Raw genomic sequence first — 103,734 nt, 5'->3', positions numbered from 1 at the left:
AGTGGGAGTTCCATCTGGCAGCCTTTGAGGTCCACCTGGGTTGCTCCCTCTTCCATACAAACCTGAGGACTCAGACTGGGTTATTAGTTTGAGGCTGAGACCTTGGAAGCTCATCTGGGAGCATGCTGGCTTCTGATCTCAATCTGTAGACTTATTCTGAAAATGGGAGTTGTGGGTCTCAGACACTGGCAGCTCAGTCTGGAGCAATTAACCTCACAGTCTCATGCCTGGGAGCTTGTGTTAGATCTGAGAAGCAGACATTAAGATTGGATTAGTGTCACAAAAGTGAGCAACAATTTTATCAGGGGAAATGCCAATGAGAGAAAATGGGGTGGGTGCCATGGAAGGCTGGGAGAGCCATTGGAACATAACGCAGTCTGACCCAGACTAAGGTGAGAAAGAGGGAAGGTTGAGTGAAAGTGTCCTAGACTGCTGTGCAGTGCAAGGGAGTTTTGGCAAGGCTGTGTGGGATTCCTTGAACCAAAGTCACCCAAGTATCCCTGCCACACTCAGTCATTGGCTGGGAGTAGCTCGTGGGAAGTATGGTCTCTGCACAAATGAGGGGAATTCAGAACACAGCAGCTGGGGCTCTTGATCAATTATGCATCAATTATGCATCCTGAAGTTTAAAGTCTATGAGATGCATTCTCATGACTACCATGGTTGTTCTCTCTGGGGATTCTCTCTAGGGCTCATTCTGGGTGTGTTATTTGGGACCTCAGACATTAGGTTTTCAGTCTGAGGGAATCTGTTTCAGAAAGTGGGCTCAGTCTGTATTTTCAGTGGGGGCATATCTGTGGCCTCAGTGTGTGAGGGGTCCTTCTGGGAACTCAGTTTGGGCTCACTTCCAAGATACCAGCCCCGTTCTCCTTCAAGGAGTTAAGCTTGAGGTCTTAGTCCTATGGCTCTGCCTAGAGGTTCATTATGGGGAACCTGACTTTGAGGGTTTAAATGTTGACAGTTCACTCTTGAGACACCTGAGGATTCAATATGGGAGCCTGATTTTTGGTCTAAGATATGACTGAGTCTCTCACCAAGTGAGTGCTAGGCTCAAGGCTCTGTCTGGGTGGCGGGTCTGGCCAAGTTCGGGAGGCTCAGATACTGGGGGCTCAGTCTGGGGTATTTTAGCCTGAGGAGTCATGTGTAGGGTATCTCAATGTGATGACCTTACCTGGGGATTTCTGTCTGATGGGCTCTGTCTTGGAATCCTAAGAGGGGTCCTAGTCTGAAAAGTTTCATCTGGAAGCACCCTCTGCATTTACACCCTAGCAGTTCAGTTTGGCAGTTCAACCTTCATTTCAATCTTGGAGCTGTGCCTGAGGTCTCATGCTGGGGATTGAATTTTGGTTTAGGTTTTGGGAGTTCAGTCTTTGACACATCAATCTGATCATCTTCATCTGAAGGTCTAAGCTAGCCTGAAATGTCCCCTCTAGAGTAGGGTCTAGGAGTATTTAACCTGGGATTCATGGATTTATAAAGTGTCATGCATAGAATTTGGAGTGTCTGTGTATTTGGATGCTAGAAAAATACATCTTATTTTCACCAACCTCCGCTGAAACTTGACATTTCTTTCAATAATGAAAGTAGGCAACCAACCACAGTAGTATTAGCAGTACATATGACTTTGTCACCAATACACAGATATTTCTCATAGAAGATCTCTTAAAGTATTGTTTACATTCATCCTTAATTTGAAATCACAGTAGTCACTTAACCTGTTAGTGAAACTGTGCAACTCAGGTTGGGACTTGAACCCTCGTGCCAGGACTTGAACTCAGACAAAACCTACAGTCTTTTAATTGAGATCACACACCTGGTCTCAGGACTTATTGAAGCTCAGGTTCTTTATGTCTTATCGCAGAAAGAATTCAGTGAGAGACAAAGTGATAGGTAAGAAGTAGATTTATTTAGAGAGGTACACATTCCATAGACAGAATGCAGTCTGTCTCAAAAGGGGGAATGGCCTTGGGAGAAACACACGCCACAGACAGAGTGTAGGCCATCTCAGAAGGCAAGAGGCCCTGAAATATGGGGTGGTTAGTTTTTAAAAAAAATTTATCTATTTATTTATTTTATTTTGGCTGCCCCGGGTCTTAGTTGCGGCACGTGGGATCTTCGCTGTGGCATGCGGGCTCTTAGTTGCAGCATGCATGCGGGATCTAGTTCCCTGACCAGGCCCCCTGCACTGGGAGCATGGAATCTTACCCACTGGACCACCAGGGAAGTCCCCCACGTGGTTAGTTCTTATGGGCTGGGTAATTTCATAGGCTAATGAGCAGGCGGATTAGTCTAACTATTTTTGGGGGAAGGGGGCGGAGATTTCCAGGAATTGGGCCACCGCCCACTTTTTGGCCTTTTAGGGTTGGCCTCAGAACTATCATGGCACTGTATTACAATGAGTGTATAATGAGGCTCAAGGTCTACTGGAAGTCGAATATTCTGCCATCTTGGACCTAATTGGTTCTAACCGGTTTATGTTATGTCCTCAACTGCTGTCATTCTTTTAAAGGTTGTGCCCTTCCCTCTTCCCTCCTGTTTCATTAGTAGGTCATGGTATTTAATGCATTAATAAAGAAATATGTATACTGGGAATTCCCTGGCAGTCCAGTGGTTAGGACTCAGTGCTTTCAATGCCAGGTCCTGGGTTCGATCCCTGGTTGGGGAACTAGGATCCCACAAGATGCATGGCATGGCCAAAAAAAAATGTATATTACAATTAATTTTTATATTATTTTGCTATTTTAATATAATTGGTTTCCTTTGTAATTCTATATTTTAGTTTATGTACTTAAAAACATTATTCTGGCAAGAGGTATATTGGCTTCACCAGATTGCTAGATGGGTTCAAGTCACAGAAAAGGTGAAATCTTAGTACACTCAGCTTTGCACTTCAGTCTCAAGACGAAATCTCAGGGTTCATTCAGCGGCCTTGATTTGTTGGAGCCCAGAATTGGGCTCCCTGTGTGGGAATTTCCAGCAGGCCCATCGTGATATTGTGATTTATAATAAGACATACAAATTGGGTCTTCAACCCATTCCTGACACAGAGCTCCTACAACCTTTGGAATTTCCTCTGAGATGAGGGTGATAAAAAGTGTCTTTTGTTACATTAATGAAGAGACGTTTGGAAAGCCCCTAGGTAACCAAGTATGGGGGCTGGTTGTCTGTGGCGCCAACCACGGGGATTAGAGGTTTGGCACTTTCAGTCCCTCCCCTCCACCTCTAGGAGGGGAGAGGTGCTGGAGTTTGAGTTCAATCACTAATGACCAATAATCTAATCAATCGTGCCTCTGTACCGAAGCCTCCATAAAACCCCAAAAGAACAGATTCTGAGAGTTTCAGAGTTGATGAACACGCAGAGATGCCAGGAGAGTGGCATTCTCAGAGAGCTTGGAAGCCCCTTGACCCTTCCCACATAGCTTGTCCTATGAATCTCTTCCATCTGGCTGTTCCTGAGTTATATCCTTTTTATAATAAACTGATAATCTAGTAAGTAAAATGTTTCTTTGAGCTCTGTGAGCCGCTCTAGTGAGAGGGGGGGCATTGGAACTCTGACCTGTGGGCCTGTGGGTCAGAAGCACAGGTGACAACCTGGACTTGGTGATTGGCGTCTGTGGTGGGGGCAGTCTTGTGTGACTGAGCCCTTAACCTGTGGAATCTGACACTATCTCCAGGTAGATAGTATCAGAACTGAGTTGAACTGTAGGACACCCAGCTGATATTGAAGAATTGCTTGGTGGTGTGGGAAAACTCAAGACACACACACTGCAACTGGTAACCGGAATCTTACCTACTCTCTCCCCTTACGTAACTCTGAGGTCCTGGGAACTCACGCGCAAGTGCTTAATCTCAGTTTCTTCGTCTGGGCTTCTTTGAACTCAATTTAAATTGCTGAGTCTGCAGGAATGAGTCTCTAGAGCCCCGTAGGAGTTTATGCCTCCTGAGATTATCAGTCTGGGAATGCTCATGATTATCATCACACACCACTGTTGTTCCCTGCTTCTGTTTCTTTGTATAGATTGTTTCCTCAGCATGAAAGGCTCTTTCTCTCTTTAGAAACACACCCTCACCCTCATCTACACAAACTCCCCATCACCCAGCAAAATTCCTCTCAAACTTTAAGTCTGAGGCATTATCTCTCAGAGGCTTGCCATAATCCCCAAGGCTGTATCAGGAAAACCCTCTGCTGGACTCCCATGGGCTCCTGTGGTCCTTTCTCCTCTAGCATTGCACAGAGATGGATTTATCATAGAACTAATAATGTTTAAGCCTCCGCACCTCACACTTACACAGACCACTTCCAAGTCCCTGGGTGTTGAGCATTGTCAATTTGAGAAGTACTTAAGATTTGTCACTGCACAAGAACAGTCAAAATACCATGAAATTTTACAGCTCACATGTAAAAGAAACTAAATAGAAGTTTTCCCAAATTTAACAACAATCTTAAATTTTGTGTTACTAATAACAAGCTGTGAAGTTGAAATTTTTCTAAACAACCAATAACAAAATATTTTGATCAACCGAATGGAATTGAATTCAATTGAATTCTTTTTATTCTCTCTTGAAAATGTTATTATAAAATAATTGCCATTTACTTACAGGAGGATATCAAAGTGTTTGCAGCCAAAAAAAAAGGAAAACTTAGTAGAGAGATTAGTCAGTCAATTAATAAATATATTTTATTTCTCTAGTTTTGAGGATGTTTGTGGCATTTGTCAGTTTACTTTATTTTATTTATTTATTTATTTATTTTGCCGTACGCGGGCCTCTCACTGTTGCGGCCTCTCCCGTTGCGGAGCACAGGCTCCGGACGCGCAGGCTCAGCAGCCATGGCTCACAGGCCCAGCCGCTCCGCGGCGTGTGGGATCTTCCCGGACCGGGGCACGAACCCGCGTCTCCTGCATCGGCAGGTGGACTCTCAACCACTGCGCCACCAGGGAAGCCCTGTCAGTTTTTTTTTTTAAATTGGAATTTGTAAATTTAAAAATTTCTTTTATAAATCTAAAGCAATACTCACTTTCATTCCTAAATTTGTACTGTTTTTCTTAAAGACTGCTTGCAAAATTCTGTCTGCCTCAGGCCTTTCAAAAGTCTGCATTCACCCTGAGCACTGATCATACTCTATGGTCCTTGGAAAATCTTGCATGCCAGACTGTAAGCTCCTTGAGCATCTGACCAAACCCCATGACCCAGCAGCACTAAGCACAGGGCCAGACACAGAAGTATCATGGACTTGTCCAAAGTTTGCAACCTTTGCTGTGAGAGGGAATCACCTATAATACTTTTCTAAAAACAGCTTTATTGAGATATTATTTATATACCATAAGCTTCACCCATTTTAAATGTACAATTAAATGGTTTTTAGTATATTTTCAGAGTTGTGAAACTATATTAGTTTGCTAGGGCTGCCATAACAAAATACTACAGACTGGTGGCTTTAATAACAAAACTTTATTTTCTCGAAGCTCTAGAAGCTAGAAGTTTGAGATCAAGGTGTTGGCAGGTTTGGTTTCTTCTGAGGCCTTTTTCCTCGTCTTGCAGATGTGTGTTCATATGGTCATCTCTCTGTGCATGCGTCTGGTTTCTCTGGCTTAATCTCCTCTTTTTTTTGGCCACGCTATGCGTCTTGTGGGATCTTAGTTCCCTGACCAGGGATTGAACCCCCTGTGTCCCCTGCAGTGGAAGCACGGAGTCCTAACCACTGGGCCGTAATCTCCTCTTCTTATAAGGACACCAATCATATTGGACTAGGGTGCACCCACATGGCCTCATTTTACCTTAATTACCTCTTTAAAGGCTTTGCCTCCAAACACAACCACATTCTGGGGGTTAGGGCTTCAAGTATGAATGGGGGTTGGGGGTGGGACACAACTCAGGCCCTAACAGCCAATGTCACCACATCTAATTTTAGAACATTTTCATTGCCCGTAAAAGAAACCCTATACTCATTAGGAGTCAGGCCACATTTTCCCCCTTCCTCTATCCTTAGGCAACCATTAATCTATTTTCTGTCTCCATAGATTTGCTTGTTCTGTACATTTAATATAAACGATACCATGCAATATATGGGCTTTTTTGACTAGTTGATAGTGATGTCACCTCTTTCATTCCTGATTTCAGTAATTTGAATCTTCTCTATTTTTTACTTAGTTAATGTAGCAAAAAGTTTGTCAATTTTGTTGATCTTTCTTAAAAAGACTGAGTTTTGGTTTTACTGATTTTCTCTGTTGTTTTTCTATTTTCTGTTACATTTATTTCCTCTCCAATTTTTATTATTTCCTTCCTTCTGCTTGCTTTGGGATTACTGTGTTCTTTTTTTTCTAGTTTCCTAAGGGGGAAGGTCAGGTTATTCATTTGAGATCTTCTTTTTTTAATAGGGACGTTTACAGCTATAAAATTCCATTTAAGCATTGCTTTGGCTGCACTGCATAAATTTTGGTGTGCTGTGCTTTAGCTTTCAAGTCATTTCAAGATGTCCTCTTATTTCTCTTGTGATTTTTTTTCTTTGACCCATTTGTTATTTAGAAGTGTTTTAATATCCACATATTTGTGAATTTCACAAATGTCTTTCCGTTATTGACTTCTAATTTCACTCCACTGTGGTCAGAGAACGTACTTTGTATGATTTCAATCCTTTTAAATCTATCGAGGCCTGCTTTAGACTTAACATACGGTCTGTCCTGGAAAATGCTCCACGTGCACTTCAGAAAAATGTGTATTCTGCTGTTATTGGGTGGAGTGTTCTATAGATGTTAGGATGCATTATTAAATGCAGATTTTTAGGCAGTGCTACATGAGGTTGCTTCTTCTGTCCTAGGGCCTGAAGTGTGCCTCTTTAATAAGTTCCCCACATCTTTTCTGCGCAGTACCCATGGGTCCGGAACTCATGGCCTCAGCCGCCCTCCCCTTCTGGCTTCCTTAGATTTAATTATTACATGTGAGTGACTGCGGTGGTGTCATCGATTGCTCGACAGACTTTTCTATTGCTCTAGTCTTGCTGCCAGGTCTGCGGAAAGGCGAATCTGCGTTCTCAGGCTGGGCTTCCGACTCCTTCTGCCTGGGCGGTGCTACGCAGGTATTGGCCCGCCTGGAAGTCACATGCTCCGCGGCCGGATGATGGCGGGCGCTGCTGAAGATTCGCGGGCGCTCTTCGGGGTTGCTGTCCGCGCGGCGCTGGAGGCCTGGCCCGCCTTGCAGGTGAGCGGGGCCGCGGCTGGGACAAAGGTTAAAGACCGGGGCAGAACATGAGTTGGCCCGGCGAGCCGCCCGAGGCTTGATTGGGCGGTGTAAGCAGCGGCCTCCTGCGCCCCCGTAGTCCGGCTCCCAGGCTGACGTGGTGGGCTTGGGCCTGTGTTCGCAGATCGCTGTGGAGAACGGCTTCGGGGGTGTGCACAGCCAGGAGAAGGCTGAGTGGCTGGGGGGTGCAGTGGAGGAGTACTTCTTCCGCAATGGTGAGTGAATGTGAGGCGCTAGGACGTGTCTCTGTGGGGGCGTGGGAAGGAGGAGGCCGATCCTAGTGAGTCGGTACTTCCTCTTGAGCAATTGACGGTTAGTACCTGAGGGCGAGGTGGAATGAATGCAGGTTTTGGAGTCAGAATCCTGAGTTCGAATGCCTTACGGGCCGTGCCATTGACTCAGGGTATCAGGCTGGACAAGTCGGTTTACTCCCCTGAGACTCAGTTTCATAATTTGTAAAATGGATATAAAAGTATCCACCAGCGCAGTCCAATAGAAATACAATGCTAGTCGCATCACGTAATTTAAAATTTTGCAGCAGCCACTTTAATAAAGTAAAAAGAAGCGGATGAAATTCATATTATGCAACTCAACATATCCAAAATACTTCAACATGTAGTCAGTATAAAACATTATTAATGAGATGTTTTACATTTTTTTTAGCATTACGTTTTCAAAACCTGGTGGGTATTTTTCAGTTTTAGCACATCTCATGTTTTTGGCCTAGCCACACTTTAAGTGCTCAATAACCACATTTGACTATTTGGACAGCAGAGATCTACATCTTTGGTGTGTCTTGAGGGTCGTTAAGAATAAGGGGCCCTGCAGGGAGTCTTTTGCGAAGTATGATTTTTACAGAATTTTTCATATAGTTTTTTAGTCTTGGAGATGACATTAGGCAGTGTCCTTTCTCTCAAGGAAGTTTACCATCTAGTGAGGGATCCAGATAAGTAAATAGGCGTTTACACATAGGGTGATAGGTGTTCTAGTAAAGAGGAGCTCGGTGCTTGGGAAGGAGGCGTCTTTTGGAGATCGTTAGGGGGTGGTGGTGATTGGGCTGAATCTTAAGGGATGAGAAGGAGTTAACTAGGTGGGGGAGGCAGAGGGAGCAGCACTCAAAAATAAGTCCTGTGGTATGAGGAGATGATGTGTTATATTTGGAAAGTGGTGGGGAGCTCAGTGTTAGAGTAACGGTGTGTGTGTGCTTGTGGGTGTGTGGAAGGGAGGAGTGGTGGAGAATGGGGGTTGGAGAGGACCCTGGAAAGGGGTGAGACATGGAAGGTCTTATGGGCCTTTGATTTTTGTCCTTTAAGCTAGTGTTTGCCAAAATGCATGCTTTGGAAGACTAGTTCTGTTAGATGTTCAGCGAAGAAAAACCTTCTCCAGTCAAATTATATAAGAAAAGCTCTTTTCTTCAGTTCTTACTTAAGAGTCACAGTAATCATTAACATATTAAAGGCTTGGATAAGGTTAAGAATCACCAAAAAGAAACCTGTTTACCTTTGGTTCCCATTAGTTTTCTGTGAGTAGCTTCCCTTAAAACCCAGCAGGACAGTTATTTCTCAGAAGCAGAACATGGAACACTGCAGTAGGTGATTAAAAATTCATGAGCAGGATCTAAAACGATGGGGTTTTCTGGCTAGAAAGTAGTCAGTGTGGAGCATGGACTGGAGAGGGAAAGACTGATGAGAAAGCTGTTTCTGTCTAGAAAATGATGAGGCCTGAACTAGCGCAGTGGCAATAGTCATGGAAGAGAAGGGGTGGCCCTAAGGAAATTGTTTGGCTGTAGAGGGCGAGGGGAAGGGAGGCAGGTTTCAGGTTTGAGTCGCTGGGTGGCTTAGGTGCCTTTCATGGAATAGAAGAACGCTGGGGAATGAGAAGTAGGTTTGCAGGGTAAGGTGATGAACCTGGCTTTGGATATGGAGGGTCTGAGGCACCTGTGAAACAGGTGGAGAGTAGTCTGGGTTGGAGACAGATTTGGGGGATATTAGAGTGTTAGGGAAAGCCAAGGGGGTGAATGAGCTCTCCCAGAGGGAAGAGAGAGCAAGGAGCTTCGTGGAAGACTTTCTTGAGTTATTCTCTAATTCAGAAAAAGTAGAGCATGGGCCTATAAGGTAACGGAAGCCAACAGTCTTAGCCAAAGTAACACAATAGGATGTCAGGTCAAGGCTGTGATTTCATCGTGGCAAGTACTTACATCCATTTCTTCTTACCTATGCCATTGGTCTGTGGCCTCCTGTGTCGGTGGAACCACAGCTGGGAAGTCTCTACATTTCAGAAACTTCAGCCCTTGAGTGATGGAGGTGAACATGGATTATGGGTCTCCCCTGTGCTAGGCATTGTTTGGGTGACTTCTCCTAACAGACCTTCAAGGAGGTTACTATTAACATCACTTTGCAGATGAGAAAACTGAGGCTTGGAGATGAGTACGTCACATGCTCAAGGTCACACAGAGAGGAGGCTGGTTAAAATAGGCCAGATGAAAGAGGGCGAGTGTGGATGGAATGCTGCAGGAAGAGAGGGCTTAGTAGAACGCAGGAGATTGGAAATTAGGTATTTTATTTAGTGTTTGGTTTTTTTCTTTTTAAAAATCATGTTAAAACCTAGAAAGTAGAGCACGTTAGCAAATAAAAGCCTCACTGAACCTTCACCCATCAACCAGGTGTGGATCCACTAAGCAGGTATTGAAGGGTAGTGGGCAGGGGTGATGAAGTTGGCTGGTCTTTGATCAGAGGACCCTATCCTTTCCTACTCAGCTGACTTGGAGCTAGATGAGGTGGAGGACTTCCTCGGGGAGCTAATGACAAACGAGTTTGATACGGTTGTGGAGGATGGGAGTCTGCCCCAGGTGAGCATATCGTGGATACAACTGCCGTCTCCCTGCCTGCAGCCTTTCTTCTCCCTAGCTGTCTGTTTTAGATCAATACTCTTGGCTGTAACCATTCTTTTCTTGAGTCCTGTGCAAGAATGTTCTATGACTCCCTATTGCCTGAGTCTAGTCTTCCCAGGCTTTGCAAATCTTGCCTCTTTTATTTCTCTCTATACATCATTCTCAACTAGGTCTGTTCGTCACCCCCATCTCAAGGGCACATCAGGCCAGGTACATTTCCACCCCTGCTCTGGTTAACATTACTGCCCCTGCTGGGATTGCCTTCCCTTTTTACATCTTCCATCTTTCAAACCCAGTTCTAGTGCCTTCCCTGCTAGGAGGCCCTCCTTCAATGCTTCAGACCCTTACTGAGCCCTTCATATGTGGTTGCTTCATTAGTGAACTCCTTGGGGAGGAAAGAGCCCCATTCTCTTCTGGAAAATTCCAGACCCCTCCCCACTCTTGCTGCAAACACGTGCTGGTTGTATTGTAGGCTCTCTAGAAAATCCAAGCTGGTTGAATGTTTTCTTGGTAGGTGAGCCAGCAGCTACAGACCATGTTCCACCACTTCCAGAGGGGTGATAGGGCTGCTCTGAAGGAGATGGCCTCTCTCATCACCCAAAGAAAGTGCAAGGTCACAGCCACCGCACTGACGACAGCCAGAGAGACTGATGAGGATGATGATGCAAACAGCGTGGAGGAGATGGAGGTGAAGGGGGTGCCTCTTGGGTGTGGAGATGCAGATATTTTCAGTCTTTTGGAAGATCAGCTAGTTTCACAGGGAAGTGATGGGGGTGGTGGTGATGGTGATGGTGGTGGTGGTTGTATTATCCAGAGAGGGCAGGAAACTTTCCTAAGGTCTCACAGCCAGTCCTGGCAAAGCTGGGAGAGCCTGGGTCTCCACTGGCCACAGTTGGGAGGTGTTGTATTTAGCTCTCTCTTGTATTTCTCCTCCAGGTCGCAGCTACGAATGATGGGGCAGCTACAGATGGGGTCTGCCCCCAGCCTGGTCCAGACTCCCAGACTATTAAGGAAGAGGAGATAGTGGAGGATGGCTGGACCATTGTCCGGAGAAGGAAATGAGTGGGGCTGGAAATAGTCTGGGTCCTTGTTTGCTAGTTGTTTGGGGCTTGTCTGTAGGGGTTTTTTGGAGGGTCATGGACCTCTGGACTGGCTACCCCATCTCCACCCTCTCCCATTCCCCTGTCCAGCTCCTTCCAGGGGAAGAAGAGCCCAAGGGTCTTTGGTCTTGGGGTGGTCTGAGTGATGAGGCCTGGTTTCCCAGCAAAGTGCCACTTGGGTGCAGTCAGTGTGAAGAGGGAGGGATGAGTGGGTATGGGAGTGACTAGAGGAAAAACTAAACGCTGGCTGGTAGTAGGCAGGTGGATGTGTGAAGGGAGAGGACCAACAGGAGAACCATCATTCCCGCTGGGTAAGGAATGTTGAGATGAGCTTGCTCATGGAAGAGAGGCTAGTTGATGATGTGAACGGAAGTAGCTGTGGTACCTCTCACTCGCTTCCCCCTGCCCCCACACAGAGCAGCTCTGTGCCCCTGCCCAGAAATTGGAACCTCCCAGGAACATTTCCTTCCTGCAGCCCAGTGTCCAGCCCTGGGCTCCTTCAGGATGTCTTAAGACCTTGTCTAGGCAGTGAGCTCGGGGGACCTGGGCTTTGTTTTCTGTCTCCTTCAACCTCTTTTCAAACTCCTCATCCCATTGAAGTCCAGGGATGAGGCTTAAGACCTCAATAAATAATACCTTATTGTTTAATTTGTGGCTTGACCTGTGAGTAGTCTTGGAATCAGCCTCCTGGGAGCTGAGCTTCAGAGCTCAGCAAGGGAACAGTTTCTGGGCCCACCCCAGCAGCCTGGTACTTTGGACAAACAAACAGATGGACGAATGGAGCACAGCAGCGCTCTGAACGTTTCCGTAAGCCTGAAATAAACTGTATTTTTCTTTAAAAAACAAAACAGAGTATTCATTGTCCTCCCCCCCTGTTCCCCTGTCCTGCCCGGTGGCCCTGCCATGGGTCTGGACGATAAAATACTGGGTAGCCTGGGGCCAGGTAGAAGCTGTAAGCTGTGGGAGAGGCAGGAGGTCACCACCCCATGTAGCATCATACGTGTGAAGACACTGGTTGAGGGGGCAGGGGTGGGCCAGGACCATGGGGTCAGTGGCAGAGCTGGCACTTGAATCCAGATCTCCTGCCTCTGGTGCTCTGGGGGGAATCGGGTGGAGGCAGGATCTGTAGGGTATTGAGGGGTTGGGGGGAAATGGCCTAATTCAGGCAGGTCTAGCAACAGCTCCCACCCTCCCTGGAGGACAGGGTTTAAAAAAAATTAACATCACTGTAGGAATATTTGTTTTAAAAGCCCAGGTTTTGTGAAAAGATGAATTAAAAAACCCAAGACCCAGCATTCAGGATTGAAAGTGCCCATGATGGGAGTTCAAGTATTGACTGAGCTGGGAGAGAGTGGGCTGGGGCCCTCAATTGGACATGGGCAGCTAGAGTGTGGGGCAGGGGGCCCCAGTTACCCACAAACCCTCTAGGTCTTGTCTCGGGTCTGGGGGGCTTCGGAGGGTTCCGCCGTGGCTCCTGAAGCTGCCACTGGTGCCTCCTCCATCTCTCTGTCCTCAGACAGTGTGGGCCCTGGGCAGAACGTGTCCCCACGGCCTGCCCGGCCGAGCACAGCCATCCAGCGCCGCTGCAGCTCCTCTGTCTCAGGACTGAAGTACCAGCTCAGGTGGCTCTGGGTGATCTTGAAGACATGCCGTCTGTCAGGCCGTTCCCCAGCCTCTGGAGGCCCCACCTCAAAGCCAATGAGGGGCAGGCTGCGCTGGGCTTTCACATCCTGGGGAACAGGGACAAAGCCAGGGATCACCTAGGGGTCGGGCCTCTCACTGGTTTTTGTATCTGCTAAATCCCTCTTTTTCTTCCCCTGCTCAAGAACCTTAACGTGGCTTCACTGAGCAACAGGAAAATGTCTGAATTGGGGCTAGAACGCAGGCTGGTTCAAACACCTCTTTCCTTCCACACCCCAAACCAGGTGGGCTAGTCTCTTTAGCATATAATGTTTTCCGGCCTTTGGGCTGTTGCCCCCCATCTACATCTTCCCCACTCCAAATTGGATTAAGCAGTGCCTTGTCTCCACTACAGCTTCCTCCAGGAAGCTAGCTCCCCCCACAAGTCACCGACTTTTCTCTACATAAGCTGACCTACAGTCACTCCTTGCCTCTAGCCAGTCTTTGTCTCACAAGGATGGGGGCTTCTGATTTCTCCTTAGGTTCACCCTATCCTCCACGGTCAAGGAGAGGTGAAGGACTGGGGTGAAAGGAGGGCAGCCTGGTTTTGCCAGGTGGCTGAAAGGACCCAAAGGAGTAGTATACACACCTGAGGGGCTCCGTAGATGTACAGCACCAAGGGTTCGTTCTCAGGGACCACAAACCATGCCTTGTGCCAGCCTTTCCCGCCCTTCTCCATGTAGTGCAGGAAGCTGCAGATGACGCTGTTCTCCGCAGCCACTGAGGCCTGTTTCTGTGGCCAGAGACATGGGGGGCATCAATGTTGATAGGAGGCCTAGGCTGGCTCCTCTTGGCTTCAACACCCCCTCAGCATAGGGATTGCTATATTTTCCATGTCTCCGAGGAGGACGCTGAAGCTCAGGTGGCGGGAGTGATTTGCCCGTTGTCACTCAGTGAGTCAGAGTCGAGATTCAAAGCCAGGCTTGTCTGCCAGATTTGGGCCATGGCTGCTGCCTCTAAGGGTTGGTGGGAGGGGTGTGTAGCTCTCAGTGGGGGCACCTAAATGCCAGTCAGGCATTCTTCCATCAGTCCATTTATTCCTCAAGTCATTTATGCAGTTACACTTCATCTTTTTTTTCACCTTTCATCACATGCATTCCCTACCCTCAGCGAGAAGCAACCTAGCGTTGTGGTTAAGGGGTTGGGTGGGTGGGTAAGGCAGTCAGTCCCAGAATCCCAGCCCTAGATGGAAATATATTGAGTTGGAAGCAGAGCATATAGGGCTGTTGTAAGGATTAAATGAATTAATACATGCAAAGCGCTCAGAAGAGTGCCTGGCACAGAGTTAGCTTTCTTTAAGCATTAAATAAACACCTCAATTTGAAAAACAAAAGCAAAAGCGTGTGTATGTGCACGCATCTAGAAAGATAGGAAGCATAAGTGTTAATGGTGGTAATCTCTGGGTCAAAGGAATACGGTGTTTTTGTTATTTTTGTTTATATTGTCTAACTTTCTTCAGTGCATATATCCTACTCTGTAATAAGAAAGCAGTCACTCACTGTGTCACATGGGCAAATAACCTCCCAGGGCCTCAGTTTCCTCATTTGTAAAACAGGAATAGGAATAGCATTGATAGGTAAGTTACTGTGAAGAATAAAGCACTTAAATAAAAATTACTCTCTCATTCACTCATACTCACTTTACTCACTCCAAGCCTGGGTCACTTGTTCAGTAGATACACACGGTACTACGATTTCAGAGGTGCCCAGGCCTCAGCCACCACTGCATGGGTGGCTGGGGCCCATGTGGTCAGTGTGGGTGGCTTAGTTGGGGGGTTGGCTCTTACCTCCAGGATGGACCTCCGGCGCTGGGGTGTATGCTGGCTGCAGGCGGGGCTGCTCCCGGGCACACCATGCAAGGCCACGTAGCAGTCAGTGCACACACGGTTGGAGCGGTTGTTGTCATAGACAAGGCGGGCCCGGAACTCGGAGCACTTCCCACAAACCACCTGGGGTGGCAAGTGGGTAAGAACAGCCTGATTCCAGCGGGCCTTCCCCTTCAGTGTACCAACTCCCACAGCAGACTCACAGCCTCCCCCCACTTAGTGCCCATTTAGAAGTGGGCCTTTGGGCTGCCAGCCTGTCCCCTCCCTAGCTCTGCCCCTGCCTCCCAACACTCACATGCCCGCAGGCCTTGCAGTGGTGCCTGCGTTTGGTGATGGAATTGAAGGGCTCCTGGCAGCGCATGCACATGGTGACTTCCTTTTCCCGGATGGGCGTAGGTGCCCGCTTCCCGAGATCCACATTCTGGAGAGAGGGCCAGGTCTCAGGTCAGAGACAGCTACTCCCCAGTCCAGTCCACCCAGCCCTTGCCCCTGCCCCTGCCCCTGCCCCTGCTCCAAGGCTTGGATCATCACTGGGAGGCAGCAGATACATTCAGAAGACCTGCCTTTGAGTCCTGGCTCTGCTCTACCTCACTGTGCGACTGACGACCCGTCACGTCTACTTTCTGAGCATTGTTTGCCCAGTGAGTTCTCTGTGGCCCTACCAAAAGAAGACTGTGCTTCTGAGGTCATGCACTGCCTCTCTGGTCTTTACCCTCTGGGAAGGGGAGAGGAGCATCACAAGGTAAGGTGGGCACCTGGAGGCCCGGAGGGGGTCCCGGTGCAGGAGGAGGGGGTGGGGACTCTTACCGGAGAGTTGGGGGGTGTGTCTTCATCTTCCCTGTTTGTGGAGTTCAACAGTTTGAAGGTCTCCAGCGCCTGTTCATGCTTCAGGAGGGTAGAGTTGATGGCCTGGGAGGAGGTGAAAGAAATAAGAGGTCAGAACACCTCAAAACCCACCCATTTCCACCCTTACCTCACCTTCCTATAACCTAGCTTGGAGTCAGAAAAGTTGGGTTCTAGTCCCAGCTCTACCCCTTGCTAGGTGTATGACCTTGGGCAAGTCCCTTCCCAAAATCCAGGTCTCAGTTCTTATATTTGTGAAGTGGGGGAGGGGGATCAGCGGCTGAAAAACCACAGAAGGCCTTCCTGGCTATTACTATCTGGGATTAAGGTTTTACAGGGCTTAACTCACTGGGGTTACACCCTCAGAGGAGCCAGCTTTCTAAAGGAAGAATTGGTTAGTTTCTGCTTAACCTCTGGACCTCAGTTTGCTTATCTGTAAAATGGGGATGGTAAAGTTTATTGGAAGGCAGGTGTCCAGGCCCATTCTGGTGAGATGTGAATTTTAGGGGAGAGCCCACCACCCCCTTGAAGACCTGTTAATACTCTTCCAGCCCCCTACCACAAAGCCTTCTTGGATGTTACCTGGACCCAGTCTTTCTTCTCCTCCTCAGTCCTTGGGTAGGGAAGGTGGTGGGGGCAGGGGGAAAGAAAGATGTTGGGTTAGGCAGGCCAACCAAAAGCAATTGTAGTGGTAAAGAGCAGGTGTTTTGGAGTTGGAAAGACCTGAGTGTGACCCTCCGTTCCTTCACTTATCACTTGTGACCTTAGGCAAGTCATATAACCTATCTGAGCTTATTCAACAGTTATTAATACTCTCCAGAGCCTGTGCTAGGAACTTGGGCCTCAGAGAGGACCCTACCATCAAGGAAGGAGCTCACGGTCTAGAGGGGGAGACAGGGACAATACAGGGGGATCAGTGCTGTGACAGAAGGAAAATGGGGCTGAGGTGATCTGTAAAGCGCCCAGCACAATCCTTGATACACTAGGTGCTCAATCAGTGTGAGTTGCTTTTTGTTTAAGCTTTAAACAGTATGTTATTATCCATCAAAGTTTATATGGCTGCTTCATATTGTTCCATAGAGATATCTAATTTCTCTACATAATTTCCCTCATGAACTGTATTTACTGCTTTTGTCTTAAAGTGTCCATATATGTATGCATCTATTTTTGGACTCTGTTCAGTCTGTCTAATTTATATCCTTCTGCCATAAAACACTTTTTAGTAGTTTTTTGCTAAGTCTTGAAATCTGGTAATGTAAATCTTCAAACTTTGTCATCAAGATTGGTCCGGCTGTGCTAGGTTCGTTGCATTTCCATATATATTTAGAATCAATATGTCAACTTTTACACACAAAAAAATCTGAGATTTTGATTGGAACTGAAGCTGTAGATCAATTTGAGATCATCATAGTCCTAGCAATACTGAATACTTCAGTACATGAAATGATAAATCTCTCATTTATTTAGTTCCTTTTAAATGTCTCTCAGCAAAATTTTATGGCTTTCAGGGTAGAGGTCTTGAAACTATTTCATTGAATTTGTTTCTAGGTATTTGATACTTTTGATATGACTGTAAAGAACATTATTTTTCTAATTTTATTTTCTAATTGTTGCTAGTATGTAGAAATACAATTAAGTTTTATATCAACCATATATCTGGTGATCTTGATAAAGTCATTAGATACGGTACTTATTAAATTTGTTTGGATTAAAAAAAAAAAAAAAGAAGGCAGGCTCCCACATGCCACGGAGCAACTAAAAGTTAGACGAGGCCAGGCAGGGGTCAGCCAAGAAGCTGGTCCTACTCCTAGTGAGCAGTTGATGGGCCTGCACCAGGGTGGAGGCCTTGGAGACTGCAGGGCAGACCAGAGAGTTGGGGAAGGAAGGCAAAAATATATACTGATTCCTAAGTCAGTGGTTCTAAACCCTGGTGCACACATTAAAATCATCTGGGGAGCTTTTAAAACTCCCCATGTTCAGGCTATACCCCAGACATATTAAACCAAAGTCTCCAGGGGTGGGTCCCAGACATCAGTATTTTTTAAAAGCTCCTCAGCTGATTCCTACGTCACCAAAGTTGCGAATCAGTTGTCTAAATGGTGGGCATATGGGTATTTGTTGTATTTCTACTTTTCTGGATATTTGAAATTTTTCATTAAAAACAACTTTTTAAAGGGCAGTAAAAGCAACTGCAAAGCAAATGCTCCATGCCTTCCCTCTGCCACGAGGAGGAAACCCTACACTGCTCGGGGCACCCTTTTGGGCCCAGCATCCCTCTGCAGCCCCCTCCTTCCCAGCCTCCCGGCAGACGTGGCTTATCACTTAGGCTCTGCTGAGGCCTGACTGGGCCCCACACCTGCCCTCCCCTGGAAGTGCCTGTTGTCGCCTTTGTTCTCACTTTCCTGGCCACAGGCCTCTGAGATGCTCTCTCAGTCTCTCAGAGCATCAAACCTAACTCCCTTCTCTCATCTTCCAGGAGGACACCCTCTAGCGCGCATTCATCTCTCTCTCCTGTCTCCACACAGTTCCAGCAATGAGGCTTCTGACTCTCATTTCTTAATTCCTTGCAGCCTGTCAGAAGCAGATCATCTACCCATGTGCATCCACTCGCTGGCCCTGACCATGGCCTCGATACCCTATCACCTGGGCCCTCAGAAGGCAATTCCCGCTCTGCTGCTTTTTAGCTGTGGGATCTTGGGCAAGGTGCATAACTCTTCTGTGCCTCAGTTTCCTCATCTGTAAAGTGAGGTTGATGGTAACAGTGGCTACTTCAAGGATTGTTTTAAGAATTTGACTAGTCAATTTAAACTTAAATTGTTTAAGTTAAAGTTAACTTAAAACTGCCTGGCAGGGACTTCCCCGGTGGCACAGTGGTTAAGAATCCGCCTGCCAATGCAGAGGACACAGGTTCGAGCCCTGGTCCGGGAAGGTCCCACATGCCGCGGAGCAACTAAGCCCGTGCGCCACAACTACTGAGCCTGCTCTCTAGAGCCTGTGAGCCACAACTACTGAGCCCGTGTGCCACAACTACTGGAGCCCGTGCACCTAGAGCCTGTGCTCTGCAACAAGAGAAGCCACAGCAATGAGAAGCCCGTGCACTGCAACGAAGACCCAACACAGACATCAATAAATAAATAAATAAATAAAAATTAAAACAAAACAAAACAAAAACTGTGCCTGGCATAACAGCAAGTCTTCATTAAATGTGAACTATTATTATAATCATTCAAGTAGAGAATGCATATGAAGGCCCCTTTGTTAAATAGCTAGGCATTATTTTAAAATTTGTTATTATTTTTTTATCATGAAAAGCTTCAAGCATACAGGAAAGTAGATAGGATAACACAAGTACATTAAATATATACCCACTATATAGATGCAAATTTTAAAAATATTTTGCTATATTTATCTTATATGTATATATTAATATATATTTATATATGTAGATATGTGTGTATATGTATATATTTTTTGGTTGATAAATCATTTAAAAATAAGTTACAGATATCATGATACTAAATCATCAGCATGCATCACCAAAAAACGAGGCCATTCTCCTATATCCTCCTATACCATTATCACACCTGAGAAAGTTAGCAATAATTCCCTGATAGCTGATGCCCAGTTCACAGTTAGGGTTTTCCCTATTGTCTTGCAAATGTCTTTTAGGGCTATTTTTCTCAAACCAGACTCCTATCATGGACCAAGCATTGCATTTGGTTGTTATTTCTCTTAAATCTCTGAACCTACAATAAACTGTTTGTGCTGCTGTTATTTATGTTTGGTTTACTATCTCATTCTTCCTTCTCCTCTAACAAAGCCCATCAGAAGAGCAAGCATCTTTGGGGAAAGGTACCCACCCTTTCTCTGGAACAATCTCTCCTCTAGGGTGGTAGCCTCTGCCCTGGCACTAGGCCTAGAATGCCTCAGGATATCTGAAGGGAAGAGGGGGCTGGAGGGAAGATACAGGCAAGGGCAAGTACCTGGCCTGGAGCTCCAGGGAGCGCTGCTTTCCTGACACCAGGAAGGTCCGAGGCAGATTGAGGTTGGAGCTTTCCTTTAGCTGAATGGAGAGAGAAAGGGGCTTGGTGAGGCCTACTGAGCTCTACAGGGCCCTCGCCCTCTGCACATATGCACACACTTGGGGTCAAAGTCAGAACGTCGTTGTTCCTCCCAGCACCAGGGCCCCACTCCGGGTCCCCATTTCCCACCTCCTGGTGCTCACCTCCATGCCATCTACATCGATGCGTGCCCGCACGCTAAACTTCTGGCCAAGGAGCCGCAGCCTGGGCACACAGTAAAGGAGGCGGTCGTTGAACTAGGAAGCAAGAGGTTGCAGATGTATGTGTGGAGGACCCACAAGGGGTGTGGCCCAGCTCCCTTCCGTTATTACTCCCAAAGCTTTACTGCTAGGGACTCAAGGCAACAGGTGGAGAAAACACAGTCCAGACTGGGCACAAAGGTTGCAAGGAAAGAGCCTCGGCGTGGGAGTCCCTTCCTAGTTGGGTGGCCTTGGGCAAGTCACTTCTCTCTAAGTCTTAGTTACGTTATCCGTAAAGTAGAGAGAAAAAAATTCCCAGTAAACGTAGTGAAACTACAATGAGTTAGTAGAGGAAAGAATGGAGAGCAGGAAGTATAGCCTTGAGTGAGTACCAGGTCAGTGTGGCGGGCGGGGGTGGGGGGCATGCACCCCTACCCGTGGCACTTACTAGGATGAGGTATCGGTCTTGAGTGGTCCCGTTCTTTGCTGACAGCTTAAGGATGTGGCCTTCTTTTATGAGCTCTTTAGTGGGGCTGACAATGTCTTCCTCACCCCCTAGCAGCTCATATACCTTCAGCAGCTTGTGCATTCGCTCCTGGCAGGAGACAGTGAATAAAAGGCAGGGTTTGGGGTGCTGGCCTCCCCTCAGATGTCCACAAGTCGCAAGCCCCCCACCCCGGAATGGAGATCGAGATAGGTGGCTTGACCAAGGAAGGGCGGGGGTTAGAAGGACCACTCACCATTTTGCGGATGGCAGCATTAGAGTGCTCTGCTGCTGTGGCTATCAGCTCCAGAGACTCTGCGGGCGGAGTGGGAGGTCAGATGGGGGGTGGCTAGCAGAGAAAAGCCTCTTGGGAGCTTCTCTGCTCCCTGAATACCTCCTCCTGGCCTGACCACACCCTCCCCATTCCAGAAAGTGCCAGCCTCAAAGATGTCCATAGCAACAGCACTTAAAATCAGAAACTGACTCAATGAATGCCACAATAGCAGAATCACAGGACATGAAATAGCTGGCAGCCAATAAAACGCAAGCTTAAGATTATTATTACCATTAAGAAAACAACAATAAGAGTTACACATGTAACTGGAAGGAAATATACCCATGTTTAACAAGTTGTCTCTGGATGATGGGACTATGGGTGATTTTTATTGTCTTCTTTTTTCATATTTTTGACAGAGAACACGTATTACTTTTATAATTAGAAAAAAGTCAGATAAAGAAGCAAAGAGATGATCCTGTTCTTTGTCTCAATAATTCTGATTATAGGAATCTATACTAAGAAAATACAGGTTTTATGTACAAATACACTTTCATTGCAGTGGTGTTTACAACAGTGTCAAACCAGAAACAACCCAGTTAAATAAATGTGCATTCATATAATGCAATACTAAACAACCTTTGCAAATGATGCTTTGGTAGGGTTTTTCATAATCTGTGAAATGCTCAGGGTATTTTAAGAAAAGGAAAGGATACAAACTTGTATATACCGAATGCTCTCAATTTCACAAATATACGTGTATAAAAAACACCAGGAAGAAAATATGTCAAAATGTTCCTCACACTTATTCTCTGGAGTCTCGTATCATAGGTGATTTTCTTCCCTGCCTCTTTCAGCTTTCCTGTATTTCCATATTTCCTATTGTGACCAGGTATCAGAAAAAAAACGAAATAAGTCCCTATGCATCTCCACACACTAACAAATCTTGCCCATGCTTGAGGCCCAGCTGCACTGCACCCCTCTCTTGTCTGCACGGTGCTGTATTTTCCCACTCAGAAAATATGCCTGTACTGGAGGAGCACAGGTGCTTCTGAAGAGGATCCACATGGTTGGCAAACCAAGTGTTATTTTCCTAGGGGAAGATGACCAAGGAAAATGACCATGGAAAATGACCTCCATGACCAAGTCTTAGTGCTCAAGATCTGTGGCCCCTAACCCAGTTCAGGCCTTTCAGGTGCCAGTCTCCAAGCTCCCAGCCCTTTTCCATCCTAGCTACCAGAGGGAGCGTTCTCACATACAGCTTGCTGTCACTCCTCTGTTCAAATCTGTCAGTGGTTTCCCTTTGCCTGCAGGGTAAAGACTCAGTCCTTTAGCCTGGCATTCAAGGCCCTTGGTGATCTGGCTTCTGCTGACCTCTCCAGCTTTCTCCACTTGCACCTCTCTAAACATGTCCTGTCTTGCTTCACCTGGCCAACTCAGTCTTCTGAATTCAGCTCACCTCCTCCAATAAGCCTGCCCTGAGCTCCCAGGCTGGATTAGGATACTGTCTGGGTTTCCACCTTCCCCTTTGCTCCTCTCTGTCCCACCAGTCACACTACGTATTCATTGTGTATTTATATATCTGCATCCCTCAGCAGACTAGGAGCTCCCTAGGATGGGGCCAAGGTCCCACCATCCTCTCCTGGGCTCCTGAACAGATGCTTTGCATGCCATCATTCAATTGTCACAACAACCCTATGTGCCCTGTTTGTCCTTGTTTGTCCAATGAGGAAATTGAGACTCAGAGAGAAGAGGTGCCGGCCCTAGGCTACCTGCCTGGGAGGCAGCTGAGCTGACATCAGAGCTGCCCTTTCTCCCACACATTCTGCATCTCCCCCCGCCCCAGGGCAAGGGGCATGCTGGGTCGTGGAGGTAGGCAGTGCCCCGGGAAGGGTACAGGAAGAAGACTCTGGCAAGCTGTGGGCATATACGTTCAGGCCTGTGGAGGCCGCTGGACTCAGACCGCTTTGCTATCGAAGCGTATTGTGTGAGGTACAGACTGGCATTTCCAGGGGTCCAGTGCGTGTAGGCTCTGTCTGGGGATTCGGTGTGGGGATTTCAGTCTAGGATTTCATTTGGGGGTTCAGGCTAGGGAGTGTGCTTTGGGGAGCTTTGTGTAGGAGCTTGGTCTGGAAGCTCTGGTGGGCCTGGTCTAGGCTTGGCAGTCTGGGATCCTGGTTTGAGTTCAGTCTTGGGCTCGGGGTAGGCTGCTCAGGCCAGGAGTTCCGGCTGGCCTGGTTTGGGGAGTCTAGGGTCCAGGCTGCAGAGTTCAGTCTGGGAAGTAGAAAGTGGGGGAGTCAGTCTGGGGAACCAGGATTCAGTGGGGGCTCAAATCTGGAGGTATCTTCTGGGGTGCTACCTGGGGATTTTAGTCTTGAGGAGTAAAAAAAATTAGGGAGGTCAGCTTAAGATCTTGGGCTGGTGGGGAGCTCAGTGAGCACATCTCAGGCTGGCTCTCATTCAGAGATTTTCATTCTGAGCAGCTCAGAAAACTGGACTGGGAAGTTCTTTCTGGGGGGTTCATCTTTGAGCTCAATGTGGGGAGCTCAGCTGGCCAAGCTCAAGCTCTTAAGTTCATTCTAGGGACTCAGATAGGGCTGAGATTGGTATAAAACAGGAACCGAAGTTAGGTGAACTCAATCTGGGGGCTGATTTTAGGGGCATTCAGTATGGAGGGCATTCAGTAATAAAAACAACTAACACTTATTGAGTCTTTACCATGTACCAGGTACTGTGCCAATAGCTTCACCTGGATCATCTCATTTATCCTCAAAACAATTCTGTGAGGTAGGTATCATCATCATCTGGAGAGTCATTCTTTTGGGGTCAAGCTAGAAGTCTCAGTCTGAGCGACAGTAAATGGGGGGGGTAATCTAGGGTGCTCAGTTTGGCAATACCTGTTTATAAAATGGTGGCTAAGGAGATGAGACTGGGATGCTCTTTTGGGGGAATCTCCCTCTGGGACCTCAGGCCGAGGGCTGTGACTGGGAACCCACTCTCAGCGCCCCGGGTGGGGAGAGCATTTTGGAAACTCAAGTCTGAGGATATTAGTTTGGGGAAACCAGTGTGGGGGATCTATAACTGGGACCTCAAACTGGGTTCAGCCTGAGGGCTCAGGTTGGAGATGTCAGTCTATGGGGCTCATCCCAGCTAGTCAGTCTGGAAGGCTTTTTCTAGAGGTTTAGGTTTTATAGTTCATCCTGATACCTCAGTGGGGATTCTCATTCGGGGAAAGGACTAAGGCACTTAGTCTGCAGAGGTCTGTTTGTAGAGTTCGGCTATCAAATTTTCTAGTGTTCTAGCTCTTTCTAGAAGTCCAGGCTTGGTAGCAAAGTGCCCCATCTGGTGGGGTGGAAGGGGCTCAGTTTAGGAAGTGGACACAGCAGTGGACACAACTGTCTGCTCCCGACACTTGTGGCTTCCAGGACCCCACGTTTTCTTGGTTTCCCTCCTACCTTTAGGGCTCTTCCTTCTAAGTCTCCTGTGCTGATTCCACCTCCCTCAGCTTTGTCCTTGGCCCCCTTTTCTTCTCCATTTACACTCAATCCTTCGGTGACTATGGCCAGCCTCATGGCTTTGCATACTATCCCTGTGCTAGTGACATCCAAATCTCTCTCCCTGGGATTCTAGGCTCATCTAGCTCCAAATCAAAGTCCTACACTCATCTCAGGAGCCATCACCACCAGCCAAAAATATGCATGCAAGTCATTCTTGACTCTTTCTCCCAAGCCCCACACCCATTCACCCTAGTTCTTTCAGTGCTACTTTCAAATATAATATATTCTGAATCCAACCATTTCTCACTACTTCCAGTGCTACCATTCTCATCAAGCCAACCTTTCCCACTTAGATTATTGCAAAAGGCTTCGAACTGGTCTCTCAGCTCCCTTTCTAGCTCCTCAAGTGATCCTAATCAAAACCTTGCCATGGCTACCCGCTGCACTCAGAATAAAATCCATCTCCTCATCTTGGCCTTCCAAGTCTTGCTCCTGTCTCCAGCCCTATTTCTTCCACCATTCTACCTTCACTGGTCATGCTCAGGTCACACTGGTCCTCTTGTTGGTCCAGAGATATGCAAGCTGCCGCCCCCTGCCCCACCCCAACCCCACTTAGGAACTCTGCACCTGCTGTTGCCTCTGCTTGGAACGTGCTCCTTCCTACTCAGCACGTGGCTCCCTTCTTCTTATTCAGATTTGACTCAAGTATCCCCTATTCTGAGAGGCCACCCAATCTAAAGTTGACCCCCCAGTCACTGTCACATTACCCTCTTATTCTCTGAATCACACATAGCACCTATCTAATGTTCTCCAGTGTATTTATGACTTTTGTCTACTGTCTATCTCCCCGAGTAGAATACACACTCCCTGAGATCAAGGACCTTGTCCGTCTTGTTCACCTCCATGTCCCCTGTGCCTAGGACAATGCACAGAACACCGAGGTGCTCAGTAAATAGCTGTTATATTAATGAAGGAATGAATGGAAGTAACAGCCTGGGGAGAGAAAGTTGGGGAGACTCTGGGCAGCACTCTCTGGGGTGTGACCTTGAGGAGTGGGTCTCATACTGAAGAAACCACTTTTCTAGTGGTTCAATGTGTGACTACTTGTCTAAGGAGGTGGTATCTCAGCCTAGAGATCCAAATCTGGGAGGCAGAAAATATGGAGTCCAGTCTGAGGTGCTCAGTTCTGGAGAGGTGATTCTGTGGGGTTCTGATCAGACATGGGGGTTCTTTTGGCAGGGTCATTCTGGGTAGTGGCTGGTGGATACGGAGTGAAGCTCTAATGTGGAGGATGGAAAGTCAGGGGCTTGATGAGACAAGCCTCTTTCTGGGGAGCTCAGCTGTGGAGATTCAGTAAAGAGGACTTGGCCTGAGAGGGTCAGTCTGCGCCCTTAGCCTGGTGGCTCAGTCCCTGGGGGTTTAGACTCAGTTTCACTTTGCACTTGGGACAACTTCATTTGAGGACAAGTCAAAGGGTCAGCCTTGGGGTCTCAACCTAGGAAACAGATGGCTCCCTTTAGGGGATCTTTCTGGCTATGCCCCTCAAACTCTGGAGTTCCAGTTGGGAACTTCAGACTGGGGGGGACTCCTGAATGTTCTCTCTGGGTGCTCAGGTAGAGATCTCAACCTGGAGGTTCATCCTGGGGTCTCATTCCAGACCCTCAAGGTGGGCCTTTCAGTTTGGAGGTCCTATTCTGAGATCTCAATTACGTGGCAATGGAAGGCTGACCCTGTGAGTTAAGTCTTGGGGTGGGGGGGGCAGGGCCCGTTGTGTGCACTCACTTTGGGCATCCTTGCTGTCCGGGGAGCCATGGGGCAGCTTTAACAGATAGTCCTTGAGAAGCAGCTCATAACGGGGGATGCGCTGCACAGGCTCCAGCATGTGGTGCTGCAAGGTCAGGTTGCCACAGGCTTCCTCCTTCTGTGACAGGCAGAAGCAGGAGGGTTCAGGTCTGGCCAAAGACCCCTGACTGGGTCCCTGCAGACCTGTCCACCCCAGTCGGCCCCATCCAGCTTCACTGCTTACCTGCACCTCATGGATGATCACTTTAAACTGGGTAGAGCGCTCTGTCCAGGTGTTGACCAGCTCCACGGCCCGGTCGAAGTTCTTCACATACTCGCCGTACATCTTGAGGAAGGGTGCCAGCTTCTGCAGGATGTCTCCAATGCGTGGGTAGCGGTCCCTAGGGGGAAACAGGGGCTGATGTGGTCCTGCTGATCCTTGTCCCCCACAATGCCCCCACCCTGTAGGCCGGTCTTATCTCAGTCCTGGAAATCTACCTCTCAGCCAGTCTGCTCCTTTGGAAATGCTACTTATACTATACACAAAGTAGGCCAAAAGGCTCAGTTTGACCTGAGACCACAGCCTGGGCTGCCACCCACCCCAACTCTGCCCTGCCTTGAGCACAAGGGATGACACGTCCTGGAATACCCACTCTGACCTTACTGCAAGGGCCACTTCATACACTGCTTTTTGATTCTGTGCCCAGCCTTGTGCTGGGTGATTCTGGGGACACAAATGAGTCACACTTAGCTGAGCCCTGAGAGGGTCACTGTCAGGTAGGGGAGGGCAAAGTAACCAGGCCTGGTTGCACTCCTCAGGAGTCACAGTCTACTGGAGGACACAGAGGACCAAACCTGGTCCCAGCCTTCATTGGTCACAGTCTGCTGGGGGAGACACGAGAACCAGCCCTGGTTCAGCCCTCAGGGGTCACAGTAGTTGGGGAGATGTAGGAAGTGACTTCATGCCAGCCGTCTGTGGTCACACAGACACGCTTTATCCTGTGGGTGTGGGGAGCATGGAGATGATTTAATCAGGAAGTGACATGGTCTGATTGTTGTTCAGAAAGACCATTATGGCAGGTGGTATAGACGCTAAAGGATGAATTGGAAGAGGAGAGCTTGGAAGCCAGGAGACTGCCTATGAACCTTGCCCTTCTACCTCAGGACTCGGCTCAGATCTCACCTCCTCCCTGAATCCTTCTTTAACCCCCAGGCTAGTTTTGGTCCCTTTATCTGGATTCCCACAGCCTCCCATTCTCAGCTCTATCATAGCACTGATAAAAACAAACAAACAAAACAACAAAAAAAATTGCTCACATTCATTTAGCACTTATTACATACCAGGTACTGTTTTAAGCTCTCTACATGTATCAACTCATTTAATCCTTAAAATAACCCTACAACGTAGGCTATTACTATTACCCTCATTTCACAGCTGAGGAAACTGAAGCAGAGTAATTTAAGAAATTCGCTTAACATCATAAAGCTAGCAAGAGGCAGAACTGGAATTTGACCCCAGCCAGTTTGGCTCCTAACCTCATACTCTTTAGAGCTTTGCTATTATTCTGTTGTAATTTTCTGAGTCCTGATCTGTCTTTCATTATAGATTGGGAGGGCCTAGAAAGCAGAGCTTAGGCCTGATTCTTTCTGTGAAAGGTGGTGAGGGGAGAGGGCAGGAAGGCGGGCAGCGTAGGTCTGGGGCCCCTCACCATTCCTCCATGCGCTTCTCTAGCTCAGGCAGCAGGAATTGCTGGTGGAAGCAATAGATGGAGCAGATGTTAGAGAAGATGCCATGGACGACGTCAGCCGGGAAGGAACTGCGGTTCCGAGCTTCTTCCAGCAGCCGGGCGCAGAACACCTATGGGGCAGGGCAGGAGAGATCAGCCCAGTGGGGCCTGGGGCTTAGCTGGGGAAGGGGCAACTGGCAGGTGAGGGCAGTGTCTGTGGGCAGCTCTGTGGAGTTTTGGGATCAGCTCTGATCTTGAGACTGAGGAGTGAGGGAATGGAGTTTGGCTTACAATGTGGGGTTGGATTTCAGGTTGTCAAGGTTAGGATCTGAAGGTAGGCATTGGAACAATGAGAAGTCAGGATCAGGGTCAGGGTCAGAGAGAAGTCTGGAATTAGATCCATTCATTCAACAAATATTTTTGAGTGCCTACTGTGTGCCAGGCAGTGAACAAAGCAGACAAAAATTCCTACCCTTAGGGATTCTTAGTGGGTTTGGGGGTCAGGGATAGGTCCAGGGTTAGAATGAGGTTCAGAGTGTGGTTCACAGCCAGGGGTTACTTCAGGATCTGGGTCAGAGTTGCAGTCAGGGTTGGTATACCTACCCAGGTTTAGGAATGAGGGTTGATACAAAGATCAAGCTTGGGGTCATGAATCAGAGTTGGCTTCAGGGATAGGATGGGGGTCAAGGTCAGAGGGGAGCCTTACCAAACTCTAGATTCTGGCCCCAATGGTAGGGTTGGGCTCAGTGGTGCCTATCACTTCCTCCTTGGCACCCGCCTACCAGGTCCTGGTGCCCCGGCACCCCTGAGGGACCATTCACCTGATCCAGGAGGTGGAGCCTGGAAACATAGGCTTTCTCGGTTTGCAGGAGCTCGTTGGCAATGTGGAACACCTTCTGCTGCACAGTCAACTGGAGAGAGAAGAGGCAACTGCTGGTCCATCATCCTGTACCCTAATCTTCACCAACCCCCCAGAATTCTCAGATAGTGCAAATGCTACTCTAAGCCTAATGCCACCCCGAGATAACTCTACCTCCCATCCCTGAACCCATAAGCCCCACAGGTTCACCCCTAACTCCCCCGTGTTTTGTAAAGGTCACCCCTCAATTCTGATGCCGTGCACTCCTCATTCGGTCACTCATTCACCCAGCCATCTGCTCCCTCTATTCACTCAGCATAGTGTAGTGGTTAAGGTGTGGGCTGGAAAGTCAGACTTTCTGGGTTCAAATCCTAGCTCTGACATTTACTAGCCTGCATAAGTTGTATAAATGCTCTGTATTTAAGTCTCTTCATTTACATATACAGATAATAATAGGACCTAAGTCCATTTGTAATTGAGATAACAAAATGATTTAATATAAATAAAACATATTAGACTACGGATTAAGTAGACTATAAATGTTATTTATTTACCCACTCAGTTCACTGTCAGCAAAGGCTTACTGAGTACCTGGGGTGTGAGGAAAACCCAAAAGTATAAAAATGTATAAAACTCATTGCCTGTTGGCCCACTTGCCTGTTCACTGGACACATATTTGCTGAGTCCCAGACCTCGGCCCCCACATTTGAGCCGGGTTCTGGCGGAGCAGGTATTCTGGCTGCGACCTAATTAAGTGCAAGGATGCCTTTGGAAGCAGTGTTAGGCTGCTGGGGCACAGAAAGGGATTCCTGCTGCTGAGAGCCTTTGTCCCACAGCCTCAGGTTCCTAGGGGGCTCTAAGCTCTTGTGGCCCTCTGGAGGCCAGCTGTCTGGAAGTCTCTCTGGATGTGAGACTTTCCATTTTACAAATAAGGAAACTGAGGCTGTGGTGGGGCAGCAGAGACTTGCCCAATGTCACATAGCTACTGAATCTGGGGATTTTCCAGTTGGAACAGGACTTTAAAGATCCCCAACCATGATACCCATCTTCAAGATGGAAAAACTGAGGTCCAGCTAGTGGTTCTTGGATGAGGGTAGAACAATTTTCCTAGTGGGCATTTGGAACTGTGCATGGTCATTTTTGTATTTACAGTGATGGGGGGACAGTGCACAGGTCTGCTACTGATATTTAGTACCAGGAGACCAGGGAAGCCAAACATTCCAAGTGGAAACAACGCCCTGTTTCAAGAGATACTGAGCTGGGGGAAGAATCAAGTGTAAAAGCCAGGCTCCTGATTTCTCCACACAGTCCTGCCTCTCAGTGAACGTGGGTCAGTACCTCCACAGACTCTTGTCTCTCCATCGGGGGCACTGGGATTTCTCTGTCCTTCTCATCCTCCTCCTCGTCATCCTCCTCCTCCAGGTCACTATCAACCTCCTGGGAGCTGGGTCGGTGGGGGTCGGCCAAAGCAACAGGGACACTGGCCAGGGCAGGGAGCCCGGGGCAGAGGCTGTGGCTGGGGGGCCCATCATCACTGATGAAGCAGGTCTCCTCGCTGTTGGATGGTGAGCTGATGCTGTCAATACCGCTGTCCCGATTGGGCACCTTCTCGCCGTCCCGGGGCCCGGGAGCCAGCAGGAACAGGCAGCGGGAGGCCTCGCCCTCGGGGAGCTGGGGCACTGGTGGCTGCAGGGGTGGCTGTGGCAACATGGCTGGCTCTGCGGGACCTGGGCTGGGGCCAGGGGCTGGCCTATCCGAGGCGACAATCACAGGCTCTCTGAGGTGGGTGGTGGACACACATGAAGGCAGGGTATGAGCTTGACTGAGAGGCCTGTCTTACAACTGTCCTTTCTATCCCAGGCCCACCCTACCCCCACAGGGTCCCCTGGGGACCAGACTCACCTTTCAAATTTCTCAATCAGTGAGGATACTGCTGCAGAACTGAGGCTGGCCTCTGCCCTGGAGGCCAGGCCCTTGGCTACTCGGGGGTCTGCAGGCAGTGGGCGTGATGGCGGGGGTGGGATGGGCTCAGGTGGTGGGGGCATCCGGGGCATCTGCAGGTAGCTGGGCTTTGGGGGGACTAGAGAGATGGATGGGAAAAAGAGGGGAGATCCCAATGGGCTGAGTTTGGAGTTGGCTGTCATAGCCAGACCACAGGCCCCTCCACAAACCCCCAGTCTGTACCTTTGCCTGAGGTAGGCACAGAGCAGGCCTGAGGTGAGATGCCAGTGTGCACATGTTAGCCCCAGGTCACAGCCCTTTGCCCCTAGACCACAGTGCTTCCTGTCCTTCTAACAAGCCCTCTCCTCTCCCACTGGCCAACCTTTCCCCTCCTCTGTCCCCGCTCATGGGCCATTCCTCTGCCCCTCTCTGGACCCACTTACCCTGTGGCTTTGGGCCCGGTGCCCGCTTCAGTGGTGAAGGACGCTGGCTGGGGGTTTCAGTGGGGGGACCTGGGTCTGAGCGAAGTCGCTGGGGACCTTCTGGATGAGGCTCAAGGCTCTGGCCAGGGTCAAGGGACAAACTTTTAACCAGGATACGGTTTCCCTGGTGCAGCCCTGCAGAAAGGGAGAAACTGGGTGTGAAGCAACTGATTACCCCAAAGGAGACTGGGAAGTTGTATGTCTTAGCAGGTACCTGTGGTATCGGGCTTTCCTGAGCCCCTTTCCTGGCCACACTGCCTTTCTGGGAAGCCTTTACCCCAGCCATCAGACGGGGAGCCAGGCCCAGGGTTGTGGCTGGCTGTTTTCAGTAACAGACAAGAGTTCTTTGTGATTAGTACATTGATTTCTTGTATGTCAGCAGGCATTATTATTAGGGAGTTTAACCAGGCTGGGGGTGAGCACGAGCAGCCTATGGTTTGTGTACATGCTTGCACTCTTGTTTATTTAGCCACAGTGAGATGCTGAGCCTAAACCATTCTTCACCTTTTTTCTTAAGGTCCTGAGGATATCTGGACTTCCTTTTCTACGGTTTTATATAGCTGAAAATGATGAAATTATATTTCATGAACAAAAGTTTTGCTCCTTAAAATGCCAGCTTCTCACTAATCTGTACTATCCTCTATTTCCACACCTACACACACAAATACACAGCCAGCACCCAGAGTTCAGGTCACAGGAACAGCTTTAAACAGGCAAAAAAATTCAGAAAAGGGAGGTCTTTTTGCACTGTCCCTCTTCTTTCACTGTGGGCTCCCTACCTACCTTTGTCTTTGGGCCTGGGGGAGATGATGGTCACACTGGGGAGAGAAGGTTCAGTCTGGGAGGTGTGAGGGACACCCCCCCCCCCGCACCAAGGAATGGCATGTCCTAAGGGAAGGAGTGTGGCCTGGATGGGCAGGGAGCTGTGGTGGGTCTCAGATGATAGAGAAGAAGGGGACGGGGAAGAGTAGAGTAGAGAGGGCAAGCCCTGGATGGCAGTCTGAGGAGCTGGGTGACCATTCTGTGGGCAGAAGGGAGCCATGAAAAGCTGTTGTAGGGAAGGATGCAGGCAAACAGGTGTGAGGACGAGAGGGTGACTGGCAGCCAAGAGCCCCCAGAGCTCCCACCCACATATGGTGCCAGTTTTGCTGTGCCACAGCCACGTGGCCTCTCACAGCCACAGAGAGGCTGTTAACCTGTGTCACACAGTCTCATACATGACCAGTCACAAGTGGGCCCACTCAGTCACAGAGACACATGGGGTTATTTACACCGTTTCACTTAACTTTGGGGCCGCACAAATTCAAACATCCCACCACGTGCCATCACGCTTCTGAAAGCCTGGTCACACACAGTCACAAAGACCCACAGTCACAACTTCACATATTATCACACAGCCTCACGGTATCTCATGCACCGGCAAACGTGGCCATGCACAGTCACAAAGATGCAAGTCACACAGTGGCAAATCTACAATTTCACACACAGCCTCATACAACAATCACCCAACCACTTACCATCATATACCCACTTACATACTCTTCAAATATGGTTCCACTGAGTCACAAAGATATACAGTGCCATTTATGCTGTACCTCACAATTGCAGGGCCACAGGGTGTCATAAACACCAGGATATGGTGTTGCACGTTCACACACCTGCGAACGGTTCACACAGTGACAAGACTATAGCCACACAGGGTCATTATACCATGTCAGACACAACCTTGCACAGTGGCAAAACAGCACAAAGTCACATGCCACCATGTACCCAGAAACACAGACACACAATCACAGACACATGGCATAATTTACTATGTCATACTCATGAAACAAACATGTCCATGGAGTCCCTGGGTCTTAGGGGCTCAGGTATACACACCCACATGACACTTGCCTGGTGGTCTAAATAGTCACGGTTTCACATGCAGCCTCTGTTGCAAAAACATACAGCTACAACACAAAGATACCCTACCGGGTCACAGGCAGAAAGAGCAGCAGGGAATTTTAGCTCTCCCAGTCCTGGAGGGAAGGGAGTAGCCCAACCCACAGGGTTCCAGAAGCTTCCCAGGGTCTCTGACTCCATCCAGGCTACAATCCAGTCGCAGAGGCCCCAGGGACCTCAGGCCATGGTCCCCTCCCAGCCCTGAAGGAACAAGGTGCCCCAGGCCACAGGCTGAGGCCCCCACCCCCACTCTGTACCTGGCTTTGGGTGCAGTTTCCTTACTTCCTTTCCCACCCGAGCAGGCAGGGCCCTGGCTGGGAGGGAGAAGGTGCTCCTCTCAGCTCAGCTGGGCTGCTTACCCTGCCCTGCTCAGCACATCCTGGCCTGGTCCTGCCCTGCCTTCCCCCTGGGCTTGGGGTTGAGGGGGATGAATCACCTGGAGGGCGGCACATGCAGAGACATAGTGCGAGAGACAATATGGCTAGAGAAAGTGAGAGACACAGAGAGCAGCTGAAAGGACCAGAGATCCAGAGAGCAAAGCCAGGCACCCCACCGTGCAGAGACCCCTCTCAGGGTTACACACGTAGGTGCCAGGGTCCCAGGTGCCCCTTGTCTGCCTCCTTGGGCCTGGAGGCGCCCACCTGGCCCTGTCTCCACACCTCAAAGCAGGCAGGCCTCCCTGGGCAAGCCCTCCCACCCAGTCAGTACAGGGCAGTGGGGCCCCTAGTTGGGGCCTCTTCCTCTCTCCACTGCTTGTCCCAGGGATAGGGTGACCATGCCACCCTCTGTGGCCTTGCTCTGGCCCAGTCTCTGCTCCCTCCTCACCCACCTCACCTGGGGGCGCACAGATGGGCCTGCCCCTCCTTCCTCTCTGCCTCCTTGCAGGCAGCCATGCAGAATGGGATTCAAATATTCGGGGACACCCTGGATTCCCAGGTGAGAGGGGCAGGGACTGTCAGCCCAGTTTCTAATGAAGAGATGAAGGCAGCGAGAGGGGCAGTGACTTGCCCGAGGTCACACAGCAAGTCAGTGACAGACTTGTAGCAGACTGATCTGAGACTGGACTTCTTAACCCTGCTCTCCAAGAGGAAGCTCGGAAAGAGGGGAATCTAGAGGGGCAGAGGTGCGCGTCAGTGCTTCCGAAAGTCATGAGCTAGTGCGGCTAGTAAGAGCAACACCCGCAAGCCTGCCCACAGATTATGACAACAGGGCTTCAGTTCAGGAGCCTAGGCCTGGCCAAGAACCAGGCAGGGCTCCACTGAGGGAAGAAGATTCAAGATCCATCTCTCTCCTATTGCAGGGCTCCCCCTCCCTGTCCCTCTGCCTACATTTCCCTGTTTCCTCCTACGTTTCCCCTTAGTGGCACCCTTGGCCCCAGGTCTTGCTCCCTTCGGGTGGCTAGATGGACCTCCAGCTCAGGTAATGCCACTTATCTGCGCAAGAACCTTCCATGACTCCCCATTGCCCATGGGGAAAATAGAAGCTTCCCAGCTGGTTCTCTATGGCCCCTCAAGACCCTGCTGAACTCCCTGGCTTCCTTCAGCTTAGTTTAGTCGCCCCAATATTTCTGAGCTCTGCTCTGAGCCTGGTAGATTCTGTGCTGGGGGAGTTGAAAATCCTATCTCTGCCCTCAGGGAACTCCGAAGGGAGGTCCTTCCCCTCCCCTAGATACCACAGCCCTTCCCACTTCCCCATCCCATCCGCACCCCCCTTAAGTCCTGCATTGATTTTCTCCAGTCCATTTGTTTTTACATTTAATTTAATTTTTTTTGGCCAAGCTGCTCCGCATGTGGGATCTTAGTTCCCCGACCAGGGATGGAACTTGCGCCCCTGGCAGTGGAAGTGTGGAGTCTTAACCACTGGACCACCAGCGAAGTCCTCCAGTCCATTTTTTATGGTTGATAATCCACAACATTCTCTCTTACACATGCACGCACATCCACACTCACACCCACACACCTGACAAGGTCTTCCACCAGCACTGCCCCCTTGACCACTGGCACTAGAACAGAGGCCACAAAGGGCATCCCCCTCCCCCACCACGAAAGTCACACCACCAAATGCTTCCAATGCAGGGGGCACGGGTTCGATCCCTGGTCTGGGGTGGGGGGGTGGAGAAAACCGCAAAGACCTGGTGAAAACCACAAAGCTGCTCACACGTCCACATGCAACACGCTTGGCACAGGGTGTGCACACACAGCCATACTCAGGCGTCTCTTGTCACTGATGGGAAACACGTCCTGGGCACCCCAGGATGCCTGGGTGTGGCCCTGGCTCTGCTGTGGGCGTGGGGTGTGCCCTCCGACAGGCCCCTCAGCAGGCCAAAGGGCAATCTTGATCCTGACCCTGAGGGAGCTCACAGTCTCAAAGACAAGAAACTCTCATTCAGGAAAAGCTAAGTGCGGCTCAGGAAGTGCAAGGGGGTCAGCCTGTCGGGACTGGGGAAGCTCAGGGGAGGGAGAGGCCAGGGACAGGATGGCCAGATAAAATACAGGATGCTCAGTTATGTTTGACTTTCAGATAAGCAATGAATAATTTCTTAGTATAAGCATGCCTCATGCATACTAAAAATGTATTATGCTATACTAAAATTTTTTTGTTGTACATCTGAAATTCAAATCTAACTGTACTTTTTTTGGGGTGAACTCCAGAAGCCCTCGTCAAGAAGGGATTCTAGTGAATGAGGTGGAGCCAGGCCTCTGAGGTGGCACCAGGCAAGCTGTGGGCTCTACCCAATTTCCCTGCAATGGGCACCTGAATGCTTATGACAGAGACATTATTTCAGGGATCACCTTGAATCTGGTCTTATTTATTAAAAAAACAAAGTCAATAATTAAAAACCTGTGGTACTTGACCATTCCAAAGAAGGGTGGCATGATCACACTCGCTGACCAGACTGCATGGGTTAAGGTGTTGTGAAGCCTTCACTAGGAACATCTGGCTCAGGAGTAACACAGACCTCAGTTAAATTCCAACACCCTCACTTACTAGCTGTGTGACCCTAGGGAAGCCTCTCCATCTATCTGAGCCTCAGTTTCCTTGTGTGGAAAATAGGATAATAATCACAGCTCCCTGGTTTTGAGGAGTCCATGAGACAAAGAAGGGAAAGAGCATAGTGCTCCCCCACCCACAGAGCAATGTGGCTTGAACCTGAAGCCAACAGAACCGCACATCCACAAAGACACAAAACTACACACACAGATACATAAACCCACAGACCACAGGCTGCAACCCAACACAAAGCTACCAACACAGTGAGAAACGTGTGCAAACCCAGCCAGAGATGGACACAGAATCCAGCCCCATTCTCCTTGGCAGCTTCTCAGATCAGGGCGGGATTCCTACTAGAGGCAGAATGGCAGAGAAAAGACAATGGTACCCCATCCCCCATTCAAATTCAGTTCAAATATAGAAACCAAACAAAACCATAAAATAAGTGTCAAGAAGTATAAAAGAGTTTGGAATTTTCCCATGACAACTTACCGTTAGTGAAATAGCAAACTCATTCCAAAAATTGTTTCTGGTAGCTTCATGCCCCTGTTTGGCAGGTGCCCTGAGCATGTGCTTCTGGGCTTACTGGCTGAGTAGGTCTACCGTCTAGCTGAGTTTGAGGACAATGACTTTACCACTGGAACTGGACCCTTACCTCTTTCCGAGAATTTCAGCTCCCAGCTCTCCCCATCCCTGGCCAGCAGCACCCCCTCTCCCTTCTCCCAGCTTTAGCCTGGGCTTAATCTCAAGACAGCTAATAGGACCCCAGACTGGACCTCAGCCATTAACGCTCTGGTGATGTGGGGAATCGCTTCACAACTCTGGACCCCGATTTCCCCCATCTGCAAAATGGGGAGAATATGTGTGTGCTTCTCATTGTGAAGAACCGGTGAGATGCTACTGTGGGCAGAAGCCAGCCCTAGCACTCAGGCCTCCTGACCCCCAGTGCATGGTTCTCCCAGCAGCCCTCAGCCTCCAGGCTGAGAGGTAGGCCCCTGGGACAGTTGAATTCCTGGGGGTGGGGTGGGGTGGGGAAAGGGAGCAGAGGGAGTGGAGAAGAAAGAACAGCAAATAAGAAAGTGTCCTTGGGGCAGCCAGCTCCGTGGGGGGGGCGGGGGGAGGGAAGCGGAGTCCCTTGGCTTGAGAAAAAAAGCAGAGGATAAAGGTGCCCCACCTCTTCCCACCTGCCCCTTGAATGTGAGGTCCAGCCCAGCTGCCCTGCTCCACCTCTGCAGCCAAACTTGCTTGGCCTGGCAGATGTTCTTTCTGAAAATTTAAACACAAAGCTCTGTCAAGTATGAGAAGCGCAGGGGGAGCTGTCTATAGGAACCCTGTGGCTAGCCCGAAGATCCCTTCCTTGAGGTGGACTGGTCTTGTGAACATAAGGACTGCAGAAAAATGGAGGCACCTTTTGCAGAGTGAAGGCATTTTTGGAAAGTGGGAGCCATTCTGGCAAGTAAGGAGCTTCCTAGAGTGTTCCCTCTTGAAAACTGGAGAAACTTTCTGGAAAATGAAGGTCTTTTTGATAAAAAGAAGGCTCCTTCTGCAAAGGGAAGACGTTTCTGCAATATGGAGGCGCTTTCTTCAAAGTGGAGGGACATTCTGTAAAGTGAGGAGAGTTCTATAAAGACGCTTTTGTAAAATGGATGATGTCTGTACATGAAGGACTCTTTGACAAAATACAAGAGTGTTCTGTAAAACGGAGGACCTCTTTTGTAAAATGAGGCTCCTCTGTAAAGTGAAGAACGTTTCTGTGAAGTGTGGACCCTTGTGTAAAGTGAGGGCCTTTTTGTAAAATGGGACAGTATAATGCAATAGGGGATGGTGAAGACGGGGGTAAACTGGAGAGCACATGCCTCACTTAAAGTAGGGATGGCAGCTTCTCCCCTCTATCTAATTGTCACCTTGCAGTAATGGGGGCCCTGCATCTTCAGGTCTTCCAGTATTTCAAGAGAATTAGAAATCCAGACTTTTATGTGAAATCCCCTAATTTTAAAAACAGTGAGTAGGCCAAATGAAACCTGTGAGTCAAATTAAACTTGTGGGCCACCCGTTTGCAATACCTGAGCTAGATGGTCCTTAAGGTCCCTTCCACCTCTGCCATTTACCTCCTGCTCTATCTGATGTGCTCTGGCCCTAGGGCGGCAGCTTTGGAGTCCCTCCTCTACCCCCTGGAAGGGCCCAGTCTCTTCTGGGCCTGAGCACCCTCAGGGAGCTGGCTCATGCAATACTTGTCAGCAGTTCCGTGAACTGGAATCTGCCTTTCGTTCTGTCTGGTCTTCTGCCTTGTGCAGGATGCCTGGTGAAAAAAGCAGGAGACTGCAAGAACTTTTAGAACTGTCTGGAACTCAAGGTGTTCAGTTTTTTGTGGAGGATATAAGGTATGAGGATTCAACTGTTTGTTGAGCTCCTACGCTGCACCAGGCATTTTGTTGATGCTTTCCTGCAGGGCATCCTCCTAACAACCCTGTATGCTATTAGCTCCATTTTACAGATGAGGAAACTGAGGCACAGAGAAACAAAATAACTTGCCTGAGGATACACAGCTAGGAGGCTGAACTGAGACTGGATCCCAAGTGTGTCTGTGTCCAGAGTCACAGAGCACATCCTCAGTCAATGTTTGCTGAATTGCGAAAGACATCACATTGGGGGCGGTTGGGGGGAGGTCAGAGAACATTCTAAAGGAAATGGCTTTTGAGTTTGGCCATCCAGGTTGTGTTTTTTTTAGGTGTAGATAGACTGGGCACAGTCCTGCAGGCAAGGGAAGAAAAGTGAGCAAAGGTGTGGATACTAGGGGTGGGGAGGTGAAGAGTGTGTTTGAAGGGCACAGTGACCAGAGTCTTGGGTTTGTAAGAACAGGAGGAAGGGGCAGAAAAAGCCAAAAGACAGGCAGGCACCCTCCTTCTCCACCAACCACTACCACCAAGATACAGACCCATAGGGGCCATGCAGAGGCAGGCACTGGCACAGAAACACACACACACACAGAGTCTACATACAGAGACCCACACGCAAAAACATCTGGAAATGCCCCAGGGGCTTAGAGCCAAGGTGTCATAACACAGGAACACATAACATATACAGACCCGAAGACACACATAGACACACATGGATATATAATGACACACACTCAAACATACACATGGATATACAGAAACAAGAACATTAAGATATACACAAAACAGACCCATGGGGACAAAGACAGCGAGGCAGCCAGGCACATGTGCACGCATGCGCACGTACACACACACACACACACACACAGCCACATGGGAGCACAGACAGCCCATCTCTCTTCCAGTTGCTTGATTGCTGTGAGGGCCTGGCCACCTCCTCCCAGCATCTCTGGACCTGAGGCCAGAGAAGGCTGGGGGTGGTAGCTCCACCCCCAGGGAGGGGCTGGGGACTTCAGAGGACAGGAAGGGAAGGGAGTGGAGCTGCAGCTGGGAGCACTGGGGGCAGTAATTACCCAGTGCTGGGGCTGCCACGCTGGCTGTGATTTCCCTCCCCTTGAGGACAAAGCCGCTAGGGGATGGCCCCTCTGACCCCTGCTGTGTGTGACCCCAGAGCCCCCAACACCCACCCCTCTCCCCTCCCCCCTCCCCCCCACCGAGGCCTGGTCAAAACTGAGAGTTGGCAACACAGAAAGATCACGACGGAAAAGGACCGAGAGAGACTGGGACAAAAACAAGGAGGAAGAAGACAGGAAAACTACAGAGACCCAGAAAATCGGACAGCTAGAGAGGGAGACAGGAAAAAATGGGCGGGGGCGAGTCAGAAGGGAGACAGGGACAGTGAGGGATGCAGGCCCAAAGAGGCAAAGGGGACAAAAAGAGCAGACCAGGGCCACTTGTTGAACATGGCTACAATGTGCCACGCCGAGTACTCTGCGCTACCTGTGGCATTTAATCCTAACAACCCTAGGAGGTGGGGATGCTAACCCCACCTTGTAGATGAGAAAACCGAGGCTCAGAGGGTTGAGGTGATTCACTCAGGATCACATGAAACTAGAAAGTGGCAGAGCTGGGTCTGGGGGGCTCTCACCACTGCCTGCCCCTGACAGGGACATGGGGCCCAAACAGAGATCCCCTGAAGGAATTCTCCGGAGACAGAAGCTGTCTGGGAGATCTGGAGACTTGGAGCCCCTAAGAGACGCAGAGTGAAAGAGCCCAGCACCTTCCCTGCCCCCTCCCCTGCGCCCCGGGTGGGGGAGGGGGGGCCGCAGCTACACCTGGAACGCATTAGGCTGGGAGGCCCCGCCTGGGGAGCAGGGAAGAAGCTGGAGGGGGGGGCAGAGAAGGTGAAGGTGAAGTTGAAGGCAGCGGCGTGGGCGGCAGAGAGGGCCTAGCAGGCCCAGGCAGAAAGGCTTCTACGCCAGCTTCAGCTCCTTGGGGCCAGCGCTGCCAGTCCTGCCTTTCCCGCTTTCTACAGGCGCCTTCCCTCCCTGACTTAACCCCTTCTCTGCACGGGCCACGGGGAGGTGCTGCGGAGGGCTGAAAGCCTCCAGCAATGGGAAGAGCCTTCAGTTCCCTCTCTGGGCCTCAGCCACACACCTGTGCCCCTCACCCTCCTGTCCTTAGTCTGGGGCCCAGATGGACACAGTTGACGCCTACTGGGCACTGCCCCTTTTTCAGGCTCCTCAGACTCAGTGCAACTTAAAACCCAGCTCTATCCCAGCCCCTAGTGGCTCTTCCTCCTGTTTCCCCACCCCAGGAATGGCACCTCCAGCCACCCAGTTCCCTAAGCCAGAGGCTGGGCTTTCTCCACGACTCCCCCTGCTCCCTTAACTCACATGTCCAGCCAGACCCCAAGTCCTACAGACTCAACTTCTTAGGAGGGCAGGAATCCACAGACTATTTTTCCCACTCCAGCCTCCTAACGGGTCTCCCTCCCATCCTCAGGGCCCTCTACAAGGTATTCTCCACACCACAACCCGGTTATGAAAACAATCCTCTTCAATTTCTGTAGCCCGGTGAAGGGCTCCCCTCGCCTCGGGGGTAAACTCCAAACTCCTGAGCATAGGGACAAGTAAGGCCCAGCTTGAAAACACTTCCCCACCCCCACCCCCACCCCTACCCCCACCCTCCAGCCACAAAGGCCTCTTGTCTGTTCCTCGAAAGTGCTCTCCTCTGCCTGGGGCTTTCGCACATGTCATTCTCGTGGGCCTGAACAGCTTTCCTGCTTCTCCTTACCTCTGGACTATTTATCCGTGGGATCTCAGCTCAAGTGTCCTCTTTTCCCTGCCTGCCCCCTCTTCATCTGTTCCTTCAGCATCTGTGCTTGGAATGACCTGTCATGTATGTCTTCCCTGCTAGAAAGGAGCTCCATGAGGACAGGGACTGAGCCTGCCTTTTGTTGCCCACCCAGCAATTCACACAGGGCCAAGCACAAAGTAGGTACTCAATAAACATTTGTTAAGTGAAGAAATGTCCTCCTTCTTCCCCTCTTGCACTCTCCCTTATCTGCTCACCAAGTACTTATGGATGCCCTACTATATGCCAGACAAATGCGATGAACAGGGCCTTGATGTTACAAATGGGGAAACGAAGGCCTTGAGGTGGGAAGGGAAGCCTGAGGGCACAGTGAACCAAGGGCAGAGTCAGGAGTGCAGAGGTGCCTTCTGCTATTGCCCTCATCCTTGTCTTCAGCCCTCTGTGCTTTGAGGTACCTTTTGGAGGTGTGATGCCTTCCAGGTCCAAGGAACTGGGTACTGGAGCCTGGAGAGGCTGGACTCACTGCTCCAAGGATGTCTGCTCTCTCCAGATGAGGGCACTTAACACTTCTGGGCTGGGCAACGGCAGAGTGCACTTCCTGTCCTCATTCCAGACAGGTCCTAGCCCCACCCAGCCAGCGTCTGGCCAGCTCCACATCTGCCTAAGGCATTTAGCTAACTGGTCCCCAGAATACCATGGTTGGCATCTGTCTGGAGCACTGGTAGCTGCCGCTCACTCTTGAAGGAGCAAGTAGCTCCAGCCCGGCTGTCCCCTAGGGGCAGAGGCACGTGAAAGGGCCGAGGAATGGGGATGCCAACCATCTGCAGCTGGAAACTTCAATTCTTTTAGTCCTGTCTGGAGAAGTCCTTATTGCAGCTACCCAGTCTTTACACTTTGTTGTGTTTGTTTGGGAGGCCCCAGCTGACTAGAAACCAAATCTGGGTCTTTTCCCAGACACTCCCCTGGAATCTCAAACTGCTGCTCTCCAAAAATCACCAGCAGAGCCCACCACCCCCTCCTGTCATGAGTCCCCTCTTCTCCTTTCCATGAGCAACCTCCCTCTATGGCCTCTCAGGATGCCCTCAACAGGGAAAACACGGAAGGAGCCACAGGAATTTACTTCACCAATGTTTGATTTGCTTTTCAGGAGTACTCCCTCCGTTCTTTGCAGCAGCCACTACCCTGGGTATATGTGAAATGGGTCTCAGCTTTATGCAAATATACTTTAAAAACTGCTCTTCCCCCCACCCCACCCCCAAATGACATTTCTAAGGCAAAGTTTGGGTGACTCTGCTGACCTCACTATCTATGTCTTCAAGGATGGGACTGGGGCTTCCCTGGTGGTGCAGTGGTTAAGAATCCACCTGCCAATGCAGGGGACACGGGTTCGAGCCCTGGTCCAGGAAGATCCCACATGCCGCAGAGCAACTGAACCGGTGAGCCACAACTACTGAGCCTGCACTCTAGAGCCCGCGAGCCACAACTACTGAGCCGGCGAGCCACAACTCCTGAAGCCCACGCGCCCTAGAGCCCATGCTCTGCAACAAGAGAAGCCAGAGCAGCGAGAAGCCTGCGCACCACACGAAGAGTAGCCCCCACTCGCCACCCGGATGTCCCCCCAGGCCTCTCAAATGCAACAGGTTTCAAACGTACATCAGTATCTCCCCCCAAACCTGCTCCTTCTCTTGCAAGCAGGTGGCCCCACCAGCACCCACCAGGTCACCGTAGTTGGTTTCAGAAAACAACCCAGACTCATCCTGGACTTTTCCTTCTTCCTCGGCCTCTACGTCCAAGACACCACCAAGATCTGTCCACGTTAGCACCAAAATCTCTCTCAGACCTTACCTTCCTCACCTACCATCACTCTAACCCAAGCTACTATCACCTTTTGCTGGGATGACTGCGACCCCTACCTGCCGGTCTCTGACTCCACTCTTGTGCCCCTACCATCCACTCTGCACATACAGCCGTGGGGATTTCTCAAATACCCATACCTGAGCACATCATTCCCCTTCAAAGGTTCCCCTTTGCCCTCAGGATCAAGTCCTTTCGCCAGCCTTATCTCTCTACTTCTCCCAATACCAGCCCCCGTCTGAGGATGCCTCATGTCTCAGTGCCTTTGCTCCCACTGAACTTCCTACCTGAACTGCTCTCTGTGTTCCTCCTAGCTCTGCAAACCTTGCTGGCACCCCTCTAGAGCCCTTCCTTTGGGCCAGGCCCTGTGCTGGGCGCTGCTGATGCCAGCGTTTCCTCTGCCTAGAGTCCCAGAACTGTAACGGGCTTCCAGCTTAAATTGCCAAATGGCAGCCATACATAAGAGCTAGGCATAAAGGGTAAACTGAGGCTGCCAGTGTTTGTGCGTATGTGGGTGAGAGGTTGACTCACTCCCTTTAGCTTAGATCCCAGGCCTCCCTTCAGGGTTGGGAGTTATGGTGGGAGGCCCACACAAGGCCCTGGGGAGAGGGCCTCAGAGTGGAGGCTGATGTGGTATCCTAATGATGCTGACTCACTGGAGGACCACAGCTTAAACTGCCTCTCAGAGTCTCCACTGTCCCAGCTCAAGGATGGTTCCCACTCTAGGCTATACATCAGAATCACCTGAGGAGCTTTCAAAATAGATTCCCGGGTTGCAACCCTAAGATCCTGGAGCTTTGAGGTAGAGTCTGGGAATCACATTTATTTTTTCAAAATCAACAAGGGGGATTCTGATGTTCATCCAGTATAGGAAACCCAGAACCAGACGGTGACTAGGGGTCTTTCCAGCTCCAATTCTTACTCTTAGAGTGTCAGATGATGGCCCAGGCTCCAAATCAGAAGGAGCCAGCCCCTCTTGCTGCCCCCCCTCAACAGGCTGAGTCCTTCCACTACCCACAAAAAGGCTTTAACACCAGGTGCAACTCCTTTGACTGAGCTAGGGTCAAGTCCCAAGCTACCCCCCAATCAGCATCTGGAAAGATATTCCCAAAGCTGAGGAAGAGGGCAGGGCTCCCCCCAAATCTCTATGAGCAAACCTACACTTGGGAACTCCTTTCTGACTCTCTCAAAGCCCTCTCTGGTATCTCAGAGAAGTTTAGTTATCTCAGTAACCCAATAAGGCCTTAGGTTTTATCAAACTGGGAAATGGGCATAAAAACAATCAACCAACCCCGCACTAGGAATCAGGGTAACTAAAAGAGAAAGCACTTTGAAGCAATTCAAATCTTTCACATGGATAAGATACATTATTTTAAAAACCATCCCCCCCACCAGGATGGGCCACTGCCCCTAAGGATGGTGATTCTATAAAGGCCTCAGCAGTCTGAGGGAGGAAGCGGGGAGGCACACGGAAATCTTAACATGTGGACTAAAATGTTTCAGCCCTTTAATTGACGCTCTCTCTCTCTCACACTCACACACTCACACACACACACACACACACACCCTACAACTACCAACCCTGCCCTCTTTGGGCCAATTATAGGCAAGTCCTGTGGAGAGAGAAGCAAGTCACTTGTGCCTACCCCTGGGCTGGCTGGGCAGTGGGGGTGGCGGGCTCTCACGCCCCATGCTGCTGTGAATCACATGGCCCAGCACTTGTCTTGCCAGGGCCTGAGTAATTCCTCCGCCTCTTCTTCAGAAGGTTTTTCTCTTATTTTTTTTTAAATTTTATTTCATTCTGCAGGCTTTGCAACCAGTATCTCATAGACTTCTCATGGCATTCTCTAGATGAGGAAATTGAGGCTCAGAGAAGGGAAGTCACTCACCCGGGGTTCCACAGTGAGTCAGTTAGGAATGGTTGGATGGGAGGCCAGGTCCTTCCCTGACACCCTTCTTATTCCCACTCCTCAACTTGAAGTGAAAGAAAGAAAAAGACACCCACCAATTAGAGAGGCAGGGACTTCATTGGGAAAACGGATCGTAGGAACTTTGTGCTGCTTTTTGCGGGGAGGAGGGGAGTGGTTCAGGATGGGTATTTTGATTGTAATTTGGAAGGACTGATGGAGTAGAAAGAATCACTGCTGTGTATTGATCAGAGGCCAGAGACCAGGGGCCTAGGTGCTGCCCAGCTACTGACTCCCATACCAAGAGTATCTGGAGGGCAGGAGCTCAGTTGTCCTTCTCTTAGACAACGGTTACTGAGGGCCTACTATGTGGTCCCTTCGTATCTGTTCAGGCATTTGTTCAAGGATTTATTGAGCACCTACTGTGTGCTAGGCACTATGCTAGTTGCTGGGGATACAACAGTGAACAAAACAGATATAATCCCCTTGCCCTCACGGTGTTCACATTCTAGTTGAGGAAGACAGGCAATAAATAAGTAGACACATAGAATCAGATAACTGCATATGTACTAAGCGCAAGGATGGAAGTGCACTGGCAATTTTGATGGAGACCCACAAGGGCCCCTACCTAAAGGTCTCTCAGAGGAGGTGACATCTGAGCTGAGACCTGAAAGATAAGAAACAAGCCAGGTAGAGAGCAGGGGGAAGAGCTGCCAGGCAGAGGGAAAAGCAGATGCAAAAGCCCTGAGGTGGGAGTGCTTGTGGCATGTTTTGGGATCTGAAAGAAGGTGCTGCAGTAAAGTGGGTGAGTAACCTGCTCCACACAGTGTCTGTCAAGGGGAGTTTGGAAAGTCAGCAAGAGCAACATGCAGGGTAGGGCGTTAAAGGCCTGTTGTCAGCTGGTTATCTCCAGCCCACACTGAGGGAGCCCCTGAGAACTCCCAGAGGTTCCACAACTAGCCCAAGGTCACAAGAGCAGCAAGGGGCACATGTTGCCCATACTTTTATGCTTTACTAATGCTACCTGGTACTGGGCCACAGTCCCCCCAAACCTGAGAAGCCTGGGATGTGGGCCCTGGGAGGTCCCAGAGGCTCAACAGCTACTTCAAGTGTTGCCCAGTGGAAGGTACTGCTCTTCCTCCATGGCTTCCGGGCTCAGGTCCACATGGGATGTTCCCAGACGGGGGAGGCCCTGCTGGACTCCTCAGACACTCAGTTCTGTGCAGGGAAAAGGTCTCTCCAGGCCGTGATCTGTGGCCCCAGCCTGAACTAGAGCTGCTCCACCTCTGCAAATCCAAGTTCAAGCATCCTGGCTTCGCCTCACAAACAACCTTATAGCCCTGCACCTCTGCAGCTCTGCTACAACTGGCTTCTGCCTCCCCCATCACCACCTTTCTGCTGTCTCCCTACCTACCAGCCCCTCCAGCCCTTCCCTCCAACTTGACCCCCATGGCCCACCTCTTCCACCTTTCTCTCTCATCAGCACCTTCTACTCCCTCCTTCCCTTGTCCTCCTGCCACATACACCTGGCAAAACCCCAACCTTGGATCAATCTACCATCCCTCTTTTTTTTTTTTTTCCACTCATACTCCAGAGCTGCTGAACAGTACAGGAGAAAATCACATAAGCAGAAGGCTTGGCTTTACTTTCATGGTCTCCAACCTCCGTTTGGGAAGCAGAAAGACCATAGACTTTGGACTCAAATAGATCTGGTTTGGAATCCTGTCTCTATACTAGCTGTGTGACCTTGGGCAAGTTACTTAATTTCTTTGAGTCTCAGTTTCCTCCCGTACAAAATGGGTCTAATGATACTTACTTCACAGGAGGCTCCTGAAGATGAAATGAAAACCCATGTAAAGCACCCAGTGCCTGGCAAAATGTAGGCGCTTGGCAAATGGGAGACTCATTCTTTTCTCCCATTCCCCCAAACAAACCCCCCTTACTGCCTTGCAATCCAGCCCCTTTTTCTTACAGTGCTCCCTCTCCCATTAGCCTCAGCAGATAGAAGAGGAGGGTCGGAAGGGTTGAGGGGGCACAGAGGACAGAGAGGAGGCGGGAGGGGTGGGGGTGGACAGGGGTTGAAAGAATTAGACGAAGGCCGAGGAGCGAGGGAAGGGGTTGCGGGTTGAGAGGAGACGAAGGGCTGGGGTGAGCGGGCCGGCCCAGAGGTGGGGCTTAAAGGGCCCGAGAACAAGAACCCGCTCCCAGGCCCATGGCTCGGGCTCCCATGCTTTCTCGATCACTCACCAGGCCGGGGTTGCGAGCCCTCCAGGTGGTAGGAGAAGCGCAGGGCCCGGTGGTGCTGTGGACTGGGGCCGCAGGGCAAGACCCGGGGGCCTGGAGCGACGCCCAGACTGGCGTCCGAGGGTCCGGCAAACTGGGGATCCAAGAGGCTTCCGAGAGCCGAGCCTGATCCCCTGGGCACCGGCAGTCCAGGCTCCGAGGTTCCAGGGTCCGAGTCGGCATAGGCCGGTGGCGCGGCGCTGGGGGAGTTCGCGGTTGGGTGTTCGGGCTCGGAAGGCCCGGCGCCCCCCGGGGCTCGGTGGCCGTGCATGGTCCGGGCCTGGGCGCGGGGCCCGGGCTCCCCGCTTGGCTCCAGCTCCTGGGGCGTAGGCGCGGGCGGAGGAGGCCCGGCGCCCGGCGGAGCAGCGGCCTCAGGCTCGGGGGGCGGGGCTGCGGGCTCAGCCCCACTGCGGAGACTCGAGCCCCGGGCCCGGGCCCGGGCCAGCAGCCGTGGCAGCGGTGGCAGTACCAGCAGCAGCCGCGGCCACCGCCGCTGCGGTGCCAGGCATCGCCGGCCCGGGCCCCGCGCGGGGAATGGGCTCGGCGGGGCCGGGGGCCCGCTGGGGAGCGCTGTCTATGCGGCAGCGGCTGCGTGAGGGTCGGGGGGTAGCGCTCGGCGCGGGCTCTCTCGTGAGCGTTGAGCCACTTCCGTGGCCCCGGGGCGAGCGGCCGGTCTGTTCCGAGTGCGTGTTCTCTTCTTTCTCCCCAGATGGGAATCGATCTGGGCTCTCCTGGCTGGTCGGAAAAGGTTCTTCCTCCCGCCGCAGCGGAGGCTGGGGGGCGGAGGGGAGGAGAGGAGAGGGAAGGGGAGGGAGGGAGGGAGGAGAGGATGGCGGTGGCGGGGGGCGCGCGTGTGCGCCGCGCGCTCGGGCTGGGGGTTTCCCCCTCAGCCAATGCCTCCCGACGATGCTCCAGCGGCGGGGGCAGGGGAACAGCCTGGGCCCGGCTCCGCCGTCCTCCCCAGCCTCGGCCTGGGTCTCCGCGGCGGCGGGCGGGAAGGAGCCCGGGGAAGGGGGGTGGGGAGGCGGGAGCAGTCGCTGAGGCAGCCGCAGCCACAGCGGCGCTGGGACCCAGTTGCCCGGGTCCCGCCCCCTCGCCCGGGATTTGCGCCTGGCCACGCCTCCTCACTTCGGCCGGCCTCAATTCTCGCTGCGACCGCCTTCAAGGCACTTCTTCTTCTTAAAAATTCCCCCTCAGCCTGTCCTCCCCATCTCCCCCTGGTCCCGCACAATCAAGTCTACGGGCTCAAACCCCCAAATCTGCCTTTCTGTCACATCTCAGTTCTGCCTCCCTCTGCTCATCGTTCAATCTCCTTTCCAGCAACCTTTCCACATGTTCCAGAGTTTACCTAGGGCTTGGCTCATAGGGGACTTGCCTTTGATACTCTTCACGCAGCTCAAACCAGACCTCATGGTTCTTTACTTCGCCACTCTTTGGCCAATAGCCTCAGTTCCCAGGATTGTCGCATCTGCCTGGCAACATTCCAACCTTGAATCAGTCCAACTGTCCGCCTTTTCCATGCCTGTGCCCAGGCAGCTAAACACTGCTGGAGAAAACTATTCAACCTCACAGATTTGTGCCACTATGAACCTCATGGTCCCCAGCTTCTACCAGGCCCTCGGTGCTGACCCACAACCCTACTATGCGTTCCCGGGCAGCCTTCTCTCTCATGCTCTGCAACAGCCATTTCTAACCTCCCTTCTCCTCAAACCCCCAACTTCTCCAGCTGTCCCCTGACCCTCAGCAGATGACCCCACCTCCTGCTTCACAGAGTAAACAGAAGTCACCAAAAAGGAAGTTCTTTCCTTCTTGCCACCAAACCTACAGAATCTGTCCCTTGTTCCTTCCCAACAGCATTTAAACATACCCAGGTCTCTTCCATCTAAAAATTACCAAAAAATCTCCCTCTCCAACCACCTCCCTCTCTTCCCTCTATAAACGTCTCAAGAGTCGCCTACATTTAACTGTCTTAATTTTCCCACTTCCCACTTATCTTTCAACCCACTCCAATCTGCCTCTACTATTTGCCTGATACTGCTCTCTTATCAAGGTCTGCCACGGCCCACGTCACTAAATCCAATAGAATTTATTCAGAGGTTATCTTACCTGACTTCTTGGTAGCATTTAGCACTAGTGACCACTCCCTCCTCCTTAAACCACTTCCATGACACCACACTCTCAGTTTTCTCCTGCTTCCTTGGTAACTCCTTTATGCTTTCCAGACTCCTCCTTGTCCAACTCTTAAATGCTGATGCTCTTTAGGTTTTGGCCTGAGCTCTCTTCTCTCTCTCTGCTCTTTCCTATGATTATTACATTCATTCTCATGGTTTCAACTATCATTTCTTTGCTGATGACTCCCAAATTGATACAAGTCCAGGTACTTCTCCTGACCTATGCGTTCAGCGGGTTAATAGACAGATAGCTCTACCTGAATACCCTGGGGACACCTAAAGCCTCAGCTTCTCTCCAACTCCAGGTATCCTCCTCCCAGCCTTTGTGTCCTTCTTTGTGCCTTACCTTAGCGAATGACCGCAGTCAAGGCAGAAACCTGAGCTGTACCCCTCTTCTTTCTCCTCCACTCCCATGCAATCACCAAGTCCTGTCATTCTTATCTCCTGAATATCTCCCAAATTTATTTACATAGTCTTTTATTTCTGCTGCTACTACCCTAATCTAGGCCAGCACCATTTCTAACCTGAATATTGTCACAACCTCCCTGTTTCAGTCTTATTCCCTGGAATCTAGTCTCTTCACTGTAGGCAGTATGATCTTTTGAAAAGGTAAACCAAAATCATATCACTCTCACGTTTAGAACCCTTCAATGAGTCCCCCACTTGCTCAGAAGGAAAACTACCTTCCTCAACAGGCAAAGTCAAGCTGGGCTCTTCATGATTTGACCACCACCAGCCTTTCCAGACTCCATGCTTGAGTCAAAGCTGAAATTATTGGACTGTTCCTTAGTCTGTCTAGCTTTGGAGTCTTTGCATATGCTGTTGCATCTGCAAGAAATTCTGTCCACATCTCCCCTGTTCCATTTCATTTGTTCTTCAGATCTCTGCTCATTTGACGAATGCCTTTTGAGCACACACTTTGGGCCAGGCACCATATGAGGCACTACTTATGCAGTGGTGAATAAGACAGACATGAACACGATCATGGAAAAACAAACTCGGCCCTCAGAATTTCAGTCTGGTGCTGGAGAGGACTTGAGGTAAACAAATACATAATTACAACATATAAACACACAAAATTACAAGTCGTCATAAGGCTATAAAGAGTTGGAACAGGGTGATAGGAAAGAGAATAACAGGTGGGGGCAATTTAGCCTGAGATTCAGGCAAGGCCGATACTTAAGGTGAGTAAAGGAATGGGAGTTAGCCCATGAAGAGTGGAGGCAAAAGTGTCCCAGGCAGAGGCCACGGCAAGTGAGAAGGCCCTAGGAAGAAAGGGAAAGGGTATACTTAGGAACTGCAGGAAGGCCAGTGTGGCTGGAGCATAGTGAGCTGAGGGCAAGAGGTATGGGATGTGAAGTTGAGGCGGTAGGCAGGCAGAAGCCAGCTTATGTTGGGCTTTATAGGCCGTGGTGAGAATAGATCTTATCCTATGAGCAATAAAAAGGTGCTGAAGCAGTGCTTTTAAATGTGGGTCAACCTGCAGAAGGTACTGAAATCAATTTGAGAAAAGAATAGAAAATATCAGAACGTATCATAGGATTATGTAGGAAGGGTAAGCATGTCTCAGTTTGCATCATATGTGATCATGATGAAATAGTATCTCTTTTGTAGATACTTCCTATCCCCCAAATGCTGAAATACACTAAATTGAAAGGTTTTAAGCTTGGGATTGACATGGTATAATGTTTAAAGAGATTACTTTGGCTGTTGTGGATTGGATTGGAGGTGGACAAGATTAGGAGTCTACTGCAATCAGAGATGACGGTGAGTGGACTAAGGTGGCAGAGGTGGAGATGAAGAGAGGTAGATTTGAAAGATATTTAGAATTGAAAGGGCTTGGTGTGGTGGCTTGCGGGTGGGAGGGAGAGGGAGGAATCAAGGATACCTCCCAGGGACCTGGTGACGTGAGGCCAGGTCATTCATCGAGATGAGGAAGACAGAAAGAGGAACAGGTTTTCAGGGGAAGATCAAGAGTTCAGTTTTACATGCCCTTGAAATAGCCAAAGGAAGAAGTCAAGCAGATAGTGGTATATATTGTACATCCCAGAGAGGTCTGGTTTCAGATATAAATGAGAGTTGGCAGTACAGCGATAGCATTAAAAAACGAGAGAAGTCGTCAGTCTGAGACAGAACAAAGAGAAAGGAAGAGGATCCATGACTGAGCTCTGAGAAATTTCAAGTTTAGAGGTTGGATGAAGGAGTAGGAGGTGGTAAAGAGATAGGGACATAACTAGCGACGTGTCAGGGATGTTTTAAGAGTGCTGAGAAGTCAACTAAAATGAGGATTGAAAGGGGTCCATTGGATACGGCAATACGGGTGTTGGTAGTGACCTTGATATAAGTAGTTTTGGAGGAGTGGTGGGGTGGAAACCAGAATGGATGAAGAGTGAATGGATACACCACTGGTAGGAGTGTAAACTGATACAACCACTCTAGAAAATGTTGGCCATTTTCTAGTAAAGCTGAGCTATGCACATACTCTAGGTCCAGCAATTTTAGGTGTCTATCCCAGAGCGGTAGTTGCCACAATGTGGTCTGGGGATCCTGAGGGCAGGGATGGGGGGTGGGGGAACCAAAGCCATAGTACTAGAAAGATGTTATTTGCTTCTTTTACTCTCATTCTCTCAAGTACGTACATAGAGTGGAGTTTTCCAGAGGCTACATGACATGTAATATCACAACAGATTGAATGCAGAAGCAGATATGAGAATCCAGCTGTCTTCTATTAAGCCATACAGTAAAGAGATTTGCAAAAATGTAAAACAATGCCACTCTTCTCACTATATTCTTTTTGTTTTGGAAAATAGAGTTATTTTTCATAAAAATGTTACTTTTGTTAAATGTAATTGGCTTATTATTTTTAATATATTTAAGCTTTCTCGGTTTTAATTTCTAATACAGCAAGTATCAATTGGTATAACCCACATACGCCAAAGCTTTTTAGGGTCTACATTGATTTTTAAGAATGTAAAGCAAGTCCTGAGACCAGAAAGTTTGATAATCGCTCCCCTAGAGAAATCCTCACATGTGTATACTGGGAGACACTACAAGAGTGTTCACCAAAGCCCGTTTGAAACAGCAAGAAACAGAAACAAGAAAATAAGATGAATAAATTGAGACATATTTATACAATGGAATACTATAATTAAATAAATGAATGGAGCTTCCCTGGTGGCGCAGTGGTTGAGAGTCCACCTGCCGATGCAGGGGATGCGGGTTCGTGCCCCGGTCCGGGAGGATCCCACATGCCACGGAGCAGCTGGGCCCGTGAGCCACGGCCGCTGGGCCTGCGTGTCCGGAGCCTGTGCTCCGCAACGGGAGAGGCCACAACGGTGAGAGGCCCGTGTACTAAAAAAATAATAATAATAAAACAAATAAAAATAAATGAATGAACTTCAGCTACATGTATCAACATGGATAAAACTCAGGAAACCTAATACTGATTGAAAAAAGTCATGAAAGAATATGTTTATATCAAGTTGAACAACATTCAAAATTATACAATATATGGATGCAGTAATATGTTGTAAAACCATACAAAAAAGCAAGGCATGAAAAATGACACTGGTTACCTCAGGGAGGGGAAGAAGATGTGACTGGGGAGGGCTACATGGCGGGTTTTGTCATTCAGAAATGATTTGTTTTTGAAGCTGGGTGATGGGTACAGGTACATAGGTATTTGTTTTATAATTTATTCAAACTGTACAGATATGTATATTATAAAATTTTTAATGTATTATCATGAAAAATAAAATTTTAAAAGCAGGAATAATTGGATAGAGTGCTGGTGGGAGGGTAGATTGTTACAGGACCCTCCCCGAGGTCAGAGGGAATAAAACACTGCCCCCCATCCTGCTGAAGTGGAGCTAGGTGTGTAGGCGATTTCCTTGTGAAACATGGCTGTGAATGGGAACAGAGCCCAGAGAGCTAAGGTGATGGTAGGAGGAGGGGCAAAGAATGATTTTTCTAAGATGGGAGATACTAGACTATGCTTGTTTGCTGCTGGGAAAGACCCAGAGACCACAGAGAGGGACCGGCTGGGAACACAGAAGAGAAAGGGAATAATGGAAGGGAAAGGAGCGGCTGGGGTCTGGGGCACTGGGCCTCAGAGAGAAGGAGAGATCCTCAGGCCCTTCATTGTAACAGGAAGGAATGAAACAAAAGATGAACACAGATACTGGGAGGTTTAGAGATTCAGTGGTGGGAAGATGAAGGTCCTGGAACAATTCTCCCATGTCTGATGGCTTTTATCACTGAAGCATGAGATAAGATCATTTTTCTGTAGAGAGAATAGAAATATTAGTCAGTCTTTCTTAATAGCACGGTTGATAGAAATTTTTTACTATTGATAGTTTAGAAAAGTTTCAGCTTTACAATAATGTACATTTTTAGGACTATTGTCAAATTTGGGAAAACCTGTTTAGTTTCTTTCATATATGAGCTGTAAGATGTCAGGGCATTTCAATTTTCTTATAGAGTGAAGAGTACACACCTTCAGTACTCTTTGATTTTTCGCTGATTGTTAAGCAGGGCCTTGGAAGAGACACATGAGGGACCCTGAAGCTTCACTGACCTCTCTGTAAATCTGTCTTTGGCCTCTTTGAACTACTTTCTCCTCCAGGAAGCATTCTCTTGATTTTCCCTGGCCGAGGTTCTCCCACAGGGCTTTATTCCTGTCACTCACAGGACTTTTCTCACTCTCTCTGAGGTAGCCAGGTCATCCTCCTTTGCTAGATAGAGGGAGCTCCAGAGGGTAAGGAGTCAGGACACACTTACCTTGGTTCAGCAGTCTTCCATCAGTCTGTGAGTGAGTCTTCACTGGAGCAGTGTGGCATGGTGGTCAAATATGTAGGCCTTGGAGGCAGGCAGATTGGAATTTGATTTTTTGCACCTTGGGTGTACAGAAAGAACAGGGTTCATCCTAATCCTTGGTTCATGACATACTCTCACCATTGGTCCAGGCTGGGGCTTCACTCCTAGCTCCTCTGTGTGACCCTGGGTAAGTTACTCATTGCTCTAAGTCTCAGTTTCCCCATCTGTAAACTGGGGATGATAACAATACCTACTACATCAGAGTTTTGAGGATTCAATAACATAATCCATGAAACGCATGCACAGTCCCCAGTACCTAATGTTTAATAAATGGTAGCCCTCCACATGATTGGGAGTATACTATAGGTGGAGGATACAGTGTTGCATAACAAAGGCCCAGGCCCTGCCTTCCTGAGCTCACAGCCTATTGGGTACCACACAGCCCAGTGCCAGCCCTGATATATCCGAGACTTGTGAGTGGTTGTTGAATCAAAATCACTTCATTCTGTGCCTCTATTTCTTTTATTTTTTACTGTCACCCCAGTTCACCATCACTGTCACCACCTTTCAGATGTCTCCCATCTCTTATTTTGCTCTCTCTTGTCTTTCTGTTTACATCTCTCTGGTGGTTTCTCTTTCCTATCTCTCCTATTCTCTCTCAATCTCTCCCCTTCTTGCTATTGCTCCCTCTCTCTCTCTCCATTGCCTCTGTTGGGGGTTGCCTTGTCTCTATCCTGTCCCCATCTAACTTATGGTTCTCCTCTTGGTCTGTGTCTCCATCCTCACATATATAATACCATATTACCCTACCTCATCTGTTTCTGAATCTGTGTTCCAAAATTTCTGTCTTTTCTGTTTCTCTTTCAATTTCCTTTGGCTCCTTGGCCTCTTTTCTGTCCACCCCTCTGTCTCCATCACTCTGTACCTATTTATCTTATCTCTGCCTGTCTCCCAGTTCTCATCTTTCTATTTACGTTGCTGCATTCATCTGTCTCTGTTCCCCACCTATCTTTCTCTATTTCTATTCTCACCTTTCTGTTCCAGTCTCTGTCTTCACCCCAGCCTCCCATCCCCTCACAACTAACATTTACCTTCTCTTTGTTTCTCTCTCACACACATACCCCTATGTTGGTCTTCTTGCCCTTGTTTCCCTCTTTGAGTCTCTCCTCATCTATCACCCCTTTTCTACCTCTTACCATCTCTCTTGCTGGGTGGCTCTCCTCATGTGCCTGTCTCTTGTTTCCATCTTTCTGTCCCTATGTGTGTTTCATCTGTTTGCTATCTTGTCCCCAGATCCCTGTCTGTATCTCTCTGTCACTGACAGAGTAGTCAAGAGTATGGCCTCTGGTGTTAGATTGTTTGGATTCCAATCCGAGTTGTGCTGCTGACTTGCTGTGCCTCAGTGTCCTCATCTGTAAAACAGGGCTGATAACAGTACCTGCTTCAGTGTTACCAAGAGCATTAAATGAACTAACACATGCACAGCTTGTAGAACCATGCCTCAAATATAACAAATGCTCAAAAATATTAGCTCCTAAAAATAAATAACAAGGACCTACTATAGCACAGGGAACTGTATTCAATATCTTGTAATAACCTATAATGGAAAAGAATATGAAAAAGACTATATATACCTATATATTTACATATATATAATTGAATCACTTTGCTGTACACCTGTAACATTGTAAATCAACTATACTTCAATTAAAAAAACATTAGTTTTGGGGGCTTCCCTGGTGGCGCAGTGGTTGAGAGTCCGCCTGCCGATGCAGGGGACACGGGTTCGTGCCCCGGTCCGGGAGGATCCCACATGCTGCGGAGCAGCTGGGCCCGTAAGCCATGGCCGCTGAGCCTGCGCGTCCGGAGCCTGCGCTCTGCAACGGGAGAGGCCACAGCAGTGAGAGGCCCGCGTACCGAAAAAAAAAAATTAGTTTCTATATCATCAACCTCTTCCTCCTCAACACCATCTCCGTTTCTATCTTTGTCTATCTAATCCCAGTCACTCTCTTTATCTACCTGGCTGTTATCATCTCTGTGTCTCTATCCTCATGTTTTATGTAACTGCCTTTCTGACCCCAATCTCTGTGTCTCTGTCCCCATCTCTCTCTCTCCCTACATTCCAGCCTCATTTCTGTCAGTCCCTCTTTTTCTACACTGCCCATTCAATCCGTCTGTACATCTCTCTGTCCCTAACCTTCTTTGTTTATTTATCACCATTTCTGACTATCTGTTCCTACCATTCAGGCCCTATTTCTTGGTCTCTGTCTCTTTATCTCCTTGTTCTCATTTCTCTATCCCCCATTCCCATATCTATCTTTATCTATTTCTTTATAAAAATCGTATTCTGTTTCTTTCTCCTCATCTCCCTGTGTCTTCTTCTGGCCTCTCTGGACAATTTAGATTGGAATTGGTCTGGTAGATAATGTGGAGCTATAAAAGGGTTTAGGAGGAAGCAGTAGGCCTGGCAAGAGGCAAGTGGCAGGGTGTGGAATTTCATGGCTCTGCCAAATCCTCCTGAAAGACGTGGCCTCTGAGGTCAAGGTTAGCATAAACCCCCTCAACTCAGCCTCTTCAAGAAAGACAAAGAATGCTGCAGTTATTGGGAGGACCAGGAAGGGGTATTTTTCTGAGTGAAATTCCATCCGGAAGCTGGAATCCAGAGCATTTCCTGTTGTAATGTTTCTTCCAGACTTGGAGAGTCTGAACTTGCCACGTAGCATGTGCACTGCATACATTTATTTCTACAGTAAGACACAGAGATGCATACATAATCCCCCACCCTCAGAGATGCAGACATGTGCAGAGACATAAAGATACACATAGAATCAAGAACCCTCACAGTTGCAGATACTCCAAGACATGGAAAATCACACAGAATGAATTACCAGCTGGCAGAGATGCTGATGTACACAGGGACATTGAGAGAACCATGGAAATACCCCCATCACAGCTCACGGAACCATGCAAACAGATACAGAAAAATAACTACACAGAAAAATTGTTCTTTTTCAGCCTGACATTCATATAAACAGAAACACACCAGAGCATCATGTATGAAAACACACCTTTATAGAAGTGTGCACATTCATACATAATCACAAATATCCAAAGCAACAGAGAATCACATATAGCCATTGCTTTGCTGAAAGTGTAGAGGTAGCCAAACTTCCTCTGGCCCCCAAATGACAGATATGCTGCTCCTCTTGTGCCCCCCTCTCTGTGAAGGCACCACCAAGTACTCAAGCCAGAAATCTGACTGCTAGGAACTAGACAGAAATAATTGGAAAGATCTAGATAAAGTTTTTTTCCTAGAAAAATATAAAATAATAAAAATGGCAGAGGAAGTAGAGAACATGAATAGACCACTAGGCATTAATGAAACTGAAATGGTAGGTAAGGACATCCCTTCCCCCCAAATCCAGGCCTAGATGGATTTACAGGTATAGTGTGCGGGACTCTCAGGAGTTACTTCTCTTCTTATACAAGTTATTCCAGAAAATAGAAAAGGAGAGAAAGCTGCCTAGCTCATTTTATTTGTCTAGTAAAATCTTGAAGTCTTGATTTTAAAAACAGATAAGGACAATTAAAGAAAATTGTAGGCTCATTTCACTTATGAATATAGATGCATAAATCTTAAACAAAATATTAGCTAATCGAATCCAACAGTATTTTAAAAATACATCACAATCAAATGGAGTTAATTCCAAGAATGCAAGGATAATGCATTCAAACTCAGAAAAATCTATCAATGTAATTTACCACATGAATAGACTAAGGGAGTATAATCGTATGAGTATCTCAATTAATGTAGAAAAAGTATGCTACATGTCTACTTACAATGAAAACTCTTTAAAAAATACAAATAGAAGGCAAATCTCTTAACTTGGTGAAGGTTACATACCAAAACTTTACAGCATATTTTGCAGTAAATGGAGAAATTTAAGATGCATTTCCTTGAAGGTAAAGAAAAAGACTAGATACTTACTCTCACCAACTACTGTTTAACATAGAACTGGAAGTCTTCTTTAATACTATAAAGGGAGAAAAAGAAATGAGACATGTAAGGACTGGAAGAGAAGAGATAAAACCAACAGATTCAACTGACATACTATTAGAATTAAAAAGAGTTCAGCAAGGTTGCCAGGTACAAAATCAACTTATAAAAATCAATACATTATTTACATTAGCAATAAACAACTAGAAAAAACAAGATACCTAAAATTAATCACTAGACCAAAGTATAAACTGTTCTAAATGTCAGGACAACTAAAAAAAATCAGAAAAAAACCCCATTCACAGAAAGATAGACAAGATGAAAAGGCAGAGGGCTATGTACCAGATGAAGGAACAAGATAAAACCTCAGAAAAACAACTAAATGAAGTGGAGGTAGAAAACCTTCCAGAAAAAGAATTCAGAATAATGATAGTGAAGATGATCGAGGAACTCGGAAAAAGAATGGAGGCAAAGATAGAGAAGATGCAAAAAATGTTTAACAAAGACCTAGAAGAATTAAAGAAAAAACACCAAGAAGAATTAAAGAACAAACAAACAGAGATGAACAATACAATAACTGAAATGAAAAATAAACTAGAAGGAATCAATAGCAGAATAACTGAGGCAGAAGAACAGATAAGTGACCTAGAAGACACAATTGTGGAACTCACTGCCATGGAACAGAATAAAGAAAAAAGAATGAAAAGAAATGGAGACAGCCTGAGACCTCTGGGACAACATTAAACACAGCAACATTCACATTATAGGGGTCCCAGAAGGAGAAGACAGAGAGAAAGGACCCAAGAAAATATTTGAAGAGATTATAGTCGAAAACTTACCTAACATGGGAAAGGAAAGAGCCACCCAAGTCCAGGAAGCGCAGACAGTCCCAGGTAAGATAAACCCAAAGAGAAACACACTGAGACACAGAGTAATCAAATTGAAGAAAATTAAAGACAAAGAAAAATTATTGAAAGCAACAAGGGAAAAATGACAAGTAACATACAAGGGAACTCCTATAGGGTTAACAGCTGATTTCTCAGCAGAAACTACAAGTCAGAAGGGAGTGGCATGATATATTTAACGTGATGAAAGGGAAGAATCTACAACCAAGTTTACTCTACCTGGCAAGAATCTCATTCAGATATGATGGAGAAATCAAAAGCTTTACAGACAAGCAAAAGCTAAGAGAATTCAGCACCGCCAAACAAGCTGTACAACAAATGCTAAAGGAATTTTCTAAGTGGGAAACACAAGAGGAGAAAAGGACCTACAAAAACAAACCCAAGAAAATTAAGAAAATGGTCATAGGAACATACATATAGATAATTACCTTAAACGTGAATGGATTAAATGCTCCAACCAAAAGACACAGGCTCACTGAATGGATACAAAAACAAGACCCATATATATGTTGTCTACAAGAGACCCACTTCAGACCTAAGGACACATACAGACTGAAACTGAGGGGATGGAAAAATATATTCCATGCAAATGGAAATCAAAAGAAAGCTGGAGGAGCAATACTCATATCAGATAAAATAGACCTTAAAATAAAAATGTTATAAGAGACAAGGAAGGACACTACATAATGATCAAGGGATGAATCCAAGAAAAAGATATAACAATTATAAATATATATGCACCCAACACAGGAGCACCTAAATACATAAGGCAACTGCTAACAGCTCTAAAAGAGGAAATCAACAGTAACACAATAATAGTGGGGGGCTTTAACACCTCACTTACACCAATGGACAGATCATCCAAACAGAAAATTAATAAGGAAACACAAGCTTTAAATGACACAATAGACCAGATAGATTTAATTGATATTTATTTATAGGACATTCCATCCAAAGACAGCAGATTGCACTTTCTTTTCCAGTGCATACGGAACATTCTCCAGGATAGATCACATCTTGGGTCACAAATCAAGCCTCAGTAAACATAAGAAAACTGAAATCATATCAAGCATCTGTTCTGACCACAACGCTATGAGATTAGAAATGAATTACAGGGAAAAAAACGTAAAAAACACAAACACATGGAGGCTAAACAATACGTTACTAAATAACCAAGACATCACTGAAGAAATCAAAAGAGGAAATCAAAAAATACCTAGAGAAAAATTACAATGAAAACATGACGATCCAAAACCTATTGGATGCAGCAAAAGCAGTTCTAAGAGGGAAGTTTATAGCAATACAAGCCTACCTCAAGAAACAAGAAAAATCTCAAATAAACAACCTAACCTCACACCTAAAGGAACTAGAGAAAGAAGAACAAACAAAACCCAAACTTAGTAGAAGGAAAGAAACCATAAATAACAGAGCAGAAATAAACGAGATAGAAACAAAGAAAACAATACAAAAGATCAATAAAACTAAAAGCTGGTTCTTTGAGACAATAAACAAAATTGATACACCATTAGCCAGACGCATCAATAAAAAAAGGGAGAGGACTCAAATCAATAAAATTAGAAATGAAAAAGAAGTTACAACAGACACTGCAGAAATACAAAGCATCCTAAGAGGCTACTACAAGGAACTCTATGCCAATAAAATGAACAACCTGGAAGAAATGGAGAAATCCTTAGAAAGGTATAACCTTCCAAGACTGAAACAGGAAGAAATAGAAAATACGAACACAGCAATCAGAAGTAATGAAATTGAAACTGTGATTAAAAATCTTCCAACAAACAAAAGTCTAGGACCAGATGGCTTCACGGGTGAAGTCTATCAAACATTTAGAGAAGAGCTAACACCCATCCTTCTCAAACTCTTCCAAAAAACTGCAGAGGAAGGAACACTCTGAAACTCATTCTATGAGGCCACCGTCACCCTGATACCAAAACCAGACAAAGACACTACAAAAAAAGAAAATTAGAGACCAGTATCACTGATGAATATACATGCAAATATCCTCAACAAAATACTAGCAAACAGAATCCAAAAACACATTAAAAGGATCATACACCATGACCAGGTGGGATTTATCCCAGGGATGCAAGGATTCTTCAATATATGCAAATCAATCTATGTGATACACCATATTAACAAACTGAAAATAAAAAGCATATGATCGTCTCGATAGATGCAGAAAAAGCTTTTGACAAAATTCAACAAGCATTTATGGTAAAAACTCTCCAGAAAGTGGGCATAGAGGGAACCTACCTCAACATAATAAAGGCCATATATGACAAAACCACAGCAAACGTCATTCTCAATGGTGAAAAACTGAAAGCATTTCCTCTAAGATCAGGAACAAGACAAGGATGTCCACTCTTACCACTGTTATTCAACATAGTTTTGGAAGTCCTAGCCACAGCCATCAGAGAGGAAAATGAAATAAAAGGAATACAAATTGGAAAAGAAGAAGTAAAAGTGTTACTGTTTGCAGATGACATGACACCATACATAGAGAATCCGACAGATGCCACCAGAAAACTACTAGAGCTAATCAATGAATCTGGTAAAGTTGCAGGATACAAAATTAATGCACAGAAATCTCTTGCATTCCTATACACTAATGATGAAAAATCTGAAAGAGAAATTAAGGAAACACTCCCATTTACCACTCCAACAAAAAGAATAAAATACCTAGGAATAAACCTACCTAGGGAGACAAAAGATCTGTATGCAGAAAACTATAAGACACTGATGAAAGAAATTAAAGATGATACCAACAGATGGAGAGATATACCATGTTCTTGGATTGGAAGAATCAATACTGTGAAAATGACTATAGTACCCAAAGCAATCTATAGATTCAATGTAATCCCCATCAAATTACCAATGGCAGTTTTTACAGAACTAGAAGAAAAAATCTTAAAATTTGTATGGAGACACAAAAGACCCCAAATAGCCAAAGCAGTCTTTATTTTTTTTTAAATTTATTTATTTTATTTTTGGCTGCGTTGGGTCTTTGCTGCTGCGTGCGGGCTTTTCTCTAGTTGCAGCAAGCGGGGGTTACTCTTCCTTGCGGTGCACAGGGTTCTCATTGTGGTGGCATCTCTTGTTGAGGAGCACGGGCTCTAGGTGTGCGGGATTCAGTAGTTTCAGCACGCGGGCTCAGTAGTTGTGGTTCGCAGCTCTAGAGTGCAGGCTCGGTAATTGTGGCGCATGGGCTTAGTTGCTCTGTGGCATGTGGGATCTTCCTGGACCAGGGCTCGAACCCGTGTCCCCTGCATTGGCAGGTGGATTCTTAACCACTGCGCCACCAGGGAAGCCCTAGCCAAAGCAGTCTTGAGGGATAAAAATGGAGCTGGAGGAATCAGACTCCCTGACTTCAGACTATACTACAAAGCTACAGTAATCAAGACAATATGGTACTGGCACAAAAACAGAAATATAGATCAATGGAACAGAATAGAAAGCCCAAAGATAAACCCAGCACCTACGCTCAACTAATCTATGACAAAGGAGGCAAGGATATACAATGTTGAAAAGACAGTCTCTTCAATAAGTGGTGCTGGGAAAACTGGACAGCTACATGTAAAAGAATGAAATTAGAACACTCCCTAACAACATACACAAAAATAAACTCAAAATGGATTAGAGACCTAAATGTAAGACCGGACACTATAAAACTGTTAGAGGAAAACACAGGAAGAACACTCTTTGACATAAATCACAGCACGATCTTTTTTGATCCACCTCGTATAGTAATGGAAATAAAAACAAAAATAAACAAATGGGACCTAATGAAACTTAAAAGCTTTTGCAAAGCAAAGGCAACTACAAAGAAGACGAAGAGACAGTCCTCAGAATGGGAGAAAGTATTTGCAAACGAATCAACGGACAAAGGATTAATCTCCAAAATATATAAACAGCTCATGCAGCTCAATATTAATAAAACAAACAACCCAATCCAAAACTGGGCAGAAAACCTAAATAGACATTTCTCCAAAGAAGACATACAAATGGCCAAGAATCACATGAAAAGCTGCTCAACATCACTAATTATTAGAGAAATGCAAATCAAAACTACAATGAGGTATCATCTCACAGCAGTTAGAATGGGCATCATCAGAAAATCTACAAACAACAAATGCTGGAGAGGGTGTGGAGAAAACGGAACCCTCTTGCACTGCTATGGGAATGTAAATTGATATAGCCAGTATGGAGAACAGTATGGAGGTTCCTTAAAAAACTCAAAGTAAAATTCCCATATGACTCAGCAATCCCACTACTAGGTATATCCCCAGAGAAAACCATAATTCAAAAAGACACATGTACCAAAATGTTCATAGCAGCTCTATTCACAATAGCCCGGAGATGGAAACAACCTAAGTGTCCATCATTGGATGAATGGATAAAGAAGATGTGGCACATATATACAATGGAATATTTCTCAGCCATAAAAAGAAACGAAACTGAGCTATTTGTAATGAGGTGGATAGACCTAGAGTCTGTCATACAGAGTGAAGTTAAGTCAGAAAGAGAAAGACAAATACCGTATGCTAACACATATATATGGAATTTAAGGAAAAAAAATGTCAAGAAGAACCTAGGGGTAAAACAGGAATAAAGACACAGACCTACTTGAGAATGGACTTGAGGATATGGGGAGGGGGAAGGGTAAGCTGTGACAAAGCGAAAGATAGGCATGGACATATATACAGTACCAAACGTAAGGTAGATAGATAGTGGGAAGCAGCCACATAGCACAGGGAGATCGGCTCGGTGCTTTGTGACTGCCTGGAGGGGTGGGATGGGGAGGGTGGGAGGGAGGGAGACGCAGGAGGGAAGGGAAGTGGGAACAGATGTATATGTATGGCTGATTCACTTTGTTATAAAGCAGAAACTAAAAAAAAAAAAAAAAAAAAAAGACACATGCACCCCAATGTTCATTGCAGCACTATTTACAATAGCCAGGTCATGGAAGCAACCTAAATGCCCATCGACAGACGAATGGATAAAGAAGATGTGGTACATATATACAAGGGAATATTACTCAGCCATAAAAAGGAACAAAATTGGGTCATTTGTAGAGACGTGGATGGATCTAGAGACGGTCATATAGAGTGAAGTAGGTCAGAAAAACAAATATCATATATTAACACATATGTGTGGAATGTAGAAAAATGGTACAGATGAACCAGTTTGCAGGGCAGAAATAGAGACACAGATGTAGAGAACAAACATATGGACACCAAGGTGGGAATGTGGCAGGGGCATGGTGGTGTTGTGATGAATAGGGAGATTGGGATTGACATATATACACTAGTATGTATAAAATGGATAACTAATAAGGACCTGCTATATAAAAAAATAAATAAAATTCATAAATCCAAAAAAATAAAAGAAAACAAAAAAAATTGAGTGTTAACTGATAAAAAAATCACAGAAAATAGACTACAAAGTAACATAATTTTAATATATAAAAATATAGCTAAAAAAGAAAATAAAACTTAATGTGACAATATTAACACCAAACATCTTTTGTGTCAATAAATATAAATGGTCTTAGCTCATCTATTTAAAGAAAAACGTTTTTCTGTTGGATCCCTGAGCAAAACCCAACTATGTATTCAAGAGAGTCAACTAAAACAAATAGATTCAGAGAGGTTAAAAATACAAGTAGGGCAAAGGTATACCAGTCAAATGCAAATAAAGCAAGCAGAGGTTGTAATCTTAATTATCAGCCAAGTTAGAAAGTCAGAATGAAAGGCATTAATTGACTGTCAATGTCATGAAAAGGAAAGACAAAGGAACTGTCCACAGGTTGGAGGAGATAATGATGACTAAATGCAATGTGGGATTCTGGTTTGGAGCCTGGAACAGAAAAAGGATATTAGTGGAAAAACTGGTGAAATCTGAATAAAGTCAGGAGTTTAGTTAATAGCAATGTACTAATGCTAATCTCTTAGTTTTCACAGATGTAGTCATATAAGATATTAACATGAGGGGCAACTAGATGAAGGGTTCTATAAAACTAAAATTATTCTGAAATAAAAAACTTATTACAAAAAAGCATTAATTGAGACAAAAAAGGCCACAATTCACAATGAAAATATAAAGTTATGAGTATTTTTGTATCAAATAACATAGCAACTTTCACAAAGCTGAAATATTAAGAGATACAAGGAGAAATAGATAATAGGTTGAAACACACTAAAAACAGGAGAAATTTAACTCACCTTTCTCATTCCAGGACAGATCAAATGAACAACAACAGCAACAAAAACCCAGTAAGAATACAGAAAACCTAAACAACAAAATCAATATTAGGCCAAGAAGAAAATCTCAATAAATCCCAAAAGGTAGAACTAATACTGACAATGTTCTCTGATCACAACTGGATAAAAGTAGAAATCAATGTAAAAAAGATCTTCCATCTGAATATATAAAATTCTCTGTCAAACAATTCTTGGGTCAAAGGGCAAACTGAAACCAAAATTGCTGAACTTCTAGACAATAATAATAATGAAAACATTACGCATCAGAATCTATGGGTACAGATAAAGCAGCAGTCAGAGAAAAGTTCATTGCCTCAAAATACTTACACTAAAAACAAGGGAAAAAATTAAATGAACCCAACTCAGAAAGTTAGTGAAAGAGAAACAGAATAAACTTAAGGGGAACAGAAGGAAAGAATTAACAAAGAGAAAAGTTCAAATAAAAGAGTTAGAAAACAGGTAACAGAAGAACTAATAAATAAATAGATTAACCAATTCTGTGAAAAAGAAATACATAAGCCATTAAATAATAATCAAGGAAAGGAGAAAGCACAAAGACACAAACCAGGAAATGAAAAGTTGGACATAACCATAGTAAGAGGACTTTTTTTTTTTTTTTTTTTTTTGCGGTACGCGGGCCTCTCACTGTTGTGGCCTCTCCCATTGCGGAGCACAGTCTCCGGACGTGCAGGCTCAGCGGCTATGGCTCACGGGCCCCGCCGCTCCGTGGCATGTGGGATCTTCCCAGACCGGGGCACGAACCCATGTCCCCTGCTTTGGCAGGTGGAGTCTCAACCACTGTGCCACCAGGGAAGCCCCAGTAAGAGGACATTTTAAACATTATAAAGGACTTCCTCATGCAACTCTATGCAAATCGTTTTAAAGATCTTGAAGAAATGGAAAACATCCTAGGAAAATATAATTTACCAAAACTCTAAAAGAGAAAAGTCCATATAGACCAATTTCCATGGAAGAAATAGAAAAAGTTATAAAGAGATACTTTCCCCCAAAAGCACTGGGCCATGATGATTTCACTGGGGAAGTCTGCTAACACTGAAAAGCAGATCATTTGAATGCTATTTTTATTTTCCTGATCCTAGATAAAGAAGGAACACTTTCATATTCTTTTTATGAAGTGAGTATAACACTGATATCAAGATCTAACAAAGATTTCACAAGAAAAAGATATAAACCAATCTTCACTTATGAATATCGATGCAAAATCCTAAATAAAATATTAGCAAACAGAATCCCTAACTATGTGGAGTTTATTTCCAAGAATGCAAAAATCATTCAATATTAGGAAATCCATTAATACAATCTAACATATTGTTGAATCTAAGGAGAAAAATCGTATCATCATTTTCAGAGATGCCAAAGAACTATTTGACAAAATTCAATACCCATCCTTTACAAAAAATTCTTTATAAAAATTTCTTCCTTAATATAATTATGTCTGCCTTATCTATCTATCCATCCATCCATTCCCAAATCCAGCAATCCAGCACTTCACTTAACCAGGAAACACTAGCAGCATTTATATGCTAAACTCACAAGGGTATCTACTCTCTCCACTACAATTTAACATTATATTGGAGGTAGCAAAAGCATTGTGATTAGAAAAGAAAAAGAAATTAGAAATTACAATTGGAATGGAGGAGGTAAAGCTATCATTACTTATAGATAAGACTGTAGAGCCAGAAAACCCGAGCAAACCAATAGAAAACTATTACAAACAAGAGAACTCAGCAAGGTAGCAGGATATAAAATTAATATATAGAAATCATTCAGTTAGAAGATATATGGAAGGGAAGGCTCCATTTATCATAGCAACAAAAAAGACAAAATAACGTCTTAGTCTGTTGGGGCTGCTATAACAGAATACCACAGACTGGTTGGCTTATAAACAACCGAAATTTATTATTCTCAGTTCTAGAGGCTGGGAAGTCCAAGATCAAGACACTCAAAGATTTTATGTCTGGGGAGGGCCCACTTCCTGGTTCACAGACAGCCATCTTCTCGCTGTGTCCTCACATAGCAGGAGTGGCAAGGGAGCTCTCTTGGGTCTCTTTTATAAGGGCACTAATCCCAGTCATGAGGGCTCCAATCTCATGATCTAATCACCTGCCAAAGGTCCTACCTCCAAACAGTATCACATTGGGGATTAGGTTTCAATGTAAAATTTGGGGGGTGGGGGCAGACACAAACATTCAGTCTACAGCAAATACGTAGAAACTTAACAAGAAATGTCTAAATCCTTCAAGAGAAAACATTTGTAACACTCTGAAGAAACAAATAGAAAGGCACCCCATTTTCTTAAATAGGAAGACTCAAAATCATAAAGATGTAAAATCAATTTATAAATTTAGTATAAGCTAATTAAAAATACCATATCTTTTCTTTTTCTGAAACTAGACAAGCTGAATTAAAGATCAAATGGAAAAATAACAAACAAGCACAGCCAGAATATCTCTGAAAAGGAAGAACAATGATGGGGGACTATTGCTACAATAATTCTCTATAAAAAACCAAAATGAATATTTAGATACCCAAACTTAGACAGAGTTTATGGTCAGCTGAGAGGTTCTACGTGCTGGATCAGGCTCTGTTGATCTCAACTCTGCCAGCTCATGTGTCTGCACTGAGCTGGCGGCTTGGCTGGAGGTTGGCTGCTATAGGATGCCTTGGCTGGGAGGACCAGGCTCATTTCTATATGTCTCTCACATCCCTCCAGCAGACTAGCCTGGGTATGTTCTCATAGCAGTGGCAGGGGTCCAAGAGAGGAAGCAGAATATGCAAGAGCTTTCTCAGGTCTCTGCTTATATCAAATTTGCTACTATCCTGTTGGTTGAAGTAAATTATATGGCCAAACTCAGTCAGTATGGGAGGGCACTACCAAAGGGTGTGGAGACACATAAAAAATTGGGGTCATTAATGCAATCTATCACAAAAGTATAAATCAAAATCTAGAATCCATAAAAGAAAACACAGATAAATTTGTTTACATAAAAATAAAGTAAAATTTGCTTGGAAAAAAAATCCATTAGCAAAGTCAAAAGAACAACAAACTGGGAAAAAAATACTGACAACTGATATCATTCACAAAGGTCTAATTTCTCTAATTATATAACAAGCTTGTAGAAATCGAGAAAATAAACAGAGCGTATAAATAGACAACTCACAGGAAAAGACAAAAATGACCCTTAAACATATGAAAAGATGCTCAACCTCACTCATCATAAGAGAAATATCAATTAAAACTAGAGTGAGACACTGTTTCTCACCTATGACATTGGCAAAAATCCGAAAGTCTTTAATGATACACTTTCTGAGTGAGGTGGTGGTGAAACACATAAACTCATACATGGGTGGTAAGTGCAAAATGGTACACCTACGGAGGGAAATTTTGGCAATATCTACCAAAGTTACAAATGTGATTCTTAGAATTTATCCTATAGAAATATCTGCATACATATGAAATGTCTATTCATTATGGCACCATTTGTAACACCAAAGGACTGAAAATACCCTGAACATCCATCAGTAGGGTACTGCAGTTATTAAATCAACTATTACACTTCCACATAATGTAACGGTTTCTCAGCTTTCAACAGTTTCAAGTCATACTACATGACTTTCCATGTAGTGGAAACTTTCTAATGCTCTGATATGTAAGGACCTGCAGGATGTATCACGTGAAAAAAGCAACATGTATAACTGTATGTATAGTATAGTATGACACCTTTTGTGTAAGAAAGAGGGAGCTGGAATAGGATATACATTTATACTTGTTTGTATCTGCATAAAGAAACACTGGAAGAATAAAAAAAATGAATAAAACTGGTAACTGTGGGCGGTGTGTATGGTGGCAACTGGGTAGAATGGACAAAGATGAGTGACAATTCTCAAAGTATAATTTTTATATAGTTTTGCTATTCAAAATGCGTGTATATAATCTATTCAAAAAATAAAAATATTCAGGGCTTCCCTGGTGGCGCAGTGGTTGATAGTCTGCCTGCCGATGCAGGGGACACGGGTTCGTGCCCCAATCCGGGGGGATCCCACGTGCCGCGGAGCGGCTGGGCCCGTGAGCCATGGCCACTGAGCCTGCGCGTCTGGAGCCTGTGCTCTGTGGCAGGAGAGCCCACAGCAGTGAGAGGCCCACGTACCGCAAAAAAAAAAAAAAAAATCAGAATAGTAACAAAAACTGTAAAGCCACTAGGAATTAACTTAGTAAAAACACACAAAAATTCTAAAGAGAAAACTTTAAACTCTTAATAAAGAGCACAGATAGAAGGTCAACTGAACAAATGAGGAGATATTCCATGATCTTGGATGGGACAAGTTAGTATTTTGATGGTGTCAACTCCCCCAAATTAATCTATAAATTCAGTGCAATCCTAATCAAAATTACAGTTGGTTTTTTGAAGAGCTTGATAAAATTTTTAAAATTTATGCAGAGATATAGTTAAGACAACCCAAAAGAAGACTAAAGAGGAGGGGACTTGCCCTATCAAATTTAAGATACATTACAAAATATTAAAAACAAGGTGGTATTAGTACAAGAACAGAAACAGACCTATGTGTGTATGTTTCATAATATATGACAAAGGTGGCATGGTAAATCAATGAAAAAGGAAGGATTGTTTAGTATTTGGTGGTGGGAAATGTGGCTCATTATGTGGAAAAAATAAAATTGCATACCTACCTATCACCACATATGAGCATGGATTCTAAATGGATTAAAACCTAAAGGTGAAAGGTAAAACTATAAAGTTAATAGAAAAAAATAGAAGAATATCTTTGTGACCTAGGAGGAGGGAGCTACTTTTTAAGTAAAACCCCCCAAACCGGGCTTTCCTGGTGGCGCAGTGGTTGAGAGTCTGCCTGCCGATGCAGGGGACACGGGTTCGTGCCCCGGTCCAGGAAGATCCCACATGCCAAGGAGCGGCTGGGCCCGTGAGCCGTGGCTGCTGAGCCTGCGCGTCCGGAGCCTGTGCTCCGCAACGGGAGAGGCCACAACAGTGAGAGGCCCGCGTACCGCAAAAAAAAAAAAAAAGAAAAAGAAAAAACACCCAAACCAAAAACCATAAAGCAAAAATGTGAGGCATTTGACTACATTAAAATTAACAGTTTCTGTTCAAATATGGCTATCATGGGCAAAGTTAAAACAGGGGGAGAATCCTGTTGGTTTCAGGGGACTGAAACCAACAGGGGACTAATAGCTAGACTATATAAGGAACTCTAGCAGATCAACAGGAAAGATAGGAACCCTAATAGAAAAAAATGGCCTAACTATACAAGCAGGCAATTTACAGAAGAGGCGTCTGACACACATCTAAAGAGATGCTCAAAAATTAATTAGTGGTAATTCCCTGGTGGTCCGGTGGTTAGGACTCTGTGCTTTCACTGCTGAGGGCGCAGGTTCAATCCCTGGTCGGGGGACTAAGATCCCACAAACCGTGAGACACGGCCAAAAAAAAATTAATTAATAATCAGAGAAATGTAAACTAAAGCAAGGTAAGATATAGTAATACCTATTAAACCTAATAGACCAGTAAAAACTAGAAAGCTGGAAAATGTTATGTGTCAGTGAGGATGTAGGGATCCAGGAATCTTTGTACACTGGTGGTAAAATTGGACTGGTGTAGCCATCCCAGAGAACCATTTAGCAGTATTAGTATTCTTAGTCAAACTAAGTATATGCACACTTCATGATGCAATCATTCTGTTCCTGGATATATGTTTCAAAAGAAATTCTCATACAGGCCAATAAGGAGACATGCACAAGGATGTTCATCACAGTATTACTTGTGGTGTCATGGAGCTGGAGGCAATCTTGCTGTCCATTATCAGGGGAACATTCAGGGAAAATGTGGTGAAGGCACACTGGTTAGCATGAGCAGTTAGAAGCAATGGATTAGATGTATACACAGCAATATGGATAGACTTTAAAAACAAAAGGCTGAATGAAAAAAGTAAGAAACAGATTGAGATACCATTTATATAAAACAAAAATGCACAGACACAAAACATTCTCCACAGTGGGACAACCTGGTGTTATGTGCCTCCTGAGGAGACACAATATGAAGTAAGTGGTATCCTCTATGTACTGTTATTGCTGAAATTATTTAACCTGAATCTAATCATGTGGAAAGAGCAGATGAATCCAGATATTCTGTGGGACATTCTACAAGAAACTGGCCTGGACTCTTGAAAAGTATCAGTGTAATATCAAGCACACAAAAAATCTAGGGGTACTATTTTAGATTAAAAGAGGTTAAAGTGCTACAACAACCAAACATAATACACAAAACTTAATTAGATACTGGGATCAAAAAATCAGAGCAGGTCTAAGAACATTTTGGGCTCAATTGGAAAATTTGAATATAGGGTATCTTTGATGGTATTATTGAATTAGTAAGTTTTCTTAGGTGTGATAATGGTATTGTGGTTATGCAGGAGAATGTCCTTATTCTAGTAGATGTGTGCTGAAGTTTTTAGGGGTGAGCTGTTATACTGCCTGCAAGAAGATGTATACATATACATATAAAGAGAAGTAGAACAAATTTGGCAAAATATTAAGAGTATATGGGCTTTCATTGTACTATTTTTTCAACTGTTCTGAATTTTGAAAAACGGAAAAATGAAAATTTTGGGGAAATACGTGCATGTAAAACAACAATACATATTTTGCAAGAACACATATATACAAAAAGCTATGTATAAAACACTTTAAAATGCTTACCTAGGGCTTCCCTGGTGGCGCAGTGGTTGAGAGTCCACCTGCTGATGCAGGGGACACGGGTTCGTGCCCCGGTCCGGGAAGATCTCACATGCCGCAGAGCGGCTGGGTCCATGAGCCATGGCCGCTGAGCCTGCGAGTCCGGAGCCTGTGCTCCGCAACAGGAGAGGCCACAACAGTGAGAGGCCCGCATACCGCAAAAAAAAAAAATGCTTGCCTACATGAAGGAAATGAGAGTGGGAAGTAGAGATGAAAGAGAATTTAAAAAACAACAAAAACCTCTCCCTAAAGTAACACTCACTCATTGAATAGATGGAAAACAAAGAAAAGCACAATGAAGAAAACTAAATTCATTGATAATTTCATTTTCTCTGTCAGCAGTTCTCAAAATGTGGTACCTGGACTAGCAACAGCAGCAGCTTCATCATCATCAACTTCTTCATCTTCTTCATCATCATCATCATCACCACCACCACCACCACCACTACCACCATCACCACCAACACCACCATCACCACCTGGGAACTTGTTAGAAATGCAAATTCCTGGGCTCTACTACAGGCTTAACTAAAACACAATTCTGGGTGTGGGGCCCAGCATCTGGTATTTTAACAAGCTCTCCCAAGTGATTCTGCTGCAGCCCAAGTTTGAGAACCACTGATCTAGATTTAGACACTATTAATTTTGTTATAGATCCTCATAGTCTTTCTAAAAAATATGAAATACTTCAGGCATACAAATAAGTATGAAGAATAATATAGCACACACCCATGTACCTATTACCCAGATAAAATATTAGACAGTCAAAGTCCCCTGTGTATTTCTCTCTCATTTTGTTCCCCAGAGGTAATCACCATTCTGCATTTGGTGTTTAATTCCTTTGTTTAAAAAATATTGTTTACATATTTATGTAATTGATAAACAAAATAGTGCATTGTATTCTAGTTTAAAAAAATCTATATAAATGATCTCACACATCATGTATCCTTCCACAACTTGCATTTTATCACAGCATTATGTTTCTGAAATTTATCTGGATTGATATACCCAATTCTGGTTCATTTTTTTCACTGTTGTATATAGTACTCTGTTGTGTGGCTATACCACTATTTATTCTCCTTTTGGTGAACTTTTAGATTGTTGAGATTTTTTTCTCTATTACTAACAGTTCTGCAATGAATATTGCTGGGTCCCAGGGCCATCTTTAACTATTCTGATGACTTCTTAATTGTTTTCCAAAGTAGTAATACCAATTTTCATTCCTATCAAAGACTTCATCACAAATTTCTTCCTCATGGTTTGTGCATTTGGGACTTTGTTTAAAAAGTCCTTCCACAGTCCTAGGTCACAAAGATATTCTCCACCCTCTCATGTGGAAATAAATAGGGATCCAGTTTTAGTTTTCTCGTTATGGTGAGCCAAACTTCCCAGCACTATCTACTGAAATGTCCATTTCCCATTGATTTGTGGTGTAGGCCTGTAAACTTACCCATTTAACAAACATTTGCTGAAGCATGCCTTGTACCAGTCTTGTGCTGGGTCCTGCTGAGGGTGTGAAGATATATGGCCCCTAGTCTCAGGGAATTCACTCTCCTGTGGAGATACAGCCACATAAATGATTACAGTACTAAGTGATAAATGCAACAATGTGCTCTGAGTTTCTCACTCAGCTGGGAAAGTTCATAGAAGCGACAAGAGTTAGGTCTTAAAGAAAAAGGAAGAATTTGCTAATGCAGGGGGGAAGGTGGAGGTGGCCAGGGCTGGTCTGGGGTCCAGAGGAGTTGTGTTTCTCTAGGGTAAGAGTTTAGAAGCCTTCCATGGATGTAGGGGCAGTGAGTCCTTCGTATGTAAGAGGTAGGAGTAGGCAGAGGAAGTCATTTTCTGCCTGGATATGCTAGAGGTTGATATCCTTGGGGTAGAGGGGCTCGGCCTCACCCCAAAGTTTAGGCTAGAGGAAGAGGAGTGGCTGGAACTAAATTATCAGGAAGAAGACATTTTCAGACTGGTAATTACTTTTTTAAGGGGGAGACCTCATTCTCCAGCCAGGTCAGGAGCTCCCTGAGATGGCTTCTGAAGAAACCCTTACTTGTCCCCACTCCAGAGGTAAATCCATTCCCTCCAGCAGACGCTGCTCTGGGGCCTGAGGGAGGGAGGGAGGGAGGGAGGAGGAGGGGAAGAAGGCAAATGGGTGGGAGAGGCTTCCAGTTGTTCGGTTTGTAGGCCTGGCCGTGGATCTGCGCTGCAGCAGAAAGAGCTCTGAGTGGCTCCCTCAGGGTTCCTCTGGGACCCCGCAAGCTGGGACGGTTGCTGGGAGCAGCTAACGTAGTCATTTCAGGTGGGTATACTCAGCAAAACATGTGACCCTGGCGGCCATTTTCTCACACCCTGCCCGTCGCCATCTTCCATTGTAGACAAAGGCACCGACCCCCCACCCTTGTCTGATGCGGCCTTGGCGATCACTTGGTCACTAAGATTCGAGAACACACATATTTAGGGCCACACATATTAGAGGCCCGCAGACAATAACTTGGCTTACAAGTAGGTTATATGGCCACACCAGCCAACGAACTGTTGCCGCCTCGCCGCCTCGCCGCCTCGCCGCCTCCCCTGCTCGGCCATTTCCTTACTTTACGGAGCGTCCGGGAGGCGGGGCCAGCGCGGCCCCGGGGAAGGGACGGGAGGGAGCGAGCCGTCAATCCTAAGCCCCGCCCCCGGGTACGCGCACAGTGAGGCTGGGATCCGGAAGTCGTAGTCTAATGCCGCGAGCGCCGACAGTGTTGTGCCGACTTCTCTTCTCAGATCTCCGCCGGAAGTGGAGGTAAGACACGACTCTCTTTTTTCGTGGTGAGCGCTCACCCAGCCGGCCGCGCGGAAAGGATCAACTATTTCAGGTGAAACCCGAGGCGCCCTCTGCCCTGGAATAGAGAGGTGAAGAGTCGGGTTCCTTCCAGGGTAGAAGGGCCCGGATGAGAGGCAGGGATTGCTCGGCCTGTGGACATGCGCCCAAACACATTCTTGCGGGGTGAGGGGCACGGACGCACCTCATCTGGACAGGTGTAGACCCCTGGACACACTGTATGGAGAGTTACAGACCCCACTTGTGTGGAGAAGCGTAGAGTGCCCTCCTCCTTTTAGGGTAGTGAGGTTCCATTCCGTATTTTCCCGGTGTAGACGGGCGTGGACACCCCGAAGGTGTGGCGACATCGACCCCACCCATAAAGAGACACATCTCCCTTCTCACGAGGCTTAACGGCGCAGATTTCTACCGGCGCTAAGGCACACAGATCCGCCTCGGCGCGCACCTTTTCCCTTAGGCAGAGGCTTTGATGTATTTACCCCCACCCCCGCCCGACCACCAGAATAGAGGAGCTCCGAAATTTTAATATATAGAGGAGTGAGCCTCCTTCCCTTAGCGTCAAGACCTAGAGACCTCCCTACCTCGCCCCCGTGTAACTAATTGACCAGTGTCCCGCCCCCACTCCTGCAGAGGTGGTAGACCACCCCTCCCTAAGTGTTTGTAGGCACAAGTCTCATCCCACAGAGAAGCACGGAGATTTACCCCTTCTAGGCTAGAGTGAGTCCCCATTATGGAAAATCAGATCTCACCACCTCCTCCCCAGACGCTGGCTTACTGAATTTGTAAAGGCTTTACCCACCAAAAATGCCCTGCAGCAAACAACAGGAGACCTTAACCCACGAAGAGACAGTCAGAACTGCCTCTCCTGGGGTCCCCGGGGAAGAAGGGCTCAGATTTATTCTCTTTTTTACGTAGACACAGATCATCCCTCCTCTCCTCCCTTCCCCAAGGATTTAGAATCACCAACTGTAGGAAAGGAGAGACCCCAAGGGAGCAGAGAGGTGCCCTCCAATGTTGAGAAGCAGTGACATCACTGATCACCCCATATAGTGTGTGCATGTGGGCTCCCCCCTTATCCGAGGTAGAGGAGCTCAGATCTTTTTCTCCCTATCCAGGAAAAATAACCACAGGAACCACCCCCCCCACCACCTACTGTAAGGGCCATTCCATTGAATGTATAGCTGCATTCCCCCCTCCCCCGTGCAGAGAACCAGAGGTCCTTTTCCTTCAATATTAACACACTGCTGACTTCAACCCGTACACAAGATAAACAGATCGTGCCCCATCCCATCTCCCGTGGAAGGGGCTAGAGTAACCCACTGCAGGCAAGGTGCAGACCCCATTCATTGCAAAGCTGCATAATTCCCCCCTTTGTTAGCATGGCACTAATGTCACTTTGTAGTGGAGATCGGTATATCAGTCCCATCTCATGGCCCTCCCTAGCGAAAAGCGACTCAAAGTACCCCCCAGCCCCTGTCCCTGCACAACTTACAGATGTACAGACTTGTGTTGCTCTCCCATGCAGCGGAGATGCACACAGCCACTGTGCCGGTTTATCTAGTCCCTCTGTATCCTGGAGTAGAGTGACAAAAGGCATCCTGCCCTCCTCCCCCCTGTCACCAAGGAACAGACCCCAGCCATACATACAGGTGCACATTTTTCCCCCCTCCCCCAAGATTTTGCACTGACCTCAGTCCGCATAGACATACAGATAAAAAGCCCTATTCTGAGGTCCCTTTTCCCCAGGGTAGATTCCTGGGATATGTCTTTCCCTCCCACTTCCAGGGTAAATGAGACATAGGATGCCCTATTTGGGGAAAAGAGGTGCAGTTAATACCCTATGTAGAAACAGATTCTCCTTGCGTACCCCTCTCCCCTTAGAGAGGTTTAGTGCTAGTCCCTTACCTAGGGTATCATATCTGATGCATTGAGGCACTGACTCCACCCAGGAAGACAGATTTAGACCTAATTTCCCTTTGGGTAGTGTGACACTACCTTCCCTGTAATATTATTATTATAATTCATTATACTCAGCCATACCAGGCGCCAGCTCCAGTATAACCCCTTCTCTCAGATTCCTCTAATTGTTAGGGCTTCCTTATCATGTTCTTTAACATTTTATTTTGCCTTCAGGGGGCTCAGAAGGGGCTTATAGCATTGTGGTTCCACTCTCTGTCTTCACATTGGTTCTTCTCCCATTCCAACAGGAAAAAAAAAGCCTGCAGATTTGAATCTACCTGCTTTCAAGCTAGTCATCATGATGAAACTTAGACACAGTGAGTTTCTTTTACCACTCCTTCCCAATCCTAAGCTTTAATGAATATTCATAGTATTTAAAAAATTGTCCAGTATGGGGCTTCTCTGGGGGTGCAGTGGTTGAGAGTCCGCCTGCCGATGCAGGGGACACGGGTTCGTGCCCCGGTCCGGGAAGATCCCACATGCCGCGGAGCAGCTGGGCCCGTGAGCCATGGCCGCTGAGCCTGCGCGTCCGGAGCCTGTGCTCTGCAACGGGAGAGGCCACAACAGTGAGAGGCCCGCGTACCGCAAAAAAAAAAAAAAAAAAAAAAAAAAATTTGCCCAGTATGAAACAGATCATTCAGTCTGTCTTTTACGTATGGTATTATTGTTGTCTTCCCAACTTCCTTCTGAGGTGCAGCTCCCCTTATCCCCCATACCCATTTTACAGATAAGGAAACTGAGGCTCAGCAAGGTTAAGTGACTTGACAAAGAGACTGCAGGTGAATAGCAGTAAATACCGTATTACACTGCCTATAACCCCAACACAGCCTAGCATTTTTCTTTATAAGTTGTACCTTCAAGTTGGTATCATAGATTGTACTAGTGGTTAAGAGCATGGACTCTGGAGCCAGACTGAGTTTGAATCTCAGCTCTTTCACTTATTACTTGTGTGGCCTTGGGCAAGTTACTTACCTTCAGTCTAGTGGGGGAAGAGGTAAAAATAGTTCCTACTTAATAGTATTTGCCTAACAGTGTTGTTGTGAGGATTTAATGAATTAAAGTAGGTAGAACACTTAGAACAGTGCCTGGCACATAATTAGCGCTCTGTAAGTATTAGCTTTAAAGATTCAGCCTTCACTTCTCTTTGGAGTTTAGCCCCTCAGAGGATACATACACTGTCTGCCACTGAATTATTGTCTGACCTCTCTTGAGCTTTGGATTTTTCTCCCCTATAAAACAGACAGTGTGGATAAATTGCTGTTCTTTCTGCCTTCAGGACTCTTTCCCTTTCCTTCTCATCCTTTAACGGGATAACTCTTGCTTGTTTTTCGGATTTCAACTTATACATCATTTCCTCTGGGAATCCCTCTTGTTAACCTCCTCCCTTGGTTTCCACTTGTCTGTGTACCCACAGGAACCAGGGCTGTTGACTCTATGATTGGGGCTGTCTCTTTCACAACACTGTTAACTGCTCACTGACATCTGGTTCATCTTTGTGTCCCAAGGGCCCAGCATGACCAGGCATAGCTATTTGGCACTTACTGTATGCCAGGCACTAGAATGTCTCAATTAGTAGTGCTAACTCAATCCCCCCCCCTCCTCCCACCATGATGCTTACAGCCTAGAGGGAGAAGACAAATGTGATGCATGGACTCTTCCTTATAAGAGGGAAGGCAAAGGCAGTAGGACAGGTCTGGTTCTGTGCTTCCCTGCCTTTATCCTGCTATAGCCCAAGCAGAAAATGATAACATTTGGATAGCACACAGGATAGACTGGATGAGAATTGTGCAACCCAGTGGCCTTGTATTCTGTGTGAATTGTGGCCCTGCCTATGTAGGGCTTGGTGAAAAAAAAATTGATGTACTTTATATAATCATAAAAATTTCATCAAGAATCAGACTTTGGTTATGTTAATACCAAAAGCAAATAATCATTTTTTCACGCAACACAAGAAAAGTGAACAAAATTAGTTATACTCTATTTAAGAATATCAAATACAAGATAATAATAGAATTATTATTTTTAAATTAATTTTTATTGGTAATAGAATTATTAATAGTGATGAAAAACAATAATTACCTGGTGAAATAGAGTATATGCATACAAAGGAACCCTGGGAGTTTAAAAAAATGAGGAAGTAGTATATGGAAAGACTATTATATGGAAAAACTGTTAGATGGAAAGATCTCCAGGATTTGTTAAGTGAAAAAAGCATGTTGCTGACAGGAGTACATAGTATGTTTCCTTTCCTGGGAGAAAATGGAAGGAAATAAGAATATATATTTGTATTTGCATAAAGAAACTGAATGATGCATGACAAACTAATAAAGTGGTTTCTTGTGGTGAGGGGACTGCAGTGGCTAGGGACAAGTGTGGGAGGGAGATCTCTCAGAATACATGGTTTTATTTTTATTTATTTATTTTTCATAATTTTTATTGGAGTATAGTTGCTTTACAATGTTGTGTTAGTTTCAGGTGTACAGCAAAGTAAATCAGTTATACTTATACATATATCCACTCCTTTTTAGATTCTTTTCCAACGTAGGCCATTACAGAGTATTGAGTAGAGTTCTCTGTGCTATACAGTAGGTCATTAGTTATCTATTTTATATATAGTAGTGTGTATATGTTAGTCCCAACCTCCCAGTTTATCTCCCTCCCTTTCCCCACTGGTGACCATAAGTTTGTTTTCTACATCTGACATGGTTTTACTTTGGAACCATATGACTGTATTACCTGTTAAAGAACAATCATACATATCTGCATTAGTGGGAAAATGGTGACCATTAAATTAAATAGAAAAACTTTACATGTGCACACAAAACAAAGACTTTCACTGTTAAATTGCAACTGAAGTCTTGATCAGACTAACTAGGATGATTGCAGCAGAAGATGGGCGAGGTGCTTCATGGTGCAGCTCCCTACACCCTGGGCTAGAGATACCTTGGACCCAAATGGTAATGATAATGATTAAATCTGAGAAGGTTATTGAGAAGACCTAGAAAGAGTGTTCAGATACAGTTTCAACTGTTGTACGTTTTTGAATGGCTATTAAAAAGGAGGGTATGTGTTTTTTTTTTTTTTTTTTTTTTTTGCGGTACGCGGGCCTCTCACTGCTGCGGCCTCTCCCGTTGCGGGGCACAGGCTCCGGACGCGCAGGCTCAGCGGCCATGGCTCAGGGGCCCAGCTGCTCCGCGGCATATGGGATCCTCCCAGACCGGGGCACGAACCCGGATCCCCTGCATCGGCAGGCGGACTCCCAACCACCGCGCCACCAGGGAGGCCCAGGGTATGTTTTATCATTTAAAAGATTTACAACCATCAGCGATTGCTGGCACAGGTATGTAATCCATCGTAATGACAGACTGGAATGTAAGCTGCACAGGGAGGGAAATAGGGTGGCCTTTGAATAAAGAACGGAGTGGCGCCAGTGTTTTGGAAGTCTCTAGGAGGTTGAACAAATGTGCTTGAAGATAGTTGAGAGGGGTGTCTGAGATTGCTTTCTGAAGTACAAGCAGTTATAGATGATGATCAGAGATGTCACCATAGCAATGGGTGGGCAGGTGGCTACATGGAATGGGGATGTCAAGGAAGTGGGAAACCTGAGAGTTGGAAGGGGCCCAGTGATCACCAAAGTTGCCCAGGTTGATGATGGCAGGAGTTCAGTTGAAAGTAAAGCTATGGACTTCCCTGGTGGCGCAGTGGTTAAGAATCCGCCTGCCAGTGCAGGGGACACAGGTTCAATCCCTGGTCCGGGAAGATTCCCACATGCCGCGGAGCAACTAAGCCTGTGCACCACAACTACTGAGCCTGCACTCTAGAGCCCACGTGCCACAACTACCGAAGCCTGTGCGCTCTAGGGCCCGTGTGCCCCAACTGCTGAGCCCACATGCTGCAACTACTGAAGCCCGTTCACCTAGAGCCCCTGTTCTGCAACAAGAGGAGCCACCGCAATGAGAAGCCTGTGCACCACAGTGAAGAGTAGCCTCCGCTCGCCGCAACTAGAGAAAGCCCACGTGCAGCAACGAAGACCCAATGCAGCCAAAAATTAAAAAAAAATAATTAAGAAAAAAAAAGCTATGAGCTAGGTGCTTCAATAAAAGAGGAAAAGTGACTCATAGGTGACAGGCATAGCAGCAGTCTCAAAAAAAAGCAGGATTCCCCCCGTCCCCCTCTTTTTTAACAAGGGGGAGAAATTGGTTTGGCAGTGGTGAGTCTGCAAGATACCTCCTGCACCTACTGGCTCCAAGGTATTCATGTTCATATAAACTAATAGCCACCTTTCAGGTCTGCAGGTGAAGCAGTGTCCTCAGGGGAGAGCTGAGTCTCTATTAAGGCAGGAGTTTGAGGAATTGTTCCCAAGAAAAGATGGAAGAATTAGGGGAGTGCTGATCTCCCAAGTGGGAGTTTCAGAGAGCATAGTGGGAAGTCGGATGCAGGGTAGATGGAGGATGGGGGCAGAGTCACTGCCAGGCTGGGGATACAGGGATGTAGTGGGGTGAGAGTATGGGAGATGATGGATGAATGGAGAGATCCACCTTTGAGTATTGATATGAGAGTTGGTGGATGGAGATATTGGTGGTCAGAGAGATTTAAGGAAATTCTTCAAGGTCATATAGCTAGGTAGGTATTGAGCCAGAACAGGAACCTAGGTATGGCTGGCTAAAAAATGGTAGCTGTTTTCTCTCTGAAGCTATTAAAAAACAGTAACAGTGGCTCCTGGGTGTTGCAGTGTTATGAGTGGTGACTGCACCCCTACCCTCTTCCTCGCTTCTCCTCCCCCCTCCTTCTCTCTGAAGCAGATGTTTTTCCCCACTTTAAGTGATGTATCTTCTTTCATCGTGTGCCTGTATCCAGTGCAGGCCCTCATTTTCCAGGGAAATTAGGCTGATGGAAATTGTTGAGTAAAATGGCCAGACCTGGTTCCTTCCAAACCTCACATTCTTTTCATTGCAACATGAGTACTTTGGAAGACTTGGGATCTGATTATTTTTTTTGTTATGGGGAAATTCGGCCCATTCACATTCATTTTGATAACTAATATTGTTTGGTCTGATTTTTACCATCTTATTTTATATTTTTTGTTTGTTTCTTCTTATTCCCTTATTACTTTTAAAAAGTTTAACAAGTTAAAAAAATCCTCCACCAGGACTTAAAATTATGTTGGTAATTGCATTTGTATTTATATCAAGCATAACTAAATTTTTCTATCACTTTACCAAAGTTAAATAATTATTTTTGCCCTACTCTTCCAAAGTGAGACCTTTAGCATGATTTTATGCTTATTTTTGCTGGTATACTTCCTCAAGTAGTTTTACCAGAAAGGGAACACAGGTGGTAATCTTTGCACGTCTGTCTTTTACCTTCACGTAAGAGTGATATATTGATCAGTTATAGGAATTTAGCTTGGAACACGGTCCCTTGTCTCAGTACTTTGTAATGGTTATTCTTCTGTCTTAAGTGTTCAGAATTGTGGATTTGAGAAGGCTGTCTGCTTCTCTCACCTTTGTTGGGAATGCCTTCTATTTGGAAGTTTACAAGATTTTCTCTTTATCCTTGGAGTTCAGAAATTTCGACAGTGTATGCCCAGGGCATATGTCTTTTTTGTTAATCTTGATGCTCCATGCGCCTTTCTAGTCTGAAGCCTCAATCCTGTTTTCAACTTGGGAAACTTTCATCTATTATTTTAAAAAATAATTGCTTCTCCATTTGTATCTTTTCTCTTTCCGGAACTCCTGTTAATTTAGGTACTAGCTCTCCTGAGTCCATTCTCCATTTTCTGTTTTTACTTTTTTTTTTTTTTTTTAAGTTGTGGCACGCGGGCCCAGCAGTTGTGGCTCTCAGGCTCAGCCGCTCCGGGGCATGTGGGATTCTCCCGGACCAGGGCCCGAACCCGAGTTCCCTGCACCGGCAGGAGGACTCCCAACCACTGCGCCACTAGGGAAGCCCCTGTTTTTACTTTTCTTTGTATTTTTGTCCTGTTTTAAGCAAGCTCTTCCCTTGACCTTCTAGCTTATTAATTTGGTTATTAGTGATGTCTGTTCTTTTTTTTCACTACATCAATTGAATTTTTATTCAATATCAAATTTTGGGAATCTTTTTCTCACACAGTTCATTTGAAATATCTTCTTGAATCTCTTTAAGAACTTGCAGTAGTATTTATTTATTTAATTAATTTATGAAAAAAATTTTTTTTGGCTGTGTTGGGTCTTTGTTGCCTCGCACGGGCTTCTCTCTGGTTGCGGCAAGTGGGGGCTACTCTCTGGTTGCAGCAAGTGGGGGCTACTCTTCGTTGTGGTGTGCGGGCTTCTCATTGCGGTGGCTTCTCTTGTTGCAGAGCATGGGCTCTAGGGCACAGACTTAGTAGTTGTGGCACACGGCCTCAGTTGCTCCGCAGCATGTGGGATCTTCCCAGACCAGGGCTCGAACCTGTGTCCCCTGCGTTGGCAGGTGGATTCTTAACCACTGTGCCACCAGGGAAGTCCTGCAGTAGTATTTAAATCCTCTGTTTCCTACATTAACTCTGCTTTGGTGTGAACCACCTAGTGTGATTGGGGAGCCTGTTCTCTGATAATCTCAAGCTGCTCCTATGTTTGTCTGTAGCATATATCCTGACCTTCCAGAACCTCCCCCTCTAAGAATTCCTTTAGCTCCCTTGCAAATGGTGAGAATTAAGGGAAACCATTCTTTCTGAGAGGCCAGCTGTGAAGGAGATGACAGACGGGACTCCTCATTGAAGTGGGAAGAGGCCCCTTAAGTTCCTGGGCTTTGTTAAGGCGTGATTGTAGAAGGTGAACTCTCTCCCCCTTAAATCAAAGGGAGGTTGCAGTTTAGCTGTGTAGCGCAATTCCCTTTGGAGGCAATGACATGAGCAGGGTCAGCAGGAAGGGACAGTTCTCTCCCCATGTGTTGAGGGCATCTCCTCTGGCTTAGCTGGCTGGGACTCCTCAGAGTCCCTAACCAGGGTCCCTAACTCTAACCCTCAGATCACTTTCCCATGCTACCAGCCCCCCACCTCAGCCTGGTGCCAAAATTGTTGAGCTGCCCCAGCTAGAGTTGGAAGAGAGAAAGAGGAGTCAGAAGCACACATTCAAGTTGCTCTCTTCACAGGATTCCCTTAAGAATTGTTTCAGTTTGCACTGAATACCCCAAACATTTGTATCCAGTACCTCCTCTGACACTGTTGCTGCCAGCTCCGTGTCTGTCCTGTGTGCCTAGACAGACATGGTGTCTGAGGCCTCTTTAGGTTCCCAGTGTGGCCTGACCTCCATTAAGGTTCAACAAATGTTGGGTAGGTGGATGATGGCGGTTTTTTTTTTTCTTTAGAAAATAAAAAGCCAGGTAAAAGTTCCAAAGGCTGCAAGAAGGTAAGTTGGTTCCACGCTCAGGTAAGGTATACCCATTGTTGGTGACAAGGTCAGGAACAGGTTACCCACCCTAGAAGAGGCCCACAAAACCAGGTAGATATTGGGTGACTCCAAATAGAGCACTGCACTGGAATCAGTAGATCTGGCTTTCCCTCCCTCTCAGGGTGGCTTCAGCAGAGAAGCAGCAGCATTTATTAAGTTCCCACCACAAGCCATATACTGCCTTGTGCTTGGTTTACCTTGGTTAGGGATTGTCATCATCCTATTTTTTAGATGAAGAAACAGCCTCAGTGAGAAAGTTCTTAGGTTCAAGGTAGCACAGCTAGGACTTGAGTCTATCTAATTCCCAAGTCCCTATTGCTCATGGAGAGGAGGGAGGTTCAAACAGTCTTTGGCCCCAGCTCCTGGATCTCCTGGTCCTGCTGAGAAAGTTGTGGACAAGTAGGACTTGGGTCAGAGCAGCGGTTCTCAAACTTTAACTAGCCCTCCAGAATCACCTGGAGGGCTGGTTAAAACACAGATTGCTGGGCTCTACCCTTGCGTTTCTGATTTGGTAGGTCTGTCTTGGCATCTGATAATTGGTATTTCTAACAAGTGCCTAGGTGATGCTGTTACTGTTGTTCCAAGGGCTGCAACGTCCCTGCCTGGCTAGGGGAAGAAGGGTCTCTCTCTAGTCAGATGGGCAGACCTCTGGGGACAGAGCCCTTTTTGTTTGCTTCTCTCCTCTTTCCCCCAACAACTACACTTCTGAGCAGCTTTAACACCCACTGGGAAGGGTGATTTCCATGGGTTCATTAGGTCTGTTCATTTTTTCCCTGTTGTGTGGTGACCAGCCTGCAAAGCAGAATGGGAAGAAAGCAGCCACCAAAGTGGCCTCCGCTCCCCAGTCTGTTCACTCCAATGATCATGCCAGTCGGGAGGCTGAATTAAAGAAGAAGAGGGTAAGCCCTTTCCCTTGGAAAGAGAGGGCCTGGCTTGACTGCCAGGTCCACAGAAATGTTGAGAGGCAAAGGCCAGAACTGTTAGGGTTGTTAGAGGCTGTTTGTGGAAAGGGGAAGAGAGGGCGGTTGCCTTGATACTTGATTTAGTGTCTCCATTTGCTCACTTCCCAGTCCATGGCTGTCTGGTTTATGTTCTCATTGCTCCACTGGAATGACCCCTGCCAGCTTCACCAGCATGTTCTCTGATATCAGACTCATGGATAGCTTTCTTCCCTCATCTTATTCAAATTCTCAGCATTTCGGACCATGATTTTTTTTTTTGAAACACTCTCACTTTGGCTTTCCTGTCATCTCACTCTCCTGAATGTCCTTCTTTCTTTTCTGCAGTCTCTTTTGCTGCTCTGTAAATGATGGAGCATCCCAGGACCTTGTTTTCTTTTCCTCTCTGGTCTTAAGTGCTTCCCGCTACCTAGAACACATTCTCTCTCAGCTTCATACACCTTCCTTGTATGAGTGTCTGCCATGCTTTCCCTTCCTTCATCTCTTTGTCTTTTTCTTTCTCTCAAACCCCTTATCTCTTGCTGTCATATCTTCTCCCTTCCTGTATCCCTGCTCCTCCCACCTGTGCCATGTCACACTGTTTTCTCCCTCTGTCACCTGCTCCCTGTTACTCTTGGTCTTCCATCCCTCCTTTAGACTGCAGACCTAGTCAGCTACAGCCCTGGTGTGCATTCACTTGTTAGGTTGAGGAGATGAGGGAGAAGCAGCAGGCTGCCCGGGAGCAAGAGAAACACCGACACAGGACCATTGAAAGCTATTGTCAGGATGTCCTGCGACGCCAGGAGGAGTTTGAGCGCGAGGTAAGAGAGCAGTCTTTGCCCCTGGGTAGGACTGGTGTGGGTTTGCTCAAAAGCATCTTTTGCCATTGATCTGTGAAAAGGAAAGAGGAAGGGTGTGAGATTGTTGGAGGGGGAGTAGGGAATCAGTTCAGAGAGGACAGAAAACAGTAGGGACATGGAGGGAGGGTGAGAGGGAGGTGAAGAGCCTTATCTGTGACTGGACAACCCTGGTTAGGTCCTTTCTCCCAAGCTGGAACCCAAAGACTGGGGTCTGGGAGTGGGGAGGCGTTGGACTAGGGGACGGGGGGGGAGAAGGAGTGAGAACATGAGGGGAAAGTTAAGAGAAGAGTCTTCCTTCTAGGACTTCTTACTGCCTTTCTGGCATATATTCTCATCTCACAGAATATATACTTTCCAACTCAAAGTTCCTTTTCTAATATAAAGTACACATTTTGCTTCCTCCATCCCACATTCCCCATAGATTGTTTTTCTCACTTATACCTCCCTCTTACACTCCTCCCTTATACACTCAGGTGCAATCCCAGGCCTCTAGCTGGTGCTCGAACACAGACTTACAAATAGGCACACACATGGACCACGTGGGTCTGTCCTTTCTTCTTCTAGTTCCTGGCTTTGTTCGCTGATACAAGCTGCTCTTTGGTGGGTTGGGACTCACATGGCTCTCCCAGCCTCCCATGGTTGCCAAAGACAGCTCTCACTCTCTTTCCTCCCCTGGACCATTGTCTTTTTTTCCCTTTAGGAGGAAGTTTTGGAGGAATTAAATATGTTTCCTCAGTTGGATGATGAGGCCACAAGGAAGGCTTATTACAAGGAGTTCCGTAAGGTATGGAGGCCCATTTCTTTTTTTTAAAATTTTTATTCATTTATTTATTTTTTGACTGCATTGGGTCTTTGTTGCTGTGCGTGGGCTTTCTCTAGTTGTAGCGAGCGGGGGCTGCTCTTCGTTGCAGTGCGTGGGCTTCTCATTGTGCTGGCTTCTGTTATTGCAGAGCACAGACTCTAGGCATGCGGGCTTCAGTAGTTGTGGCACACGGGCTCAGTAGTTGTGGCTTGTGGGCTCTAGAGCGCAGGCTCAGTAGTTGTAGTGCTCTGGCTTAGTTGCTCTGCAGCATGTGGGATCTTCCTGGACCAGGGCTTGAACCCGTGTCCCCTGCATTGGCAGGCGGATTCTTAACCACTGCGACACCAGGGAAGTTCTGGGGGCGCACTTCTTAAGGCCCTTTAGGGAGGGCATCAATCCAGTCCTGTCTCCTCTCTGCTTCTGTTTTTCCTAAGATGGAGGCCTCTTCTTTCATGGGCCTGTTGATTGCTACCCAGTTCTTTCCCTGCCTTCATCCCTCATTCCCTGTCCTGCAGGTTGTGGAATACTCTGATGTGATTCTAGAAGTCCTGGATGCCAGGGACCCATTGGGCTGCCGCTGCTTCCAAATGGAGGAGACTGTCCTGCGGGCAGAAGGCAACAAGAAGCTGGTCCTGGTCTTGAACAAGATTGGTGGGTGTTGGACAGTATTGGGTAAGGCAAGGCAGGGGCCAGGCCTTGTTGAAAAACTAGCTTGGCCCAGACCCTGACACTCAGCAACTCAGTGGTATCCATAACAGTTGTGCAAGATAGGAATTCTTGTTCGAGTTTTTAAAGCCAGGGATTTGAGAGGTGAGGTCACTTGTCTAAACACACACACACCACACACACAGTGCAGCAGAAGTTGGGAATGGAGTTAAAGCCTGTCTGCCTTTCAGTCCCCTGTTTTTGCCATTTTGAGCTTTATCTGTGACTGGCCAACCCTGGAGAGTTCCTCTTTTCTCCCAAGCTGGAACCCAGACACTGGGGCAGAAGAGCACATCAGCTCACGAGTCACTCAGGTCTGGGTCTCATCCCAGTTTTGCTGTCTGTTTTCTCTGGGATCTTGGACAAGTCGTGTCACCTGAGAGCTTCTGTTTCTCTAGGTGTAAAATGGGCTGTGATTGTCCCAATCTCACAGGATTGTTGGAGAATTAATGATAAAGTGCTTGGTACATACATGTTCAGTTCTTCATAAATGGTAGGCATTTTTGTCAAGGTTATTCTTGACATTTGGCGCAACCTAGAATGATCTAGGGAGGGGATGGGAAGCACAATCTTTGGGAGGCCTCTGGTACCCTGGGCCCCCTGGTCTGGAAGGAGGGCATCTAGGACCATACAGCTGGTTACCCATTCTCCTTGAGGAAACAGAGGTCTCCTCAGGGAGGGCCAACTGGTCCCCTAGACTAGACTGTCCTTTCTAACTCTAACCTGGGGACTGGACAGGGACTGTGAGTGCTAGGGAGGTATCTGTTGGCAGGAGGCGGGCCAAGTCTTGGATGTGGGTGGCTGAATCTTTGGAGTGAGCCATCGAGGTGATGTTCTCCTTTCCAGTCCTCTCTGTTCCTATTTTCCCCAGACCTGGTCCCCAAGGAGGTTGTGGAGAAGTGGCTGGAATACCTTCGGAATGAGCTGCCAATCGTGGCTTTCAAGGCCAGCACCCAGCATCAGGTCAAAAACCTGGTAAGCTGGGGCCAGGGACATCTAGCCTCTTTCAGGGTAGCCTGGGGCTACACTGTTTTCTAATTATATCATTAACATAGAAATGTGTTTTCAATGTAAGATATTAAAGTATACAGAAACATTTGTTGCTTTGATGGAGAGAAACTGGGTCCTGGGGGACATTTGTTTTTTCAGTTTTGCACCAGGTATAAAACTTATTTATTTAAAAAAATAAAGTAGAAAAAATAAAAACAATTACGGTTGACCCTTGAACTAAACAGGGGTTAGGGACATCCACCTTCTGCACAGTGGAAAATCTGTATAACTTATAGTTGGCCCTGCATATCTGCAGTTCTGTATCTGCAGATTCAACCAACTGCGAATCATGTAGTACTGTAGTATTTACTAGTGAAAAAATTTGCATATAAATGGACCTGTGCTGTTCAAGCCCGTGTTGTTCAAGGGTCAACCGTATAGATGAAGCTTGAATATCCTTACGCTGGTACGTCTAATTCCAATCTCCTTTATCTATACCCAGAAGCAACCACCATTGTTAGTTTGGTGTGTATCCTTCTAGATATTTTTCTGTGCTTTATATTATATGTGGATGTGTTTATAAAGAGAAAATAGTGTTTGTGAGTATCATATATGTCATCCTGCGTTTTTTTTTTTTTTTCCCTTGAAGATCTTTCTATAGAGTTCTACCTTTTTGATGCTAAATAAAATTAGTTTCCAATTTTTTTTATTATTATAACCAGTACTACAACATGTATTCTTACACGTCTTGGCTAGTGGGCAAGTGTTTGTGTAGGTTGGGCACTGAGAGGTAGAGTGGCTGGGTCATAGGCTTTTTGCATTTTACATTTTCCTAGTCACTGACAACTTGCTCCCCAGCACCCCACCTCCTCCACCCCTACCCCTCAGTGGCTGTACCAGTTTATCTTCCCACTAATGGGATAGATGAATGTGTGAGAGGGCTTATTTCCCTACACCCTTGCCAACATTTGATATCATTCAACATTTATTTTTTATTTATTTATTTAAAAAAAAGATATCTGCATCTGTTCTTCTTTGCTGCATTAGCTACCGTGCTGGCTCACCAGCACTCTTCAGCACGTTAAATGATTGTCAATAAACCACGCTGCAGCGGCGGCTCCCGAGTACGGGGAGGGAGGCTCAGGCCCGGCCGACCCTCCCCGCGGGGCAGGCCGAGCTCGCCGGATGTACGGACCGACGGACGCCTGGGGTCGCCGACGGAGGGCCAGCAGGCCCCCAGCCGAAGGCCTGGGCACCGGCCCTGCCGGGGGCGCGAAGGCCGCCAGGGAGGGCGTGACCGCCCGATCAGGCCTCAGGGGCAGAGAGTCTTCAGCCGGCGACCCCGCCGCCACCCTCGCTCGGTGCCCCTGTGACGCGCGGGTCCTCGCCTCATTAAACATTTAAATCTTTGTCCATCTGGGAGAAACATGATATCTCCTTTATAATTTTTTGGCCTTTTTCATGGCAAAAATGTGATAAGCATCCTTTTTTAACAGCTTTCTTTCATTTGTGTTCCACTTCAAGGATATAGCTCCTTAATCTGTTTCTTATTAATAGATATTTAAGTCAATTCCTATTTTGAAGTACCGTGGTGGGTAAGTAAGGACAGAAGAAGAGCTGAAAGGGCATTGTAGGCAGAGGAGGTAGCATCAGGAGTAAGGAGATGGAGGCCGAAATGGCCTTGTCCTGTGTGGGGAATCAAGGGAAGGTAGACTTTATGTGGGCCAGGCACTATCTCTTCTCTCCACAGACAGGGAGGCAAACGTCCCCATTGTGTAGGCGAGGTTCACTGAGGCCCAGAGAATGGAATCAGAATTTGCCAGACACACGCCTGCGAGAGGCAGAGCTGAACTCAGACCTGGCCTGCCTAGAGGCAACGATGCTATCCTGCCCCTGCTGAGGGAGGCAAGAGACAGGCAGGGACAGAGAAGACTGGAGATGCAAAGACAGTGGGGAAATAGGCCTCGTGGAAGCAGGGAAATGGCAGGTATTCAGGGCCTGTGTGAGAAGCCCTCTGCTTCAGGCTGGGGGTCTCAGTGATCACAGGGAGGCGGCCCTGAAAGTTGGAAATCTGAGCTGAGACCACATCTCCCACCTGATGCCTCTTCTATAATACCCCTCATTTTCCAGAATCGCTGCAGTGTGCCAGTGGATCAAGCCTCCGAGTCACTGCTGAAAAGCAAAGCCTGCTTTGGAGCTGAAAATCTCATGAGGGTTCTGGGGAACTATTGCCGCCTGGGTGAAGTGCGCACCCATATCCGTGTGGGCGTTGTGGGTAAGGCCTTGGGGGAGGTCATGGGACCCAGGCTTCTTCCTTGTGCAGGGGCTTCACTGGGGCAAAGGATTCTGGGAACTTCATGTTACTTTTGTGGGGGGAGGAGAGGAGCTGTTCAGGAAGGGTCTTGTGATTTGTCATTTGGATATAGGTGGACGTGGGAAGGCATACTCAGGATCACCACCGTGGTTTGAGCGTTAGAACCGTGGACCAAATGTGCGGGGCCAGGCTTGGAGTTGGCCCCATCTCATTCTACCAGAGCTGTGGGAGGGAAGGGTGAACACCTCCTTTTCATAGATAAGAACTCTGGGGCTCAGGGGAGGGAAAGGGATTGTAGGGCTCAGCCTTGGGTGAGACAAGGCAGAGCTGAGGCTCAAACCTGGAACCCAGGGTACTGAGGGAAGGCTGGTGGGAAGGGAACAGGGAAATTGAGAGAGGCAGAGATAGACCCGCAGGGAGAGGAAGTGAAGCTGGACGCTGAGAAAAAGGTGTAGATTTGCATACCTGAATAGACACAGAAGATTTGGGAAGCCAAATGGTGGGATTGGTGGGGAGTGGAAAGGGAAGACAGATGTGAATGACACAGGCATGCAGAGAGAGGGAGATATGATCACAAAGACGTGTGCACAGAGACTTGCAGAGAAACGTAAGAGGGCTAGAGACCCTCCCATGTAAGTAGAGAGGCAGACATGCATACCCAAGGAAAGAATGAGTGAGAAAAACACAGGGATAGAGAGAGATTCAGAGGGAGATACACATAGAAAGAGGCAGGAACAAAGATGCAGACACAGAGGAATGCACCCCCAGACCTATGCACACATACAGGTCCACAAACACATGTACACATCCACATGTATGGAGACGTGTACAGACCCAGAGGCAAAATACATGCAGACCAAGCTCTTCCCATACACTCACCCAACTCTGCTTCCCCTCCCCAATCAAATAGAGCCACGGATAGACACGTGCCTGGATACACTCGACCCTCAGACGTAGTCACACCCCAGAGTCACAGAGACAGATACACGTCTATGAATAGACGGATATATATGTATATAGAGAGAAATAGAGACACAGGGCATTAGGGAGGCACAGAGAAAAAGAGACACAGTGGAACACGTATGGAAGGACATACATGTATAGAGACAAGCCCGTGGAGAGAAGGAACATGTACAGAAAGAGCTGAGAGGAGTTGACATAGAGGGAATTACAAAGAGGGAGAATTGGTGGGGTGGGGAGAATTAGAGAGAAAGGACAATGGCCAGAATGAGATACAGTGAGACAAACCGGCAGAGAAAGAGGTGCTTAGATACACAGAGATACACAGACAAAGATACGATAGAGAAAAAGATGGAGTGGGAAAGACAGAAATGGGAAAAGCAGTGGTATTTAGAATGAGAACAACCAAGAGACAGAAGATATACAGAGACTTCTGTACACGAGGGATATATACACAGGCACATCTGTGAGGGAGCAGTACATATGTAAGTTCTAGCACACAGAGAAAGAGAATGGTGGGAATGAGAGACCCAGTGAGGAAGAAATAGACAAGGACATCCATAGGCTGAGAGGTGCTCACAGATGCCCAAACAAAAAAACACGCACCACAGGCAGAAAGCTGCTCAGAGACTGACATCTGGAGATGAGCTCCCCCCACCCCCTGCCAGGTGAATTATACACCAGGATGGATGGTTCTGTCTTACAACATTTCCCAGTGTCCACCCTCCACTGGATTTTGTCACAGAGGCCTTGCATTGAGCGTCTTTCCCAGGTTGTTTGTAGGTAGGAGGTGAGTGTCACATCTAGAGAGAGGGACACGTCTAGCCAGGGTGCTCACATATGGAGGAGAGGGGTAGAAAGGCCATGGAGGGGGTTGGTCAGGGCCTTGGATGGGAAGGCAAGAGGCCAGGCTCTTTTTTTGGTTTCCCCATGGCCTGGTCACACTGCCCCTGCCTGGGCCTCCCACACACAGGCTGTCCCAGATATTCCCGCGGACCCTTCCTGCCCTGAGCCATCTGCTGCTCCTTTGTAGGCCTTCCCAATGTTGGGAAGAGCAGCCTGATCAATAGCCTGAAGCGCAGCCGTGCGTGCAGTGTGGGAGCCGTTCCTGGGGTCACCAAGTAAGCACCTGCCTGCTCCCCCACTTCACAGATCCTTCACCCTACCATTCCCCCAACTCCCACGCCTTCAGCCCCTGTCCCTTATCTTGGACCAGCCTTTGATTCTTCCCTGGGCATGGGAGTCCCACTAATAGCCCTCATTTACCTGGCACACCCTGGCTGTGGGCCAGGCACCCAGCTGGGTGTTTCCCCCACTTAGCTCCCTGAAGCCTCCCCGACACCACGCAAGATTGGGCTCTGAATAAGCAGCTCCACTTCCTCGGTGAAGCAACAGGCTCAGAGAGTCAGAAGCTTGCCTGTGGTCCTGCAGCTCAGTCCCCGGTGGTGGAGGCTAGACTAGAATCAGACCCCACATCTCTCCACCTTCATCTGTGTGCCATCTGTCCCACCCCATCTCTCAACTGGGTGCTTGGAGCCTAGAGGATGCCAGGCACATCTGGGCTTATCACCGTCCTGTGTCCTCATATCTCCCTTCTCCCGCCCCAGGTTCATGCAGGAGGTCTACCTGGACAAATTCATCAGGCTGCTGGATGCCCCGGGCATTGTCCCAGGACCCAACTCGGAGGTGGGCACCATCCTGTGCAACTGCATTCATGTGCAGAAGCTGGCGGATCCTGTGACCCCAGTGGAGACCATTCTGCAGCGCTGCAACCTGGAGGAGGTACGCGGGCCTCTTGCTTAATGCCCTACCCTGCTCCAAGGGCCCTTCGTTCTTCCTCATGATTTCTCTTCTTCCTCTCTTCACCAGATTTCCAACTATTACGGTGTCTCTGGGTTCCAGACCACTGAGCACTTTCTGACTGCAGTGGCCCACCGCTTGGGGAAGAAGAAGAAGGGGGGCATATACAGTCAGGAGCAGGCAGCCAAAGCTGTCCTGGCTGACTGGGTGAGGTGAGGAGGGGGTAAGCGTAAGGATGAAGCCTGCTGGGAGTCAGGCTCCACAAAGGGGATCATCTGTGTTCACTGCAGTGGCGGGGCAGCCTAGCTTCTTGGGTAGGGAAGTCCAAGGCACCAGGTCACATACTGCTTGGCAACTTATGCCCAGTGATTATCCAGCAGCTCAACTTCTTGTTCAGAAGCAACTGTCTGGGTTTTCTAGTTGACCCTCAGTGTTTCTGACCTGAGAACTCATTCTCTCTTTGATTGGTCATTTGTTGTCTTAATGAGATCACCAATTTCTTCCCACCTCCCAATTCAGCGGGAAGATCAGCTTCTATACACTCCCACCCTCCACCCACACTCTGCCTGCCCATCTCAGTGCTGAGATCGTTAAGGAGATGACTGAGGTCTTCGACATTGAGGATACTGAGCAGGCCAATGAGGACACCATGGAATGTAAGTAAGGGCGAGTAGGTTGGCCTGCCTGGCACCTGGTCCTGCCCTAGTGGAGCCACACAGACCTGACAACAGGTCCCACATTTGACCTCCCCCTGCTCTGGCTCTACTCTGGCTTGGGGAAAACTGTTTAACTAGCTTTAACCTTAATGTCTTTTCCCACAAGGTGGAGAATTGTAATCTGGGTCACGGGAATATGGGGGTGGGGTCGGGTAGGGAGGCAGCTGGTTGTGGGCTCTTGGTAGATAGGAAAAAAATCAGCACAGTACCTGGAACATGGTGAGGTATTTATGAAGTATGAGTTTCCTTTCCCCATCTCTTGAGGCCTGGAGTGGACTGAGATACTCCTCTCAAAAACCCCTTTTCTCATTTTGCTCTAGGTTTTGTCACAGCCATTGCATGTCCATTTCTAGAGTTTTACTTTTATCTGCATTGGCAGGTGAGACATCTGAGACACAGAAAGGTGATATTTGATAAATGGTGCATGGTCATTGACAGGCAGACGTGGCATTCAAACTAGCTATCTTGCCTTGTTTTGAAGATTCTCCCAACTCAGTATCTAAGTGGTTAAAAGAATGGACTGCCTGGATTAAAATTTGAGTTCTGTTAGTTGTGTGGTGCTGTACAAGTTCTTAAGCTCTCCATGTCCAATGATGTCATCTGTAAGATGGGAACAATAGCACCCACCTGATAAGATAGTTGTGAAGACTTATTTGATATGTAAAAACACTGCCTGGCATATAGTACATGCTTGGTAAATATTAGCTGTTATTAAGATGGTTATTTGTTGAGGTACAGAGGTATGACTTTCAGAAACTCCTGTAGGAAGTTTGTTCTCTTCAGATACTCTACCATCTGCAGCTCTGGTTGATGGCTCCTTCTCTACCCCGCCCAAGAAAGGTGCCCTTGCTCTCTGGGCCTGTCTGTGGACACTCCGGGGTAGTGGAGAAAGCCTTGGCTGGCCTGGCTTCTAGTTACCCTGTTTCTCTTGAGGGCCAGTAGCTTTCCTTCTCTGGGCCTTTTAGTGTGCTTGGATTACAAATGAGGACAAGAGGCTTGCCTACCCCCATGTGGCTTTGGGCAAGTCAGCCCTCTTTCCGAACTTTGCTTTTCTATCTGGTGGGTAGTTGGGAGGAATTAGTGCTCACATTTTTATGATGATGCTTGACTCCGGCTGTGTGTGAGGGCAAGCGGGGCTCTGGCAGTGAGAATGTACTTTGGCAAAAGATTGAGGTCCCAGAAATTGAGAAGAGGGAGTGGTTAATAGTGAGAATTTCCTAGTTGCCCTAGTGTTGAATCTTGAAGAGTGATTAGGGATTAGAGGCCCAGGGAAGGGGATGGGGCAAAGTTTAGAAGAGGTGGGAAGGTAGTGTGGGCCCAGGGCAATGGACACATTTGTGGTTTGCAGTGGAGGCCAGCTGTAGGCAAGGCACCAGAGAGAGAGGGAGAGAGGCCCGGTCCTGGGGAGGGAATCCCAGTAGCTGCCATTTACAGAGCAGTGTCTCAGGCCAGTGCATTTCAGGCACCCTCTGCTGTGATTCACAGCAGCCCTTTGTTATAGGGCTTGTGGCATTCTCATTTTCCAGATGAGGAAGCTGAGGCTTCAAGATCAGCTCCCAGCAGGCGAGTACCCTACTGCAAAACCCACATCTTGAATCCTTTGTCATGTGGCCTCCCAGCAGGAATAAAAGAGCCTTCCCTCCTGACTCCCCTGGGCAGCGTCCACATATCCTTTCCACTGAGGCCTGACCAGGGGCCTAGTAGCAGGGAGGAGCCAGGGCCCTGACAGTGGTATTTATTGTGTTAAAGGCTTGGCCACTGGAGAATCTGATGAGCTGTTGGGTGACATGGACCCGCTTGAAATGGAGATCAAGTGGCTCCATTCTCCGATGGTGAAAATAGCAGATGCCATGGAAAATAAAACCACGGTGTATAAGGTACCTGTTCTCTTTCTTCATGGCAACACTCTCCTCTACCCTGGGCTCTGGGAAATGGTCAGTCCCTTCCACCTGGCTCCCACAAGGTCCGCCTATAATACTGGGGAGATGCGGGTTGTTCATTCACACCCTGTGGGCTTCCTCGGTGCTAGGCAGGGTGCATCCTTTGCCAGCCAGTGGCAGGTCCAAGGAGGAGGCATGCTCTCTCAAGCAGCTTTCCCAGCCCAGCTCTAGCCTAGAGAACAGGATCCCCGTCTATCCACCCGCTTGTTCAAGTTACAAACCTGGGCAACCCTGATTCTTCCTTCCTTCTAACTAGTATCCTGGATCCTATGTACAGTCAGTCACCAAGTCTGTGGCTTCTCCCTCCTAAATCTTAAGAGATGCTCTTGGCCTCTTTCTATTCCTACCATTCCTGTAACCCTAGCCTAAGCTTCCAGTTGTCTCCCACCTGGACATTTGTTCCATATGGCAGGTCCCAAAGGTCACCTGCCCTTTCATGGCTCCCCAGCACCTACAGGATCAAGTTGATATGCTGTGCTATGATCTCTGGAGGCTGTTTCAGCCTCTACGTCGGCCAGTCCCCCATCGCCGCCCTTCAAGAGGTCACAGTTTAGTGGTTTCATCCACAGATATCTACGCTGTGATGGGAGACACACAGGCTGGGGTTGGGGGCAGAGGTTGGGAAAGCATGGATCTAAGGGCCCTAACCTATACTACCTGTGGGTCAGGGAAGTATTCCAGCGGGCCTTGATGCTTGTGCCACGTCTTGAAGGTTGAGGAATTCTCTGGGCAAGGGGGGCAGCAGCCTGTGGTCAGGGGCTCAGCCTGTGCGTGTGCCAAGACCCAAAAGGGCGAGAGCGTGTTATTTTGCAGAAATCACTAGTGGGCTGAGGTGGCTGGAGTGAGGGTAGAGGCGGGGAAAGATGAATCTGGTGTCAGATCATTGAAGGCCTTGAGTTTGACTTTAAACCATGGGTAATAGGTAAACACTGAAAGTTGGTTATGTTTTGTGGGGGAGGGGAGGCAAAGGGTTTAAAATTTTTTTCCCATTTTATTTAAGATATTTTTTTGATTAGGTACATGGTATAAAACTGAAAAGGTAGGATATTCCCTGGCAGTCCAGTGGTTAGGACTCCACGCTTTCACTGCTGAGGGCCTGGGTTCAACCTCTGGTCGGGGAACTAAGATCCCACAAGCCGTGTGGCGTGGCCAAAAAAAAAAAAAAAAGGGAAAGGTAAAGGGTATACAGTAAAAGTAAATCTCTCTCCTGCTTCTCTCTCCCAGCCACCCTGCCCACTCCTGAGTGTCCTTTCAGAGCTATTCCATCTTTATACACACATATACATAAAAACAGATAACATCTATCTCAATGCTTTTTAAAAAAATTTTCTTTCTTTCTTTCTTTCTTTATTTATTTCTGTGTTGGGCCTTCATTGCTGTGCGCGGGTTTTCTCTAGTTGTAGTGAGTGAGGCTACTCTTCGTTGCGGTACATGGGCTTCTCATTGTAGTGGCTTCTCTTGTTGTGGAGCACGGGCTCTAAGTGTGCAGGCTTCAGTAGTTGCGGCTTGCGGGCTGTAGAGCGCAGGTTCAGTAGTTGTGGCACACAGGCTTAGTTGCTCCGCGGCACGTGGGACCTTCCCGGACCAGGGCTCGAACCCATGCCCCCTGCATTGGCAGGCAGATTCTTAACCACTGAGCCACCAGGGAAGTCCCAACAGATCAATTTCAATTCAAATAGTCGTATGCTGTTTTTATTGTTCTGTACATTGCTTATTTCACTTACAAATTCATCTTGTAGATTGTTCCACATGATTACTTAAAGAACAGTCCTTCATTTTTAAAAAAGAAAATTATTTATTTGGCTGCATCGGGTCTTAGTTGTGGCACACGGGATCCTCACTGCGGTATGTGGGCTCTTTGTTGCAGCGCGAGGGCTTCTCTCTAGTTGTGGCACGCGGGGGCTCAGTAGTTGTGGCGCGTGGGCTTAGTTGCCCCATGGCATGTGAGATCTCAGTTCCCCGACCGGGGATCGAACCCACGTCCCCTGCATTGGAAGGCGGATTCTCAACCACTGGACCACCAGGGAAATCCTCTGTCCTCCATTTTTGATGGCTATATAATATCTGGAAGGGTTTCTTAAGCAGGGAAGCAACATGGTCAAGTTTATGTATTAGAACTATCACTCCAGTGGCTGGGGTAAAAATCAAGTTGGAAAGAAAGGAGCCAGAGTGGAGGTAAAAAGTCCAGGAAGGCAACTGTTGCCTGAGCTCTGTAAGAGATGATGAGGCCTGCATTAGGGCAGTGGTAGGAATCATGCCATTCCCATCTTCACATAGTTTCGAAAGTCCCGCCAGTGCTTATAGGAAAATCAGTTTAAAGTTGTGAGTTTAAGGCCATCCCCTGATATTTCTCACTGAGCCCATAAGCCCCAGAACATACCATTTTTCCTCAAGGACCAGCAGTAGTTCCCTACTCCATCCTGCAAATTCTAGGCTCAGGTTCAGGGCCCTGAGTAGGGCCACTCGATTGCACAACTCCATTTAGGTGTGCTATATTGTAAATGGTGCCCCCTCCCACCCCCGCAACCCCATAGTTGTACAGTGTGGTAGCCTTGCCTTTTATCCACTGTAGTGTAGCAGGTAGTCATACATAGAGAATCCTGACTGCTTGGGTTCTCATTTATTCTACTGCTTACTAGCTGTGTGACGTTACGTGCCTTGTTTGTCAAAGACATTGTTTCAAGGATTAAATGAGTTAATACACAGGTGTGTGTGAGTACATGTATACATATACATATGTATGTATATGTATAACACACACATATATGTATATGCTTAGAAAGGTACTTGGCACATAGTGAGCTTCCTGTCAATATTACCTTTTACTGACCACATGTACCTTCTATTACAGCCAAATAGACACCCTTTTGGGTGCCCAGGTATGCTCTCTGCTTTTCCAGTGTTCAGTCAGGAATGACCCTCCCATCAGCAGAAGTATGTTGACCACCACCATGCCCTCAGCCTCTGTCACTTGTGCTGCATTTCTTTGGTGGGCACTTACCACATTCTAACTTGTGGTGTGGTTGGGATTTTTCCTCTTTAGCCTGGTTGCTTCCCGAAGGTGGGACTGTATGCGAGCCATTTTTCCAACATTTCCCCATACAGAGCTAGGCACAAAATAGGTGTCAGAACATATTTGTTAAATTGAGTAAGACCTTGAAAGGTCACTTGAACAAAGAATCATTGTAATACCAATTGTCATTGACAAGTAATTCTGCTTTTTCATTTTATTCTTGTAAAAGCCATGCAAGCTACCTACTGTCCACCCTTATTTGACAGATGAGCAAATTGTGGCTGAAAGGATAACTAAGCACCTGCTAGTCTGTGGTGGAGCCAGACTTGAAGCTTATTAGTTCTGTGTGGCTCCAAGGCTCCTGTTCTTATGCAAGCCTGTCCCTGCCTCCTCTGCAGAAGTCTTTGGAGGTACTCTGGGGGCCCAGACCTCACTGTTGTCCTCTCTTTCCCCAGATTGGAGATCTCACTGGGTATTGCACCAATCCAAACCGTCATCAGATGGGGTGGGCTAAGCGCAATGTGGACCTTCACCCCAGGAACAACAGCTCAGTGGATGTCTGCCCAGTGGACCGCCGCCCGATGCTACAGAGGATCATGGAGACAGACCCCCTGCAGCAGGGCCAGGCTCTGGCATCTGCCCTGAAGAATAAGAAGAAGCTCCAGAAGCGTACAGGTAGGGGTACCTGACCACCCCCCTGTGCTCCAAAAAGAACCTACCTGAGGCCTTAATTAGGGGCTCCTGAATGAGCATCTCTATGTGTCCAGCCACAGGCCAGGGTTAGGGGGCAGGGATGGGTTAGGAGGCTTACCTGCTAGCACAGTGGTTCTCAAACTTTAGCTTGTATTAGAATTGCCTGGAGGGCTTATTAAAACACAGGTTTCTGGGACCCACCCCCAGAGTTTCTAATTGAGTAATTGGACCTTGGGTGGGTGGGTGGCAGGGCGCTGAGGATTTGTGTTTCTAACTGGTTGCCAGTTAGTGGTGATGTTGCTCCTCTGGGGACCACACTTGGAGAACCACTGGCCTAGTTTGGGTTTTTTTGTTGTTTTTTTTTTTTTTTTGCGGTACGCGGGCCTCTCACTGTTGTAGCCTCTCCCGTTGCAGAGCACAGGCTCCCTACGCGCAGGCTCAGCGGCCATGGCTCACGGGCCCAGCTGCTCCGCGGCATGTGGGATCTTCCCAGACTGGGGCACGAACCCGTGTCCCCTGCATCGGCAGGTGGACTCTCAACCGCTGTGCCACCAGGGAAGCCCTGGCCTAGTTTTATGTATCAAATACCCACCATTTATTTATCACCTGCTTTCTATGTGTTAAGAAGCTTTCAGGCTATATATGTTTACTTAATCAATAGGCGATATACTCAAAATCCAAAGGGTACAAAAGAATATACAATAAAATGTCTCCTTCCAGTCCTCCAGTCTTCCAGGTATCCCTCCAGAGGCAACCAGTTAATTTCTTGTATCTCATTCCTGAGATAGGTACACAGGCAAATATCTGTATATTCTTTGTTCTCTTTTTGTAGACAGAGGCTAGTCTCCTGAACATATAGTTGTGCCACATCATTTTTCCACTCAATATATATTATAGATATTTCCCCATCAATTCACAAAAGAACTTCTCCCTTCATTTGAATGGTGGTCTGTTGTATGGCTGGTCCATTTAGGTCTTCATGCTATACTAATTTTCACTAACTCATTGCAAAAGTCTTATTCTCATTTGGTAAGTGAGGAAACTGGGGCCCAGAGACATTAAGTGACACACTCAAGGTATTTGATGGGGCCAAAATGGAAACCTAGATTTGACTGATCACATGAGCCCTGTTCTTTGAACTAGACTATGTTCATAGGCGTTCGCTCTTGGCCTGGTTCCACGCTGAGTCCTGGGAATACAGAGATGAATTGCCCTTGAACTGCTGGTCTTATTGGGGAGTGGGGAGGAGACAAGAAAACAGACATTGGCAACACAACGTGATCACTGTGAAGACATAGAAAGCACAGTGAGGGAACCTAACCCAGCCTGGAGGTCGTGGTGGGGTAGGGGTGATCAGAGAAGGCTTCCAGGAGGACGTGATGTCTGAGGGGAATCCTGAGGAACAATAGGGTGTGCCTGGAGGATGGAGGTGAGCATTCAGGCTCAAAGCCCCTACTGCCATCCTGCCCCTTTGCAGTGAGAGCTTTGAGGGTCATGGCAGAGTGCTAATAAGTTCAACACAGTAAAAGAAAACAGCTGTTTTGATACTAGGAAGAGATAAAAATACTTGAAGCTCAGTAGTCTGACACTCTGAGATACAAGCTATTTTGGGGTGATCATTTCATAGGTAGACAAGTGGGTCTTCCTGTGAGGCTGAGCAGTGGCTGCCAGTAGCTCACCAGTTGTTTTGTTTAGTGTTGGGTGGGGAGGGGGCGGTTAGGGAGCCAGTTTGGGAGTTTGGTGCAGACCAAGGTAAATGTAGGCTAGCTCCTGCAGGCCTCCTGTTGGCAAGCCAGCCACCAAGTGACTGCCCATTTTTCTCCATCTTCAGATAAACTCGCCAGCAAGCTGTCTGCTTCCATGATGTCCGCCCTTGACCTCTCTGGCAACGCTGATGACAGTGCTGGTGACTGATCTCACCTCCTTCCCCCACTCCAAGCATCAGTTCTGGTGGAAATAACAGATGAAATGGTTTGCTTCTCCCTGAAGCACCTACATATTAAAAGAGCCCCTTCCCCCAACCCCCCTTCCCTCCATTCTCCAGGGAAAAAAAGTCCCAAGTGTCTGAAACTGACAAACCGAATACCCTTATTTAATCCGTACTCTGTTTTCAAGAGAAATAAAAAAAAATTATCAGCAGATCCCTTATGCTAACAATTTATCCCCCACCTTATAGGTTGGGCTGGTTGGAGGGCCGACCCCTCACAAAACCCTCTTGGAGAGCTAAACATGCAACTGGAGGCTAGGCTGCTTGTAGATCTGGGGCTTCCTCGGTGGTGGTGGGGGTGATGATTTCTTTACCAGTCCACAACAGACCTCAGCAGCAAGACGTCCCTGCAATGGGCTGCAGGTCACACATCTTCCTCCCACCCAAGCCCACAGATCCTCGCTTGGGTGGCAGCAGGAGTAGGGGGAACAGTGATGAGCCTTCTGAGTCTCTGGAAGGGTCTAGGGATAGAATCGACGAAAGACAACACACAAGCCTGACTGGTGCTGAGGTGAGGTAAGCACTGCCTGTTCACACAAAGGGAAAATAAGGTACCTCTTGGTAGGTTGCTGCTGTGGGGGCATTTCTGGGCAGACTGTGAGTTGGGATCGCTTGAACTGAAGCACTCTGGCTGGGACCCGTCATTGCGTGACTGTGTCTCACCCAGCACCAGCATTTGAATTCCATGATTCAAAAGAGTTCCGGTATCATCTATTCATAGGCTGCATCCTCAAGAGCTGCTATATCAGGGGTACACCAGCAAACTCCTTTTCTGGTGTCTAGAAGACATTATACCCCATAAAAATATTAGCCACCTCTTCTGGGGAGCATACTCCATCAGACAAAGGCCCAGGCAGTGTCAGGGCCCCTCAGAAAGGGACTAGGGTAAATGATGGCAACAGAAACACAGTATCTTACTTTACCAGGGGTTGTTTGGGTTATGCATAGGACCTCAGTTCCCAGCAGTCTACCTGAGACTGGACGTGTTTGAAGGTGATGGGTGTTAGATTGCAGGCTTTGCCCCCCACCCCAAACTTCCACATCATCTGTGGATCCACAGCCACATCTTAGGCTTGCCTCTCTTGCTGTCACCCTATTCAAATCCTGAGACTGGAACCGTGTGATGGCCTGATAGGCCCTTGGTTGCAGGATGGTTGGCAGGGAAGTGCAGACCACTTCTGCATTCTGGGGCAGCCAGAGGAGGGAGTTACATACTGCTTGAACACAAACTGTACCAGACCCTGGAAACCTGTTACCTCCTTTAGCCTTGAATACAGCTCTGCCAATAAGAGGTTAGTCTCCCCGTATGAAAGATAAGTAGGCTCAAAGTTGTCAGGAAGTACCCAAGACAGCATACTAAGTGGTGGTGCCAGGATTGGAACCCAGGTGTGATAAAAACGTTATGCAGTCCCTTTCCTCTGCGTTGTACTGCCTTCTTAACATTAAGCACCTATGGTGTGCCAGCCTCTGTTATCAAGTCTTTTAAATACATTCTCTCTTTTTTTGGCTTTAAAAAATAGGGCCTTGACAAAATGCCACTCCAAATACTCTTTAATGGGGTCCAACTTACTTCACAGTATCCTATCAAAGTCTCCTGATAGATAATAGTGCTACAATGAAAAATTGCATACCAGGACAGCTAATGCCGTTTCATAACCATATGGCAATTCATAATTTAACTTTAAAAATATTTTCTAGTACTCCTAAGAGATACTGGTAACTAAATACTAGGAATAAGAGGTATCTCGTTGAGTAAGAAACATCATGGGAACAAAATTTGGCCCAAGTCAAACAGAAGAACTAAAGT

The 103,734-nt window shown here is 47.0% G+C and overlaps 3 protein-coding genes and 1 long non-coding RNA gene across 9 annotated transcripts; 2 read left to right on the top strand and 2 right to left on the bottom strand.

Annotated features, from left to right (window-relative positions):
• Positions 1-7,086: 7,086 nt before the first annotated feature.
• Positions 7,087-12,074, top strand: TSR2 (TSR2 ribosome maturation factor). Of its 2 annotated transcripts, XM_081221390.1 has the most exons (5): positions 7,087-7,197; positions 7,361-7,451; positions 9,993-10,084; positions 10,641-10,814; positions 11,063-12,074. In XM_081221390.1, exons 1-5 carry the CDS (start codon positions 7,099-7,101, stop codon positions 11,186-11,188), a joined length of 582 nt encoding a protein of 193 aa, XP_081077516.1. In that variant the 5' UTR covers positions 7,087-7,098; the 3' UTR covers positions 11,189-12,074. The 2 variants fall into 2 exon arrangements, with proteins under 2 accessions (XP_081077516.1, XP_081077517.1); XM_081221391.1 differs by lacking the exon at positions 7,361-7,451 and having other exon boundaries at positions 7,093-7,197.
• A 9-nt stretch (positions 12,075-12,083) lies between these two features.
• FGD1 (FYVE, RhoGEF and PH domain containing 1) lies at positions 12,084-47,426 on the bottom strand. The gene is made up of 18 exons (XM_081221389.1): positions 47,038-47,426; positions 30,843-31,016; positions 30,361-30,538; positions 29,797-30,235; positions 28,421-28,510; positions 27,582-27,730; positions 26,117-26,273; positions 25,873-26,011; positions 20,576-20,634; positions 20,284-20,430; positions 19,800-19,892; positions 19,558-19,637; positions 16,157-16,187; positions 15,539-15,640; positions 15,027-15,152; positions 14,693-14,854; positions 13,496-13,639; positions 12,084-12,956 (listed from the first exon to the last, which is right to left on the bottom strand). The coding sequence occupies exons 1-18, from the start codon at positions 47,342-47,344 to the stop codon at positions 12,651-12,653; spliced, it is 2,883 nt and encodes a 960-aa protein (XP_081077515.1). The 5' UTR covers positions 47,345-47,426; the 3' UTR covers positions 12,084-12,650.
• A 2,666-nt stretch (positions 47,427-50,092) lies between these two features.
• LOC308608510 lies at positions 50,093-74,609 on the bottom strand. 3 transcript variants are annotated; one of them, XR_014014184.1, is made up of 6 exons: positions 74,521-74,609; positions 73,474-73,577; positions 65,201-65,268; positions 58,048-58,093; positions 54,024-54,138; positions 50,093-52,595 (listed from the first exon to the last, which is right to left on the bottom strand). It is a non-coding gene; the product is annotated as an uncharacterized lncRNA (long non-coding RNA). The 3 variants fall into 3 exon arrangements; XR_014014185.1 differs by lacking the exon at positions 50,093-52,595 and adding an exon at positions 52,961-53,526; XR_014014186.1 differs by lacking the exons at positions 50,093-52,595; positions 58,048-58,093 and adding an exon at positions 52,961-53,526.
• Positions 74,610-74,697: 88 nt separating this feature from the next.
• On the top strand, positions 74,698-102,083 carry GNL3L (G protein nucleolar 3 like). Of its 3 annotated transcripts, none has more exons than XM_081221690.1 (16): positions 74,698-74,802; positions 77,049-77,117; positions 84,127-84,167; positions 85,001-85,108; positions 85,852-85,968; positions 86,708-86,791; positions 87,325-87,460; positions 88,386-88,489; positions 90,635-90,779; positions 92,812-92,899; positions 93,386-93,560; positions 93,648-93,790; positions 94,098-94,234; positions 96,044-96,171; positions 99,703-99,922; positions 101,772-102,083. In XM_081221690.1, the coding sequence occupies exons 2-16, from the start codon at positions 77,099-77,101 to the stop codon at positions 101,852-101,854; spliced, it is 1,728 nt and encodes a 575-aa protein (XP_081077816.1). In that variant the 5' UTR covers positions 74,698-74,802; positions 77,049-77,098; the 3' UTR covers positions 101,855-102,083. The 3 variants fall into 3 exon arrangements, with proteins under 3 accessions (XP_081077816.1, XP_081077814.1, XP_081077815.1); XM_081221688.1 differs by having other exon boundaries at positions 87,325-87,481; XM_081221689.1 differs by lacking the exon at positions 74,698-74,802 and adding an exon at positions 74,806-74,875 and having other exon boundaries at positions 87,325-87,481.
• Positions 102,084-103,734: the final 1,651 nt, after the last annotated feature.

The sequence above is a fragment of the Mesoplodon bidens genome (assembly GCF_964165515.1).
Source record: "Mesoplodon bidens genome assembly, chromosome: X".
NCBI classification, from domain to species: Eukaryota; Metazoa; Chordata; class Mammalia; order Artiodactyla; family Ziphiidae; genus Mesoplodon; species Mesoplodon bidens.
This window is presented reverse-complemented; position numbering and strand designations above follow the sequence as displayed.

Bases quoted from the DNA above. Each gene is read 5' to 3' on its own strand.
- FGD1 (XM_081221389.1), bottom strand. From the start codon at position 47,344: ATGCACGGCCACCGAGCCCCGGGGGGCGCCGGGCCTTCCGAGCCCGAA. The intron at 26,274-27,581 runs GTGAGGGGCCCC...GTTTCCCCCTAG, and splicing joins GAGAAGCGCATGGAGGAATG to GGACCGCTACCCACGCATTG. The intron at 15,153-15,538 runs GTAAGAGTCCCC...CCCTCTCTCCAG, and splicing joins ACACACCCCCCAACTCTCCG to AATGTGGATCTCGGGAAGCG.
- GNL3L (XM_081221688.1), top strand. The intron at 86,792-87,324 runs GTATGGAGGCCC...CCTGTCCTGCAG, and splicing joins ATTACAAGGAGTTCCGTAAG to GTTGTGGAATACTCTGATGT. The intron at 92,900-93,385 runs GTAAGCACCTGC...CTCCCGCCCCAG, and splicing joins GCCGTTCCTGGGGTCACCAA to GTTCATGCAGGAGGTCTACC.
- TSR2 (XM_081221390.1), top strand. From the start codon at position 7,099: ATGCTCCGCGGCCGGATGATGGCGGGCGCTGCTGAAGATTCGCGGGCG. The intron at 7,452-9,992 runs GTGAGTGAATGT...TTTCCTACTCAG, and splicing joins GGAGTACTTCTTCCGCAATG to CTGACTTGGAGCTAGATGAG. The intron at 10,085-10,640 runs GTGAGCATATCG...TTTTCTTGGTAG, and splicing joins AGGATGGGAGTCTGCCCCAG to GTGAGCCAGCAGCTACAGAC.